The sequence below is a fragment of the Hyla sarda genome, chromosome 10 (genome assembly GCF_029499605.1).
Source record: "Hyla sarda isolate aHylSar1 chromosome 10, aHylSar1.hap1, whole genome shotgun sequence".
In the NCBI taxonomy this organism is placed as follows: domain Eukaryota; kingdom Metazoa; phylum Chordata; class Amphibia; order Anura; family Hylidae; genus Hyla; species Hyla sarda.
The window spans coordinates 80,513,628-80,636,976 of NC_079198.1; the positions used below are offsets into that span (position 1 = coordinate 80,513,628).

Consider the following 123,349-nt stretch of genomic DNA (forward strand, 5'->3'; position numbering starts at 1 on the left):
CTTGCTGCGGCGGTAGTGACCAGGTCGTATCCCCTAGCAACGGCTCAACCTCTCTGGCTGCTGAAGATAGGCGCGGTACAAGGGAGTAGACAGAAGCAAGGTCGGACGTAGCAGAAGGTCGGGGCAGGCAGCAAGGATCGTAGTCAGAGGCAACGGCAGGAGGTCTGGAACACAGGCTAGGAACACACAAGGAAACGCTTTCACTGGCACTAAGGCAACAAGATCCGGCGAGGGAGTGAAGGGGAAGTGAGGTGATATAGGGAAGTGCACAGGTGTAAACACTAATTGGAACCACTGCGCCAATCAGCGGCGCAGTGGCCCTTTAAATCGCAAAGACCCGGCGCGCGCGCGCCCTAGGGAGCGGGGCCGCGCGCGCCGGGACAGAACTGACGGAGAGCGAGTCAGGTACGGGAGCCGGGGTGCGCATCGCGAGCGGGCGCTACCCGCATCGCGAATCGCATCCCGGCCAGAGGCGGTATCGCAGCGCCCCGGGTCCGTGGAACCGACCGGAGCGCTGCAGTGAGAGGAGTGTAGCGAGCGCTCCGGGGAGGAGCGGGGACCCGGAGCGCTCGGCGTAACACAAGTGACCCCATTTTGGAAACTACACCCCTCACAGAATTTAATAAGGGGTGCAGTGAGTATTTACACCCCACTGGCATTTGACAGATCTTTGGAACAGTGGGCTGAGCAAATTAAAAATTTCATTTTTCATTTTCACGGACCACTGTTCCAAAAACCTGTCAGACACCTGTGGGGCGTAAATGCTCACTGCACCCCTTATTACATTACTTGAGGGATGTAGTTTCCAAAATGGGGTCACATGTTGGGGGGTCCATTGTTCTGGCACTATGGGGCTTTGTAAACACACGTGACCTTCAATTCCGGACAAATTTTCTCTTCAAAATCCCAATGGCGCTCCTTCTGTTCTGAGCATTGTAGTTCACCCGCAGAGCACTTTACATCCACATTTGGGGTATTTTCTTACTCAGAAGAAATGGGGTTGCAAATTTTTTGGGGGGGGAGAGGTTTCCTATTTTCCCTTGTGAAAATGAAAAATTTAGGGTAACACCAGCATTTTAGTGACAACATTTTTTTTTTTTTTTCATTTTCCCATCCAACTTTAACGAAAATTTGTCAAACACCTGTGGGGTATTAATGCTCACTATACTCCTTGTTACATTCCGTGAGGGGTGTAATTTCCAAAATGGGGTCACATGTCTGTATTTATTTCTTTGCGTTTATGTCAGAACCGCTGTAGAATTAGCCACCCCTGTGCAAATCACCAATTTAGGCTTCAAATGTACATAGTGCGCTCTCTCTCCTGAGCCTTGTTGTGCGTCCGCAGAGCATTTTACGCCCACATATGGGGTATTTCCACACTATTTCCTTTTACCTCTTGTGAAAATGAAAAGTAAAGGGCAACACCAGCATGTTAGTATAAAAAAATTTTTTTTTTACACTAACAGGCTGGTGTAGACCCCAACTTTTCCTTTTCATATGGGGTAAAAGGAGAAAAAGCCTCCCAAAATTTGTAGTGTAATTTCTCCCGAGTACGGAGATACCCCATATGTGGCCCTAAACTGTTGCTTTGAAATACGACAGGGCTGCGAAGTGAGAGAGAGCCATGCGCATTTGAGGACTAAATTAGGGATTGCATAGGGGTGGACATAGGGGTATTCTACGCCAGTGATTCCCAAACAGGGTGCCTCCAGCTGTTGCTAAACTCCCACCATGCCTGGACAGTCAGTGGCTGTCCAGAAATGCTGGGATTTGTTGTTTTGCAACAGCTGGAGCCTCCGTTTTGGAAACACTGCTGTACAATACGTTTTTAATTTTTATTGAGGGGGACAGTGTAAGGGGTGTATATGTTGTGTTTTACCCTTTATTATGTGGTAGTGTAGTGTAGTGTTTTTAGGGTACATTCACACTGGCGGAGGTTTACAGTGAGTTCCCTGCTAGGAGTTTGCGCTGCGGCAAAAAATTTGCTGCAGCTCATACTTGAATCAGAAAACTTACTGTAAGCCTGTCCGTGTGAATGTACCCTGTACGTTCACATGGGGGGGCAAACCTCCAACTGTTTCAAAACTACAACTCCCAGCATGTACTGACAGACCGTGCATGCTGGGAGTTGTACTTTTGCAACAGCTGGAGGCACACTGGTTGGAAAACCTTCAGTTAAGTTCTGTTATCTAACTTAATATTTTCCAACCAGTTTGCCTCCAGCTGTTGCAAAACTACAACTCCCAGCATGTACTGATCACCGAAGGGCATGTTGTTGGGAGATGTTGTTATGCAACAGCTGGAGGGATCGCAACTACAACTCCCAGCATGCTGGGATTTACTGTTTTGCAACATCTGGAGAGCTACAGTATAGAGACCACTGCAAACTGTGGCCCTCCAGATGCTGCAAAGCTACAAATCCCAGCTTGCCCAGACAGAAAACAGTTGTGTGGGCATGCTAGGAGTTGTAGTTTTGCAAGATCTGGAGGGCTATAGTTCAGAGACTACCATATAGTGGTCTCAAACTGTAGCCCTCCAGCTGTTGCAAAACTACAACTCCCAGCATGCCCAAACAGCGGTCTGGGTATGCTGGGAGTTGTAGTTTTGCAACATCTGGAGTGCTACAGTATAGGCAACTTCCCGGCTTCTGTCGGATCCAGGGAGCTTGCTGCACGACATCGCCGTCCGTCGATCTCCGACGCTGATCGTCACCCGCAGCCTCCGCAGATCGGTAAGTGGACTCCGGCACCGGTCCTCTGTTGTTTCCCCATTCTGCCCCGGCTATTGTGGGTGGGCAGAACGGGGAAAACGGAAGTTAACCCCCCCGCCCCCGATCTGCTATTGGTGGACGCGACCACCAATAGCAGGGGTTGGAGGGGTGGCACCCCTGCCACCTCACTCCTATCTCTTCAGGGGGATTGTGGGTGTCTTAGACACCCGCGATCCCCCTTATATTCTGGGTCACTGGGTCACCATAGACCCGTATTGACCCGGAATCGTGCAAATCGCAAGTGTGAATTCACTTGCGATTTGCGGCGGTCGTCGACATGTGGGGGTCCCGGGACCCCCCTCGGCGTTTGCCTGGGACGCCTGCTGAAATCATCAGTCCGGTTTCGCAACCCGCCCGGCGGGATGCGAAATTCGCTGGGACGTATGAGTACGTCCCTGGTCCTTCAGACCCAGGGCGCAGGGATGTACTCATACGTCCGTGGTCCTTAAGGGGTTAAAAGAGGAGGTAGAATGGAGCAGTCTGTGTGAGTGCCAGGAGCAAGTAGAGGAGTCAATGTGAAGGAAGGGGCCATAAAGAGCAGACAGTCCATGAAGAGGCATGGAAAAAGCATTTATTTAAAAAAGGGAGGGGGAGGCCGGAGGATCAGTTTAGTAGAGAAGAGGGGACATGGGGAGATTACATTATGGAGAAGGGCATCATGAGCCCTTCTCCTTAACACAATCAGTAACAGACTTGTTGTATTATTCAGATTATCCAGTAATGGTGAAAGGGTGTTATTTAGGAACAAGATGGTGGTATTATTCATTCACTGTACTTATTATAATTTGTGGGGTGCTGCTAATGTACAAACAGATGTGTACAAACTTTATATTCTTTATATTGTGCAATGTATTTTCCAGTAGAGCACATGAGCTTTGGGAAACAAAGTCCTCATCCAGTGGTGAACAAACATAGAAGAAAGAGGACCCCATGGCAAATATCAAAATTGGTCTCCCATTATAGCATCTGAACTTGCCCTTCCAGGACAGAAAGACCTGATGTTTATTTCCCTTTGCTTTCCATGACCCATTTGTTAATTTCTTACACAAAAATTGCACCACCGATTCACATTTTACCACCCAGGCTGCTGTCCTGAGGGAACGTTTCTCAGCTGAAGGATATTCCAAGAGAATACTTGCCAAAGCTTTCCACAGAGTAAAGGGGCTCAAACAATCTGACCTTACTAAACCTAAAGATGTCAAAAGTAAAAATACAAATACTGAAACCAAGCTTAAAGGGGTACTCCGCCCCTAAACATCTTATCCCCTATCCAAAGGATAAGGGATAAGATGTCAGATCGCCGGGATCCCGCTGCTGGGGACCCCGGAGATCGCTGCTGCGTCAAAAACGGTGCGATCGCGGATGTGCAAACACAGATCCAATATGAAAAATTGTTTTCCACTTTATAGTATTTCCAGGCACTTTACTACAGTACATGCCAACAACACATACTCCTTGCGGCTAATTATATTAGAAATGGTTCCAGAAAAAGTGCCCAATCGATACCAACGCCTCATTAACCGCGAATCCTTTTGGATTTTTATGCTGGCCACGTTATTCCCACAAGGGCTTAATGAAATAATAGAAAATGTTCACTAACACATTCTTTTTATATAATATTTTTATAACTACTATTTCCCACCAGCTTTTACTTTCTGTTCCTCTTCTTTTTCTTTTCCTTTGTTTCTTTTCTTTATATATTTTTTTCTCCCCACATATTGCTTTCTCATTATATATTTTCTTTTTACTTATTTATACATATTCTGTTCTCCGTCATATTATCTTCCTTTTCCATATTTTTCTTTTTTCTTAAGCCTTGCGGGCTAGATATAACACTGATAGTGCCCCTTTATTGTGTTTTTACAATGTTGTTCTAATATGTATATATTTTTTGTTACTATTTATTATGTATTTATATGCAAATGCAATATATATATACATATATATATATATATATATATATATATATATATATAATTGATTATATATGCCACTTGCTAAACAATACTGCGATGCATGGTTTTTACCATGTAATTGTATTGGATATGAAAGGGTTAAGTCCGGGGTATATAAACCTTACTAGTCTCTGTATTGCCATGCTTGAGAAAGCTGCGCTTGCACAGCGAAACGCGTTGCATTCTGTTAAATAAATATGCATCTTACCTGATTGTCTCCTGTGGTCCGGTCAGCACTATATTGATCCTGCTGTTTGCTCCGTGCGAAGTCACCCTTTGTACTATAAGATTCCAGGCTGGAAGCTGCAGACAGGACCTTGTATTCCCTTATTACGTGCACATCATTGTTGTGTATGACGGTACACAACTATACAGGGTAAGCAGTATTTTGTATTTGATTACCCTTACCCTACCTCCGGTGTCACACTATGGAGCACTCTCCTCTCTTGTTCTAGATACTCCTCCATAGTCGCCAGATCTCCATTTAATAGAGCACTTTTGGGATGTGGTGGAGCTAGAGGTTTGGGCAGCCAACCATGTGATGCCATCATGTCCATATGAACAAAAATCCGGCGGAGTGTTTCTGGCATCTTGTAGAAAGTATGGCAGAAAGCAAAAGGGGTCCAATCTGATACTAACATGGAGTACCTAATAACGGGGCCGGTGAGTGTGTATATAGTGGATGCTCTAAGCCACAATCTTACCAGCACACATTTGGCTGAAAGTCTAAGAGATCTCCTGATACTCATCATAAACCACTGGCAGGGAATGAAACAGTGGTGTGGTCTGGAACAGAGCAAAGGTGCAATGTCAAAAGTCTATCCCATTTTATGATGTTATCTCCTAGGCATAGAATAGGGGATAATAAGCTAATCTTTGGGGGTCTAACCAGTGGGACCTCCACCAATCCAAGGAATGAGGACAAAATTGTGTCCAGAATGAATTGTGCCAACCACACATGCTGGCCAGTGCTCCATTCACTCTCTATGGGACCGCCACACTGAACTTGAAAATAGAGGTCGGGATAGGATGTCGGGATAGGAGGTCGAGATAGGAGGATGGGATATGAGGCCGGGATATGAGGACTGGAAAGGAGGTCTGGATAGGAGGTTGAGATAGGAGGACGGGATAGGAGGATGGGATAGGAGGACAGGATAGGAGTACAGGATAGGAGGTCAGGAAAAGAGGTCGGGATAGGAGGTCGGGGTATGAGGATGGGATACGGGGTTTGGATATGACAGCAATATATGAAGTCAAAAGCTTCCTATGTTGATTTTCCTCCACAACAAGGATTAGGAAGGAAAAACCGGGCAACGCTGGTACTCAGCTAGTAAGGGATATTGTTACGCCTAGCGCTCCGGGTCCCCGCTCCTCCCCGGAGCGCGTACGGCGTCTCTCTCTCCGCAGCGCCCCGGTCGGTCCCGCTGACCGGGAGCGCTGCCCTGTCCTGGCCGTTGGGGATGCGATTCGCACAGCGGGACGCGCCCGCTCGCGAATCGCATCCCAGGTCACTTACCCGTTCCCGTCTCCTGCTGTCATGTGCTGGCGCGCGCGGCTCCGCTCTCTAGGGCGCGCGCGCGCCAGCTCCCTGAGATTTAAAGGGCCAGTGCACCAATGATTGGTGCCTGGCCCAATTAGCTTATTGGCTTCCACCTGGTCCCTGACTATATCTATCCTCCTCCCTTGCACTTCCTTGCCGGATCTTGTTGCACTTGTGCCTAGAGAAAGCGTTTTGTGTGTTTAAAGCCTGTGTACCAGAACTTCTGCTATCTCCCCTGACTACGAACCTTGCCGCCTGCCCCCGACCTTCTGCTACGTCCGACTCTGCTTCTGCCTACTCCTTTGTACCTCGCCTATCTTCAGCAGCCAGAGAGGTGAGCCGTTGCTAGTGGTTACGACCTGGTCACTACCGCCGCAGCAAGACCATCCCGCTTTGCGGCGGGCTCTGGTGAAAACCAGTAGTGTCTTAGAACCGGTCCACTAGCACGGTCCTCGCTATCCCTCTCTGGCACAGAGGATCCACCTCCTGCCAGCCGGCATCGTGACAGTAGATCCGGCCATGGATCCCGCTGAGGTTCCCCTGCCAGTTGTCTCTGATATCGCCCGACAGATCGCCCATCTAACCCACCAGCTGTCGGAAGTGTCCACCATTGTGCACCAACATTCGCAACTTCTTCAGCAATCATCTCCTCCGCCAGCTCCTGCACCTCCTCCGCAGCGAGTGGCCACTCCTAGCCTCCGCCTGTCCTTGCCGGACAAATTTAATGGGGACTCTAAGTTTTGCCGTGGCTTTCTTTCGCAATGTTCATTGCACCTGGAGATGATGTCGGACCTGTTTCCCACTGAAAGGTCTAAGGTGGCTTTCGTAGTCAGCCTTCTGTCTGGAAAAGCCCTGTCTTGGGCCACACCGCTCTGGGACCGCAATGACCCCGTCACTGCCTCCGTACACTCCTTCTTCTCGGAAATCCGAAGTGTCTTTGAGGAACCTGCCCGAGCCTCTTCTGCTGAGACTGCCCTGTTGAACCTGGTCCAGGGTAATTCTTCCGTTGGCGAGTATGCCGTACAATTCCGTACTCTTGCTTCAGAATTATCCTGGAACAATGAGGCCCTCTGCGCGACCTTCAAAAAAGGCCTATCCAGCAACATTAAAGATGTTCTGGCCGCACGAGAAATGCCTGCTAATCTTCATGAACTTATTCATCTAGCCACTCGCATTGACATGCGTTTTTCTGAGAGGCATCAAGAGCTCCGCCAGGAAAAAGACTTTGATCTCTGGACACCTCTCCCACAGTCTCCACTGCAATCTGCGCCTAGGCCTCCCGCCGAGGAGGCCATGCAAGTGGATCGGTCTCGCCTGACCCTGGAAGAGAGGAATCGCCGTAAGGAAGAGAATCTTTGCCTGTACTGTGCCAGTACTGAACATTTTTTGGTGGATTGCCCAATCCGTCCTCCACGTCTGGGAAACGCACGCCCGCACCCAGCTCTCGTGGGTGTGGCGTCTCTTGATGCTAAGTCGGCTTCTCCACGTCTCACGGTGCCTGTTCGGATTTCTGCTTCAGCCAGCTCTTCTCTCTCAGCCGTGGCCTGCCTGGACTCTGGAGCTTCTGGAAATTTTATTCGGGAGTCCCTAGTGAATAAATTCCGCATTCCGGTGACCCGTCTTGTCAAGCCACTCCACGTTTCCGCGGTCAACGGAGCCAAGTTGGATTGCACCATACGTTTCCGCACGGAGCCCCTTCTTATGAGCATCGGATCTCATCATGAGAGGATTGAACTTTTGGTCCTTCCCAATTGCACCTCGGAAATTCTCCTTGGACTTCCCTGGCTTCAACTTCATTCCCCTACCCTGGATTGGTCCACTGGGGAGATCAAGAGTTGGGGGTCCTCTTGTTCCAAGAACTGTCTAAAACCGGTTCCCAGTACTCCCTGCCGTGACCCTGTGGTTCCTCCTGTATCCGGTCCCCCTAAGGTCATTAAGGACTCTGCCTGCCACTGGAAATGCCCCTCCCCCCCTCCCAGTTCCATCAGGCAAGCTTCTGTGTCCCCTCATGGCCCTCGTCCTGGTGTCACACTGCCCCGTGCCAAGTCTCGCCCTCTGCCCTCCCTCCCCATCCCTACTCCTGCTGTTCCGCCTGCTGTTGAGGAATCCCTCCATCCTTTCCCGGTGTCCTCATCCCAGGGGAGGCAGTTACCAGACAAAGGGAAGGGGAGACCTAAGGGGGGGGGTACTGTTACGCCTAGCGCTCCGGGTCCCCGCTCCTCCCCGGAGCGCGTACGGCGTCTCTCTCTCCGCAGCGCCCCGGTCGGTCCCGCTGACCGGGAGCGCTGCCCTGTCCTGGCCGTTGGGGATGCGATTCGCACAGCGGGACGCGCCCGCTCGCGAATCGCATCCCAGGTCACTTACCCGTTCCCGTCTCCTGCTGTCATGTGCTGGCGCGCGCGGCTCCGCTCTCTAGGGCGCGCGCGCGCCAGCTCCCTGAGATTTAAAGGGCCAGTGCACCAATGATTGGTGCCTGGCCCAATTAGCTTATTGGCTTCCACCTGGTCCCTGACTATATCTATCCTCCTCCCTTGCACTTCCTTGCCGGATCTTGTTGCACTTGTGCCTAGAGAAAGCGTTTTGTGTGTTTAAAGCCTGTGTACCAGAACTTCTGCTATCTCCCCTGACTACGAACCTTGCCGCCTGCCCCCGACCTTCTGCTACGTCCGACTCTGCTTCTGCCTACTCCTTTGTACCTCGCCTATCTTCAGCAGCCAGAGAGGTGAGCCGTTGCTAGTGGTTACGACCTGGTCACTACCGCCGCAGCAAGACCATCCCGCTTTGCGGCGGGCTCTGGTGAAAACCAGTAGTGTCTTAGAACCGGTCCACTAGCACGGTCCTCGCTATCCCTCTCTGGCACAGAGGATCCACCTCCTGCCAGCCGGCATCGTGACAGATATATTATCACCTAGGAGCAAAGCTTCTAGAGGAGTATAATCCTGTAATAAAGGTAAGCAACACACCAACACACACATCCCTTCCTTCATTAATATTCCTGTCTTTCATTGACATTTGCATAATTCAGTCCCTTATTTATGTTGGAAAATCTTACTCACTGGATACATTACATAACAATATGAACATTCCTTAAAAGTTCTATTCCTCCTCCATCTAGGTGCAGACTGGCACTGCAGGCATGGGCAAAAGGCCTACTGTGTTATTAAATGTCTAGCCTTTAGAGTTGTTCCTCTTCTTTTTTTTTATTTTTTTTTTATTCAAATAATCTCCCTGGTTATTCATGAATGCAGATTCTTATCTAATGTATATTCTATAAATTTTTAATGAAATTCTAACAGAGACATAAGGCTTGCTTTGATCAGTGTAAGAGTCATAAAACAGCACCGTCTATGTTTTATGTATGCAGACGATTGATGCAAATAACTCATAGTCACATGAGCCTATACATATATACTATCATGTAGATAAGTCTGTATTTTATTGCATGATAGGGACATACTGTATATCTTTATTTACATATTATAGCATCACAATTTTGCAATAAACTCTTGGTATACAGGTAAACCCTTTTTGCACCAATGCTACTGTTCGATTTGCATTGGTAAATTCAATTTATGTTGTCATTCAGAATTTAAGGCAAGTAGAAAAATTTTAGTTTGGTTCATTTTTCAACCAAAATTCTGGACTAAAAACAGGGTCTGCTGAGGTTTCTCAGTTCAGGTCAAAAGCCGGATACAGTAGAAAAAGTAACTAGCCAGATGACAAGATGACTTCATTCAGCTCATTGAAATTAATAGTTTGCGGCACGGATTCGGCATGCGGCGTTTAAAATTCTTCTGCCAGATGGACTGCTGGATGTGCAAATTGTGGTGTGCATGCACCCTATGGAGAAGTGGGGTTTCCTAAACGTGAAAGTACTGTAATTGGTTAAGTTGCCATTATTGGTGTTTAATAAGGTATCACTAAGTTGCAGCCTCATTTTTACCAATCAGTGACATCTAATTATTTCCATACACAGCAATTGGTTCTGTGGCAGATTTTCTGCAGTGGAAATTCCACTGGCAAAAATCATCTGCGGCGAGCCTGTCCCCTTTTAAACTTGCAGTGGAATAAGGCTGCAAACTCACAATAAAATCTACCAATGTGAACAAGTCCTTAGCCCTATCTGTCTGTCTGCTTTCTGTCTACATAATTTTTGCTTAACTTTTTTCCTCTAGCAAATCAGTATGAGGATAATTTTTTTTCTTTTTTGCCAGGCGAGTAGCATTTTCACTATCATCAGGATACAAATAATTTATTGATTTGGGTGTGCTGAAAAAAAAAAACATAAATTCCACTATAGATTATTTTTTGTCAACTTTTCTTAGTCCCTCTAGAGCTCTTAAACCTGTTATCTTGTGATGGCTTATATTACAGAACCCAATTCAAACAATAAGAAGTGTCATATAAAACAACATTTTATTAGATAAATTAAAAACCACATAGTACAAAGAAATGTGATCCCAAAAACAAAAATACTCTAAACAAATGAAAACAAATTCTACTGCAATAATTACCACCACGGCACTATTGTCTACACCGTAGCTATAGGTAAGGTGAGTATATAGAGCACTAAACATGACTCATACACTGTCATCCATCCTCCAGAAAAAAGAACTATTACTATCTGTCCTAAAACCCTCTAAATGCCTAATTTTGAGATGGTGGAATTGTACTGAACCCCCACCATATAGAGCCTTAATTGAAAAAGTTAAAGAGGTCAGGAGGATGGAATTTCAGTCAGCTTCAAGAGGTAGTCACCTGAAATGGTCTTCCAACAGTCTTGAAGGAGTTCCCAGAGATGCTTAGCACTTGTTGGCCCTTTTGCCTTAATTGGGTTCAGGTCCGGTGACTGTGGAGGCCTGGTCATCTGACACAGCAGCCTATCACTCTCCTTCTTGGTCAAATAGCTATTACACAGCCTGCTGGTGTGTTTGGGGTCATTGTCCTGTTGAAAAAGAAATGATGGTCCAACTAAACGCAAACCAGATGAAATAGCCTTCAATTTTGAATAAATCCCCAACAGTGTCACCAGTAAAGCACCCCCACATCATCACACCTCCTCCTCCATACTTCACGGTGGGAACCAGGCATCTAGAGTCCATCCGTTCCCCTTTTCTGCGTCGCACAAAGACACGGTGGTTTCAACCAAAGATCTCAAATTTGGACTCATCAGACCAAAGCACAGATTTCCACTGCTCTAATGTCCATTCCTAGTGTTCTTTAGCCCAAACAAGTCTCTTCTGCTTGTCACCTGTCCTTAGCAGTGGTTTCCTAGCAGATATTCTACCATGAAGGCCTGATTCACACAGTCTCCTCTTAACAGTTGTTCTAGAGATGTGTCTGCTGCTAGAACTTTGTGTGGCATTGACCTGGTCTCCAATCTGAGCTGCTGTTAACCTGCGATTTCTGAGGCTGGTGACTCGGATCAACTTATCCTCCGCAGCAGAGGTGACTCTTGGTCTTCCTTTCCTGGGGCGGTCCGCATGTGAGCCAGTTTCTTTGTAGCTCTTGATGGTTTTTGTGACTGCACTTGGGGACACTTTCCACCTAGAATATGACATATTTTCAGTTGTTTCACACTTTTTTGTTATGTCTATAATTCCACATGTGTTAATTCATAGTTTTGATGCCTTCAGTGTGAATCTACAATTTTCATAGTCATGAAAATAAAGAAAACTCTTTGAATGAGAAGGTGTGTCCAAACTTTTGGTCTGTATTGTATAAGTTTATCTTTATCGTCCATCCCCATTTGCTCTTGTAATCGCAAAGTTACCTGGACTGCCGTTGATGATTATAACCTCTCTACCCTCAATAGACAACCTACATCTAATTAAAAGGATATTACGGAACTTTCCTCCATTCTAGTTCTTTACACTAATATTAGATATGGTCTTTAAGACTAGTTACGGATACACAATCCATAACTTTATTGTCCTTCCTATACAGCGGTATTCAAATGGGGTAGAGGCATTTACTGGGATCACTATTTCACCTTTGTATCCCTTCTATATTGTGGTTTTGTTTCTATTTCCTTTTTTATAATTTTTTTTATTATTTTGTACAAATGCAAAAATGTGAATGTTATTTTCTTTTTGAAAAACTAATAAAAAAAACAGTTATAAAAAAAAAAATAACACACCTCACAATTCCACCAAAGGGGATTTCAAGAACAGTTACTCTCTTTCAATACAATTACTCTCAACACGTTTCTACTGACTGTAATACCAGTATCATCAGGAGAGATAAAGTGCAGTCACGTTAACAGACAGGTTCACTAGGAGACATAATATACCTCACCCTCTTTACTTAAATATGGGGTATTATACCTCAGGGTGAACCCTGTGGCTTAAATTACAGGACAGATGTTTTGCTATATATTATGTTGGTGTTACTCAGATAGACAGTCTAGTAGACCCTGCCTCAGGCACATGCAGTAATATTTTATGTTGTATAGCATATGGTGTTGCCAGGCGTATGGCTTACATATGCCTGTGCGGACATTGCCTGTGGGAATATAGCCTAAGGGATTGTCCAATAAGAAAAATAGATCTAAACTCATGCATCATGTCAATTATTTTTGAATCTGTACTGTTTGAGAGATATAAGCTCACTCATCCCCCATGTGCCTGCTTTGTTTTGATAACTGTCGCCCTTGGTTACGACACACTCCTGAAGGTAATGGCAAGTGGTCTCGACTATGGTTGCAAGCAAGGGAGAAAGTGTTTGCTCAGTTGCCTGGCAACTGCAGGGTCATAGTTCAGAGAGGAAACCAGGAAATGATCAGATCCATGAGGGAGAAAAGCAGTAAATGGGAATAAGTTGTTTTACCTTAAAAATAGCACATTTGTCCTCCTTTACATATACACTGCTCAAAAAATTAAGGGAACACTTAAAACAACACAATGTAACTCCAAGTCAATGACACTTCTGGGAAATCACACTGTCCACTCAGGAAGAACACTGATTGACAATCAATTTCACATGCTGTTGTGCAAATGGAACAGAAAACAGGTGGAAATTATAGGCAATTAGCAAGACACCCCAATAAAGGAGTGGTTCTACAGGTGGTGACCACAGACCACTTCTCAGTTCCTATGCTTCTTGGCTGATGTTTTGGTCACTTTTGAAAGCTGGTGGTGCTTTCACTCTAGTGGTAGCATAGGACGGAGTCTACAACCCACATAAGTGGCTCAGGTAGTGCAGCTCATCCAGGATGGCACATCAATGCGAGCTGTGGCAAGAAGGTTTGCTGTGTCTGTCAGCGTAGTGTCCAGAGCATGGATGCGCTACCAGGAGACAGGCCAGTACATCAGGAGACATGGAGGAGGCCATTGAAGGGCAATAACCCAGCAGAAGGACCGCTACCTTCGCCTTTGTGCAAGGAGGAGCAGGAGGAGCACTGCCAGAGCCCTGCAAAATTACCTCCAGCAGGCCACAAATGTGCATGTGTCCACTCAAACGGTCAGAAACAGACTCCATGAGGGTGGTATGAGGGCCCAACGTCCACATGTGGGGGTTGTGCTTACAGCCCAACACCGTGCACGACGTTTGGCATTTGCCAGAGAGTACCAAAATTGGCAAATTCGCCACTGGCGCCCTGTGCTCTTCACAGATTAAAGCAGGTTCCCACTGAGCACATGTGACAGATGTAACAGAGTCGTTCTGCTGCCTGCAACATCCTCCAGAATGACCGGTTTGGCGGTGGGTCAGTAATGGAGTGTGGTGGCATACCTTTGGGGGGCCGCACAGCCCTCCATGTGCTTGCCAGAGGTAGACTGACTGCCATTAGGTACCGAGATGAAATCCTCAGACCCCTTGTGAGACCACATGCTGGTGTGGTTGGCCCTGGGCTCCTCCTAATGCAAGACAATGCTAGACCTCATGTGGCTGGAGTGTGTCTGCAGTTCCTGCAAGAGGAAGGCATTGATGCTATGGACTGGCCTGCCCATTCCTCAGACCTGAATCCGATTGAGCACATCTGGGACATCATGTCTCGCTCCATCCACCAAGGCCACATTGCACCACAGACTATCCAGGAGTTGGCGGATGCTTAAGTCCAGGTCTTGTAGGACATCCCTCAGGAGACCATCCGCCACCTCATCAGGAGCATGCCCAGGCATTGCAGGGAGGTCATACGGGCATGTGGAGGCCACACACACTATTGAAACTCATTTTGACTTGTTTTAAGGACATTACATAAAGTTGGATCAGCCTGTAGTGTGGTATTCCACTTTGATTTTGAGTGTGACTCCATATCCAGGCCTCCATGGGATAATAAATTTGTTTTCTATTGATAATTTTTGTGTCATTTTGTTGTCAGTACATACAACTATGTAAAGATGAAAGTATTTCATACGATTAGTTCATTTATTCAGATCTAGGATGTGTTATCTTAGTGTTCCCTTTATTTTTTTGAGCAGTGTATGTTTTTGGTCACATCTGATTTGACCAACTTGGCTTTGTGGGACAACCCCTTTAATTACTATATACATAAAAGTATAGGCAGATAGACATTTAAGGGAATCACAAGAAATTAAGGCAATGTAATTCCTTCTGTATGTATCCAAATAGTGATATTACTTATATAAACATATGGTATTATTTTAGGAAAGGTGAATTCAGGTATGAGCTTAATAAGATATCTGATATCTATGATGCATCATGGTTTAGAAAATAAGTAATAAAAGAGCAGAAAAAATCCTGGAATTATATAATTTGTGCATTTTTTTGACAAGCTGTTTATCATACTTGGCTAATAAACTGTTACTTGAACTTTGCCAGCTTCAGCAGGTGCAGAATTCGAAAATCTTTGGCTGTATGCCCTTCTATATAAGAAGAAAACCTTAAGAGGCTGTCTAATCCACACTTATCAAGGAATGTGCTCTCCCTGCCTAGGCCATCTTATCTCTGCAGCAAATGCCAAATCTGCAGAAGTACCATGAACGCAGGAACAATACTGTATTCATGTAGGTAGCACCAAGTGTTGTGATCAAGGTGACAGGAAATTACATTACACTGTGGTACTCAGAGAACCTGGCATAATAAAGTGATGTACATTTCTGCAGTCTACATCTAGATTCCGTAATCCAATATTCTTGGCACAGAAACTTGATAATCATAAAAAGGAAAAATTAGGAAGCTGTACTATTGTATTAGCTTAGAAGGTGAAAAACTAAATTAATCACCCTGTAATTTTACAGAGGGTCATTTATTTAAAAAGAAAATAATATATATATATATATTTTTTTTTTTTAAACAATAAAAGGTGTGCAGATATTAAAAGATCCTCTGTGTGGTCCAAGGGGGAGATTTATCAAAACCAGTGTAGAGGAAAAGTTGCTGAGTAGCCCATAGCAACCAATCAGATCCCTTCTTTCATTTTGCAGAGGCCTTGTTAAAAATGAAAGAAGCGATCTGATTGGTTGCTATGGGCAACTCAGCAACTTTCCCTCTGGACAGATTTTGATAAATCTACCCCCAAGTTCTTATAAAATCATCAACCTCAAAGGTCCAGCAGAAGACAACCCATCTGGAGGTGACTTTGGAACAGATCACTTGCCACTAGGGTCGACTTCTTTTAGAATGATTCACATATAACCTACTGGACCTTAATAACAAAGTTGTTGATGCAATACATAGCATATGTTTTACATAGCTGGAACATGGGCCCTAGAAGTCATTTCTGTGGTGGGCCCGATGAATTTGACACAGCCTGTAGGTACTTGTACAACCTTATGGAACCTCTGTCTGTAAAATCAGAAACATAAAGAAGAATAGTACTAACTCACAGCATTTAATGGGTTCTTTATTTAGTATCCACTAATATGAATCCTAAAAAAAGGTCATATGCAAGAGACCTGAGGAACTGTCCATATGTTACCTGGTGTTCTACTTGAGACACTTACCACACAATATACTGTATTTTTCGCCATATAAGACGTTCCGGCATTTAAGACGCACCCATTTTTAAAGGGTGAAAATCTAGAAAAAAAAGATTCTGAACCAAATACAATGTAAAGTATAGGACAGTGATCTTCAACCTGCGGACCTCCTGATGTTGCAAAACTTCAACTCCCAGCATGCCCGGACAGCCTGTTGGCTGTCCGGGCATGCCAGGAGTTGTAGTTTTGCAACATCTGGAGGTCTGCAGGTTGAAGACCACTGGTATAGGAGGTAATAGTCACGTGTCCCCGATGCTCTGGACCCGTCACCGCTGCCCTGGATGTCGCCCTCCATCGCTGTCGCCGTGTCTCCCTCGCTCCGGAACGTCTCTGCTGCCCGGTATCCTTGCTCTCCGTCACCGCCATCACATCGCTACGCACGCCGCTCCTATTGGATGACGGGACGGCGTGCACGACGACGTGATGACGACGAAGGAGAGCACCGGCCAGACAACGAGGAGGTGGGTAAGGTCCCTCCCGATGTCCTGTAAGCTGTTCGGGACGCTGCGATTTCCACTGCCCGACTGAACAGCCGGGTTAGTGTCATTTTTGCTACTGACGCGGCGGTCAGCTTTGATTGCCGTGTCTGAAGGGTTAATACAGGGCATCGCCGCGATCGTTGATGTCCTGTATTAGCCGCGGGTCCCGGCCGTTGATGGCCGCAGGGACCGTCGCGGTATTTGCCCTATAAGACGCACCAACTTTCCCCCCCCCCCCCCCAGTTTTGGGGAAGAAAAAGTGTTTCTTATACGGCAAAAAATATGGTAGTTTTTGTGAATGTATTCCGAGCTTGTTTTGTGCGTTTGATGAATGACACTTTATGCTGTGAGGCTTCAGTATATTTGCTAGGCAAAAATCATGTCTGGCACATATCTGGCGTGTTCAAAGACGTGTTCCCATGAAGACCTAAAAATAATACAAATGTGATTGCAAACACAACATTGTGGATTATGAGCAGATCCTAAAAGAAAAGAAGGCAGTTAATGGTCCCAAGAACCTGTGTGCCTTGCCTGTCTTTTAGCCTGAAATAAGGCTATCCATATGTTTGTTTTGAACAAAGATACATCAACATATTATTTGAATGCAGAAGCCATAAAGAGACGGAGGCCAAATGAGCAGGTGCTGTGGCTTCAGACATATAAAAGAGGCCTTGCAAAAAAAATTGTTGTCCTCAGGCAAAGCCCCAGACTATGACAAACATGTGGATCAAATAAGCAAATAGAGTCTCAGATAATGGATTCCATAGCTTGCACTACTGAGTATAGACATTTTAATATAGAACAATAGCAATTCAGTAATGTAATAGATATTAGGTAGAAAGATAAAAGATAGATAGATACATAATAGATAGATAGATAGATGGATAGATAGATGGATACAAACAAGCTGAAGCACTCTGCTAATGCTAAAGAAAAACTACAGCATTTTTGTCCTTTCCAGGACCATTCTTAAGCCTTGAGGAGTTCTATTTTTTATGTTATTATTGTTTGCTTATTATTCATGTTATTTTTTTTTTATGTTTTATTGCAACAAGTAATATTTTGAAAGCTATTCACTAGGTAGTCCATAGTGTGAAAACCTGATATATAAGGACTGATATTTTACAGATTAAATTTTTTTTTTTAAATCACACGAAAGTAGTCACTAGCTGTCTAGCTAACTATGTTTGGCCCATTGAAGTCTGTGCTGGTGTCTGCCCGTATATCTCAGCATCAATTCCGACATTTACATGCCATGAAAGGAACAACTGTAGTGTGAACCCTGTCTTATCGCTTAGATTATAGCTGCTTGCTGTTATAGCTGTTACAAGCTTATCGATGGGGGCCCCCCTGACAAAAAAAGGGATTTTCCAAAGAGGAAGATCACTTAACCCCTGAAGGACCAAGCCTATTTTGACCTTAAAGGTGTACTCCGGCGCTAAGACATCTTATCCCCTCTCCAAAGGATAGGGGATAAAATGCCTGATCGCGGGGGTCCCGCTGCTGGGGACCCCCGTGATCTTCCACACCACACCCCGTTAGAATCAGCCCCCGGAGCGTACTCGCTCCGGGTCTGATTACTGGCGATCACGGGCACAGAGCATAGTGACGTCACGGCTCCGCCCCATGTGACGTCACGCTCCGCCCCCTCAATGCAAGCCTATGGGAGTGGGCGTGACAGCTGTCAGCAGCCATTCCCCCCTGTGATGTCGGCAACCAGATTCTGCAGCTAATAAGTGGTTCCAAAGCGAATAACACACGCTGCTTTTGTCGCGAATGACAAAAATCACATTAAAAATGGCAGTTTTTACCACAATTATCATAATTTATATAATTGCAGTAATTGCAGCCAAGACTGGAAACAAGTATGCAATGAGTATAAATGCTGTTAAATGAAGCCATTAATAGTCAACATGAAAAAGTTCAACAAGACATCTCAACGGGCTAAAGTTTTAGTGGTTTTCTTTTTCCCACTTTTTGAGTTTGGTCAACACAACATTCCTTGCCTTCTTTACACTAGTTGTTTTTTTTCCAACATATTCAGGTGCACTTATTAGTACTTGTCAGTGAGTGCTAACGAAATACAGGTATGAAAATGTCTTTACTGTCTCGTAATTAGATGTTTGTCAAGTCAATTTTAAATCCTTTTATTTTTTTTTACAATCTTTTTATTGGGTTTTTCAAAACATAACATAACAGACATTTATAACATAGAGTTAAACAGTCATGACATCTCTTACATGGGGGGATCCGGCGTATTACAAACATAACTTACTATTGAAGGGTTGATTGTCGCATACGCATAATCTTGCAATCTTTCAATTTTAATTCCTTTTTTCCTCCTTACCTTTTAAAAATCATAACCCTTTAAATTTTCCACGATTTGCGACAAAATTTAAGAAAAAAAGCCATTTTGTAAATTTTGGGGGCTTCCGTTTCTACGCAGTCCATTTTTCGGTAAAAATGACACCTTATCTTTAGTCTGTAGGTCCATACGGATAAAATTATACCCTACTTATATAGGTTTGATTTTGTCGTACTTCTGGAAAAAAATCATAGCTACATGCGAGAAAATGTATACGTTTAAAAAAAATTAAATTTTTCATCATATGGGGCGGTTTGAGGGCTCTTTTTTTGCATCGTGATCTGAAGTTTTTATCGGTACCATTTTCGTTTTGATCAGACTTTATTGCTTTGTATTCATTTTTTAATGGTATAAAAAGTGACCAAAAATAGGCTATTTTGGACTTTTTTTTTACGTGTACGCCATTGACCGTGGGGTTTAATTAATCATATATTTTTATAGTTTGGACATTTACGCTCACGGCGATACCACATATGTTTATATTTATTTACACAGTTTTTTTTTTTTTTTTATGGGAAAAGGGGGTGATTCAAACTTTTTTTTCGCAGTGTTATAGCCCCCATAGCGGGCTATAACACTGCACACACTGATCTTTTACACTGACCACTGTAATCGGCGCTTGACTTCTCCTGCCTGGATCTCAGCTGAGGAGGCATGTAGGGATCCTCCTGGTGTCCTGTAAGCTGTTCGGGACGCCACAATTTCAAGCCCGGGATACATTCAGTTCTACTTCAGACACGGCGGTCAACTTTGATTGGCGCATCTGAAGGGTTAATACAGGGCATCAACGCATTGATGGCCACCGGGACCGACCCAATATGATGAGGGGTCACCGCATGACCTTGCGTTATATCGCGGGAGCCGGCGCAGGATGTAAATATACGTCCTGCGTCGTTAAGGAGTTAAAAGCATAATCAAAGCAATTTATCAGAAATAAGGTGCAGCTCACTAGACCTACATATCACCAAGGTTACTATAATATCTCCTATACCCTAGGGAAAAAATTATAAATAATTATAAATAAATAAATAAATGACAGTCCTTAAGTCTTATGACAGAAATGAAAATAAAACTAAAAGAAGCCACAGGGCCCTTGTGCTCAGTTCAGGAGTGTACTTCATAGAATATAATTTCCAAAAACAGTTTATATGTAATATAAATCTTAGGCATTAAGAATGTTAATGCCTATGATTTATACAATATATTAACATATTTAATATATTTATACAGATTATTTTTTATGTCACAAACAAAAAGAGTGTATTTTTATTTATATTTGTATTTACTTCAGAGGCAGTTGTATAGTTCTTTTCAGTCTGACCACTGTGCTCTCTGCTGACACCTCTGTCCATGTCAGGAACTGTCCAGAGCAGGAGCAAATCCCATAGCAAACCTCTACTGCTCTGGACAGTTCCTGACATGGATAGAGGTGTCAGAAGAGAGCACTGTGGTCTGACTGAAAAGAACTACACAACTTCCTCTGGAGCATACAGCAGCTGATAAGTACTGGAAAGATTGAGATTTTTATACAGAAGTAATTTACAAATCTGTTTAACCCCTTAAGGACCAAGCATTTTTCTGTTTTTACACTTTCGTTTTTTCCACCTCACCTTTTAAAAATCATAACCCTTTCAATTTTGCACCTAAAAATCCATATGAGTGCTTATTTTTTGCGCCACCAATTCTACTTTGGAATGACATCAGTCATTTTACACAAACATTTATGGTGAAACGGAAAAAAAAATCATTGTGCAACAAAATTGAAGAAAAAACACAATTTTGTAAATTTTGGGGGCTTCTGTTTCTAGGCAGTACATTTTTCGGTAAAAATTACACTTTATCTTTATTCTGTAGGTCCATACGATTAAAATGATCCCCTACTTATATAGGTTTGATTTCGTCGTACTTCTGGAAAAAATCATAACTACATGCAGGAAAATTTATGCATTTAAAATTGTCCTTTTCTGACCCCTATAACTTTTTTTATTTTTCCACGTACAGGGTGGTTTGAGGGCTAATTTTTTGCGCTGTGATCTGAAGTTTTAATTGGTACCATTTTTATTGGACTTCTTGATCGCTTTTTATCCCTTTTTTTTAATGGTATGAAAAGTGACCAAAAATACGCTATTTTGGACTTTGGAATTTTTTTGCGTGTACGTCATTGACCGTGCGGTTTAATTAATGATATATTTTTATAGTTCAGACATTTACGCATGCGGCGATACCACATATGTTTATTTTTATTATGGTTACATATTTTTAATATGGAATTTGGGAAAATGGGGGTGATTTAAACTTTTAATAAAGAAGGGGTTAATGTGTGTGTTTTTAAACTTTTTTGAAACTTTTTTTTTTTACACTTTTAGTCCCCTTAGGGGAATTTTAGGAGGAATCATTTGATTCCTCATACAGATGAATGGGATTACATACAATCCCATTCATCTGTGTGCTCTGCACTCGATTGATAAAGTCTGGTCCTGCCAGGCTTTATCATTCAGCGAGCCGGAGCCGACACAGGAGGAGAGGTAAGCCCTCAGGCTACCTCAGTAGTGGATCGCTCCCCCGCGATCGCGCTGCGGGGGAGCGATCCACCCCACTGGACCACCAGGGACTGTATACAGGCACCTTTAGACGCCGCTGTCAACTTTGACAGCGGCGATCTAAAGGGTTAATAGCCGGCCGCGGCGATCGCCGCATGTCGGCTATTAACGCCGGCCCCCAGCTACAGGAATCAGCTGGGGGCTGGCCGGTATGACGCGGGCTCGAGTCGGGAGCCCGCGTCATACCCCGGTAACGGCCATTGGACGAGTATAGACGTCCATGGTCGTTATCGGGTTAACTTTTTGGCACCAGTTGATTAAAAAAAAAAAAAAATTATAATAATTGTTTTCCACCAGAGTACCCCTTTAAATTTATACAAAAACAGCACCACACTTGTCCTCAGGTTGTGTGTGGTGTGGACAGAAGTGGTGTTTTGTTTTTTTCAGAAATCATCTGTTTTTCTAATCCTGGATAACTCCTTCAATGCACCTGGAATCAAGATGGCTATTGTCGGCGCCGATAGCCAGGGGGAGAGAAGCGGCGCCAACAGACAGGGGGGGAGAAGGGGCAGCGGCACCCATTGCCGGTGCCGCTGCCCCGTTGCCTCCCCCATCCCCGGTGGCATAATTACCTGTTGCCGGGGTCGGGTCCGTGCAGCTTCAGGCCTCCGGCGTGCGTCCCCTGCGTCGTTGCTATGCGCTGCACGGCGCAGCGCATGACGTCAGTGCGCCACGCCGTGCAGTGCATAGCAATGACGCAGGGGACGCACGCCGGAGGCCTGAAGCAGCGCGGACCTGACCCCGGCAACAGGTAATTATGCCCCTTCTCTCCACCGATAGTCAGGGGGACAGAACGGGCAGCGGCGCCGATAGCCAGTGGGAGAGAAGGGCCGACAGCAGGGCTCTAGACCCCAGGAAAGGCAGGGGGAGAGAAGCCGGCAGCGACGGCCTCTCTCCCCCTGCCTTTCCTGGGGGTGTATCGGGGTATACACGCGCACACACGCACCCTCATTTTACCATGGATATTTGGGTAAAAAACTTTTTTTACCCAAATATCCTTGGTAAAATGAGGGTGCGTGTTATAGGCCAGTGCGTGGTATACCCCGATAAATACGGTATATATATATATATGATACCCTAATAGTTTTTGTGTTACTGCATTCTAAGCTTGTATTCATTACTACTTATTTGGAGTACAAAGGACTTTTCAATTACTGTGATATTTCATTATTTATTATTGAATAGTTTTTAGACACAAGTACCTAGTTTACCATATGACAAACATGATAATGTTGTAGTGTTCATCATATAGGATAGGATGATACCAGTTAAGTGTACATTTTAACATATATAAATATATATTAAATAAATATATATATATATATATATATATATATATAAACTAGTTTTGACTGAATGCCTTTGTGAAAACTTGAATTGACAGTTTTTTCCTAGTTAAAACCAATTTTTACTGAATGCCTTTGTTGAAACACTAGTTTTTATTAAACGCCTTCTTACAAACTAGAGTATTTACTGAATGTCTTCATACAAACTAGAATACTGTATTTACAGAACGCCTTTGTACAAACTAGAATATTTATTGAACCTCTTTGTACAAACTAGAATACTTTCTGAACACCTTCTTACAAACTAGAATTTACTGCTAATCAAAAATCTATTTAAACTGGTTTGAAGTAGATTAAAATAGTTTTAACAAAATGACTCAGTTCAAACTATTTCCACAGAGGTCAACGTTCCTCTAGCTTACACATGGCGCTTGAGATCAAAGTTCATCTAGCTCACACATGGTGCTTGAGAATGACTCTAATTGGTTGTGCGACATCACCTGACTTGTGGTCACCTCTGCATACCCGTGTACCCCTCTGCTAAGCATTGTCATGCAGGTTGGCCACGGTGTCTCCACATAACCACGCACCTCCTCCGCTAAGCATGCTCATGCCGGCTAGCAACGTTGCCCTTGAATATTCATGTACCCCTCTGCTAAGCACCAAAACAAAACTTTTGATGTGCTGTACATGTTGGCAAAACAATATTTTTTCGAATACCCTGCTTTAAAAAAAATTCTAATTTTATTAACCCCTTCAGGACGCAGGACGTAAATGTACGTCCTGGTGCGGTGGTACTTAACCCACCAGGATGTACATTTACGTCCTGTGCATAACCGCGGGCATCGGAGCGATGCCCGTGTCATGTGCGGCTGATCCCGACTGCTGATCGCAGCCAGGGACCCGCCGGCAATGGCCGACGCCCGCGATCTCGCGGGCGTCCGCCATTAACCCCTCAGGTGCCGGGATCAATACAGATCCCGGCATCTGCGGCAGTGCGCGATTTGAATGAATGATCGGATCGCCCGCAGCGCTGCTGCGGGGATCTGATCATTCAGAACGCCGCACGGAGGTCCCCTCTCCTTCCTCCGTCCGGCTCCCGGCGTCTCCTGCTCTGGTCTGTGATCGAGCAGACCAGAGCAGAAGATAGCCGATAACACTGATCTGTTCTATGTCCTATACATAGAACAGATCAGTATTAGCAATCATGGTATTGCTATGAATAGTCCCCTAATGGGACTATTCAAGTGTAAAAAAAAATGTAAAAAAATGTTAAAGTAAAAGTAAAAAAAAAGTGAAAAATCCCCTCCCCCAATAAAAAAGTAAAACGTCCGTTTTTTCCTATTTTACCCCCAAAAAGCGTAAAAAACATTTTTTATAGACATATTTGGTATCGCCGCGTGCGTAAATGTCCAAACTATTAAAATAAAATGTTAATGATCCCGTACGGTGAACGGCGGGAACGAAAAAAAAGAAAAAAGTCCAAAATTCCTACTTTTTTAATACATTTTATTAAAAAAAAATTATAAAAAATGTATTAAAAGTTTTGTATATGCAAATGTGGTATCAAAAAAAAGAACAGATCATGGCGCAAAAAATGAGCCCCCATACCGCCACTTATACGGAAAAATAAAAAAGTTAGAGGTCATCAAAATAAAGGGATTATAAACATACTAATTTGGTTAAAAAGTTTGTGATTTTTTTTAAGCGCAACAATAATATAAAAGTATATAATAATGGGTATCATTTTAATCGTATTGACCCTCAGAATAAAGAACACATGTCATTTTTACCATAAATTGTACGGCGTGAAAATAAAACCTTCCAAAATTAGCAAAATTGCGTTTTTCGTTTTAATTTCCCCACAAAAATAGTGTTTTTTGGTTGCGCCATACATTTTATGATATAATGAGTTATGTCATTACAAAGGACAACTGGTCGCGCAAAAAACAAGCCCTCATACTAGTCTGTGGATGAAAATATAAAAGAGTTATGATTTTTAGAAGGAAGGCGAGGAGGAAAAAATGAAAACGTAAAAATTAAATTGTCTGAGTCCTTAAGGCCAAAATGGGCTGAGTCCTTAAGGGGTTAAGGACCCAGGACGTCCTCCCCGGACGTCCTGGCGGTTTCTGGTCCCTGCCGCGCACCAGGCAGAGATCGGAAGCGGATGCCTGCTGAAATGCTTCAACAGGCATCCAGGGCAAACGCCGAGGGGGGCCATGTAGGCCCCCCATGTCGGCGATCGTCGCAAATCGCTACGGAAATTGCCCCTGGGATCTGCGGCGATACCGGGCTGATCGGGTCTCTGGGATCCGACCGCCCGGTAATTTTGCATGATCTCGGTTGTCACAGACAGCCAGGACCATGCTAAAGTATAGGAGCGAGGTGGCAAGCCTGCCACCTCCTCCTATCCCCTGCGATTCCTCAGATACTTCCTCCCGCCCTGCCCGGCCCCTGGAAGTCTGGAGAGAACGGGAGTCGGGAGGAAGACCGGAGGACGCGGCGGGGGACAGGGGAGTGCTGGGGCCCGGCCCCGGTACTTACCTCATCCCTGAAGACCCAGATCCCGGTGGCGGTGGCGACAGGTGAGTTGAACTTCGGTGGCGGCGCGGGACCTTTGCAGCAGTCCAGACCGCCGTAAAGCGATCTGGACTGCTCCATCTGGTCCCCTTACACTACAATGCCCAGACAGCCCTTGGTGTCTGGGCATGCTGGGAGTTGCAGTTTTGCAACATCTGGAGGTCCACAGTTTGGAGACCACTGTGCCCTTCCAGATGTTGCAAAACTACAAATCCTCAGCATGCCCTTACTGTCCAGACATGCTGGGAGTTGTAGTTCTGTAACATCTGGCCCTTCAGATGTTGCAGAACTACAACTCCCAGCATGACTGGACAGTTTTGGGATACTGGGAGTTGTAGTTTTGCAACATCTGGAAGGGCACAGATTGGGAACCACTGTATTAGTGGTCTGCAAACTGTAGTCCTCCAGATGTTGCAAAACTACAACTCCAAGCATGCTGGGAGTTGTAGTTCGGCAACATCTGGCTCTAAAGATGTTGCCGAACTACTACTTCCAGCATGCCTGAGAATGTTTGGAAGTTGTGGTTTTGCAACAACTGGAGGCACACTGGTTGGGAAACATTGTCTGTCTCCTAACTCAGTGTTTTCCAACCCGTGTGCCTCCAGCTGTTGCAAAACTATAACTACCAGCATGCACTGATAGACTGTGCATGCTGGGAGTTGTAGTTTTGCAACAGCTGGAGGTTCCCCCCCTTGTGAATGTACAGGGTACATTCACATGGGCAGGGGGCTTACAGTGAGTATCAGGCTGAAAGTTTGCGATGCAGCAAATTTTGCGCAGCAGCTCAAACTCGCAGCGGGAAACTCGCTGTAATCCCCCGCCCGTGTGACTGTACCCTAGAAACACTACAATACACTACACTAACACAAAATAAAATAAAAAGTAAAAAACACTACATATACACATACCCCTACACAGCTCCCCTCCCCAATAAAAATGAAAAACGTCTGGTACGCCACTGTTTCCAAAATGGAGCCTCCAGCTGTTGAAAAACAAATCCCAGTATTGCCAGAAAGCCGTTGACTGTCCAAGCATGCTGGGAGTTTTGCAACAGCTGGAGGCACCCTGTTTGGGAATCACTGGCGTAGAATACCCCTATGTCCACCCCTATGCAAATCCCTAATTCAGGCCTCAAATGCGCATGGCGCTCTCTCACTTGGGAGCCCTGTTGTATTTCAAGGCAACAGTTTAGGGCCACATATGGGGTATCGCCGTACTCGGGAGAAATTGCCTAACAAATTTTGGGGGTCTTTTTCTGCTTTCATCCCTTATGAAAAGGTGAAGTTGGGGTCTACACCAGCATGTTAGTGTAAAAAAAAATTTTTTTTACACTAACATGCTGGTGTTGCCCTATACTTTTCATTTTGACAAGAGGTAAAAGGGAAAAAAGCCCCCCAAAATTTGTAATACAATTTCTCCCGACTACGGAGATACCCCATATGTGGGCGCAAAGTGCTCTGGGGGCGCACAACAAGGCCCAGAAGGGAGAGTGAACTATGTACATATGAGGTGATTTGCACAGGGGTGGCTGATTGTTACAACGGTTTTGACAAACGCAAAACATGTGACCCCATTTCGGAAACTACATCCCTCACGGAATGTAATGAGGGGTGCAGTGAGAATTTACCCCCCGCTGATGTCTGACAGATCTTGGGAACAGTGGGCTGTGCAAATTAAACATTTTGTACAGCCCACTGTTCCAAAGATCTGACAGACACCAGTGGGGGGTAAATGCTCACTGTACCCCTTGTTACGTTCCTCAAGGGGTCTAGTTTCCAAAATGGTATGCCATGTGGGGGTTATTTTTCTGTCCTGGCACCATAGGGGCTTCCTAAATGCGACATGCCCCCCGAGCAAAATTTGCTCTCAAAAAGCCAAATATGACTCCTTCTCTTCTGAGCATTGTAGTTCGCCCGTAGTGCACTTCAAGTCAACTTATGGGGTACCTCCATACTCAGAAGAGATGGGGTTACAAATTTCGGGCGCATTTTCTGCTATTAACCCTTGCAAAAATGTGAAATTTGGGGGGGAAACACACATTTTAGTGATTTTTTTTTTTTTTTTATGTATGCAAAAGTCGTGAAACCCCTGTGGGGTATTAAGGCTCACTTTATTCCTTGTTACGTTTCTCAAAGGGTCTAGTTTCCAAAATGATAATCCATGTGGGTATTTTTTTCTGTCCTGGCACCATAGGGGCTTCTTAAATGCGACATGCCCCCGAGCAAAATTTGCTCTCAAAAAGCCAAATATGACTCCTTCTCTTCTGAGCATTGTAGTTCGCCCGTAGTGCACTTCAGGTCAACTTATGGGGTACCTCCATACTCAGAAGAGATGGGGTTACAAATTTTGGGGGGTGTTTTCTGCTATTAACCCTTGCAAAAATGTGAAATTTGGGGGGAAACACACATTTTAGTGACATTTTTATTTTTTTTTTTTTACATATGCAAAAGTCTTGAAACACCTGTGGGGTATTAAGGCTCACTTTATTCCTTGTTACGTTCCTCAAGGGGTCTAGTTTCCAAAATGGTATGCCGTGTGTTTTTTTTTTTTTTTTTGCTGTTCTGGCACCATAGGAGCTTCCTAAATGCAACATGCCCCCCAAAAACCATTTCAGAAAGACGTACTCTCCAAAATCCCCTTGTCGCTCCTTCGCTTCTGAGCCCTCTACTGCGCCCGCTGAACACTTTACATAGACATATGAGGTATGTGCTTACCCGAGAGAAATTGGGCAACAAATATAAGTATACATTTTCTCCTTTTACCCCTTGTAAAAATTCAAAAATTGTGTCTACAAGAACATGCAAGTGTAAAAAATGAAGATTGTGAATTTTCTCCTTCCCTTTTCTGCTATTCCTGTGAAACATCTAAAGGGTTAAAACACTGACTGAATGTCATTTTGAATACTTTGGGGGTGCAGTTTTTATAATGGTCATTTGTGGGGTATCTCTAGGATGAAGACCCTTCAAATCCACTTCAAACCTGAACTGGTCCCTGAAAAATTGTGAGTTTGGAAATTTTGTGAAAAATTGGAAAATTGCTGCTGAACTTTGAAGCCCTCTGGTGTCTTCCAAAAGTAAAAACACGTCAATTTTATGATGTAAACATAAAGTGGACATATTGTATATGGGAATAAAAAAAATATTTGGAATATCCCTTTTCCTTACAAGCAGAGAGCTTCAAAGTTAGAAAAATGCTAAATTTTCAAATTTTTCATCAAATTTTGGGATTTTTGACCAAGAAAGAATGCAAGTTACCACAAAATTTTACCACTATGTTAAAGTAGAATATGTCATGAAAAAACAATCTCGGAATCAGAATGATAACTAAAAGCATTCCAGAGTTATTAATGTTTAAAGTGACAGTGGTCAGATGTGCAAAAAATGGCCAGGTCCTAAGGTGTAAAATGACTGGGTCCTTAAGGGGTTAAGGACATTACATCAAAGTTGGATCAGCCTGTAGTGTGGTTTTCCACTTTGATTTTGAGTGTGACTCCATATCCAGACCTCCATGGGTTGGTAAATTTGATTACCATTGATAATTTTTGTGCGATTTTGTTGTCAGCACATTCAACTATGTAAAGACAAAAGTTTTTTTTATATGATTAGTTCATTCATTCAGATCTAGGATGTGTTATCTAAGTGTTCCCTTTATTTTTTTTGAGCAGTGTATTTTTCTGTAAATATTTCTACTTTGCTACTGTTTTTTTTTCACCCTTCTTTTCTGTGGTGGCAAAGTTCAGCACAAGGGAAAAAACAGCTGATCAGATGTGGGTTGTCACGGAGCTACGGGCAGTGCATGACTTTAAAAGATATATGACTTTGACTTTTGTACCAGGGTCTTCACTAGATTAAAACATCCGGGGCCTGTTCCCCAAATAAAAGGACAAATGGCCCAAATTTCAGCTGCTGAGTGAGCCCAAATATCAGTGTTTCCCAAGCAGGATGCCTACAGCTGTTACAACTGTGACATCACTGTATATTATCCTTGTACTGTGACATCACTGTACATTATCCCTGTACTGTGACATCACTGTATATTATCCCTGTACTGGGACATCACTGTATATTATCCCTGTACTGTGACATCACTGTGTATTATCCCTGTACTGTGACATCACTGTGTATTATCCCTGTACTGTGACATCACTGTGTATTATCCCTGTACTGTGACATCACTGTATATTATCCCTGTACTGTGACATCACTGTATATTATATCTGTACTGTGACATCAATGTGTGTATTATCCTTGTACTGTGCTATCACTATATATTATCCCTGTACTGTGACATCACTGTATATTATCCCTGTACTGTGACATCACTGTATATAATCCCTGTACTGTGACATCACTGTGTGTATTATCCCTGTACTGTGACATCACTGTGTTTATTATCCCTGTACTGTGACATCACTGTTGTTACGCCGAGCGCTCCGGGTCCCCGCTCCTCCCCGGAGCGCTCGCAACATCCTCGCAATTGCAGCGCCCCGGTCAGACCTGCTGACCGGGTGCGCTGCGATACCTCTCCCAGCCGGGATGCGATTCGCGATGCGGGTGGCGCCCGCTCGCGATGCGCACCCCGGCTCCCGTACCTGACTCGCTCTCCGTCGGTCCTGTCCCGGCGCGCGGCCCCGCTCCTTAGGGCGCGCGCGCGCCGGGTCTCTGCGATTTAAAGGGCCACTGCGCCACTGATTGGCGCAGTTGGCTTAATTAGTGTGTTCACCTGTGCACTCCCTATTTATACCTCACTTCCCCTGCACTCCCTCGCCGGATCTTGTTGCCATTGTGCCAGTGAAAGCGTTTCCTTGTGTGTTCCTAGCCTGTGTTCCAGACCTCCTGCCGTTGCCCCTGACTACGATCCTTGCTGCCTGCCCCGACCTTCTGCTACGTCCGACCTTGCTCTTGTCTACTCCCTTGTACCGCGCCTATCTTCAGCAGTCAGAGAGGTTGAGCCGTTGCTAGTGGATACGACCTGGTTGCTACCGCCGCTGCAAGACCATCCCGCTTTGCGGCGGGCTCTGGTGAATACCAGTAGCAACTTAGAACCGGTCCACCAGCACGGTCCACGCCAATCCCTCTCTGGCACAGAGGATCCACCTCCTGCCAGCCGAATCGTGACAGTAGATCCGGCCATGGATCCCGCTGAAGTTCCACTGCCAGTTGTCGCCGACCTCACCACGGTGGTCGCCCAGCAGTCGCAACAGATAGCGCAACAAGGCCACCAGCTGTCTCAACTGACCGTGATGCTACAGCAGCTACTACCACAGCTTCAGCAATCATCTCCTCCGCCAGCTCCTGCACCTCCTCCGCAGCGAGTGGCCGCTTCCGGCCTACGACTATCCTTGCCGGATAAATTTGATGGGGACTCTAAGTTTTGCCGTGGCTTTCTTTCACAATGTTCCCTGCACTTGGAGATGATGTCGGACCAGTTTCCTACTGAAAGGTCTAAGGTGGCTTTCGTAGTCAGCCTTCTGTCTGGGAAAGCTCTGTCATGGGCCACACCGCTCTGGGACCGCAATGACCCCGTCATTGCCTCTGTACACTCCTTCTTCACGGAGATTCAAAGTGTCTTTGAGGAACCTGCCCGAGCCTCTTCTGCTGAGACTGCCCTGCTGAACCTGGTCCAGGGTAATTCTTCCGTTGGCGAATACGCCATCCAATTCCGTACCCTTGCCTCCGAATTATCCTGGAATAATGAGGCCCTCTGCGCGACCTTTAAAAAAGGCCTATCCAGCAACATTAAAGATGTTCTGGCCGCACGAGAAATTCCTGCTAACCTGCATGAACTTATTCATCTAGCCACTCGCATTGACATGCGTTTTTCCGAAAGGCGTCAGGAGCTCCGCCAGGATATGGACTTTGTTCGCACGAGGCGTTTTTTCTCCCCGACTCCTCTCTCCTCTGGTCCTCTGCAATCCGTTCCTGTGCCTCCCGCCGTGGAGGCTATGCAAGTTGACCGGTCTCGCTTGACACCTCAAGAGAGGACACGACGCCGCATGGAGAATCTGTGCCTGTACTGTGCCGGTACCGAACACTTCCTGAAGGATTGTTCTATCCGTCCTCCCCGCCTGGAAAGACGTACGCTGACTCCGCACAAAGGTGAGACAGTTCTTGCTGTCAACTCTGCTTCTCCACGCCTTACTGTGCCTGTGCGGATATCTTCCTCTACCTTCTCCTTGTCTACTATGGCCTTCTTGGATTCCGGATCTGCAGGAAATTTTATTTTGGCCTCTCTCATCAACAGGTTCAACATCCCGGTGACCAGTCTCGCCAGACCCCTCTACATCAATTGTGTTAACAATGAAAGATTGGACTGTACCGTGCGTTACCGCACGGAACCCCTCCTAATGTGCATCGGACCTCATCACGAAAAAATTGAGTTTTTGGTCCTCTCCAATTGCACTTCCGAAATTCTCCTTGGATTACCGTGGCTTCAACGCCATTCCCCAACCCTTGATTGGTCCACAGGAGAGATCAAGAGCTGGGGTACTTCTTGTTTCAAGGACTGTCTTAAACCGGTTCCCAGTACTCCCTGCCGTGACCCTGTGGTTCCCCCTGTAACCGGTCTCCCTAAGGCTTATATGGACTATGCTGATGTGTTTTGCAAAAAGCAAGCTGAGACTTTACCTCCTCACAGGCCTTATGACTGTCCTATTGACCTCCTCCCGGGCACTACTCCACCCCGGGGCAGAATTTATCCTCTGTCCGCTCCAGAGACTCTTGCTATGTCTGAATACATCCAGGAAAATTTAAAAAAGGGGTTTATCCGCAAATCCTCCTCTCCTGCCGGAGCTGGATTATTTTTTGTGTCCAAAAAAGATGGCTCCCTACGTCCTTGCATTGATTACCGCGGACTTAATAAAATCACGGTAAAGAACCGATACCCCCTACCTCTTATCTCAGAACTCTTTGATCGCCTTCAAGGTGCCCACATCTTTACCAAACTGGACTTAAGAGGTGCTTATAATCTCATCCGCATCAGGGAGGGGGACGAATAGAAGACTGCATTTAACACCAGAGATGGACACTTTGAGTATCTGGTCATGCCCTTTGGCCTGTGCAACGCCCCTGCCGTCTTCCAAGACTTTGTTAATGAAATTTTTCGTGATCTCTTATATTCCTGTGTTGTTGTGTATCTGGACGATATTCTGATTTTTTCTGCCAACTTAGAAGAACACCGCCAGCATGTCCGCATGGTTCTTCAGAGACTTCGAGACAATCAACTTTATGCCAAAATGGAGAAATGTCTGTTTGAATGTCAATCTCTTCCTTTCCTAGGATACTTGGTCTCTGGCCAGGGATTACAAATGGACCCGGATAAACTCTCTGCCGTCTTAGATTGGCCACGCCCCTCCGGACTCCGTGCTATCCAACGTTTTTTGGGGTTCGCCAATTATTACAGACAATTTATTCCACAATTTTCCACTATTGTGGCTCCTATCGTGGCTTTAACCAAGAAAAATGCCAATCCCAAGTCCTGGTCTCCCCAAGCGGAAGACGCATTTAAACGGCTCAAGTCTGCCTTTTCTTCTGCTCCCGTGCTCTCCAGACCTGACCCATCTAAACCCTTCCTATTGGAGGTAGATGCCTCCTCAGTGGGAGCTGGAGCGGTCCTTCTACAAAAAAATTCTTCCGGGCATGCTGTTACTTGTGGTTTTTTTTCTAGGACCTTCTCTCCGGCGGAGAGAAACTCCTCCATCGGGGATCGAGAACTACTGGCCATTAAATTGGCACTTGAGGAATGGAGGCATCTGCTGGAGGGATCAAAATTTCCAGTTATCATTTACACCGATCACAAGAATCTCTCCTATCTCCAGTCTGCCCAACGGCTGAACCCTCGCCAGGCCAGGTGGTCGTTGTTCTTTGCCCGATTTAACTTTGAAATTCATTTTCGCCCTGCCGACAAGAACATTAGGGCCGATGCCCTCTCTCGTTCCTCGGATGCCTCGGAAGTAGAGGTCTCTCCGCAACACATCATTCCTCCTGACTGTCTGATCTCCACTTCTCCAGCCTCCATCAGGCAAACTCCTCCAGGGAAGACCTTCGTTTCTCCACGCCAACGTCTCGGGATTCTCAGATGGGGTCACTCCTCCCACCTCGCAGGCCATGCGGGCATCAAAAAGTCCTTGCAACTCATCTCTCGTTTCTATTGGTGGCCGACTCTGGAGACGGATGTTGTTGATTTTGTGCGGGCCTGTACTGTCTGTGCCCGGGATAAGACTCCTCGCCAGAAGCCTGCTGGTCTCCTTCATCCTCTGCCTGTCCCCGAACAGCCTTGGTCACTGATTGGTATGGACTTTATTACAGACTTACCCCCATCCCGTGGCAACACTGTTGTTTGGGTGGTCGTTGATCGATTTTCCAAGATGGCACATTTTATTCCTCTTCCTGGTCTTCCTTCAGCGCCTCAGTTGGCAAAACAATTTTTTGTACACATTTTTCGTCTTCACGGTTTGCCCACGCAGATCGTCTCGGATAGAGGCGTCCAATTCGTGTCAAAATTCTGGAGGGCCCTCTGTAAACAGCTCAAGATTAAATTAAACTTCTCTTCTTCTTATCATCCCCAATCCAATGGGCAAGTAGAAAGAATTAACCAGGTCCTGGGTGACTATTTACGGCATTTTGTTTCCTCCCGCCAGGATGACTGGGCAGATCTTCTACCATGGGCCGAATTCTCATACAACTTCAGAGTCTCTGAATCTTCTGCTAAGTCCCCATTTTTCGTGGTGTACGGCCGTCACCCTCTTCCCCCCCTCCCTACTCCCTTGCCCTCTGGTTTGCCCGCTGTGGATGAAGTGACTCGTGATCTTTCCACCATATGGAAAGAGACCCAAAATTCTCTTTTACAGGCTTCATCCCGCATGAAAAGGTTTGCCGATAAGAAAAGAAGAACTCCCCCCATTTTTGCTCCCGGAGACAAGGTATGGCTCTCCGCTAAATATGTCCGCTTTCGTGTCCCCAGTTACAAACTGGGACCACGCTATCTTGGTCCTTTCAAAGTCTTGTGCCAGATTAATCCTGTCTCTTACAAACTCCTTCTTTCTCCTTCTCTTCGTATTCCCAATGCCTTCCATGTCTCTCTCCTTAAACCACTCATCATCAACCGTTTCTCTCCCAAACTTGTTTCTCCCACTCCTGTTTCCGGTTCTTCTGACATCTTCTCCGTGAAGGAGATACTGGCCTCCAAGACGGTCAGAGGAAAAAGATTTTTTTTGGTAGATTGGGAGGGCTGTGGTCCAGAAGAGAGATCCTGGGAACCTGAGGACAACATCCTAGACAAAAGTCTGGTCCTCAGGTTCTCAGGCTCCAAGAAGAGGGGGAGACCCAAGGGGGGGGTACTGTTACGCCGAGCGCTCCGGGTCCCCGCTCCTCCCCGGAGCGCTCGCAACATCCTCGCTACGGCAGCGCCCCGGTCAGACCTGCTGACCGGGTGCGCTGCGATACCTCTCCCAGCCGGGATGCGATTCGCGATGCGGGTGGCGCCCGCTCGCGATGCGCACCCCGGCTCCCGTACCTGACTCGCTCTCCGTCGGTCCTGTCCCGGCGCGCGTGGCCCCGCTCCTTAGGGCGCGCGCGCGCCGGGTCTCTGCGATTTAAAGGGCCACTGCGCCACTGATTGGCGCAGTTGGCTTAATTAGTGTGTTCACCTGTGCACTCCCTATTTATACCTCACTTCCCCTGCACTCCCTCGCCGGATCTTGTTGCCATTGTGCCAGTGAAAGCGTTTCCTTGTGTGTTCCTAGCCTGTGTTCCAGACCTCCTGCCGTTGCCCCTGACTACGATCCTTGCTGCCTGCCCCGACCTTCTGCTACGTCCGACCTTGCTCTTGTCTACTCCCTTGTACCGCGCCTATCTTCAGCAGTCAGAGAGGTTGAGCCGTTGCTAGTGGATACGACCTGGTTGCTACCGCCGCTGCAAGACCATCCCGCTTTGCGGCGGGCTCTGGTGAATACCAGTAGCAACTTAGAACCGGTCCACCAGCACGGTCCACGCCAATCCCTCTCTGGCACAGAGGATCCACCTCCTGCCAGCCGAATCCTGACAACTGTATATTATCCCTGTACTGTGACATCACTGTGTATTATCCCTGTACTGTGCTATCACTATATATTATCCCTGTACTCTAACATCACTGTATATTATCCCTGTACTGTGACATCACTGTGTATATTATCCCTGTACTGTGACATCACTGTGTGTATTATCCCTGTACTGTGACATCACTGTATATTATCCCTGTACTGTGACATCACTGTGTATTATCCCTGTACTGTGCTATCACTCTATATTATCCATGTACTGTAAAATCACTGTATATTATCCCTGTACTGTGACATCACTGTATATTATCCTCCTCCATCTAAAATGATTGAAAAAGCAGTGAGCAGGATTAGCAAGTAAATAAAGTAAATAATGATGGAAACAACCTCAAGCAAAAATAGAAACAAAAAAAAAAGTTAATTATAGTTTTCACAAAGGCATAAATTGTAGTTTGTACGAAGGCGTTCAGTAAATATTATAGTTTGTACTAAGGCGTTTAGTAAAAACTGGTATTTCAACAAAGATGTTCAGTAAAAACTGGTTTTAATTAGGAAAAAACTGTCAATTCTAGTTTCCACAAGGCGTTCAGTCAAAACTAGTTTTCGCTGGGGAAAAGCAGTCAATTCTAGCAGTCAATTCTAATTTTCACAAAGACGTTTAGTCAAAACTAGTTTTCACCAGGGAAAACCTGTTTTCACCCCTTAAAGGGGTACTCCGGAGGAAAACTTTTTTTTTTTAAATGAACTGGTGCCAGAACGTTAAAAGGATTTGTAAATTACTTCTATTAAAAAATCTTTTCCCTTCCAGTAATTTTTAGCAGCTTTATGCTACAGAAGAAATTATTTTATTTTTGAATTAATTATATTATCATTGACAAAATTAATTTCTTGATTGTCTTGTCCACAATTAATTTCCTTTTTGTCTTGTCCACAGTGCTCTCTGCTTACACCTGATGCCCGTATTAGGAACTGTCCAGAGCAGGAGAAAATCCTCATAGCAAACCTTTGCTACTCTGGACAGTTCCTGACACGGACAGAGGTGTCAGCAGAGAGCACTGTGGACAAGTCAAAAAAGAAATTAGAAAAGCAAAGAATTTCCTCTGTAGCATGCTGCTGCTAATAAGTACTGGAAGGATAAAGATTTTTTTAATAGGAGTAATTTACAAAGCAGTTTAACTTTCTGGCACCAGTTCATTTAAAAAAAAAAAGTTTTCCACCAGAGTACCCCTTTAAGGACCGAGCCCATTTGGCCTTAACCTCTTAAGGACCCATGACGTGTGCGTACGTCATGAGTCCCGGTCCTGCGATATAACGCAGGGTCACACGGTGACCCCGCATCATATCGCGGCGGGCCCGGCATCATAGTGAAGCCGGGACCCGCCTCTAATAGCGCGCGGCACTGATCGCTGTGCCGCGCGCTATTAACCCTTTAGCCGCGCAGCTAAAAACGAAAGTAAAATGTGCCGGTTAGCTCAGGGAGCTGTTCGGGATCACCGCGGTATAATCGCGGCATCCCGAACAGCTGAAGCACAGGAGGAGGTCTTCTTACCTTCTCCTGTGCTGTCCGATTGCCGAATGAATGCTTCAAGCCTGAGATCAAGGCTTGAGCATTCAATCGCCGAAAACACTGATTGATCCATTCCTATGGAGATGGATCAATCAGTGTAAAAGATCAGTACATGCAATGTTATAGCCCCCTATAGGAGCTATAATATTGCATAAGAAAAGTGTAAAAAAATCATTAACCCTTTCAATTATCCCTTCCCCTAATAAAAGTTTGAATCACCCGGCATTTCCAAAAATAAAAAAAAACATTATGTAAATAATAATAAAAATAAACATATGTGGTATCGCCGCGTGTGGAAATGTCCGAATTATAAAAATATACCGCTTTTTAAACCGCTCGTTCAATGGCGTACGCGCAAAAAAATTCCAAAGTCCAAAATAGCGCATTTTTGATCACTTTTTATACCACAAAAAAGTGAATAAAAAGTGATCAAAAAGTCTGATCAGAACAAAAATGGTACCGCTAAAAACTTCAGATGACGGCACAAAAAAATGAGTCCTCAAAGCGCCCTGAACACAGAAAAATAAAAAAGTTATAGGGGTCAAAAGATGACCATTTTAAACGTATACATTTTCCTGCATGTATTCATGATTTTTTTCGGAAGTGATACAAATTCAAACCTATACAAGTAGGGTATCATTTTAACCGTATGGACCTACAGAATAAAGATAAAGTATAATTTTTGACAAAAAATTTACTGCGTAAAAACAGAAGCCCCCAAAACTTACAAAATAGTGTTTTTTCATCAATTTTGTCGCACATTGATTTTTTTTCCTGTTTCACCGTAGATTTTTGGGTAAAATGACTAATGTCATTACAAAGTAGAATTAGTGACGCAAAAATTAAGCCATTATATATAATTGTAGGTGAAAATTTTTAAGAGTTATGATTTTTTAAAGTTAAGGAGGAAAAATTGAAAATGAAAAAACGGAAAAAGCCCGGGTCCTTAAGGGGTTAAGGACCAGGCCAATTTTAGCTGCTGTTTACTACAGTGGAAATTATTTTCCGTTTGAAACACAGAGCTGTCTGCTGACATCATGAGCACAGTGCTCTCTGCTGACATCTCTGTCCATTTTGGGAACTGTCCAGAGTAAAAGGAAATCCCCATAGCAAACATATGCTGTTCTGGAAAGTTCATAAAATGGACAGAGATGTCAGCAGAGAGCGCCATGCTCGTGATGTTAGCAGACAACTCTGTGCTTCAAAAAGAAAAGAATTTCCGCTGTAGTATTCAGCAACTAATAAGTACAGGAAGGATTAAGATTTTTTTAATAGAAGTCAATTACAAATCTGTTTAACTTTCTGGCACCAGTTGATTTAAAAAAAAAAAAAAAAAGTTTTTCACCGGAGTACCCCTTTAACCCCTTAATGACGCAGGACGTAAATGTATGTCCTGGTGATGTGGTACTTAACGCACCAGGACGTACATTTACGTCCTGAGCATAACCGTGGGCATCGGAGCGATGCCGGCATCATGCGCGGCAGGTCCCAGCTGTGGATCGCAGCCAGGGACCCGCCGGTAATGGTGGACACCCGCGATCCCGCGGATGTCCGCCATTAACCCCTCAGATGCCGTGATCAATACAGATCACGGCATCTGCAGCATCGTGATCACTTAACAGGATGATTGGATCGCCCGCAGCGCTGCCGCGGCGATCCGATCATCCTGCACGGCAGACGGAGGTCCCCTCACCTGCCTCCGCTGTCTTCCGGGAGTCTTCTGCTCTGATCTGCCTTCCCGCAGACCAGAGCAGAAGATAACCGATAACCTTGATCAGTGCTGTGTCCTATACATAGCACTGAAAAGGATTAGCAATCGAATGGTTGCTATAAATAGTCCCCTATGGGGACTATAAGAGTGTAAAAATAAAAGTAAAAAAAGTTAAAAAAAATAAAGTAAAAAAAAATGTGAAAAACCCCCTCCCCCAATAAAAACGTAAATTGTCCCATTTTCCCTATTTTACCCCCAAAAAGTGTAAAAAAATTATTTTATATACATATTTGGTATCGCCGCGTGCGTAAATATCTGTACTATTAAAATAAAATGTAAATGATCCCATACGGTGAACGGCGTGAACGTAAAAAAAAAAGTCCAAAATAGCTGCTTTTTTATAACATTTTATTCCCAAAAAATTTATAAAAAATGTAATAAAAGTTTTGTATAAGCAAATGTGGTATTAATAAAAAGTACAGATCACGGCGCAAAAAATGAGCCCTCATACCAATGCTTATACGGAAAAATGAAAAAGTTATAGGTCTTCAAAATAGGGGGATTTTAAACGTACTAATTTGGTTACAAAGTTTGCGATTTTTTTTAAGTGCAACAGTAATAGAAAAGTGTATAATCATGGGTATCATTTTAATCGTATTGACCCAGAGAATAAAAAACACATGTCATTTTTACCATAAATTGTACGGCGTGAAAACAAAACCTTCCAAAATTTCCAAAATTGCGGTTTTCATTTTAATTTCCCCACATAAATAGTATTTTTTTGGTTGCGCAATACATTTTATTGTAAAGTGAGTGATGGCATTACAACGGACAACTGGTCGCGCAAAAAACAAGCCCTCATACTAGTCTGTGGATGAAAATTCAAACCAAGCATCAGAATGGTGAAGAAAGTTTAAGTGACTTTGTACATGGCATGGTTGTTAGTGCCAGACAGGCTTTTCTGAGTATTTCAGAAACTGTTGATTGGTGCTACTGAACCCCAGACTCCCTGCTCCTGTAATATAATGAGCCACAATACAATATGCATCATTGCTCAGGGTACCGCAATTATAAAAAAGGATAATTATAGTGCAGAATTGGGCACATTAATCATTTTGTTCTAAAGGACCTTCAGGCAAGGACCTTTCTGCATGAATTTATAGCCAATACACTTCAATAGGATTCCCATTCAAACAGCAGAATCTCTGCTGCAGAATTTCCGCTACAGGAATTCCATTCAAGTGAAAATATATCTGCAGAATTTACTACAGAATTTTCACACAGAATTCCTTGCTAAAATTCTGTCATGTGAACATAGCCTCACTCTCTGTATTTACATCACTGAATGGACAGGAAACAATCAGGTACTCTGACACTAGACATCTTATTCCCTATCCAAAAGATAGGGGATAAGATATCTGATTGCGGGGGTCCAGCCTCTGGAACCAAGCATTATGAACATTATGTGGCCACGCCATGCCCCCTCATGATTTCACACCACAACCCCTCCAATCTTGTCTATGGCATGGAATCACGCCCCCCTTCCATATACATGAATAGAAGGGTTGTGGTGTGACGTCACGAGGGGGCAGGGAGTGACGTCACGACCACGGCTGCCCGCACCAAGCATTCTGAACATAATGTTCAGAACACCAGGTGCTGCATGGAGATCACGGGGGGGGGAGGGGGTCCCAGAGGCTCGACCCCTGAGATCAGACATCTTATTCCCTATGCTTTGGATAGGGGATAAGACGTCTAGGGGTCCTGCTCCGTCTTCATAGCTCCCCTTTGTAGCACCAGATCCAACAGTGGAGAATCACTTCACAATTTTCAGAGGAGAAACTGCTTGGGATGGATCTGCTCATTGATGGATTAGGTTATAGTTTTCCATAGATGGAGAGGGAAAGGGAAAAGGGGGTAGTGGCTGGAAACAGAGGCAGAGAGAAACAGCAGCAATGTATGAAGTGCTTAATTCATAACTTACACTACTCAGTACTGCTGTCTGTGCAGAGTCTGTCATTTACATACCTCACACAGCTCCAGCACACAGCTCATCACGACAGGCAGGGCCAGTCATCAGTGAGTGAAGTAGCCAACCTATCAGGAGTTGAGAGCCCTGGGCCAATCAGCTGCAGCAATTGTGCTCACACCTTCCTAGAGCATGTATTTTAAACTCTGCAGCTGTTTTATTCTGTGCCCATGACAGAGGTTTTTACTGTCACCAGCATTCGTTATGCCTGTGATACACCCTGTTTACCTTATCTGTTGTGATCTCCCATGATCTGAGCTTTTGCCTGTCCCTTGACCATTCTCTTGTCTGCTGACTTACTCTTTGGCTGCTGAGTTTGTATGACTTTGGCCTGTGTGGTTGCCTGTTGGAATCCAATCGTCTAAGTAGCTGGGGACAGTGGTTGTAGCTAGATCCAGGTTGCACTGCTCCCTACTCCAATTTGACAGTACTTCATGAAAGTGAAAACCGGAGCTTAAAGAACAGTACATCTTTCATTTATATCCACATTAGATACATTTTTGTTACAGGAATAGTGTTTTTGGTACATTTTTTTTACTATATTTGTGAACAAAATATTCACGTGCAATTCTTTATATAAATATGTATTAGTTTTCTGTCACTACTATGATATGTGAACATCAAAATAGGAAAACCATAGCTCACACCTATAAAGTTTTGTTTATAATAGAAGGTACAAATCTATGCCAACACCATTACATGACGGATACTAGCTGTACCCGATGGATACCACACAATATCCTACATATCCTTTCAGTTTTGCTGAAGTGTCTGTTATTTTATAAAGACAATGGCCCTCATTTACTTAGAAAATCGGGTTGTAAGTCTATCTTGCTTTCTTACCCGACTGCTTTTTTCCCCTGGTATTTATTATTATGTCGCATCCTGTTTGTCGCACGTGGGTTTTGTTGGTTTTGGTTTCCAACTCCAAAAAAATCCACAACAATTCAACAAATTCGGGTTGGAAACCTTTATAAATACGTGGGAAAGCTCAGAAATGTCGGGTTACGCCCCTTTTTCGGGTTTCGAAGAATCCACATCGGGTCCGGCGGGAAAAAATGTTGCATCGTGTCGCAGACTGGCACACGATGTCTGCGACATGTCGCAGACAAAGATGCGGCAAAAAAAAAACGACAAAACAAGTCGGGTTTAGAATAGTAAATGAGGGCCAAAGTCGCATACAGTTCTGTTACATAACAAAAAATTAGGAGGAGGCAGGTTTTGCAAAAGGTTTTCTGCATAAATTTTATATCAACCTGCAGATGGCAGGTTGACTTTTGTTTTCAACTTTTAACAAAGTCACATTTCATAAAAATCTTTAGAAACAAGCAAAATGTAAAGTATGCCTGTTGCTTCAAAATATTTTTTAAAACCTGCATTGTTTTGTTATATTAACCATTCAGAGGAGTCGCACGTGTCACGATGCCGGCTGGCAGGTAGTGGACCCTCTGTGCCAGAGAGGGATTGGCGTGGACCGTGCTAGTGGACCGGTTCTAAGCCACTACTGGTTTTCACCAGAGCCCGCCGCAAAGCGGGATGGTCTTGCTGCGGCGGTAGTGACCAGGTCGTATCCACTAGCAACGGCTCACCTCTCTGGCTGCTGAAGATAGGCGCGGTACAAGGGAGTAGGCAGAAGCAAGGTCGGACGTAGCAGAAGGTCGGGGCAGGCAGCAAGGATCGTAGTCAGGGGCAACGGCAGAAGGTCTGGAAACACTGGCAAGGGACACACAAGGAACGCTTTCACTGGCACTAAGGCAACAAGATCCGGCAAGGGAGTGCAAGGGAAGTGAGGTAATATAGGGAGTGCACAGGTGATAACCCTAATTGGAACCACTGCGCCAATCAGCGGCGCAGTGGCCCTTTAAATCGCAGAGACCCGGCGCGCGCGCGCCCTAGGGAGCGGGGCCGCGCGCGCCGGGACAGAACAGACGGGGAGCGAGTCAGGTAGGGGAGCCGGGGTGCGCATCGCGAGCGGGCGCTACCCGCATCGCGAATCGCATCCCGGCTAGCAGCAGGATCGCAGCGCCCCGGGTCAGAGGACGTGACCGGGGCGCTGCAGCGGAGGAGGTGAAGCGAGCGCTCCGGGGAGGAGCGGGAACCCGGAGCGCTCGGCGTAACAGTACCCCCCCCCTTGGGTCTCCCCCTCTTCTTGGAGCCTGAGAACCTGAGGAGCAGACTTTTGTCAAGGATGTTGTCCTCAGGTTCCCAGGATCTCTCTTCAGGACCACAACCCTCCCAGTCTACTAAAAAAAAATTTTTCCCTCTGACCTTTTTGGCAGCCAAAATCTCCTTGACCGAGAAGACGTCCGAGGAGCCGGAAACAGGAGTGGGAGGAACAGATTTGGGAGAAAAACGGTTGAGGATGAGTGGTTTGAGAAGAGAGACGTGAAAGGCATTAGGGATACGAAGAGAAGGAGGAAGAAGAAGTTTATAAGAGACAGGATTAATTTGACACAAAATTTTGAAAGGACCAAGATAGCGTGGTCCCAACTTGTAGCTAGGGACACGGAAGCGGACATATTTAGCGGAGAGCCATACCTTGTCTCCAGGGGAAAAAACGGGGGGAGCTCTTCTTTTCTTATCCGCGAACCTCTTCATGCGTGAAGAAGCCTGTAAGAGAGAATTTTGGGTCTCTCTCCATATAATGGAAAGGTCACGAGAAATTTCATCCACAGCGGGCAGACCAGAGGGCAAGGGGGTAGGGAGGGGGGGAAGAGGGTGACGGCCGTACACCACGAAAAATGGGGATTTGGAGGAAGATTCAGAGACCCTGAAGTTATACGAGAATTCGGCCCATGGAAGGAGATCTGCCCAGTCATCCTGGCGGGAGGAAACAAAATGTCGCAAATAATCACCCAGGATCTGGTTAATTCTTTCTACTTGTCCATTGGACTGGGGATGATATGCAGAGGAAAAATTTAATTTAATCTTGAGTTGTTTACAGAGAGCTCTCCAGAATTTAGACACGAATTGGACCCCTCTATCCGAGACAATCTGCGTAGGCAACCCGTGAAGACGAAAAATGTGTACAAAAAATTGTTTAGCCAACTGAGGCGCAGAAGGAAGACCAGGAAGAGGAATGAAATGTGCCATTTTGGAGAATCGATCAACGACCACCCAAATAACGGTGTTGCCACGGGAAGGGGGTAAATCAGTAATAAAATCCATACCAATCAGAGACCAAGGCTGTTCGGGGACAGGCAGAGGATGAAGAAAACCAGCGGGCTTCTGGCGAGGAGTCTTATCCCGGGCACAGATAGTGCAGGCTCGCACAAAGTCCCCAACATCCGTCTCCAGAGTCGGCCACCAATAGAAGCGGGAGATGAGTTGCACAGATTTCTTGATGCCCGCATGACCTGCGAGATGGGAGGAGTGACCCCATTTGAGGATTCCGAGGCGTTGGCGTGGAGAAACAAAGGTCTTTCCTGGAGGAGTCTGCCTGATGGAGGCAGGAGAAGTGGAGATCAGGCAGTCAGGTGGAATGATGTGTTGCGGAGGGAGATCAACTTCTGAGGCATCCGAGGAGCGAGAGAGAGCATCGGCTCTAATGTTCTTATCGGCAGGACGAAAGTGAATCTCAAAATTAAATCGGGCAAAGAACAGAGACCACCGGGCCTGGCGAGGATTCAGCCGTTGGGCCGACTGGAGGTAGGAAAGGTTCTTGTGGTCGGTGTAGATAATAACAGGAAATCTTGATCCCTCCAGCAGATGCCTCCATTCCTCAAGTGCTAATTTAATGGCTAGAAGCTCTCGATCCCCGATGGAGTAGTTCCTCTCCGCTGGAGAGAAGGTCCTAGAGAAAAAACCACAAGTGACAGCATGCCCGGAAGGATTTTTTTGTAGAAGAACAGCTCCAGCTCCTACTGAGGAGGCATCAACCTCCAATAGGAAGGGTTTGGAAGGGTCAGGTCTGGAGAGCACGGGAGCCGAAGAAAAGGCAGACTTGAGTTGTTTAAAGGAGTCTTCTGCTTGAGGAGGCCAGGACTTGGGATCAGCATTTTTCTTGGTTAAAGCCACGATAGGAGCCACAATGGTAGAAAAATGTGGAATAAATTGCCTGTAATAATTGGCGAACCCCAAAAAGCGTTGGATAGCACGGAGTCCGGAGGGGCGTGGCCAATTTAAGACGGCAGAGAGTTTGTCTGGATCCATCTGTAGTCCCTGGCCAGAGACCAAATATCCTAGAAAAGGAAGAGATTGGCATTCAAACAGACATTTCTCAATTTTGGCATAGAGTTGGTTGTCACGAAGTCTCTGAAGAACCATACGGACATGCTGGCGGTGTTCTTCTAGATTGGCAGAAAAAATTAGGATATCGTCCAGATATACCACAACACAGGAGTATAATAGATCACGAAAAATTTCATTGACAAAGTCTTGGAAGACGGCAGGGGCATTGCACAGTCCAAAGGGCATGACCAGATACTCAAAGTGTCCATCTCTGGTGTTAAATGCCGTTTTCCACTCGTCCCCCTCTCTGATGCGGATGAGGTTGTAGGCGCCTCTTAAGTCCAATTTAGTGAAGATGTGGGCACCTTGGAGGCGATCAAAGAGTTCAGAGATGAGGGGTAAGGGGTAGCGGTTCTTAACCGTGATTTTATTAAGACCGCGGTAGTCAATGCAAGGACGTAGGGAGCCATCTTTTTTGGAGACAAAGAAAAATCCGGCTCCGGCAGGAGAGGAGGATTTACGGATAAAGCCCTTTTTTAGATTCTCCTGGACGTATTCGGACATGGCAAGAGTCTCTGGGGCAGAGAGAGGATAAATTCTGCCCCGGGGTGGAGTAGTACCCGGGAGGAGGTCGATAGGGCAATCATAAGGCCTGTGAGGAGGTAGAGTCTCAGCTTGTTTTTTGCAGAAAACATCCGCGAAGTCCATATAGGCCTTAGGGAGACCGGTTACTGGAGGAACCACAGAGTTACGGCAAGGGTTACTGGGAACCGGTTTTAGACAGTTCTTGGAACAAGAGGACCCCCAACTCTTGATCTCCCCAGTGGACCAATCCAGGGTTGGGGAATGAAGTTGAAGCCAGGGAAGTCCAAGGAGAATCTCCGAGGTGCAATTGGGGAGGACCAAAAGTTCAATCCTCTCATGATGAGATCCGATGCTCATAAGAAGGGGCTCCGTGCGGAAACGTATGGTACAGTCCAATCTTTCATTATTTACACAATTGATGTAGAGGGGTCTGGCGAGACTGGTCACTGGGATGTTGAACCTGTTGACGAGAGAGGCCAAAATAAAATTTCCTGCAGAACCAGAGTCCAAGAAGGCCACTGTAGAGAAGGAGAAGGCAGAAGCAGACATCCGCACCGGCACAGTAAGACGTGGAGAAGCAGAGTAGACATCAAGGACTGTCTCACCTTTGTGCGGAGTCAGCGTACGTCTTTCCAGGCGGGGAGGACGGATAGGACAATCCCTCAGGAAGTGTTCGGTACTAGCACAGTACAGGCAGAGGTTCTCCATACGGCGTCGTGTCCTCTCTTGAGGTGTCAGGCGAGACCGGTCGACCTGCATAGCCTCCACGGCGGGAGGCACAGGAACAGATTGCAGGGGACCAGAGGAGAGAGGGGCCGAGGAGACGAAACGCCTCGTGCGAACAGAGTCCATATCTTGGCGGAGTTCCTGACGCCTTTCAGAAAAACGCATGTCAATGCGAGTGGCTAGGTGAATAAGTTCATGTAGATTAGCAGGAATTTCTCGTGCGGCCAGAACATCTTTAATGTTGCTGGATAGGCCTTTTTTGAAGGTCGCGCAGAGGGCCTCATTATTCCAGGACAATTCTGAAGCAAGTGTACGGAATTGTACGGCATACTCGCCAACGGAAGAATTACCCTGGACCAGGTTCAACAGGGCAGTCTCAGCAGAAGAGGCTCGGGCAGGTTCCTCAAAGACACTTCGGATTTCCGAGAAGAAGGAGTGTACAGAGGCAGTGACGGGGTCATTGCGGTCCCAGAGCGGTGTGGCCCATGACAGGGCTTTTCCGGACAGAAGACTGACTACGAAAGCCACCTTAGACCTTTCAGTGGGAAACAGGTCCGACATCATCTCCAGATGCAGGGAACATTGGGAAAGGAAGCCACGGCAAAACTTAGAGTCCCCATCAAATTTATCCGGCAAGGATAAGCGTATCCCAGGAGCGGCCACTCGCTGCGGAGGAGCTGCAGGAGCTGGCGGAGGAGATGACTGCTGAAGCTGTGGTAGCAACTGTTGTAGCATAACGGTCAGTTGAGACAGCTGTTGGCCTTGTTGCGCAATCTGTTGTGACTGCTGGGCGACCACCGTGGTGAGGTCAGCGACAACTGGCAGAGGAACTTCAGCGGGATCCATGGCCGGATCTACTGTCACGATGCCGGCTGGCAGGTAGTGGACCCTCTGTGCCAGAGAGGGATTGGCGTGGACCGTGCTAGTGGACCGGTTCTAAGCCACTACTGGTTTTCACCAGAGCCCGCCGCAAAGCGGGATGGTCTTGCTGCGGCGGTAGTGACCAGGTCGTATCCACTAGCAACGGCTCACCTCTCTGGCTGCTGAAGATAGGCGCGGTACAAGGGAGTAGGCAGAAGCAAGGTCGGACGTAGCAGAAGGTCGGGGCAGGCAGCAAGGATCGTAGTCAGGGGCAACGGCAGAAGGTCTGGAAACACTGGCAAGGGACACACAAGGAACGCTTTCACTGGCACTAAGGCAACAAGATCCGGCAAGGGAGTGCAAGGGAAGTGAGGTAATATAGGGAGTGCACAGGTGATAACCCTAATTGGAACCACTGCGCCAATCAGCGGCGCAGTGGCCCTTTAAATCGCAGAGACCCGGCGCGCGCGCGCCCTAGGGAGCGGGGCCGCGCGCGCCGGGACAGAACAGACGGGGAGCGAGTCAGGTAGGGGAGCCGGGGTGCGCATCGCGAGCGGGCGCTACCCGCATCGCGAATCGCATCCCGGCTAGCAGCAGGATCGCAGCGCCCCGGGTCAGAGGACGTGACCGGGGCGCTGCAGCGGAGGAGGTGAAGCGAGCGCTCCGGGGAGGAGCGGGAACCCGGAGCGCTCGGCGTAACAGCACGGTAGTTTTATGCTCTCTGATGTTATTGAGCCCCTGAGATCACCCTTTATGGTGCATAGCTATTTTGTATCATCTCCATTTCAGGAGATAGGCTGGACTGTTTGCCAGTAGTACTGATACAGGGATTAACTTTCCCTTACCTGTCTGGCCAATCACAGGGCATCCCTTTTTCCTCTCTGCTATGACATAACACAGCACAGAGGAATAAGCCACTATTGTTTGCATTTCACTGATAATTGCTGGTTGCATTTGGATTTGAACTGTTAAACCCCTTAACAACCGAGTCAATTTTGATTTTTTTGATTTTTCTTACATACTAAAAGCCATTTCTATGTACAGAGCTATATAAGGGCTTGTTTTTGTGGGACCATTTGTACTTTGTAATGACACCTTAGTTTTGCTAAAACAATGTATGGCAAAACAGAAAAATGTAGAACAACTTGCTGTCATCTTTATTCTGTGGGTCAGCATAATAACAGTGCAATTTCGCATGTGGCAATACCAAACATTTGTTTACAATGTTTTTAATTAAAAAACTTGGAAAAAGGCAGTAATAAAATAGCAGATATTGGAGATAGTGCCCACTATTGGTGGTGGCTGTTAGCTACTGAAAGCTTCAGTGCTCACAAGCCCTGTGTTGTGAGTTGTGATTGTAAAAGGGGTACTACCGTGCTGACAACTTATCCCCTTTCTAAAGGGGGACCCGCTGGGGACCCCCGCGATCTCGCACGCAGTACCCCACTCTCATCAGGCCCCGGAGCAAACATCCGCTCCGGGTCTAATGACGGGGCTGGTGATCATGACGTCACAGCTCCGCCCCCATGCCATAGACTTACATTGAGGGGGCGGAGCGTGACGTCACACAGGGGTGGAGCAGTGACGTCACGATACTCCGGCCCCGTGATTGGCAGTCATCAGACCCGGAGCAATGTTCGCTCCGGGGCCTGATGAGAGCGGGGTGCTGCGTGCGAGATCGCAGGGGTCCCCAGCGGTGGGACCCCACACGATCAGGCAACTTATCCCCTATCCTTTAGATAGGGCATAAGTTGTCAGCACTGTAGTACCCCTTTAAGGAGTTAAAGTGGCAAGTACGGGCATATTACATTAGCATACAATTCTTAATGTTAGTCAAGGACTATATTAATGTTTTGGTTGGCTTGATGTAGCACAAAAATGCAATGTGAATGTAGCTTTAGACCACCCTGATACTTTTTTAGATTTACTACTTTAAACTATGGCTAGGTTAACATTGCATTTTGATTTTCTGTCATAGGTATCTGTTGCATCCTGTAGCAGGCGCCATTCATTTTAATGGCCTGCACAGAGTCACCTAGTGTTCAGGCCATATACACTATTTTAACTGGACTCAGAGGCATAGTCTGCTGCATTTTTGAATCCAGTTGAACTAGCGCATACAGACCAAACTGAGTCACCAGGTAGCAGTGTTGGGCCCACTAAAAGGAATGACACCTGCTGCTTTCCAACACACTATACATCAGCATTCTGTTCTTGGCAGGATGCTGATGAATACCTGTTACGAAAAGTCAAAGCGCAGTAAACCCTACAGCTATAGTCCAAAGGAATACATTGTGTGAGATGTGTTACTGCAGCTGCCACTTCATAGTTGAACCCTATCAGTATGGCTATTACATGTTCCAGTGCAGCCCTAACCTAACAGTGATCACAAACTATTAGGCCAAGTTGAAGCTTGTCAGACTCAATAACTCAATAACAAAGCTTATTGTCTAGAGACAAACTAATGGGATCAGAAGAAAATGACCATAAAGGGAAGTTATTATTAAAGTAGCACTTCTCATCCATATTTATAGTTTGCATTGTATTGGGGCGTGTGCAAACATTCTAAAAATTCCTTTTGTTTCCTTGATAAACGAGTATGGGATTTGTGTGTGCCGTGCTGCAGTATTGTTTCTTTATCCTGTTACATAAATGACTAAAGCCATAGTAAAACTGGGGAGATATACATATAATGGAGGGTCTGTATTAGTGGAGGAGTCTTTCTTTCATGGCGACAGCTCCCCATTCACTGCCCAGTGTTCTTAATATGACTTGAAGAACAATGAGGGAAGCTTGTTGATGTTATTAGAAGAAAATTCGCTAAACAAACTGCGGCTGAAAAGCGATATTGTGTTATACATTATGACCTCCTCACAAAAGGTTTATTTGCCTTTATACCCACACACGGCAGCTGCAGCTATAATTCCTCCGCCTTAGTAGAAAGGTTACTTTTATGATCGCGTCCCATTGTGCATCCTTAAGAGAAATGACAAAGTAAGATTTATCTGTACAGGTATGATTAGGTGACTTTGTACCGGCATTCATTCTAGTGGAATTTGATATTTAAACATTTGCATTGGGTTTTCGTGGCACGCTTGTGGATTAAATTCTCATCTAGAATATCATATAAAGGGAAACTGTCACCAAGACAACCCCTGGGCATGAGGTAATCTCACTATAGTATTAAAGGGGTGGTCCCGCGAAAAACAACTTATCCTCTATCCACAGGATATGGAATAAGTGTCTGATTGTGGAGGGGTCTGAACACTAACCAACCCCCCCCCCCACCCCCACCACACCCCGCCCCACGCGATCTCCAGAATGGGACTTGACTCTCTGAGAGCGTTTTATTCATTCTCTATAGGAACACTGAAAAAAACCTGAGTGCTGTACTCAGCATTTCCGGTGCTACCATAAAAAAGTAAAGAGCAAGTTGCATCTGCAGCATGTGCTCCTCTCAGATAGCTATGCCCTGTTCAAGAGATCGCAGGGAGACCCAGAGGTCAGACACCCCTGCATTCAGACACTTATCCCCAATACTGATCACTGAACCTAAATCAGTTGGTTATACATTGAGAATTATTGGGGCCTGATAAGTCAAGATGAAGGCTGGAGCTATCCTCACCTGCCCCACGGCTGCCTCTGGCAGACTATAAAAGTAGATCTCCGACATCACTTATCAGTGCTATGCCATTGTATAGCACTAAACAGTAAAAAAAAAAAAATCTAAAGATTTCTATAAAAATTAAATCACCACCCTTTTTCCCATTTTACAAATAAAAATAAATACATGAATAAATAAACACATTTGGTATTTCTGCGCGTTGAAATGTCCAAACTATTACTAAATAATGGTAATGATCCTGTACGGTTATTGGTGTAAACTGAAAAAAAAAATACCACAATCCAAAATTGCGGATTTTTGTTCACATCATTTCCCAGATAAAATGGAATAAAAAGTGGTAAAAGGTCACATATATGCAAAAGTAGAACAGAAAAAAGTACAGATCATGGTGTAAAGAGTATCCCTCTTACAGTCTTGTAGACATTAAAAAAGAAAATTGATAAAATATATAATAGAAGTAAACCATATATTTATTTTCTTACAAAAGTTTAACTTTAGTAGTTCAGTTCAGGTGAACATGTAGACATGGGTATCATTTTAATTGTTTTGACCCACAGAACAAAAAGAAAATGCCAGTTAAACCATGAAGTGCACTTTATAAAAACCTCCAAATGTTTAAAAACTGCATTTTCTGGGGCGGAGCCTGACCGCAGAGCTGGATGGCAGCTTGAGAAAGCAGCTCTCCATGGCTGAGCCTAGACTTGCTTTAGAAATTTTACCCACCCTAACCAAAATGGGCAATAAGGACAAACAAAAGACTGAGGAACCCTCTGGCTCAGTGAAGTCCACCAGAAACCAGGCGAATATGGCTCAATACTTCGGCAAAAGATCTACACAGAGCCAGGCGCGTGCTTCCAAGATGGTGCCGGCATCTTCAGCTGCAACAGGCCGCGAGGAGGACTCGGATGCTAACAGCCTCCACAGTAGCCGGGTGGACTCCGGAGGTGAGGGGACTCGTGCCCTTCTCTCCCGCTCGGCCATAAGGAAGACGGTGCACCAGGCGGTGGCAAAAGCATTGCGAAGCCCTCCGAAGCCCTCTCCTAAAGACCCGCCGAGGGACATGATTTGCGGCCTTCTCAGCTATGGGGACACTGCCGTGGTGATGTCCGCTAATAGAGACGCCAGAGAGGTAATCTTTGAAGGCCACATTCTGCGCCTATTTCAAGATATGTCTCCTGCGACCCTTGCCAAGCACAGGATCCTGAACCCGTTGCCGCAACGGCCTATGAGACATGAAGGTGCCGTATACCTGGCTCTACCCCTTTGGCCTTTCAGTGGTGCGGGAGGGCAAACGCATGGCTGCCCGCTCCCCAGAAGATCTTGATAAACTCTGGATTTTGCTGGGCATACCTCCGATGGATATCCCATCATGGCTGCCTGTACAGCTGAGCCACCATCTTCAAATGTGCGAAAAGAAGAAAAATTGGAGCACACACCTGTTTGACTTGCTTGAAGTGGTTTATTTCAGTAAATTCTGATCCAACATCCTGACACCCCTAGACCAAACAGAGCTCGAGCGGCAAGAGCTATTCACCTGGACGACCCCATAGTTTCACGCTGACAGGCGGTTCTTCAGGTCCACGTTGACCGTGGACCTGAAGAAATGCCCGTCTGCATGAAACTGTACAGTTGTCCAGGTGAATAGCTCCTGCCGCTCCAGCTCTGTTTGGTCTAGGGGTGTTGGGATGTTGGATCAGAATTTACTGAAATAAACCACTTCAAGCAAGTCAAACAGGTGTGTGCTCCAATTTTTCTTCTTTTCTGGAAATTTGAAGATTACTCCAATTGCTATATGTGAACACCATGCTGTACCCTGCTTCACGTTTCATCCCACCCCCACCACCATATAGACACCTGTGTTGGCTATATCCACTTACCTTCCTTGCCTGCAGTGCCCAGTCACTTCTTTTGCCAAAGCTGAGCCACCGCTTACCTGCGCTCCCTAGCATATCGTCCTGGTCGATGGTGGAGAAACAGAAGTCGCCCAAGCCGCGCAAGTCGTCTCAGAAGAGCCAGGGCCCCATGGTGAGGGATCCGACATGAGGTGACTTTTTGTATCCATTTCTACAATCCTGATATGTGGCTGTTAGGCGCAATGTCTTCGGTCTGACCGGAGGGTTCTGAGCTGTGTCTTCTGTGCATCGCCTGTTTGTTTTTCTTTAATTTCAAATTTTTTACCGGTTTTGGATTCATATCTGTGATACCAAGGTGTATGGACCTTTCAGGTGTTTCCATTGCTTTTCATAAGGATGTCCCTTTCCAGCTCCTGGCTCAACACGATTCGGGGGATGGCAGGGCCTTATTCTTAAAAGGAAAGATTGGCTCCCGGGCATACACACTGGCTTCACTTTACCCTCCTAATAAACGACAGGTTCGCTGGCTGCTGAGGAACCTAGAGGAGCTAAAAGCTTTTGCGGAAGGCCCTATCATATTGGGATCCGACCTCAATGTGGCACTTAATCCCAAGTGGGATACGTCTTCAAGACGCTCTGCCATCTCTTCAGTGGCCCTTGGCACCCTGAGAAATAAACTCCAATCCTGGCGGACGTCTGGCGCTGTCTTCACCCAGGTGACTGCTCGTACACTTTTTTCTCTGCCCCACACCAGTCGGCGCAATGTCTGGACTATCTCCTTTGCCATGACAGTCTCCTTCCTCTGGTCACCTCTGCGGACATAGGCCCCCGTACTTTGTCAGACCATGCCCCGGTTCACGCCTCTGTCTCCTTCATGCAATTGGCCCTTCGAGAGTGGACATGGAGGCTGAATGACTCACTACTGGACAATACACAAGAGGTCACTTTACTGACTGACCACCTGAAATCCTTTTTTGACATCAACACCACACCAGATGTATCCCTCACGACAATATGGGAGGCACACAAGGGTTACATGAGAGGCCTCTTAATAGCGCTGGGAGCTAGAGTCAAGAGAGATAGAGCTAAGGCCATTGACACACTTTTGAAACAAATCGCACACTTAGTGAACACTCTCACCTTGATGGGCCCAATGAGGGTTTGTTGACGTCGCTCCGAGAAGAGTTGAGACAGTTGCTTCATAACAAGTATGCTGCGAATGTAGTTCGCTTCAAGCAGAAACTCTTTCTCCATGGTGATAAAGGGGGCAGACTGATGTTTGCCATGATCAAAAAGCGGAGAACTCAGTCGTACATACATTCTATCAGGACACGGGACGGCCGACATAGTACCGATACTGCTTCCATTGCCTCAGCTTTCACACCCTATTATACCTCTTTATATAACATACCTGCTGCTGATGGGACATCTACAATTCATTCCTTCCTTGATAAATTAGACCTTCAGGGGATGAGGGTGAGACGCTGTTGGCCCCCTGTACGGAGGCCGAGGTGGGGAAGGTCCTTTCCTCCTTTCCTATGGGGAAGAGCCCAGGGTCGGATGGCCTCAGCCTCTCTTATTTTAGGACATTTAAAGACACTCTCCTCCCACGTCTGACCATGTGGTGTAATGCACTGCTCTTGGGGGTGCCTTTGCCACCTCAGGCCCTAGAGGCACACATCACTGTCCTCCCTAAAGAGGGCAAGGATGCTATGCTCTGCTCCAATTACAGGCCCATCTCTTTGTTAAATCTTGATGTGAAGATTTGGGCCAAGTTGCTTTCCCTGAGGATTAGCCAGCTCCTCCCGAGGCTTATCCATATTGATCAGATGGGATTTGTTAAGGGAAGGGAGGGTAGAGACAATGCCCATAGGGTGCTTCACTTGGTTCACCATGCGAGACACACCAACACTCCCCTATTATTGTTAGGGACTGCCGCCGAGAAGGCTTTCAATAGGGTAGCCTGGGATTATCTGCAGTGTACTATGTTGAGATTTAATTTCCCCCGGTCTTTCGGCCATTATGTCTCTTTACTCTGACCCGAGGGCTCGCACTCTGTCTCTCTGTTTCCGAATAAGAAACAGGACTAGACAGGGCTGCCCCCTGTCACCAACTCTGTACATCCTTGTAATGGAGACACTCTTTCAGGCCCAACGCCAGGATAGTGATATAAATGGCCTCCAGGTGGGGGGACGGACGCATTTAGTGGCGGCCTTTGCGGAAGATTTGCTGATTATGACCACCAATCCCCAGCACTCACTTCCTAAAATACAAGCCCTTATAGAACATTATGGTACCTTGTCCAATTTTAAGGTAAACTACACTAAATCTGAAATATTGAATATTACTCTTCCCTCGTCTACAGCCGCTTCTTTACGTGCCTCTTCCCCTTATTGCTGGCCTCAGACTGGAGTGAAATATTTAGGTATTGCTATCCCCTGCTCCTTGGACAATTTATTCACAGCTAATTATACCCCCTTCTCACTAAATTGAGGACACAGATGGAACAATATAAACTGCCTTATCTTTCATGGATAGGCAGACGGAACCTACTACAAACATACATTGTTCTGTCGGTGTTGTATATGTTGAGGATGGTGCCTATTGCTTTACCGCCACCAATGGCGGCGATTGTTCCACACATTCTTGTGGTCAGGTAAGAAACCTCGCCTGCCCCATGCTCTCCTTACACGGGATAGAGGTTCAGGTGGCTTGGGTGTCCCAGATATCTCCAAATTGTACACTGTAGTCCACTTGCAGAGATGGGCAGAGTTGGTCGCCGAACTGAGACTCGCCTTTCAGGATAGGTCTATAGAACACTACCAACTGACACAGACTACTGGACTGGCCTCAAGGGCCCTGTGGCTCCCCTCCGCTCTTTTGATCAGAAAAGTGACTAACCCAATGATGAAAGCAACAGTGTCGGTTAAACGGACATATGATAGGAGACGCCTTGAATGTTCCTTGACCCATAAGCTTTTGTCTCCGGTGATGCCTGACTCCTTAGTTCCCTTCCTCACTCACCCTCAGGCTACCATGGTTTACGACATTTGGCTGCAATTAGACCAGGTTACCATCCGGGACCTATGCCCAGGTAATGCCCCCCCATCCCACGTACATGTCCAGACGTTGCTGCCGACTGCCAAGCTAAATTTCTTTCATGGTCATCTGATCAGCAGGGCGTGTGTTGCGATGCTTAAGGTGTATGTCCTTGGAGACGATCTTCATTGGCTGGAGAGGGTGTCTTTAGCTGCCTCCCCATCGAAACTTAGTTTGCGTTTGATACGCTCCAATTTGGCGCAGGAGGTCGATTCCCCAACCCCGTTGTTCTTACTTACCTGGGAGAGGGAACTTGGGGTATCCTTGACAAAGGAGGAACATAGAGAGGTTCTGAAACATTCTCATGGCTTCTCTAGGTGCAATAGGCTGCAAGAGGGTCACTACAAACTTCTTACCAGATGGTATTACACACCTGACATACTGTATTACAGGGGCTTAGCTGCCAGCGATAAGTGCTGGAGATGCGGAACTGATAGGGGTACCTCCTTCCATATCTGGTGGTTATGTTCTGACATAGTGCCCTTCTGGGAAGATATTGGCAGGCTTATCTCCACCATTGTTGGGAAACAAATTAGGCTGACACCTACTTTAGTACTCTTGGGCCTTTCTAATGCTGACTGCAACCTTCACAATAGATCGTTAGTGGCTCATCTGCTCTCTGTAGCCAAAGCCTTGATACCTCTACACTGGCTACAGACGCTGCCTCCTATGGTGGCTCAATGGCGACAAAAGGTCTGTGATTTGTGTAGAATGGAGGAGTTGGTGAGCTGGAGCACAGGCACCCATGATAAATTTCTGAGTATTTGGTCGCCGTGGTTGAGATACTCTGAGACGCAACTCCACGACCAGGCCCTTACCTTATACCACCTGGTCCCTCCTTTCCTCTTTCTTCTGTCTCCTTGTCTGTTTCTTCTTTTCCTTTAGATATTAGTCCTGGTTTACTTGTTTGTAAGATTGCTGTGCTCCTATAATGTATGACTGTATACATACCTCAAGATCGTCCATCGGCACTGACCAGAAGGAGCATTTGGATTCAATGCAGTCTAATTCCATGCTTATGTTTGCTACCCATTTATGGGATTTGGAGCTCATGTTACCTTAGAGTCCTGCACGGCTCTATCTATGTTTACAAAAAAAAAAAATTAAAATAAAGAATTGAAAAAAAAACCTGCATTTTCTTTTCAATTGCCCCCACAAATAATAATGTTTCACTTGTGGCGTACATTTTATGGCAAAGTGAAAGGTGTCACTACGAAGAACAATTGGTCATGCAAAAACAAGCCCTCATATGGGTCTGTAAGGGGGGGGGGGGGTTATGCCTCTTAAAAGGCAAAAAATACAAAAATGCATAAATTAAAGCTGGCTGTGTTCTTAAAGGAGTAGTCCGGCGCGCACTTTTTTCATTTTATCCCGTCCGGGCTGAAAAATAAAAGAAAACACACTTTCTCTTACCTGCCAACGAGCCCCCGGAGCTCCGGTACACTCCGGTACAGGTGTTCGGTCCCCGGGCTGTATTCTTCTTACGTCCTGTTAGCGCGGCACATCACATGGAGCTTCAGCCTATCACCGGCCGCAGCGATGTCCCGCCTCGGCCAGTGATAGGCTGAAGCTCCGTGTGACGTGCCGGGCTAACAGGAAGTAAGAAGAATACAGCTCGGGGACTGAACACCTGTACCGTAGCTCCGGGGGCTCGTTGGCAGGTAAGACAAAGTGTGTTTTCTTTTATTTTGCAGCCCGGATGGGATAAAATGAAAAAGTGCGTGCCGGACTACTCCTTTAAGGGGTTACAGGCGCTGATATTTGCAGATATTTGTGTGGGGTTTTCTTTGTTTGTTTTTTGTTTTTTTAATAAGTTGTTATAAAAAGGATTTGCCTGACAGTGTTTTCCAAACAGTGTTTCTACAGTTGTTGCAAAACTGCAACTTCCAGCATGCTCGAAGGTAGCTAGGTAGCGTAATCAAGCAGTTTTACTGCGAAACAATTCGTTGCACTCAGAGCTGATGTCTGCTCCCTTCCTTCCAACCTACTTTGACTGTATAGCACTTTGTATTCACGAATAAACCCGGATTTGAAAACCTCCATGCTGTGTCTTGTGGTGAGTGCAACATTATTTTTTCTATTACCTGTATACTACATATAGGTTTTCACTTCGTTAGTACCTCCACTCTTGCCGATCCACCTGATCCCCCGCAACGCGGGCTTCAGACATTGTTCTAATTATTTTGAAAGCTTTCTGGTGCCGGTTGGATTGTTTCTATACAGACGTATTGTTCAAAGAATGTTGTGCTAATGTCTTGCCTTATGCAATTTCTCTATTATTCTACCAAGAAATGCATAAATACACTGTATTTGACCACTATGGATTACTATTTTATTATTATTTCCTTATGTATACCTCTGACAAACTCTTCCTACTGGTGATCATTGCAGAAATGATAAAGTAGATTTGATCTGGGTCTTCACTTGGAGCTTCTCCACACACCTTTCCACACTGTGCTTATAGTTGGCAGTATAGTTCCCCCACAATGGTAGGCAGCTCCTCCCCCCTCCCCCCCACAATAGTTGGCAGTATAGTTCCCCCACAACGGTAGGCACTGGCAGCTCCCCCCCACAATAGTTGGCAGTATAGTTCCCCGACAATGGTAGGCAGCTTCCCCCCCCCCCTCCACAATGGTTGGCAGTATAGTTCCCCCACAATGGTTGGCAGTATAGTTCCCCGACAATGGTTGGCAGTATAGTTCCCCCACAATGGTTGGCAGTATAGTTCCCCCACAATGGTTGGCAGTATAGTTCCCCCACAATGGTTGGCAGTATAGTTCCCCCACAATGGTTGGCAGTATAGTTCCCCCACAATGGTTGGCAGTATAGTTCCCCCACAATGGCTGGCAGTATAGTTCCCCCGCAATAGTAGGCAGCTCCCCCCCACAGACATACAGCTTCAAGCCATATACAGTGTATGGCTGGAGGCTGTATGTCTGTACTGCTGCCCCCACAGTGATCCGGTCACTGCTCCTCTGGCCCAGTGTCACATCTACTGCTATGGCCTATGGACCATAGCAGTAGGTGCCGGGACCGGAGGAGCGGTGACCGGAACGCTGAAGATTACACACCGCCGGTCACTCACCAGGCCCCGATCGGCGTGCGTCTTCCTCCGGTCCTCCGGCGCCTCTATGGTTGTACGCACGGGACGTCACTGAGGTCCCGTGCGTACAACCATAGAGAGGCAGAGGATCGCAGGAAGACCGCAGGAGGACCGGAGGAGGACGCGCATTGGCCGGGGAATGGTGAGTGACCCGCGGACATCCTTATGTCCCGAAAAGATTTTTCGGGACATAGGGATGTCCGGCATAGGAAAACCTATGATTTTATCTGCCCGGGCCGGCTCCTGTGTGCGGCTGCAGGCGGGAGCCGGCCAGAGCAGGTAAAAACTAATACTGTATATTAAAAACCAGGGGGCCTCCAGCTGTTGTGAAACTACAACTACCAGCATGCCCAGACAGCCTTTGCCGGCATGCTGGTAGTTGTAGTTTCAGAACAGCTGGAGGCCCCCTGGTTTTTAGTATACAGTTATTAGTAATTCACTTGCCCGGCACCCGGAACTGTATGTTCCAGGCGTAGGGCAATAAACATAGCCGGTGTGAGGTGAAAAATTCACCGGCGGTCATGAGGCTGCTGCGGGTGGGGAGCAGGTAGTCAGCGCTGTACCGCACCGCCGCAGCCTCTGTACTTACAGCTGACTTCCCGCTCTCGCCCGCAGCAGCCTCGGGCGTATATTCGCCGTATAAGACGCACCAACTTTCCCCCCCACGTTTTGGGGAACAAAAAGTGCGTCTTATACGGCGAAAAATACGGTACATGCTATGTTCATGCTCCTAACACTGGATAAGGTTATGCATAGCATTGCTCATTGTTATTGGCAATCCATAGTAGTTCGGAACCGGGACCCATATGGAGCAGGTGAGGGGACTTCAGGCAGGAAAACAAAGGGATTGGACTCTCGCTATGATCGCTATTGATCACAGCACAGGAGCAAGGCTGTGCTGCAATGGGTAGGGTGGTTGGAGATAAGTCACTTCCCTCTTTTAGTTACATAGTTGATACAGTTAAAATAAAAAGATATACATCCATCATGTTCAACCAAGGAATTGAAGGGTAGGGGTATGGTTGGATGAAGGGAAAGGGATGCAATTTTATATTTCTACATAAGCATTAATGTTATATTGTTATAGACATGTATCTAACCCTGTTTTAAAGCTTTCATCTGCCCCTGCTGGGGCCAGTTCCTGAGGTAGATTGTTCCATAAATTCACAGTTCTTATGGTAAAGGCGTGTCGCCCCTTGAGATTAAGCCTTTTCTTTTCCAGATAGAGGGCGTGCCTCCTTGTCCTTTGAGGGGGTTTAACCTGTAACAGTTTTTCCCCATAATTATTGTATGGGCCATTTATATACTTATATATGTTGATCATATCCCCCCTGAAACGTCTCTTCTCAAGACTAAGCAAATGTAAATATTTTAATCTTTCCTCATAGCTAAGATGTTCCATGCCCCATATTAGTTTAGTCGCGCGTCTCTGCACCCTTTCCAGCTCCACAATGTCTTTTTTTTTAACTGGTGCCCAAAACTTAACAGCATATTCCAGGTGAGGCCATACCAATGCTTTATAAAGGGGGAGTATTATGTCCCTATCCCTTGAGTCTATGCCCCTTCTGATACATGGCAATATCCTGCTGGCTTTGGAAGCAGCAGCCTGACATTGCATGCTATTCTGTAGTCTGTGATCTACAAGTACACCCAGATCCTTCTATACCAGTGACTCTCCCAATTTAACCCCCCTAAGACATAGAATGCACGCAGGTTTTTAGTACCCAGATACATAACTTTACATTTATCCACATTGAACCTCATTTGCCAAGTGGATGCCCACCTCTATAGACTGTACCGTGCTACAAAGCTTGGTGTCATCTGCAAAGACAGAAACAGAGCTGTTAATCCCATCTTCCATATCTTTAATAAATAAATAAATAAATAAATAAATTAAACAAGAGCAAGCCCAATACTGAACCTTGGGGTACACCGCTAATAACCGGAACCAATCAGAGTACGACTCATTGACACCACTCTCTGTGTACAGTCCTTATACCCTTAAGGACTGCGCCCATTTTGGCCTTAACGACTTTTATTTTTAATTTTTCGTTTTTTCCTCCTCGCCTTCAAAAAATCATATTTTCATCCACAGACTAGTATGGGGCTTGTTTTTTGCGCAACCAGTTGTCCGTTGTAATGCCATCCCTCACTTAACCATAAAATGTATGGCACAACCCAAAAAATACTATTTGTGTGGGAAAATTTAAAAGAAAACCGCAATTTAGCAAATTTTGGAAGGTTTCGTTTTCACGCAATTCATGGTAATAAATGACATGTGTTCTTTACTCTTTGGGTCAATATGATAAAAATTATACCCATGATTACATATTTTATATTACTGTTGTGCTTTAAAAAATTGCAAACTTTTTAACCAAATTAGTACGTTTAAAATCCCTCTAGAAGACCTATAACCTTTCCATTTTTCCGTATAAGCGGCAGTATGAGGGCTAATTTTTTTGTGCCGTGATCTTTACTTTTTATTGATACCATATTTACATATATAAAACTTTTAAATGGGCACTGTCATGAAATCAAAAAATTGATATGTTGTAGTACTTAAGTACTACAACATATCTCTAATATACTTTAATAAAAAAAAGTGATTTTAAAACAGTTTAAAGTCACTTTTAAATTTGACCACTAGGGGTCGCCCTCCTAGTGGCTGAATGCATTGGGCAGTGACGTCACTAATGAATTTCGACTCGTTGAAGCCTGGCAACGAGTCGGAATTCATTCACTGTGGTGCTCGCTCCCGTCTGTCAATCAGACAGGAAGAGGATGCGCGCAGGCTCCCTGGCAGGCCCCGGCGACAGGTAAGATTATCTATGTTGTGTCTGTTACTGAATGTTTTCGCGGGGGCAGGGGAGGGAGGGTAGTGGGTTGTACGGCGCAGCGGGGCCAGGGGGGTTGCAGGCTGCGCGGCGGGAGCGGGATGGGCTATCACGGTGTGCCTCCAGTTGTTTCCCCACTACAACTCCCAGCATGTCCTGACAGCCAATAGATGTCAGGGCATGCTGGGATTTGTAGTGGTGAAACAGCTGGAGGCACCCTGTTAGGAGAACTAAGGGCGGAAGTTGGCCCCCAGCAGGCATCAGTGACGTGGTACCTGCTGGGGAAGTCTGTCTGGTAGTGAGCACACTACCAGGCAGACTAAATGCCATTTTTAAAATAGTTAAAAAAATAAATAAAGGCAGGGAGGGTGTTAGGGATAGAAGGGCAATAGGCAGGGACAGAAAAAAAAACCATGACGGTGGGAGTTACCCTTTAATACATTTTTTATCAATTTTATGGGGAATAAAATGTAAAAAATCTGCAATTTTTTTTTTTACATTCTCGACGTTCACCGTATGGTATCATTAAAGAGGTATTCCAGGCCAAAACTTTTTTTTATATATCAACTGGCTCCGGAAAGTTAAACAGAATTGTAAATTACTTCTATTAAAAATAGATTAATAGATTACATCAAAAATGTTCTTTTCAGTGTTTCCCTCCTTTTGTAATTCTACCCAATGGGATTCCACATCCTCAGAATAATCACACACTATGGCATTGTTCACACTGACTTTCATACCACTTCTTACATACAGACAGACTCCACCACCTTTCCTGTTTACCCTATCCTTGCAAAACAGTGCAAACCCCTGCAGATTGACTGCTCAATCATGTGAGGAGTCTAGGAGTGACCCCCAACTATATCAATATGTTCCTCCAGTATCAAGGCCTCATGCTCCCCCATTATACTTGCTAGACTTCTGGCATTTGTGAACATACACTTTACATTTCTATCTAGGTTTATGCATTCTGTTTTAGTCATGGGAGTTATTGGGGCTACATTTGGTTTATAACACATGGATCTCCTTATCCACTGCTCTTAACCTCCCCCCACAGATCTCCTCTCCACCCACCATTATGTCCTGACCTCTCTCTAATCTATCTTCCCCTCTGTCTGCTTGATTTGCTTTATTGTCCTCCCCCCACTTTCCTAGTTTAAATACTCTGCCACTCCTTCCAGGATTCTCTCCCCCAGCACAGCAGACCATTCAGGTGCAAATTATCCGTATAATAAAGTTTGTACCCCAATGAAAAGTCAGCCCAGTGCTCTTAAAACCCCAACCCTTCCCCCTTATACCAAGACTTAAGCCATGCATTTAACTCCCTAGGCCCCCGCTGTCTTTCCTGTGATGTGCATGGCACAGGCAGTATTCCAGAGAATACAACCTTAGAGGTGCTTTCCTTTAGCGTGAAACAAAACAAGGGATCATGGGAATTGTAGCTGGTGGGAGGGAACACAAACAGGAAATAGCCATTTCACACAAACAAGCCAGCAGCATTATTGGGGACTTGTACAAAAGTCGTCTCATGCTGGATAACCACTGTAAGTACCAGAACACCAGGTGATATATTTACGTCCTTTGTCCATAAGGGGCTTAACATACTGTAAATCTTCCACTGCAAATGGAGAAGTAACAGACAAAACTATAGCAGGAGTGAGGGGTTGCCCCTTGGAAAGAAACAAGGTTGGGAATGTGACGTTCTTGAAACAGGCTACATTGTAGGCTTTCTTAATTCTTAAGGTTAATTTACTAGTCCTAGATGCCTTCAGTGGGGTATGCTCCCTGTTTGGCTCCTAGCAAATCTAATGCAAAATAAATATACTTTATTTAGTTGAGCTGCAATACCCACTGCAAGATACAGGTCTTTTGGTATAGCTGTGATGGGCAATCATGATGTCTCTAGGCCCAGCCTAAAACCCTGGAACGTCCAAGATGTGCTTTGAGGCTCTCGTACAACTCTCCTTCACAGTAATCCTCTGTATCTCCACTTTTCTAGTAATTTCTGAGGATGGACTAGGTGTGAAACTCCCAGAAAATAAATCTTGTTAGGAGTAATTGTACCCCAATTGTGTCCCAGTCAGTGAGGCCTAAATTATGGAAGGTAGGAGTCAAGGTACTTCTTGACCCTCCTCCCTCTACCCTTGACTTTCCCAGGCTCAGCCTGGAAGGCTTCTCTCCACCAGTTAGAATATTCCAAAATGCAAAGTAATGTGAGTATATAGGCTCGCTTTCTCTCAGACAGATAAAGTACCACAATGTAGCTGCGCAGGATTAGTACATCACAGAATTATAATATATAAATGGCACAAAACAGCATAACATCTATGAAACATAATAAAAATAAAATAATAAAAATCATTTAGGCTAGGCTTACACATTGTAGCCAAAACTGCGTTAAAATGAAATTTGGTTTTATATGACTTTTTTTTATCTTTAGTATACTGTACACCTGTCCTTTCTAGAGATATTGTAAGGAAACTAGCTAGACATGGCAGGTGGCACCTAATGCCTAATAAAACTGTAATAGTGTAATAACTTTATATAGGCAGTGACAAGTAGTGTAAAGAAATTTAAAGCTGCTATTAAATGTTAAACATTTCCTTTTTTTTTACTTTCTTTCTTTTCTTTTTTTTTTAATCAGTTGTATTACTATTGGGAATATGTGACACTTCTAGGGAATTTGAACCCACATTTAGACCTCTAATAAACATGCTGTAGGGCAGTGGTCTTCAACCTGCAGACCTCCAGATGTTGCAAAACTACAACTCCCAGCATGCCCGGACAGCCGATGGCTGTCCGGGCATGCTGGGAGTTGTAGTTTTGCAACATCTGGAGGTCCGCAGGTTGAAGACCACTGGTGTAGGGGAAGAAGAAGCATTTGATAATACTTGCCTAAAGCTATATGGTCCAAATGTTCCAGGAAACCCCTCACAAGGAAGCAGCATGAGAGTACCCTGGGTATTCTAAACAGATGAAACTACAGATGTAGCAAACTGTTAGGCCGGGTTCATGCATTTGGAAAATGTGCGGAATGTCTGCAAGGAAAACATGTTCGGACATTCTACACATTTGCCAGATTCGGTTAGCGCTAGGACCGCTCGGAAATGTGCCATCTTATATATGGCAATGCATTTCCTTGTGGGGTCTGCAAACAAAATAGAAACATCTGGGCCGTCATTTACTATTGCAAACCCAACATGTTTTGTCGGGTTGTGCGTCAGATTCTGGGGCATTGTGCCAGAAATTCTGTCTGCACCAGAATTTGTGCCTGAATTGAAAAAAGACCCGATTCCATTTTGAAAATCAAAAAAAGGGGCATGGCCGCCGGGAGGGGGCGTGGTTACAGAAAGGGGGCGTGTTCCCGACATTTTCACAAAAACTCAACATATTTACTCATAAAATGTGGTGGATTTCAGCTGAGGAAAACCTGACAGATCAAAGCATGTGTAAAAAAAAGGAAAGTGTAAGGAAACCTTAGTAAATACTGTGGAAAATAAATTGTAGAGAATTAACAAAGAAACCTACACTCCACTCTTAGTAAATAAGGGCCCTGGTGCGGAAATTCTGCTGTCTGAACAGTGCAGCAGAATCCTATTGAAATCAATGGGACTCTGCTGCAGCAGAATGTCCATACGATTACGTGCTGACTTTCCACACAAATTCTGCCATGTAAACATAACCTTAATGGGAATCTGTCAGCTGTATTATCTGCTAAGAGCTGCAGACACCAATGGATAGCTGTTTGGAAAAAAACATTTATGTAAAAAGACCTATGGCAATGAGCAGATCATCAGGTCCGCTTCTATTTAGAAAGAGAAAGGGGGACATTATCGCCGTTGTCTTTAGAAAGCCATTTCTTTTTGCTTTGCTTGTGCTTCCATGTGACATATTTATCATACTATTGTAGGGGGGTTGATAAATTTGGCGCACGTAAGCAAAAAAAAAAAAAAAAACTATAAATCACTTCAAAACACCACTTGGTATGATTTCTCCTCTCTTTTGTGACTTTTCTGCCCAAAAAGTCACAGTTGCGCAAATAAAAAATGTGCAACTTTTTGAAAGTGCTCTCCAATGGAAGTTTTATAAGCCAGGTCTGCGTTGGTCTACATTTGCGGTGTTCATTCACACTTGATAAATCTGTTACCACTGCAAAGAAAAAACTGAAAATTGACTATTGCAAAATTGTTTGTAGCTTTTTGCTGAGGTTTACTTTCAGCTATTGGTTTGCAACATTTGGAGAAAAATTGCACGTGATATATTTACAACCACCACAAAGTCAAAGAGCAAAATCGTTCAAGTAAGCAAGTTTGTCAAAAATTACTTCTGGATAAAAAGTCATCAATGTGCCCAATTTTGCGCCAAAAATGCTTGATAAATTCCCCCCGATGTCTTTATGAGGTGTACCCTGTAACTGAATAAGTTGTCAAATAATCAATTCCCATATGCAATGGGAAATTCAGCCCAATTACATCTTCTTCATAACCTGCCTCCATGATGAACTCTCCCATACTGCTTAATGTACAGTACAGTGACCCCCCGACCTACGATGGCCCCGACATACGATCATTTCAACATACGATGGCCTCTCAGAGGCCATCGCATTTTGAAGGCAGCATCAACATACAAAGCTTTTGTATGTCGGGGCCATCGCATAAACGGCTATCCACCAGCGCAGACTGCTTCAGCTGACACCGTATAGCCGTTTACGGTGTCCCGTGTGGTCCGCTTACAATCACTTACCTGTCCTCGGGGCTCCGGAGCGTCCTCTTCAGGATCCCCTGCCTCGTTGGTGCTCTCCATCGTCGTCATCACGTCGCTGTAGCAACGTGATGGCGGCGACGGAGAGCGAGGATGCCGGGAAAGCAGAGGCCTTGCCTAAGCGTCGGGGATACCCCTGGGATGCAGCGACAGCGATGGAAGGCGACATCCACGGCAGTGGTGACGAGCGGTGACGGGTTCGGAGCGGTGGGGACACGTGAGTATAACCTCCAATACCAGTGGTCTTCAACCTGCGAACCTCCAGACGTTGCAAAACTACAACTCCCAACATGCCCGGACAGCCGTTTGCTGTAGTTTTGCAACATCTGTAGGTCCGCAGGTTGTAGACCACTTTCCTATACATAATGTATTGACACTTACATTGTTTCACATATGCTGTAAAGGGTTGTTGGTTTTAATTTGATTTGTTTTTTCCTTTCATATAACATGCAATTGTTGTTGTTTATATGTTACCATGGTTCTTACCTGCGCATGTAGGTATAAGAACCCTCCCCTCAGCGGCATGACGTATGGCCTGACGAAGTGCTGCGTGCACGATACGGTCCGTCGCCTATCTCCTTCCCCCCTGCACACCTGTCCACCTGCTCCCCGCACATCCAAGCCGCTGTACCGTCTTTGAATAAAGAAGCCGATTTTACTTGCATGAATCCCGGTGAGTGCTGCGTTTTCTATTCAATTCTTTCTGCTGGATTGATTCTATTCTATTTCATGCCATTGCACCCGGGAACTTATTTGAGCGGTTATTAACGCTTTCCCAGTACTCGGACTCCATTGCTGCAACACGTGAGATACACCCATTAGCGGTGTCGGTAGCACTCTCTATAGACTGCATTTCCTACACTTTACATTGCACGGATCCCTCAACAAACGACGGTTTCAACAAACGATGGTCCATTTGGAACGGATTACCATCGTATGTTTAGGGATCACTCTATTATCAAGGGTTCTGCACTACACAAGCGCTGCAGATGTGTTTGGTTGCATGCAGAAATCCTTTTGAAACTATGAGAGAATAAGTTATTTGAACAGGAGACACATATCAACTTCTTGTGTTGTCAGGAGGATGTATTTAATCCCAGTGTTTACTAAGGAAATGAGAAAAGTCCTTGGGATTATTTGGACAGTGAATCCAAGTTGTATAAAAATGTATTCAAGCTTAATGTGCATCTGCCACCACGTATGAATATTCCCACATTCAGCGTTGCTGTAGTGTTTGTTTGTGTATTGTGTATATTTTTATCTTGCTCATCCCACCCATAGTGTTCTCTGTTAACCAATGTCATCTTCATTGGGATATTTTTATATTCTATAAAGTGCTGTACCACCTTTAGAGAATGGTCTGTCATACAGGCTATTTCTACTGAATGAGCTCCTTCAGCTGCTAAAAACCTAATGACAGATTTACTAATATGTATCTGATATTTATATAGCGTAAACAAGTTTATAGCATTTACTTTGCCCCTTCCGTCATACAGTATTTCTTTAAATGTAAGTGGCAGTGGTCGCAGTGGCACTGTATTTATTGAGTGGTTTATGTGTGCAGCCTCCTGCTGTGTACGTTGACATATCCAAAAGTCATCACACTTGCCTCAATCTCGCCATCTTCACATGCTATAGCAATAAGGTAAAAGTAGCAGCATCTCATTTTTACTGGTGCCAGTAGATTTAAAGCGAAACTGACAGGCTGTTCACCTACATTTAACCCAATATACAGGGTTATAGTGCAGGTGAACAATATTACAATGAGGGGTTACTTACGTGAATTGATAAAGTATTGCAGAAGTTGTACGTCTTCATACTTCTAGTTCTATTGCACAGCTCTGCGCAATGGAGCTAAGAAGCCGGGGAGCCATGCTCCCCTGCCTCTTCAATATTCCCCACTCTGCTTCGCCCTTGTAATGTATATGCAAAAGTATTTATTCTCACCTGCGCCCCTCTCTCACTAGAATGTGTGAGCCTGTGCTTGTGGTCTGATCTGAGCAAAGCGCAGACGCAGGTCTCACATCCTAGTGATTACAATACTATTTACCAAGTTAATTAATACTTTTGAATATTCATTATGGGGGCAGGCAGATCGAGGAATATTGAGTAGGCAGGGGAGCACGACATGCCGGCTACCCGTCTCCATTGCTCACAGGTGCGCAATAGAAATAGAAGACTAGAGACCTATAACTCTGACGATACTTCATTATTACAAGTAACTGCTCATTTTTTTGCTGTTCACCTTCACTATAAACCAGTATATTGGGTTTTGTGTCTGTCAGCCTGTCAATTTTTCTTAAAGGGGTACTCCCGTGGAAAACTTTTTTTTTTTTTAAATCAACTGGTGCCAGAAAGTTAAACAGATTTGTAAATCACATCTATTAAAAAATCTCAATCCTTCCAGTATTTTTTAGGGGCTGTATACTAAAGAGAAATCCAAAAAAGAAACTAATTTCCTCTGATGTCATGACCACAGTGTTCTCTGCTGACCTCTGCTGTCCAGTTTAGGAACTGTCCAGAGCAGCATATGTTTGCTATGGGGATTTTCTCCTGCTCTGGACAGTTCTTAAAATGGACAGCTGAGGTCAGCAGATAGCACTGTGGTGATGACATCAGAGGGAATGCAGTAATTTCTCTTCAGTATACAGCCCCTAAAAAGTACTGGAAGAATTAAGATTTTTTAAAAGAAGTGATTTACAAATCTGTTTAACTTTCTGGCCCCAGTTGATTTAAAAAAAATAAAAAGTTTTCCACGGAAGTACCCCTTTATGGCCCATGCTCCGAGCCAAGCAGTAAAAATATTTAAAACATTTTTTTAAATTAAACTAGACATTGAATTTGGTGTTCAGACCAGGAATTAAAACCATAAAATACATGGAGGAGCAACAATCCAAAAGGCAAGGCAATTGGCAAAATCAAGTAAAGACCATATCTGGTAGGGGCAGTCAATATTCTGTAGACACATAACAGACTAGCGGCAATGGGGGAGATTTATTAAAACTCATGTAGAGGAAGAGTGGTGCAGTTGCCCATAGCAACCAATCAGATGTATTCTTTCATGTTTAAAAAGGCCCTTAAAAAATGAAAGAAGCCATCTGATAGGTTGCTATGGGCAACTGCACCACTCTTCCTCTACACAGGTTTTGATAAATCTTCCTCAATGTGTTTACATAGAAACTGATATTCAGGCAATGAGTGGGAGACTTGACTGGGTTTGAGTAGTAGGTCTTGATGTCATTATCAGAAGCAGCTCAAAACACCCTAATAGGGTTTAAAAGTAGTTTTTCTAAACCAAACAACCCCTTTAAAGATGTTAAAGGGGTACTCCGCCCCTAGTGTCTTATCCCATATCCAAAAGATAGGGTATAAGATGTCAGATCGTGGGGGTCCTGCCGCTGGGGACCCCCGGGATCTCCGCTGCAGCGCCCCACAATCATTACTGCACAGAGCAAACTCGTTCTTTGCGTGATGACTGGCAATACAGGGGCCACCCCTTCGTGATGTGATGGCCGTCACGCCCCCTCCCATAGACTTGTATTGCGGGGACGGGCCGTGACATAACGAGGGGGCGGAGCCGTGACGTCATGATGCTCGGGCCCCTGTATCGCCAGACATTACGCACAGAGTGAGTTTGCTCTGTGCAGTAGTGATAGCGGGGCGCTGCAGTGGAGATCCCGGGGTCCCCAGCGGCGGGACCCCCCACGATCTGACATCTTATCCCTTATCCTTTGGATAGGGAATAAGATGCTAGGGGCGGAGTACTCCATTAAGGAGGTGCATGATCACTATAAAAATATCAAAGTCCTGAGATAAGGCTGTCAGCACCACTCCACTCCCTCTTGTATTCCTCAGGATTTTAACCCTGCAGGTCTGTGCGCTCTGTAGATACTTCGGTGCCTGTGCCTGAAGTGCAGTATGCGCTTATAAATTCTTAGAAGAAAACAAATGAGACGGGCACCCGAATCTCTACTTCAAACTTGCTGCTTTATTGACACTGGCAAGGCGTACAATGAGGATGCACAATGTTGTTGGTATAAGCATCCTCATTGTACGCCTTGCCAGTGTCAATAAAGCAGCAAGTTTGAAGTAGAGATTCGGGTGCCCGTCTCATTTGTTTTCTTCTAAGAATTCACTATAAAATATGTTTATAACACATTTGTTGCTACAGGAGTGTAACTATAAGAGGTTCAAAAACCCCTCATTCGTTCTTATACTAATAGACAAGTTCCAGGAATTAGGCATTATAGACAGGGCCCTTTTACAGATTTTTTTGTTGGGGGCCAGCATCTTCAAGATCAAACCTTAGCCTCGTTTTGACCATTTGTAAAATGTAATCATAATCTAAAAATATAAAACTATTTCTCTAAGCTTTATATATTGTTTAGTCTAAAAACAAGGTTTGAAATAAATAAAAATCCACAGTAAGTATATTGGATGTAGGATCTTTATTCCTTTTTCAGTTGGTGTCTTTACTGTGTCTTTGCATTTATAATAGCCACCTGATGTCCCATGGTATAACTGCAATGATAAGACAATGTAGGGACTTTTCAGTTAGACAAAGCTTGACTTGTGTCCACATCTAGCATATGGCTGAGCTCAGCTGCAACATTTTTATGTCCTTTTCTGAAGAAATATGCAAAGGTATATTCAATGAGAACACCTTCAGGGCAAATGAAGAGACACCAGCGATCAGTTAAGTAGTCAAGTCCCATATTCTTAAGTCAGTGATCGCCAACCTGTTATTCTCCAGCTGTTGGAAAACTACAGCTACCAAAATTCTCTAAACGATGAGGGGGAAAAAAAGAAGCAAGTTTCAAATATATTTTAGCTCCGTCCCCATAAATATAACCCATTTTTCTATACATGAAAACCTTGCGGCAGCTCAGCCCACATATAGACAGATTTATTGCCTTTTTAATATAGTCCACACACAAAAAGGAAACTACCACAACGGTTGGTTGTTAGGGTAAACTAAATTATATAATAACAGCACAATACCATGAAGCATGTTCTAAGTCCATATTTCATATTTTGGAACCAATTTATACTTCACAGCTTATATGTGGTTTTATTTACAGTAATTGACAAAAAAACAATTATGCATCAAGAAGTTGTTGGAATCAAATGGAACTTTCTATAAGTGAATGTAATGAGGATATATGTAAGTGATTACCACATTAGAGCAAAAAAATGGGTTTATAGGGGAAAACTGTACAATCAAAGGGAGGCCTGTAGATCCTGCATACTCATAGGTTGCTCAAGCTGGCTTGTCAATAAAGCCTGATTTGGTGATAAAATTGGAATTTTGGCAGGTCAAGGAACTGTTGCAATCTACCTAATGCATTCCTGGGAAAGCCTTGCTATGTATAGGCCACTTGAAAGCTATGAGAGGCAACACATGTGGCTGTAGGATGTCCTGTTCAGCTGTTAGTGTTCCTCGTATCACTACTAAGGGTGACTGACTGTCTTATTCGACGGCTCCCAAGATTATTACACCAGCAGTTAGGGCAGAGTGTCACTTCACAGCAAAGGCAGGCTTAAAGAGGTAGTCCAGGAAAAACATCTTATCCCCTATCCAAAGGATAGGGGATAAGATGTCTGATCGTGGGGGCCCATTGCTGGGAACCCCCACCCCCCCCCCCCCCCTCAATCTCCCTGCAGCACCCGCATTCTATGTCGGGCTGCATCTCCAGTTTTGGAAACCTCCAGGTTTCCGGGACTGGGGACGTGACGTCACACCATGCCCCCTCCATTCATCAGACATCTTTAGGATATGGGATAAGATGTTTTTGCCAAGAATATCCTTTATGTGAAAATGCCCTTTAAAAATGCTCACTACAAGGCCTCCATACTCGACGGATCCCAACCAGAACCTGGATTCATAGCTAAAGATTTGCAGTTCCAGTCCATTGCAGTCCATCTAACAAAAGTATTGGTGACTTGCTGTTGATGGCAGAACATATGATGCCGTGACTCCAAATTTCCCTATACTAAGCGCTTGGAAATAGTTTGGGCAGAGACAGGGATCTGTAATAAAGGGGCTATCTATGTCTGTATGGTTAACAAGGAAACCATGGGAGCTGCCCATGCATGTCGGCAAATCAAACAATCCAGTAGATGTGTGGCATGTGTGTTTCCTCGTGTAGCCACTGCTCCCAACACATTCTAACAGATTGGTCATACTGACCTAGATGGCAGGCAGTTTGTCAAAATGACCAAGGGGGACACTGTTTTTAGACCTATCTCAACAGTTTTGGACAGTTTCTAGTCACAAAATGCAGTTTATAAAAAGAAAACAAAAATAAACTGTAAATCTATGTATGTAACATGCCTAAAAAGTTGCGAAATTTATTGTGCTGTACATGCATTTTGAATAAATTTGGTACAATTTGGAATATTTCTGCATTCATGCATCCTATACATTATTGTTAGTGTTTTATCACATATTCTCTATAGCCAAACATTGCTACATACTTGGTCTAAAAAAGTAATCAATTGTGTGAATTATTAATGGATATAGGGGAACATGCAGTAAGGGCCATATCAAATATATATTCTTAAGCTCAACCCTTGGCTAATATCCTGTCTAGTCCATTTTAGTTACACTGGGGGAGATTTATCAAAGTTGTCTATGTCCCGCATCAATATAGACCAAACTACAGAGGGTTAGTCTGGTTTATTGTGCACCGAATTTATCAAATGGCGCACAGCTCTTGATAAATTCTGTGCACAGACTTCATGATCTATGCTTTAGTCTATATTTAAACCTGCTCCAACATGGTCTGACATTTCGGCATACTTTCAGCCTATGCGCACTTGATAAATTCAGCACCAATGCATTTTTCAATGCATTTCAGTCTAAAATAGACTTGCATGCATCATGTTCTAAAAATCCTCTAGAGCAAAAGTCGCAGAAAAGTCGCACAGATTTAGACTGCGACTTTCTGTGCGACAAATTTAGACAAGAAAAACCAGTCTAAATCCTTTGATAAATCTCCCCCACTGTCTTTTCTGAGACCCCTTACAGCCTTTTTATATAAATGAAATAATAGTCTGTAGGATATATAGTATAAGGTGGCATGGTTGGTGGTTGTTGCATTTGTTTCTCTGTCTAAAAATTGCCACCATTGCTGTCTCAATAGTCCAACCTCGATCATGATCCTGACATACCTGTTGGTTGAGCAATTGTTTGGTTGACAGCTATCTGCCCTAAATCCACTCTAAATAAGTTTTTGTTTGGTAGATGGGTCTGCTATTCTTATTGTGACAAGAGAGATCATTAGACACCTATGTTATTGGTTATCACAGAGGAGACAAGAGAATGAGATGGACAGAAATACAACCAATCCATTATGAGTACCCATGTCAAGTATTGGTCACCTTAAACATGGTGACAAAAATGTCCTGTCTAACCCTGGCTTCAGGAAACATTTATCTTGTTTGCATTGCAATTTTTTTCAACTTAGTTACAGCTCCTTATGGTGTGCTTTTTTTTTTTTTTTTTTTTAGTTCCAACTGACTTCAATAAGCGAGTCTATCAAGGTGTCCGAGTGAAGCATACCGTAAAGGATCTCCTAGCAGAGAAGAGGTCCAGGCAGACAAATGGATCAAGGTTACATGTGAGTATCATGTTCTTAGAGGCATTGATGTGTGATATACATCAATGTTGAATAGCTCAACATTGAGGCATACTATGCTGTGGGACTTATAATAATTCTTATACTAATAATATATTATAATATAATAAAACTTATACAGTACTAATAAAATATGGCCCTAACAAGAGAGTTTTCATTTGTATTAATGGAAATAATTATAAAACTCATTAAAGGTTTAAAGTCAGCACAGGGTTTGGCAAAAGATGCTGGTTGTTCCCAGTAAGCTGTGTGTAAAATTTCGGTTGTTCAGTGGTTGCATTAGATAAGAATAAACAAGATGGAAAGGTTATAAAAAAAGATCACATACAGGTAGACAAAGAAAGCCATCAAAAAGTAAAGATAGAAACCTCCAGGAAATATGTCTTGAAAATGTAAAATAAACAACAAAAGTAATCAGCAAAACAGAAATCAATACTTGTGACAAAGCAGTAAGAAATTAGCTGAGTGAAATGGGACTTACATATATAAAAAAGCAAAATGAAAACCAACAATAGCACTTAAGCTGAAGAAGACATGGTTATTATGGGCTAAAAGGGATCATGCAGTGGGGAGAATAGGATAACAGTGACATTTAGAGATGAGCGAACTTACAGTAAATTCGATTCGTCACGAACTTCTCGGCTCGGCGGTTGCTGACTTTTCCTGCATAAATGAGTTCAGCTTTCCGGTGCTCCAGTGGGCTGGAAAAGGTGGATACAGTCCTAGGAAAGAGTCTCCTAGGACTGTATCCACCTTTTCCAGCCCACTGGAGCACCGGTAAGCTGAACTAATTTATGCAGGAAAAGTCAGCAACCGCCGAGCCGAGAAGTTCGTGACGAATCGAATTTACTGTAAGTTCGCTCATCTCTAGTGACATTGTGTGATGAATCACCAATCTGAATTGACCAGGAAGATATTGAATGCTAGAGCTTTTGTCTAGACCCATTGTAATAAAACAGTAGACATATAAAAATGATGTAGAAAACTATCACCTTGCCCCACTTATTTATAATTGGGATTGCATGCTGGGTAAAAGACCAAGAAAGATAGCAATTCTTACCTCAATAGTCAATAATATTCATTGTACTTTTCTCAGTCTATAGATAGAACATAGATATTGTAGTGGTTAAATGGGTACTCAATTGAAATTATTATTATAATTTTTTTTTTTTTTTTTAAATCAACTGGTTCCAGGAAGTTAAACAGATTTGTAAATCCCTTCTATTAAAAAATATTAACCATTCCAGTATGTATCAGCTGCTTTATGCTCCAGAGGAAGCAGGAGAGGTTTGCTATAGGGATTTGCTCCTGCTCTAGACAGTTCATGACACAAACAGAGGTGTCAGCAGAGAGCACTGTGGTCAGACTGGAAAGAACTACACAATTTTCTGTGGTGCATACAGCAGCTGAAAAGTACTGGAAGGATTAAGATTTTTTAATAAAAGTAATTTACAAATCTGTATAACTTTCTGGAGTCAGTTTACATGAATTTTTTTTTGCCACCAGAGTACCTCTTTAAGTAATTTTTCAGGGTGATAATCTTGGTACAGAAAAAGAAAGGCATATTGTAACACTCATGTTTCAGTAGACTGGAACACCGATTATCGTGGATCTGCTGGACCTGTGTGGTAGATGACTCGGGGTGTACCAGGGAGCGGAGTCTAAGGTGCCGCTGGTTTTTACTAAAGCCCGCCGCAAAGCGGGATGGACTTGCTGCGGCAGGCAGCACCCAGGTCGCTACCCCTGGCATGATTCAACCACACAGGCGGCTGAGGAGATTCGAGGCACAGGTGGGATAATGCAACTCATGGTCAGGATAACAGAAGGTCAGAGCTAGCTGCACAGTAGCGTAGTCAGGAACGTAGTAAGTGGTCAATAGGCAGGCGGCAAAGGAGCAAGGTCACGTAGCAAAGGGTATGATACACGGCAAGGCAACTCTCAGGAACGCTTTCTCTCAGACAACAAAGATCCGGCAGAGAAGTGTGGGAGGTGGAGGAATTAATCAATGAGCCACTGGTGTTACTACACTAATGGGCGCACTGGCCTTTTAAATCTGAAAGCTCAGGCGCGCGCGCCCTAGGGCACGAGGACACGTGCATAGGAGCAGAGAGGCAGAGATGGGGGCAGGATAAGCACCAGGTGAGTGACGGGCTGGGATTTGCATGTGGATGTGTCCTTCGATACGAATCCCAGCCCCGCCGGCAGCAGCAGGTAATGGGACCATGCGCTCACGGCCAGTGTGTGCGGCTGGAGAGCAAAACGTAACACATATAGGGGGAGATTTAGCAAAACCTGTGCAGAGGAAATGTTGAATAGTTGACAATAGCAACCAATCAGCTTGACTTTTTTTTATTTTTAAAGAGAGCTCCGGAAAAAAAATAAGCTATCTGATTGGTTGCTATGGGCAACTGGGCAACTTTTCCATTACACAGGTTTTGATAAATACCCCACATAGAGTCAATGACAAGGCATGTAAACAACCTTAGGGTATGTTCAAATGGGCAGATTACCTGCAGAATTTACACAGCAAATTCACTGCGGAAAATCTGCTGCAGATTTTGCTACCATTGACTTCAAGTAGGTCTGCAGAAAATCTGCAATAGAGGCAGATTTGCTGATTTTACTTCGGACCCATGGAAGTCAATGGTAGTAAAATCCGCAGTGGATTTTCCGCAGCTAATATGCTTCGAAAATTCCTCAGGTAATCTGCCCTTGTGAACGTACCCTTAAGTAATGCATATTTTCTGCTTCAGATTAGCTTGAGGCGAATTTGTTGCCTATCAAAGTCGATGGGCAGCAAAATCTGCAGCAGTAAATCTGCATCAAAAATATGCTTGTGTGTACCATATTATTTATCATTAGTGGATTTTACAGTGGACTTCTTTTTAGAATCATGGTGTAATCCACAGTAGAATTATTTCAGATACTAAACAGAAAATCCATACCAAATTACAGTGCAATCTGTTTTAATCACATGACGACAAATTTAAGTAATACTAAAGAAAAACAAGAATGAATCACCATGCTATCAAAATCACAAGATCGATAGATATGTAAATGATATGCAAGAAAAAAATGGAAACATAATCGTACAATCCTCCTAATTTATTCAATATCAAGTATAAGAACCACACTCAGAAATACATGCACTTACTTGGCATGCTATCAATGTAGCCAATAATGGGTGTCTGCAGAATGTTCTGTTACATTGAATGCACTTGGGCATACATATCATCAAGATCTGCTGCTGTCAGCTCCATTTGCAATTGCTGGCCAAAGAAGTTTCGGATGTGCTTGATGAGAGACAAGTCCATAGTTGCTGAAGGCCATGGTAGCATGTTACACACTCCGGCTGCTTACAGGAGTACGAGTGACATGAGGCCTGGCATCATCGTGCTGAAAACACTCCTGGGGCACTTTGAGGAAATGGCTGTACCACAGGTACCAGGACCAAATCAATTTATTGGCGAGCTATTAGTGTACCTAAAATGAACACTAGAGGGGTCCAGCTGCCATACATTATGCCACTCCACATCATAATCTCAGGAGTAGGACCGATGTGATGTTTCCTCATTAGGGCCTCTTCATAGCATTGCTTATTGGGTCTCAAGAACAATCTCTGGCTGCCATAGCATCCAGGACAAAAGTTGGACTCAGGGCTGAAGAGGATAGACCTCCTTTCCAGCCTTCATTGCTCTTCACCATGATAACCATTGAGAGTAGTGGTGTGAGGTCAATGGAACACCTTAAGCTGGATGTCTGGCGTGTACCCCATTGTCATTCGAGTGCACTCTGATGGTTTGTTTAGAGACTGTTTAAAGCCCTAGGCTTGGTATATGGTTTCCAATTTCACTCACAGTACAGAATGGGCTGTCCATGCAGAAGTTTGCCTTGTGTGCCCGTGTGATAAACCAAGGTCTCTCAGTTCATGGATTCTGTTCCTCTGAGTATGGCAATAACTGGCATGTCGACTATCAAGAGGCATCACACAATCATACTGTACTGACGATCAGATTTCTAGGGTTTCATATGGCTAAAATAATTTGCTTTCTTTCTGGCTTTTCTACCATCAAAGCCCCTTCCACATGCCTCAAATTGGAGTTAGGTGCTTGCAAATTTGATCTTTTGCAGATTTTAGCGACACCTGCTACCTCCTCAATTTGCACAACTTTCTTGGTATTGCAATTCCATTGCTAAGGAGTATATACTGTATGTGAATGGGGAAAAAGCAAGTAGGATTTCACAGCATGCTGTAGATTTACAAATCTAAATTTGATGCAAAAGTTAGAACTCAGCCAGCCCAACAGAAGGTTTTTCATACATAACTGAGGTAAAGAATCTTTAATCATACTTGTGTAATATACATTTAGGAAAGTATTTAAGATTAGTAAATTTTCTTCTTCCGAAACATTTGCCCCACTTCACGGTTAGTCATTCAAAGGTTTTGAAAATCATAAGAAATAATAGATCCACAGTAAGAAATGTTAACTTATTATTGCCCTCCTCCTACCACAGAGGCCAATTCATGATGTGCACTATTGTGAAATGGAGCCGTATCTCAAACATACCAGCACAATAGTGTCAGTCCCTTATTGAAGGAGGGCAGGTTTAGACTTATTCTATTGCCATTTGTTACACTGCATGGTAAGAACACAGAGCAGCTTTATGTAAATCAGACCTTCGCGTTTGTTTATGATACCTGGTAGTAAGCACTCACCTACATACCTCTTTTGTGATCCTAATCCTCTCCTTACAAAGTCAATGGATTTCGTTTGGATACAATACTAGTAGAAAGGGAAAAGTTCCTTTTTAAAGCTGGATTCATGATGGAAGCACTTCAATGAACAAATCACAATGACAGGTTTATAAACCTTGTATCAGTGAAGTGAATCAGCGAAAGTATTTGATGGTTACAGGACTGCAATGAGTGATATTGTACGTAAGTGAAGCCATGAAGGTGATTTAAAGGGATTCTGCCATAGAGCGAATAGGATGTAACTAACAGAAATCACTTACATTCTAACTGATGTTTTTATTGCCTAATATATAGAAAATGTATGTCAGGTTTTTCTTGTGAGTTATGTACATTACCAATATACAATTAACAGGTAGCAATCTTGGTGGAGTACAAGCTTCTTGCAAAAACTCCCTCTAATCTTGTACTTGGATTATAGGATTCTGTGTTCAGTTACCTCAGGTAACCAAATGGACAAACTAGTGCAGTACAAGTAACACTTTTATTAAAATAATAAAAAGACATGTAATAATAACAAACAATAGCAGAATCCAGGGACTTGGTAAAACACAGCCAGGAGACCAAAGGGGTACCCAGGAGTAGCCAAAGTCAGGATTGCAGAATCAGAATCAGGGACCAAAGTGGATGTAGGCAAGACCAAGATATATAAACGGAATCAGGGTCATAAAAAATTTATACACATTTGGAGGTCAAAGATCATGCAAGGGTAGAGGCAGACTGAAAAGTCTGCAGTTAAATATCCAGGGCCCAGCAGGGAAGGGACTGGCTACACATAACTATGAGCTGAGATGTTGCTTTCTTCTGACATGCAAGTAGGGGAGCGGAGGTAGGGTGAGCACCCTAACACTGATCTGGCAAGAAGAAGATTTTAGTCTAAACTCAGTTCAGGGTGGTAAATTGTTCCAACAACACTACTGTACAATTTAAAAAGAGGCATGATAGGGGGCAGAGACTCGAGGAGGTGTGAGGAAATAGGATCACTATTGCAGGTGGGAAAAAGAGAGTAGCCTGGATACTGGTTTAAAAGCTTAGAGTCATGACAAGGAAGTGCGAGGGGGATGGTATCTAAGCTACTCGGGGGCTGGAAAATAATTACAGAACAGATGTTATCAATTTTAGCTTTGAAATAGGTTGTCAGGTCAGTGATGTCTGCAGTGGTGGCTGCACCCAAGGAAGGAATTAAAGGTGTCGAAGGACTGTTTAGGGTTGTTGGATAAAGAGGAGATGAGAATAAATGAGAATAGTAAAATAGGTTTCCTTGGCAAGATGACAACAGTGTTTTTGAAAGAAATTACCTCTATTTTAAAAATCTTGAATAACCTAGGATAACTAAGAAGAATCAGTTTACCCCAATTACATAAAATTGAGTTCTGCAGGCTTCAGAAAAGCTTCCTGTTGTTTTGAATGCTATAGACAAGATATTCCTACCTTCAAAAGTGACTGAACTGTTGACTGAGCCTCCTAGGTAGTACATGTATGAAAAGAGCCTTAACCTAACAATAGCAGCCGTAACAGTGATGATAAGGTTAACAGGTATGTAGGCAGCCACACGTTTTCCATAAAGAGCAATACAGAATTTAATAATTATCTTTTAACTGGAGACAAGCAAATCTCCTGAGAGGTCTGAGTAGGCAAACTTGACTGTCAGACTTGCTTCAGATTCAGGTAATGGTTCAGATTACCTGCAATTCTCCACTTAAAGCGCAACTGTCATGACATTTTGGTGCAATAACCTGCACATAGCCTTTGTACTGTGTGCAGGTGGTGGGTATAACAATGTTTTTACCTGAAATTTGGCGGCTTTCATGACTGCAAAAAAGGATTTTATTCAAAGCCACTGACGGTCGGATAGGCGTGGCGCGAGGTACGCGATGCCCCACCGCTGCCACGTCCACCACCACGCCTACCCCGTATGTCCGCGCTGGGACCTCAGCTAATCTAACCTGCACGCTGCTGTGTGTCATCCAGCAAGCTTTCGCTCCCACCGCCGTATTCCTCCTCAGTGCACGTGCGCAGAGCAGCACACAATCAGGTTAGTTCTCGATACTAGGTGCAGAGAGGAAGAGCGTTCTCTGCACCTAGCACTGCGCAGGCGCACTGAGGAGGAAGACAGCGAGCGCTTGCTGGATGACACACAGCAGTGCGCAGGTTAGATTAGCTGAAGGGCGCATGCGCTGGGACCTGTGTGTCAATCACACAGAGGTCCCAGCGCGGACATAGGGGGTAGGCATGGTGGTGGGCATGGCGGCGGCGGGGCATCGCGTACCTCGCGCCACGCCTATCCGACCGTCAGTGGCTTTGAATAGTCATGAAAGCTGCCAAATTTCAGGTAAAAACATTGCTATACCCACCACCTGCACACAGTACAAAGGCTATGTGCAGGTTATTGCACCAAAATGTCATTACAGTTGCGCTTTAAAGTATGTAAAGGGCAGGGACTGTCAAAGTCAAGTGTCCATCATGCTCTTGTATAGTATACTGAGTGACTGGGCAAGGTGTACAGCAACTGGCAAGTATAGTAAGTGAAAGTTTGGCTGCTCAGTGTACAAAAGCAGTGTACAAAACAAATCACCAAAATGTGGATGTCAATTAATCCAATTTTTTTTTAGTAAAATACAGGCACAGTCTGATTTGTTTCGTTTTCAGCCTCATTTGGTATTCTTAACTTTTCGTTATTTTGGAGTTAAATTATTGTTTCAGACCGAGATGGCATTCATAACTGTGTTCTGTAATGTTACTTTGGTTTTTACGTGTGTAATGTTACAAATTTTTCTTTTAGTTTTTCTTTATTTAAACATAAAAGGGATAACCTGATTGCTTGGCTAAAGATACATTTCACACAATGGGGAAAGATTTACCAAAACCTATGTAGAAGAAAAGCATCCAATTAAAAAAAAAAAAGGCATCTGAAAAATAAAAGAAGCAATCTGATTGCTATGGGCAACTGCTTCACTTTTCCTCTGCACAGGTTATGAAAAATGAAAAAACAACCTTCTCTGTCTGCAATCTGACTCAACAGAAGTTGATGGCTTAAGAGGATACACATGACATATGAAAAACGAATCCAATAAATCCGAATGTGTTTTCATCACGTTCGCCAGACATACAACAAAAATATTCAAATCACACCATTTTTGTTAACTAGTTCTGCACCTACCTATCTAGGTAATTTGTTCTGCATCATTCCGATTTTCGTATTTTCTTTCTTCTTATTCATGTTGTCTAGTTGGATTATTGTATTTGTACAGATATATAAATCATTTTTGTTCCTAGTTTTGGATGGATTTGAATGTCTAAATAAGTATATATTCGCACAAAAATTTGTTAGGAAACTTATTGCACATGTCTAATGCTCAGAGCCCAAGTTTCAAGGAGCCAGTGGCATACCCTTCACTTTATTAATGCTGAATCAGCTTAAAGGGGTACTCCACTGCCCCAGCATCTGGAACATTTTGTTCTTAATGCTCGGTCATGATGTCACAGCCACGCCCTTGTGGCATCACCCCCACCCCCTCAATGCAATTCTATGGGGGAGCATGGCAGCTGCCAGGCCCCCCCATAGACTTGGATTGTGGGGGCGTGGCATGTGTGGGACATGGTCATGACGTCACTACCCCGCAGCCCGCACCCAGCATTCGGAACAAAATGTTCTGGATGCTGGGGCAGTGGAGTACCCCTTTAATTCATACAATCTTGGGAGTTCCATAGGACAGACCCCCACCGATTGTAGTGATGGTATTCCCTAGATGTATGCTATCATTTTGTGAGATGAACAAGCCCCTACAATTTTCAGTTTTCCCTAGACGAAAACTTCAAAAGGATTGTACAGGACTGGAAAAATATGCCAGATTTCATCCAGCAAAGGGTTAAAGTTTCTTCTGAAGGAGCTTTTTTCCAAAGCCAGCACTATACAAGTCAATGGGCTATTGTTACGCCTAGCGCTCCAGGTCCCCGCTCCTCCCCGGAGCGCTCACGGCGTCTTTCTCCCTGCAGCGCCCCGGTCAGTCCCGCTGACCGGGATCGCTGCACTGTCATGGCCGTCGGGGATGCGATTCGCACAGCGGGACGCGCCCGCTCGCGAATCGCATCCAAGGTCACTTACCCGTCCCGGTCCCCTGCTGTCTTGTGCTGGCGCGCGCGGCTCCGCTCTCTAGGGCGCGCGCGCGCCAGCTCTCTGAGACTTAAAGGGCCAGTGCACCAATGATTGGTGCCTGGCCCAATTAGCTTAATTGGCTTCCATCTGCTCCCTGGCTATATCTGATCTCCTCCCTTGCACTCCCTTGCCGGATCTTGTTGCCTTGTGCCAGTGAAAGCGTTTAGTGTGTCCAAAGCCTGTGTACCTGAACTTCTGCTATCCATCCTGACTACGAACCTTGCCGCCTGCCCCCGACCTTCTGCTACGTCTGACCTTGCCTCTGCCTTAGTCCTTCTGTCCCACGCCTTCTCAGCAGTCAGCGAGGTTGAGCCGTTGCTAGTGGATACGACCTGGTTGCTACTGCCGCAGCAAGACCATCCTGCTTTGCGGCGGGCTCTGGTGAAAACCAGTAGCCTCTTAGAACCGGTCCACTAGCACGGTCCACGCCAATCCCTCGCTGACACAGCGGATCCACAACCCGCAAGCCGAATCGTGACCGTAGATCCGGCCATGGATCCCGCTGAGGTGCCGCTGCCAAGTCTCGCTGACCTTCCCACGGTGGTCGCTCAGCAATCGCAGCAGATTGCCCAACAAGGACAGCAGCTGTCGCAGTTGACCGCCATGTTACAGCAACTTCTGCCTCTGCTACAGCAGCAACCATCTCCTCCGCCAGCTCCTGCACCTCCTCCGCAGCGAGTGGCCGCTCCTAGCCTCCGCTTGTCCCTGCCGGACAAATTTGATGGTGACTCTAAACTCTGCCGTGGATTTTTGTCTCAGTGTTCCCTGCATATGGAGATGTTGTCGGACTTGTTTCCTACAGAACGGTCTAAGGTGGCGTTTCTAGTAAGCCTTCTTTCAGTAAAGGCCTTGTCTTGGGCCACACCGCTCTGGGACCGCAATGATCCTGCCACAGCCTCAGTCCAGGCCTTCTTCGCTGAAGTCCGGAGTGTCTTCGAGGAGCCAGCCCGAGCTTCTTCTGCCGAGACTGCCCTGTTGAACCTGGTCCAGGGTAATTCTTCAGTGGGCGAGTACGCCATCCAATTTCGTACTCTTGCTTCCGAGTTATCATGGAATAACGAGGCTCTCTGCGCGACCTTTAAAAAAGGCCTATCCAGTCGCATCAAGGATGTGCTGGCCGCACAAGAGATTCCTGCCAACCTCCAAGAACTCATCCATTTGGCTACCCGCATTGACATGCGTTTTTCTGAGCGACACCAAGAGCTCCGCCAGGAAAAAGACTTAGATCTCTGGGCACCTCTCCCACAGCATCCTTTGCAGTCTACGCCTGGGCCTCCCGCCGAGGAGGCCATGCAAGTGGATCGGTCTCGCCTGACCCAGGAAGAGAGGAATCGCCGTAGGGAAGAAAATCTCTGTCTTTACTGTGCCAGTACCGAGCATTTCTTGGTGGATTGCCCTATCCGTCCTCCACGTTGTTACGCCGAGCGCTCCGGGTCCCCGCTCCTCCCCGGAGCGCTCGCTTCACTCTCCCCGCGGCAGCGCTCCGGTCACGTCCTCTGACCCGGGGCGCTGCGATTCCGCTGCCAGCCGGGATGCGATTCGCGATGCGGGTAGCGCCCGCTCGCGATGCGCACCCCGGCTCCCCTACCTGACTCGCTCTCCGTCTGTTCTGTCCCGGCGCGCGCGGCCCCGCTCCCTAGGGCGCGCGCGCGCCGGGTCTCTGCGATTTAAAGGGCCACTGCGCCGCTGATTGGCGCAGTGGTTCCAATTAGTGTGTTCACCTGTGCACTTCCCTATATCACCTCACTTCCCCTGCACTCCCTTGCCGGATCTTGTTGCCTTAGTGCCAGTGAAAGCGTTCCTTGTGTGTTCCTTGCCTGTGTTTCCAGACCTTCTGCCGTTGCCCCTGACTACGATCCTTGCTGCCTGCCCCGACCTTCTGCTACGTCCGACCTTGCTTTTGCCTACTCCCTTGTACCGCGCCTATCTTCAGCAGCCAGAGAGGTGAGCCGTTGCTAGTGGATACGACCTGGTCACTACCGCCGCAGCAAGACCATCCCGCTTTGCGGCGGGCTCTGGTGAAAACCAGTAGTGGCTTAGAACCGGTCCACTAGCACGGTCCACGCCAATCCCTCTCTGGCACAGAGGATCCACTACCTGCCAGCCGGCATCGTGACAGTAGATCCGGCCATGGATCCCGCTGAAGTTCCTCTGCCAGTTGTCGCTGACCTCACCACGGTGGTCGCCCAGCAGTCACAACAGAGGCAACAAGGCCAACAGCTGTCTCAACTGACCGTTATGCTACAACAGTTACTACCACAGCTTCAGCAGTCATCTCCTCCGCCAGCTCCTGCACCTCCTCCGCAGCGAGTGGCCGCTCCTGGGATACGCTTATCCTTGCCGGATAAATTTGATGGGGACTCTAAGTTTTGCCGTGGCTTTCTTTCCCAATGTTCCCTGCATCTGGAGATGATGTCGGACCTGTTTCCCACTGAAAGGTCTAAGGTGGCTTTCGTAGTCAGCCTTCTGTCCGGAAAAGCCCTGTCATGGGCCACACCGCTCTGGGACCGCAATGACCCCGTCACTGCCTCTGTACACTCCTTCTTCTCGGAAATCCGAAGTGTCTTTGAGGAACCTGCCCGAGCCTCTTCTGCTGAGACTGCCCTGTTGAACCTGGTCCAGGGTAATTCTTCCGTTGGCGAGTATGCCGTACAATTCCGTACTCTTGCTTCAGAATTGTCCTGGAATAATGAGGCCCTCTGCGCGACCTTCAAAAAAGGCCTATCCAGCAACATTAAAGATGTTCTGGCCGCACGAGAAATTCCTGCTAATCTACATGAACTTATTCACCTAGCCACTCGCATTGACATGCGTTTTTCCGAAAGGCGTCAGGAACTCCGCCAAGATATGGACTCTGTTCGCACGAGGCGTTTCTTCTCCTCGGCTCCTCTCTCCTCTGGTCCCCTGCAATCTGTTCCTGTGCCTCCCGCCGTGGAGGCTATGCAGGTCGACCGGTCTCGCCTGACACCTCAAGAGAGGACACGACGCCGTATGGAGAACCTCTGCCTGTACTGTGCTAGTACCGAACACTTCCTGAGAGATTGTCCTATCCGTCCTCCCCGCCTGGAAAGACGTACGCTGACTCCGCACAAAGGTGAGACAGTCCTTGATGTCTACTCTGCTTCTCCACGTCTTACTGTGCCTGTGCGGATGTCTGCCTCTGCCTTCTCCTTCTCTACAGTGGCCTTCTTGGACTCTGGATCTGCAGGAAATTTTATTTTGGCCTCTCTCGTCAACAGGTTCAACATCCCGGTGACCAGTCTCGCCAGACCCCTCTACATCAATTGTGTAAATAATGAAAGATTGGACTGTACCATACGTTTCCGCACGGAGCCCCTTCTTATGAGCATCGGATCTCATCATGAGAGGATTGAACTTTTGGTCCTCCCCAATTGCACCTCGGAAATTCTCCTTGGACTTCCCTGGCTTCAACTTCATTCCCCTACCCTGGATTGGTCCACTGGGGAGATCAAGAGTTGGGGGTCCTCTTGTTCCAAGAACTGTCTAAAACCGGTTCCCAGTAACCCTTGCCGTAACTCTGTGGTTCCTCCAGTAACCGGTCTCCCTAAGGCCTATATGGACTTCGCGGATGTTTTCTGCAAAAAACAAGCTGAGACTCTACCTCCTCACAGGCCTTATGATTGCCCTATCGACCTCCTCCCGGGCACTACTCCACCCCGGGGCAGAATTTATCCTCTCTCTGCCCCAGAGACTCTTGCCATGTCCGAATACGTCCAGGAGAATCTAAAAAAGGGCTTTATCCGTAAATCCTCCTCTCCTGCCGGAGCCGGATTTTTCTTTGTGTCCAAAAAAGATGGCTCCCTACGTCCTTGCATTGACTACCGCGGTCTTAATAAAATCACGGTTAAGAACCGCTACCCCTTACCCCTCATCTCTGAACTCTTTGATCGCCTCCAAGGTGCCCACATCTTCACTAAATTGGACTTAAGAGGCGCCTATAACCTCATCCGCATCAGAGAGGGGGACGAGTGGAAAACGGCATTTAACACCAGAGATGGACACTTTGAGTATCTGGTCATGCCCTTTGGACTGTGCAACGCCCCTGCCGTCTTCCAAGACTTTGTCAATGAAATTTTTCGTGATCTGTTATACTCCTGTGTTGTTGTATATCTGGACGATATCCTAATTTTTTCTGCCAATCTAGAAGAACACCGCCAGCATGTCCGTATGGTTCTTCAGAGACTTCGTGACAACCAACTCTATGCCAAAATTGAGAAATGTCTGTTTGAATGCCAATCTCTTCCTTTTCTAGGATATTTGGTCTCTGGCCAGGGACTACAGATGGATCCAGACAAACTCTCTGCCGTCTTAGATTGGCCACGCCCCTCCGGACTCCGTGCTATCCAACGCTTTTTGGGGTTCGCCAATTATTACAGGCAATTTATTCCACATTTTTCTACCATTGTGGCTCCTATCGTGGCTTTAACCAAAAAAAATGCTGATCCCAAGTCCTGGCCTCCTCAAGCAGAAGACGCCTTTAAACGACTCAAGTCTGCCTTTTCTTCGGCTCCCGTCCTCTCCAGACCCGACCCTTCCAAACCCTTCCTATTGGAGGTTGATGCCTCCTCAGTGGGAGCTGGAGCTGTTCTTCTACAAAAAAATTCTTCCGGGCATGCTGTCACTTGTGGTTTTTTCTCTAGGACCTTCTCTCCAGCGGAGAGGAACTACTCCATCGGGGATCGAGAGCTTCTAGCCATTAAATTAGCACTTGAGGAATGGAGGCATCTGCTGGAGGGATCAAGTTCTCCTGTTATTATCTACACCGACCACAAGAACCTCTCCTACCTCCAGTCTGCCCAACGGCTGAATCCTCGCCAGGCCCGGTGGTCTCTGTTCTTTGCCCGATTTAATTTTGAGATTCACTTTCGTCCTGCCGATAAGAACATTAGGGCCGATGCTCTCTCTCGTTCCTCGGATGCCTCAGAAGTTGAACTCTCTTCGCAACACATCATTCCACCTGACTGCCTGATCTCCACTTCTCCTGCCTCCATCAGGCAGACTCCTCCAGGAAAGACCTTTGTTTCTCCTCGCCAACGCCTCGGAATCCTCAAATGGGGTCACTCCTCCCATCTCGCAGGTCATGCGGGTATCAAGAAATCTGTGCAACTCATCTCCCGCTTCTATTGGTGGCCGACTCTGGAGACGGATGTTGTGGACTTTGTGCGAGCCTGCACTATCTGTGCCCGGGATAAGACTCCTCGCCAGAAGCCCGCTGGTTTTCTTCATCCTCTGCCTGTCCCCGAACAGCCTTGGTCTCTGATTGGTATGGATTTTATTACTGATTTACCCCCTTCCCGTGGCAACACTGTTATTTGGGTGGTCGTTGATCGATTCTCCAAAATGGCACATTTCATCCCTCTTCCTGGTCTTCCTTCTGCGCCTCAGTTGGCTAAACAATTTTTTGTACACATTTTTCGTCTTCACGGGTTGCCTACGCAGATTGTCTCGGATAGAGGCGTCCAATTCGTGTCTAAATTCTGGAGGGCTCTCTGTAAACAACTCAAGATTAAATTAAATTTTTCTTCTGCATATCATCCCCAGTCCAATGGACAAGTAGAAAGGATTAACCAGATCTTGGGTGATTATTTGCGACATTTTGTTTCCTCCCGCCAGGATGACTGGGCAGATCTCCTCCCATGGGCCGAATTCTCGTATAACTTCAGGGTCTCTGAGTCTTCCTCCAAATCCCCATTTTTCGTGGTGTACGGCCGTCACCCTCTTCCCCCCCTCCCTACTCCCTTGCCCTCTGGTCTGCCCGCTGTGGATGAAATTTCTCGTGACCTTTCCATCATATGGAGAGAGACCCAAAATTCTCTCTTACAGGCTTCATCACGCATGAAGAAGTTCGCGGATAAGAAAAGAAGAGCTCCCCCCGTTTTTTCCCCTGGAGACAAGGTATGGCTCTCCGCTAAATATGTCCGCTTCCGTGTCCCTAGCTACAAGTTGGGACCACGCTATCTTGGTCCTTTCAAAATTTTGTGTCAAATTAATCCTGTCTCTTATAAACTTCTTCTTCCTCCCTCTCTTCGTATCCCTAATGCCTTTCACGTCTCTCTTCTCAAACCACTCATCCTCAACCGTTTTTCTCCCAAATCTGTTCCTCCCACTCCTGTTTCCGGCTCCTCGGACATCTTCTCGGTCAAAGAAATTTTAGCTGCCAAAAAGGTCAGAGGGAAAAATTTTTTTTTAGTGGACTGGGAGGGTTGTGGTCCTGAAGAGAGATCCTGGGAACCTGAGGACAACATCCTAGACAAAAGTCTGCTCCTCAGGTTCTCAGGCTCTAAGAAGAGGGGGAGACCCAAGGGGGGGGGTACTGTTACGCCGAGCGCTCCGGGTCCCCGCTCCTCCCCGGAGCGCTCGCTTCACTCTCCCCGCGGCAGCGCTCCGGTCACGTCCTCTGACCCGGGGCGCTGCGATTCCGCTGCCAGCCGGGATGCGATTCGCGATGCGGGTAGCGCCCGCTCGCGATGCGCACCCCGGCTCCCCTACCTGACTCGCTCTCCGTCTGTTCTGTCCCGGCGCGCGCGGCCCCGCTCCCTAGGGCGCGCGCGCGCCGGGTCTCTGCGATTTAAAGGGCCACTGCGCCGCTGATTGGCGCAGTGGTTCCAATTAGTGTGTTCACCTGTGCACTTCCCTATATCACCTCACTTCCCCTGCACTCCCTTGCCGGATCTTGTTGCCTTAGTGCCAGTGAAAGCGTTCCTTGTGTGTTCCTTGCCTGTGTTTCCAGACCTTCTGCCGTTGCCCCTGACTACGATCCTTGCTGCCTGCCCCGACCTTCTGCTACGTCCGACCTTGCTTTTGCCTACTCCCTTGTACCGCGCCTATCTTCAGCAGCCAGAGAGGTGAGCCGTTGCTAGTGGATACGACCTGGTCACTACCGCCGCAGCAAGACCATCCCGCTTTGCGGCGGGCTCTGGTGAAAACCAGTAGTGGCTTAGAACCGGTCCACTAGCACGGTCCACGCCAATCCCTCTCTGGCACAGAGGATCCACTACCTGCCAGCCGGCATCGTGACACACGTCTGGGAAACGCACGCACGCACCCAGCTCACGTGGGTGTGGCGTCTCTTGGTTCCAAGTCTGCTTCTCCACGTCTCACGGTGCCCGTGCGGATTTCTCCTTCAGCCAACTCCTCCCTCTCAGCCGTGGCCTGCTTGGACTCTGGTGCCTCTGGTAATTTTATTTTGGAGTCGTTTGTGAATAAATTCAGCATCCCGGTGACCCGTCTCGTCAAGCCGCTCTACATTTCCGCGGTCAATGGAGTCAGACTGGATTGCACCGTGCGTTACCGCACAGAACCCCTCCTGATGTGTATTGGACCCCACCACGAAAGGATTGAGCTCTTCGTTCTCCCCAACTGTACCTCTGAGGTCCTCCTCGGTCTGCCATGGCTCCGGCTTCATTCTCCCACCCTTGATTGGACCACCGGGGAGATCAAGAACTGGGACTCTGCCTGCCTTAGGAAGTGCCTCTCCCCCCCTCCCAGTCCCGTCAGGCAAGCCTCTGTGCCTCCTCATGGCTCCCGTCCTTGTGTCACCCTGCCCCGTGCCAAGCTTCACCCTCTGCCCTCCCACCCCATTCCAACTCCTGCTGTACTGCCTGCCGTTGAGGAAACCCTCCATTCTTTCCCGGTGTCCTCATCCCAGGGGAGGCAGTTACCGGACAAAAAAAAGGGGAGACCTAAGGGGGGGGGTACTGTTACGCCTAGCGCTCCGGGTCCCCGCTCCTCCCCGGAGCGCTCACGGCGTCTTTCTCCCTGCAGCGCCCCGGTCAGTCCCGCTGACCGGGAGCGCTGCACTGTCATGGCCGTCGGGGATGCGATTCGCACAGCGGGACGCGCCCGCTCGCGAATCGCATCCAAGGTCACTTACCCGTCCCGGTCCCCTGCTTTCTTGTGCTGGCGCGCGCGGCTCCGCTCTCTAGGGCGCGCGCGCGCCAGCTCTCTGAGACTTAAAGGGCCAGTGCACCAATGATTGGTGCCTGGCCCAATTAGCTTAATTGGCTTCCATCTGCTCCCTGGCTATATCTGATCTCCTCCCTTGCACTCCCTTGCCGGATCTCGTTGCCTTGTGCCAGTGAAAGTGTTTAGTGTGTCCAAAGCCTGTGTACCTGAACTTCTGCTATCCATCCTGACTACGAACCTTGCCGCCTGCCCCCGACCTTCTGCTACGTCTGACCTTGCCTCTGCCTTAGTCCTTCTGTCCCACGCCTTCTCAGCAGTCAGCGAGGTTGAGCCGTTGCTAGTGGATACGACCTGGTTGCTACTGCCGCAGCAAGACCATCCCGCTTTGCGGCGGGCTCTGGTGAAAACCAGTAGCCTCTTAGAACCGGTCCACTAGCACGGTCCACGCCAATCCCTCGCTGACACAGCGGATCCACAACCCGCAAGCCGAATCGTGACAGCTATGTCCAATATCTCAGCTGTGCTCCCCTGAAGTGAACAGGGCTGAGCTGGGATAGCACATTCAACCTGTGTGGATTGGACGTGTGGCTCTGTTTTTGGAGTGCAGCATGAGGATACAGATGTTACACAGATGGCCAGCTGGAATCCCTCCTAACCCCTCCTAACCATGCCATTGGTCGGTCAGAATAGGCCGACCAATAGCAGATCAGGGGTGGGGGGGTTAAAGTTCGGTTCCCCTGTTCTGCCCACCCATGGTAGTCAGGGCAGAATGGGGGAACGGTCCTGTGACTGGCAGCGGTGGTAGAGGTCCAATAACTGGTGGCGATCAGTAACAGAGGGCAGCAATCTTCTCACTGGTGTGGCAATCCTGAAACTACGGAAGCCAATTAGTTGTTGTCTAGCAACATCTGAAGGGCTACAGTTTGGAGACCACTGTATAGTGGTCTCTAAACTGTAGCCTTCCAGATGTTGCAAAACTACAACTCCCAGCATGCCCAGACAGCTGTTTGCTGTTTGGTCATACTGGGATTTGTAGTTTTGCAACAGTTGGAGGGCTACAGTTTGGAGATCACTGTGCAGTGGTCTCTAAACTGTGGCCCTTTAGATCTTGCAAAACAACAACTACCAACATGCATGAACAGCAAACGGCTGTCTCGCCATGCTGGGAGTTGTAGTTGCGTACCTCCAGCTGTTGCATAACTACATCTCCCAGCATGCCCTTCGGCGATCAGTACATGCTGGGAGTTGTAGTTTTGCAACAGCTGGAGGGTCACTGGTTGGAAAATACGGAGTTAGGTAACAGAACCTAACTGAAGGTTTTCCAACCAGTGTGCCTCCAGCTGTTGCAAAAGTACAACTCCCAGCATGCACGGTCTTTCAGTGCATGCTGGGAGTTGTAGTTTTGCAACAGCTGAAGGTTCCCCCCCATGTGAATGTACAGGGTACGTAAACACGGGCGGGTTTACAGGGAGTTTCCCACTTCAAGTTTGAGCTGTGGCAAATTTTCCGCCGCAGCGCAAACTCCTAGCGGAAAACTCACCTTAAAGACCTCCGCCTGTGCAATTGTACCCCTACTACACTACACTAACACGTAATAAAGGATAAAATACTACATATACACCCCCTTACACTGCCCCCCCCCCAATAAAAATGAAAAACATATCATACGGCAGTGTTTCCAAAACAGAGCCTCCAGCTGTTGCAAAACAACAACTCCCAGCATTTCCGGACAGCGACTGACTGTCCAGGCATGCTGTGATTTAAAAAAACAGCTGGAGGGACCCTGTTTGGGAGTCACTGAAGTAGAATACCCCTATGTCCACCCCTATGCTATCCCTAATTTAGTTCTCAAATGCGCATGGAGCTCTCTCACTTCGGAGCATTTCAAGGAAACAGTTTAGGGACACATATGGGGTATACTCAGGAGCAATTGTGTTACAAATTTTCTACTTTTACCGCCTTATGAAAAGGAAAAGTTGGCGTCTAGACCAGCCTGATAGTGTAAAAAAATGTGCGGACGCACAACAAGGCTCAGGAGTGAGATTTCAGGTCTAAATTGGTGATTTAAACAGGGTTAGATGATTTTACAGTAGTTCTGACAAACGCAAAAAAATAAATACCCACGTGTGACCCAATTTTGGAAACTACACCCCTCATGGAACGTAAGGGGTATAGTGAGCCGTAACACCCCACAGGTGTTTGACAAATTTTCATTAAAGTTGGATGGGCAAATGAAAAAAATGAAAAGAATTTTAACTAAAATGCTGGTGTAAAAATTTTAAATTTGGGGAAAAAACTGCATTTTAGTGAAAAAAAAATGTCATTTACAAATCCGACTGTAACAAAAAGTCGTCAAACACCTGTGGGGTGTTAAGGCTCACTGGACCCCTTGTTACGTTCCTTGAGGGGTGTATTTATTTTTTTTGCTGTTCTGGCACCATAGGGGCTTCTAAAATGTGACATGCCCTCCAAAAACCATTTCAGAAAAATTCACTCTCCAAAATCCTTTTGTCGCTCTTTTCCTTCTGAGAAATTGGGTTACAAATTTTAGGGTGATTTCTCTCCTTTTACCCCTTGTTAAATTCAAAAACTGGGTCTGCAAGAACATGTGAGTGTTAAAAATTAAGATTTTGAATTTTCTGAATAGCAGCCCTTTGCTGCTATTCCTGTGAAACACCTAAAGGGTGAACACACTTACTGAATGTCATTTTGGATACTTTGAGGGTTGCAGTTTTTATAATGGGGTCATTTATGTGGTATTTCTAATATGAAGGCCCTTCAAATCCACTTCAAAACTGAACTGGTCCCTGAAAAATTCCGATGTTGAAAATTTTGTGAAAAATTGGAAAATTGCTGCTGAACTTTGAAGCCCTCTGATGTCTTCCAAAAGTAAAAACATGTATACTTTATCATGCAAACATGAAGTAGACATATTGTATATGCAAATCAATATATATTTTATTTGGTATGTCTATTTTCCTTACAAGCAGAGAGCTTCAAAGTTAAAAAAAAAAATGCTAAATTTTCAAAATTTCCATCAAATTTTGAAATTTTTCACGAAAAAATTATGCAAGTATCGATAAAGCTTTACTACTAACATAAAGTACAATATGTAATGAAAAAACATTCTCGGAATCAGAATGAAAAGTAAAAGTATCCCAGAGTTATTAATACTTTAACTGACAGTGGTGGTCACGTCAGATGTGCAAAAAATGCCCCAGTCCTTAAGGTGAAAATGGGCTGGGTCCTTAAAGGGGTTATCCAAGAAAAACTTTTTTATATATATATATATAAACTGGCTCCAGAAAGTTAAACAGATTTGTAAATTACTTCTATTAAAAAATCTTAATCCTTTCAGTACTTATGAGCTTCTGAAGTTAAGGTTGTTCTTTTCTGTCTAAGTTCTCTCTGATGACATGTGTCTCGGGAAACGCCCAGTTTAGAAGAGGTTTGCTATGGGAATTTGCTTCTAAACTGGGTGTTTCCCGAGACACGTGTCATCAGAGAGAACTTAGACAGAAAAGAACAACCTTAACTTCAGAAGCTCATAAGCACTGAAAGGATTACGATTTTTTAATAGAAGTAATTTACAAATCTGTTTAACTTTCTGAAGCCAGTTGATATATATAAAAAAGTTTTTTCCTGGAATACCCCTTTAAGGTGTTATATAAATGGCAATTCAAGTAGCTATTCACACTTGATCAACAAGTTCTGACAGCATGGTCTTTGCTCAACCAACTACAACAAATGCAAAGTGTACCGGAATACTGCAAAAAGAAAGCAATACTTTTCACATTTCCTATACAGCCCCTTTAATAAAAGCAATGCAGCTGAATTTACACGTAAACTAAAGCTTTTAATTCCTATAAGCTATATGATTGTGGACCCATAATTTATCTTCCTTTACTCTTTGAAGCTATTGTTATATTTATCATCTTAGACAAGGCTAAACACTGTTAAACCCCTGGAAATAGATTGTTCATAGTGCTTGAAATTGCTACGTGTTCATTTTAAAGAAAACCTTGGTTGTAAGTGTGAAATTTTTCAGCGCTGCATAGAAACGAAAAGCAGGTTCTCTGCCTATTCTAGTGGCTGTTGTATTGTTGCAGAGAACCCTTACTTCATCTTTCATCGGCTTTTTAATGCCTGCCAACTGGTAAACACGCTTCTTCTGAAGCATCTGCATCCATACAAGATTTCTCCTCTCTGGACAGCTGCTGCTCTAGAGGAAACCTCGGATGGGCAAATGACATTCAAATTTTTACCTCTGAATTTGTCTGCTATACACAGCAGGAACTCGCTGTTTGCCGTATGCAAAAATGATATAGTCCGTCATCCCCAGTGTCTTTAAAGACTACGTAAAAGGTTGAAGTTAAGGCTGCTGGTCTTGTTGTCTATCCTTGCCATTGGTGTTTGCCAAATTATTAGACAATAGGATACATTTGTCTTGTGAAGTTTTTCTTGTAGGTATTTTTGTTTGGGCTCCTACAGTCATGGATGTAAATGTTGGTACCCCTGAAATTTTTCAAGAAAATGAAGTATTTCTCACAGAAAAGGATTGCAGTAACGCATGTTTTGCTATAAACATGTTTATCCCCTTAGTGTGTATTGGAAGTAAACCAAAAAAGGGAGAAAAAAAAGCAAATTGGACATAATGTCACAACTAGTAATAGGTCAAATTTTACATGATTTGATAAGCATTCAATAACAATAGTAATAAACCATGCAGCTGGCTAATTTATTAGGTACAGTACACCTTTATAGTTTGCTAGTAGAAGGTTGGACCCCTTTTTTCTTCAGAACTGCCTTTATTCTTTTTGGCACAATTTCTACAACTTTCTATATTCCTTAAAGTTTTTGGCCTATATGGACATGATGGCATCACGTGGTTGCTGTAGATTTGTTGGCTGAATCTCCTGTTCCACCACATCCCAAAGGATATCTATTGAATTGAGGTCTGGTGACTATGGAGGCCCTTGGAGTAGAGAGAACATATTGTCATGTTCAAGAAACCAGTTTGAGGGTATTTGAGCTTCGTGAAATGGTCCATTATTTGCTGGAAGGACATGGTCATCATTCAGCAATGATACTTAGGTAGGTTGAGGAGCACAAAGTTTGCTCAGAACATGTCCCCCATACCATTACAATGTTAACAGCCTAAACTGTTCATACATAATGGATCCACTTTCATGTTGCTTACGCCAAATTCTGACCATGACATCTAAATGCTTCAGCTTGAATCAAGACTCATCAGACCAGGCAATGTTCTTCAAGTCTTCCATTGTCCAATTTTGCTGAGCCTGTGAGAACTGTTGCCTCAGTTTCCTGTTCTTAGTTGACTGACAGGTGTGGTCTTCTGCTGCTGTAGCCCATATGCTTTGAAGGTCAACATGTTGTGCACAAACTGCCGCCCTCTTGTTATTTTTTCTTTCTTTTTGGGCCATTCTCTGTAAACCCTAGAGATGATTGTGCAAGAAAATCCCAGTAGATCACAGTTCTTAAAATACTCAGACTGGCCTTCCTGGCGCCAACAACCATATTGTCACGATGCCGGCTGGCAGGTAGTGGATCCTCTGTGCCAGAGAGGGATTGGCGTGGACCGTGCTAGTGGATCGGTTCTAAGTCACTACTGGTTTTCACCAGAGCCCGCCGCAAAGCGGGATGGTCTTGCTGCGGCGGTAGTGACCAGGTCGTATCCACTAGCAACGGCTCAACCTCTCTGGCTGCTGAAGATAGGCGCGGTACAAGGGAGTAGACAGAAGCAAGGTCGGACGTAGCAGAAGGTCGGGGCAGGCAGCAAGGATCGTAGTCAGGGGCAACGGCAGGAGGTCTGGAACACAGGCTAGGAACACACAAGGAAACGCTTTCACTGGCACGATGGCAACAAGATCCGGCAAGGAAGTGCAGGGGAAGTGAGGTGATATAGGGAAGTGCACAGGTGATAACACTAATTGGAACCACTGCGCCAATCAGCGGCGCAGTGGCCCTTTAAATCGCAAAGACCCGGCGCGCGCGCGCCCTAGGGAGCGGGGCCGCGCGCGCCGGGACAGGACTGACGGAGAGCGAGTCAGGTACGGGAGCCGGGGTGCGCATAGCGAGCGGGCGCTACCCGCATCGCGAATCGCATCCCGGCTGGAGGCGGTATCGCAGCGCCCCGGGTCAGTGGATCTGACCGGAGCGCTGCAGTGAGGAGAGTGTAGCGAGCGCTCCGGGGAGGAGCGGGGACCCGGAGCGCTCGGCGTAACACATATCACATTAAAAGTTACCAATTTTCTTGGTCACGTCCACATGACTAAATGAATTGATATACACAGAGTTGAGAACTGGCACCACTTATATCTCAGTCCACGCCTACTATGGGGACATGCTGGTTCCCATTTGCACCTGTGCTTCAGTCTGTGGTTGTGCCCAGCATCAGGTAAAGTATTCGTAACACCAACAATACATCGAAAATATAAATGCAGCACTTATGGACAGCATACTTTTTTTTAAATTAAAGATGGTAAATACACTTACATGTAGTGGGGCATTTGGTGGGATAGCTGTTTCGTGCATCAACATGCATTTCCTCTAGCTAATGCTTGGGAAGTGCAGCTATAGGAAGTGCATGTTGATGGAGGAAACAGCTGTCCTATCAAACACCCCTGCTGTCTGTCTGCATGTTAGTGTATGCACCACCTTTAATAAAGAAAGAGGCAGCAGTCAACAGATGGTGAGTGCCGTGTCTATATATTCTTTTTATTAATGATCTAAATGCATTAAGTTGCTGCCATGTAATCAGTTTCTGCTGAGGTGACAGATCAGCAACAATGGAGAATACTAGGACTGGAAGCGGCAGTTGTGAGGGGTTCCAGGCAAGTGGGTATAGGTTCTTTTTTATTTTTACCCCTCCCTAGTTACAGATAATTTTTTTTTTTAAATCCCAAGATAACCCATTAAATTCCTGGAAAGATGCTTGCAGGTATTGTCTGTAGCATGCTATGTGATAGCAGGCTGGCCATAGAGTCTTAGGAGATGGGTGCAAGAAGGCAACCCCCTCAGGTAAATCCAAGTATCATAAAAAGGATGTTCCAGTAACTAATAACTTCTTTATTGCAACAACATATGTTAATGCATGGCAACGTTTTGTTGAAATAGGCTCTATCAGATACAAAAACTTTTTATATGTTGTACATATTGGCGAAACATTAACCTTTCTAAAATACTTAATAAAAAAAGAATTTCGCACAGGTATGGACAAAGTCCAGTAAGTGAGGATGGACTAGCACTCATCTGTGCTCTCTCCTGTCTGATAGGACTCCTCTGTGCTTTCTTCTGTCTGATAGGACTCCTCTGTGCCCTCTTTCCTGTCTGATAGTACTCCTCTGTGCTCTCTCCTGTCTGATAGGACTCCTCTGTGCTTTCTTCTGTCTGATAGGACTCCTCTGTGCCCTCTTTCCTGTCTGATAGTACTCCTCTGTGCTCTCTACTGTCTAATAGCACTCCTCTGTGCTTTCGTCTGACTGGTAGGACTCCTCTGTACTCTCTCCTGTCTGATAGCACTCCTTTGTGCTCTCCCCTGTCTGATAGGACTCCTCTGTGCTCTCTCCTGTCTAATAGTACTCCTTTGTGCTCTCCCCTGTCTGATGGTACTCCTCTGTGTTCTCTCCTGTCTGATAGTACTCCTCTGTGCTCTCTCCTGTCTAATAGTATTCCTCTGTGCTCTCTCCTGTCTGATAGGACTCCTCTGTGCTCTCTCCTGTCTGATAGGACTCCTCTGTGCCCTCTCCTGTCTGATAGTACTCCTCTGTGCTCTCTCCTGTCTTATAGTACTCCTCTGTGCTCTCTCCTGTCTGATAGTACTCCTCTGTGCTCTCTCCTGTCTGATAGTACTCCTCTGTGCTCTCTCCTGTCTTATAGTACTCCTCTGTGCTCTCTCTTGTCTGATAGTACTCCTATGTGCTCTCTCCTGTCTGATAGGACTCCTCTGTGCCCTCTCCTGTCTGATAGTACTCCTCTGTGCTCTCTCCTGTCTTATAGTACTCCTCTGTGCTCTCTCCTGTCTGATAGTACTCCTCTGTGCTCTCTCCTGTCTTATAGTACTCCTCTGTGCTCTCTCCTGTCTGATAGTACTCCTCTGTGCTCTCTCCTGTCTGATAGTACTCCTCTGTGCTCTCTCCTGTCTGATAGGACTCCTCTTTGCTCCCTCCTGTCTGATAGGACTCCTCTGTGCCCTCTCCTGTCTGATAGTACTCCTCTGTGCTCTCTCCTGTCTGATAGTACTCCTCTGTGCTCTCTCCTGTTTTATAGTACTCCTCTGTGCTCTCTCCTGTCTGATAGTACTCCTCTGTGCTCACTCCTGTCTGCTAGTACTCTTTTGTGCCCTCCCCTGTCTGATAGGAGTCCCCTGTGCTCTCTCCTGTATGATAGTACTCCTCTGTGCTCTCTCCTGTCTGATAGTACTCCTCTGTGCTCTATCCTGTCTGATAGTACTCCTGTGCTCAAACCTGTCTGCTAGTACTCCTTTGTGCTCTCCCCTGTCTGATGGTACTCCTCTGTGCTCCCTCCTCTATGCCCTCTCCTGTCTGATAGTACTCGTCTGTGCTCTCTCCTGTCTGATAGTACTCCTCTGTGCTCTCTCCTGTCTGATGGTACTCATCTGTGCTCTCTCCTGTCTGATAGTACTCCTTTGTGCTCTCCCGTCTGATAGGACTCCTCTGTGCTCTCTCCTGTCTAATAGTACTTCTTTGTGCTCTCCCCTGTCTGATGGTATTCATCTGTGTTCTCTCCTGTCTGATGGTACTCCTTTGTGCTCTCCCCTGTCTGATGGTACTCCTCTGTGCTCTCTCGTCTAATAGTACTCCTCTGTGCTCTCTCCTGTCTGATGGTACTCCTCTGTGCTCTCTCCTTTATGATAGTACTCCTATGTGTTCTCACCTGTCTGATAGTACTCCTCTGGGCTCTCTCCTGTCTTATAGTACTCCTCTGTGCTCTCTCCTGTCTGATAGTACTCCTCTGTGCTCAATCCTGTCTGATAGTACTCCTCTGTGCTCTCTCCTGTCTGATAGTACTCCTCTGTGCCCTCTCCTGTCTGATAGTACTCCTCTGTGCTCTCTCCTGTCTGATAGGACTCCTCTGTGATCTCTCCTGTCTGATAGGACTCCTCTGTGTTCTCTCCTGTCTGATAGGACTCCTCTGTGCTCTCTCCTGTCTGATCTCCTCTGTGCTCTCTCCTGTCTGATAGTACTCCTCTGTGCTCTCTCCTGTCTTATAGTACTCCTCTGTGCTCTCTCCTGTCTGCTAGTACTCCTCTGTGCTCACTCCTGTCTGCTAGTACTCTTTTGTGCCCTCCCCTGTCTGATAGGAGTCCCCTGTGCTCTCTACTGTATGATAGTACTCCTATGTGCTCTCTCCTGTCTGATAGGACTCCTCTGTGATCTCTCCTGTCTGATAGGACTCCTCTGTGTTCTCTCCTGTCTGATAGGACTGCTCTGTGCTCTCTCCTCTCTGATAGGACTCCTCTGTGCTTTCTCCTGTTCTATCAGACAGAGGAGTGCTAGCCCACCCCCACTTATTGGACATTGTCCATGCCGGTGCTTCAGCTTGGATATAGCCTTTCATTTATAAGCCATGATTTCATTAAAAAAAGAAATCAATTTTTCTCATGAAGTATATTACAAAGGTTCAAGTAAAAAATAACAAGTTTTTGAATCTGACAGTGCTTATTAAAATTATGCAATGAGTTTACTTTTGTTGATGCTATAAATAGATGAGGTTTTTGAATTGGGAGTTGCTGGAGCATCTATTTTTGTGACCCCATAGATATGTAAGTACAAATTCAAGTGAAGCTTGACAAAGCATTTCTGTAACGCAAAACAGTTGTTGCTGCTGTCACTAAGGTTTGTGCATAGCATCCTGCTATTTTTATAAATTAGCGCTGCGCCCGAGCTTGATCTGTATATAGGCTCATAGAAAACCTATGGCCTAAAAAGTGCTAACTTGACTGATCAAAGGTGATAAAAGTCAAAAGGACACATCACAAGCAAAAAGATATTGACACATGGGAGCCATGTTTTCTCTGTCCAAGTGGCTAAAGCAGTTGAATGGTCCTTATACAGTCATGTAATGGGATATGAAATTAATGTTGAAGGCCCTTCACATTTTTCCATATTTTCATAGATACGAGCAAATTGCTAATATTTTACATATTTTCTGTGGAATTTGGGAATGAGCTGATCTATTGCGTGTTTTAGAATTTTGTTTTAAACTTGGATTGCTGCAGGAATTAAATGTTTGAAACATGTCTTTCAATTCCAGGGCAGTACCAATGTTTCCCAGACTCCATTTGTCCAAATGTCAAGTAAGTATTTTCTTCAAGATAATATAAATCAAAGTTTGTATGGTCTCTGGCAAAAATCTGACCTCAAAATGTTCTTTATTTAATTTTATTTCTATGACTACAATCTTCTGTACTTCTTAAACAAAGCATTTTATTTACAATGTATTAAAAATAAAGTATGATGATTATTTTTTTTATGGTTACTACTAAAAATCTTTCAACTATCATTGCATGTATTCGCACTAAGATCATGCATTCTCAGAGCAGTAGATAGCCTCTTTTTGCACCAGAGACAAAAATTGCCCCTTATTAAGTATATGTTCTTAGTAAGTAGGAAATTCCCCCTATTAGGTAGTTACCCCCAGTAAATAGGTAATCCCCTCAATCAGGTAAAAGCCCACAGTAGGTAATCCTCCCATTAGGTAAAAGCCCTTGGTAGGTAATCCTCACATTAGGTAGAAGGCCCCAGTAGGTAGGTATTTCTGCTCTCCTATTAGGTAGAAGTCACCTGTAATTAGGTAGGTAATCATTTTCCCAAGTAGGTAGGTTACCCTCTTATAAGACAGATTCCCTCAGTAGGCAGGAAGGTGGGTAATCTCCCCCCTCCTAGGTAGAAGCCACTGGTAGGTAGGCAACTCCCCTATTAGATAGAAGACCCTAGTAGGTTGGTAATTCCCTGATCACTTATTAGGTAGAAGTCCCCAGTAGGTAGGTAGGTAATTCCTCCTTTCCTATTAGGTAGAAGTCCCTAGTAGGTAGGTAGGTAATCCCTTTCCCAATTAGGGGGAAGTCCCCAGTAGGTAGGTAATCCTGTATTAAGTAGATGTCCCCAGTGAGTAGGTAGATAACCCACCTATTAGGTAGAGGCCCCTAGAAGGTAGGTAGTTAATTCCCTCTCCTCTGTTAGGTAGAAGTTCAATGTAGGTAGGTAATTAACACTTCCATATTAGGTAAAAGCTCCCAGTTGGTAGGTAGGTAATCCCCCTCTCCTATTAGGTAGAACCCCCCCATTAGGTAATCCCTCCTATTAGGTAGAAGTCCCCAGTAGGTAGGTAGGTGATTCCCCCTTCTCTATTCGGTAAAAGTTCCCAGTAGGAGAGTAGGTTATTCCCCCTCTTCTATTAGGCAGAAGCCTTCAGTAAGTGGGTAGGTTATCCCCTCTGTTAGGTAGAAACCCCCATTAAGTAATTCCCCCAATAGGTCCCAACCAAAAATAATAATAATAATTTGACTAACCTTTTATCCACTTCTGAGGCCAGGTCATCTCCATCCTTTACTCTGTCACTTGAAGTGGTGCAGGACTTTTCATGCAGGCTGCGTGCAGTGAGATTATCATGTGAAGCATTAGCCCTGCAACGCTGTGGTGCACTACAAGAGTAGTACATTTCATTTATAGCCAGACTCCTTGGCTCTGTACAATTCTGAGTAGTTATGCATACATTGTATGCATCTTTACTTATTTACTTAAGGGGACGAGTTGGGCAGGCACCTCTGCATCTCATCCCAGCATCGCCCAAGGCCAGTGCCTCACTCCCCATACCCTAGCTATGGACCGGTGTCTAATTTTTAGCTATATCAGCTATGATGGATTCTTTTCAGTTAGATCCTTGGAACGCTGAAATAGATGTGGACCTGATAAGTTACCCAAACCTTTTTTGGTCAAAGTGACCTCTATAATTTAACCTTTTATCCCACTACAGAATGCAGAAGCTCCTGGCATGGGTATCAGTTGGCTAAATAGGACAGACAGCCCTGTTGCTAGGAACTTGAGACACAGGCAGAGGATAGTCTGGTGGATGGTAGACAGTCAGCAAGGTAGCTGTCCGATCAAGAGTTGTAGCAGGTGGCACAGGGTTAAGGTCTGGGTTATACACAGGAGATGGTACTGGTAGTACACAATGGTCAGGGAGGACACATTAGAGAGGTATGCACTGGCCATTTAAATTGAAGCCAGAACATGCAAGTGTCCTCGATAGGGCAGACCAAGAACTACAGCCACAGAGGAGGAAACAAAAAAGAAAATGGAGGAATAATTCTAGACCAGACAACAGGAAGAAGGAGCAGTAATGGTGGCCTGGCTGCAGTAAGTGCCTGGACAAGCCAGCACAATAGCAGAAATCCTTTAGCTTCCTAAGTACAATGCAGATGGGATACAGATGGCTGTATTATGCTGCTTTGAGCATGTGTAGCTATTGGTACTGGACCCATGAAGTGGACATTTTTAAAGAGATTTATACCCTTAAGGACCCAGAGTTTTTCCATTTTTGCACTTTAGTTTTTTCCTCCTTACATTCAAAAAATCATAATTCTTTAAATTTTGCACCTAAATATCCACATATTTTGTGCCACCAATTCTACTTTGTAATGAGATCAGTCATTTTACCCAAAAAAATCTACGTTGAAACAGAAAAAAAATCATTGTGCGACAAAATTTAAGAAAAAAACGCTCTTTTGTAAATTTTGGGGGCTTCCGTTTCTACGCAGTAAATTTTTTGGTAAAAATGACACCATCACTTTATTCTGTAGGTCCATACGATTAAAATGATACCCTACTTATGTAGGTTTGATTTTGTTGTACTTCTGGAAAAATCATAACTACATGCAGGAAAATGTATATGTTGAAAATTGTCATCTTCTGATCCCTCCCTATAACTTTTTTATTTTTCTGCGTATGGGGTGGTATGAAGGCTAATTTTTTGCGCCGTGATCTGAAGTTTTTAGCGGTATTATTTTCGTATTGATCGTCTTTTGCATCGCTTTTTATTCATTTTTTCATGATATAAAAAGTGACCAAAAATATGCTATTTTGGACTTTGGAATTTTTGGGCGCGTACACCATTGACCGCGCGGTTTAATTAACTATATATCTTTATAATTCAGTAATTTCCGCATGCGTCAATACCACATATGTTTATTTTTATTTACACTGTTTGATTCAAACTTTTATTAGGGAAGGGGTTAAATTATCTTTATTAACTTTTCACTTTTTTTTTTGCAATGTTATAGCCTCCATAGGGGATGATGACACTGCACACACTGATCTTTTACATTGATCATTGTTATCCCATAGGATAACATTGATCAATGATTCTATTACTATTAGCCACGGGTCCCGACTGTGGCCCTGTGTTATAGAAAGGGAAAGGACTCAGGACGTACAGGTACGCCCTGGGCCCTTAAGTGGTTAAGGGTGGAAACATAAACGTCATCATTTTTTTTTTCTATTATTCAAAAAATATTTAAGAATTATGTTTTGTGGGATATTTAATCTTAGAACAACCCTTTGAATACCCTGCCTATATAGAAAATAATATAGGAATCTTTATAGTTGTACTGAAATAATGCAAGACCGTGCATGAGTATGACTCTAAAACTCCAGTTGCATCATACTATGCATATTATGTTTTTTTTTATCTATGTTTTTTGCTTTGAATATGGGCTGGATCTATTTTCTAACTGCTGGTAACATATTCTAGGTTCTCCTGTATTATCTGGATATTATGGAGTAAGAAGATCTTTCCTTCCTGAATCTGACTTTCATGCTGGGAAGCAATATTCGGCTGATATTTACTCTTCATCTTTGGGTTCAAAATCAATTGGATGTGAGCCAGCATCCATACAGAGTTACCCACCACTGTTGGATCCCTATTTCTCGGATACTATAGGTGACTACAGGAGCCCATCAATAACATCTGCAAGTAGCTCACTGTTCAGCACTTCATCACTGCCTTCTCTTCTACCTCACTTCTCTGGTGACCCATCACATTATTTATTGGTAAGAAATAGCAAACAGTCAAGAATTTTCTATACGTATCACTTATTTGTATAACTTTTTTGTGTGTGGGCTATTGACAATATATTTTTCTGATACATTCAATGTTATATTCCCCTATAATACTTACAAGTAGAGCATGGATTGTATGCCATCTTGCTTCCTATTTGTTTACTGATATGGTTTCCTATTCTTACTTACATTTCCCATGATGCCTTTGTCTTTGCAGAGACAGAGGGGTTGGGGTCTCATCATTGCACTTCTCTAAGTCCTAAATGCAACAAGTGATATATCAAATCGTTTCCCCTTACCCACATAATAGATTATTATATGTGATACAGCCGGTCCTTTTTCTCTTTGTTACTCGAGCTCATAAAGACAAGATATCAATGTCAGACTCAATCACACAGGATACACTCCACCCTCCACTCTACTATTCCATTATATACCCTATTTTGCCCTGGGAATGGTGAGAAGAGAGAAGAGGGGAAAAAATGATACTTAATTTTTATTCCAGTAACCATTCACCCTAGATTTTCTCAAAGGACCAGTAGCCAACCCCCTCAAAACACAGATTTTAACATCATTGGATAGCTTTAGGTGCCCTACACCTTTTACAGTTTTTTGGTACACCAGGTATCAGGTGATGTTCATGATTATACAGTCAGGGGATTGTATGCCTAATACAAACCCTCTGACTGTATAATCCCGCTCATCTCCCATTAATTAAATTATGTTTTAGCCCATCTGACAAGTTCTCAGGAACGGAAGGACATATCAAGAAACCGTAAAAAGTTTTGTGACTAGGGACCCTAAGTTCTTTTTGAGCAGGGACTTATTCCTTCCATTCTTTCCTTTAGCTGTTAGCTATTCAGATTTCATGACCTTCTTGATCAGATTTCACAATTCTGCCACAAAAAATGGGTGAGGAGTGAGACAAGCCCCAAATATTACCAACATAACATAAAAAAAAAAAACTTTACCAATAGTGCAGCATTTTGGTTATCGAGCCCTATATTTTCTGATATAGCCAGTCTATCAGTGAATGGAATAGCAGACTAAATTTTGTGTTTAATCCGGGAGTATATCTCCCACCAGTATCCTTGGATCACTGGACACTCCCAGTTTAAAGGGGTACTCCGGTGAAAAACTTTTTTTTTAAATCAACTGGTGCCAGAAAGTTAAACAGATTTGTAAATTACTTCTATTAAAAAATCTTAATCCTTCTTGTACTTATTAGCTGCTGAATACTACAGCGGAAATTCTTTTCTTTTTGAAACAGAGAGCTGTCTGCTGACATCATGAGCACAGTGCTCTCTGCTGACATCTCTGTCCATTTTTAGGAACTGTCCAGGGTAAAAGGAAATCCCCATAGCAAACATATGCTGTTCTGGACAGTTCATAAAATGGACAGAGATGTCAGCAGAGAGCACTGTGCTCAAGATGTCAGCAGACAGTTCTATGTTTCAAAAAGAAAACAATTTCCTCTGTAGTATTCAGCAGCTAATAAGTACAGGAAGGATTAAGATTTTTTAATAGAAGTAATTTACACATCTGTTTAACTTTCCCGCACCAGTTGATTTAAAAAAAAAAAAAGTTTTTCACCGTAGTACCCCTTTAATGCATAAATCGTGCTTTTTCTCTGTTACAACTAGGACATTCCAAATTATTCTTGCATCCAATTCTGTGTAAAGTCAAGGGTGTGTAATATAATTGGTGAATTTTCTTGAGGAAGCCTATGATTATTATTGAATTATGTTTGTTTAACATTTGCTAATATCTAAGACCATTTTAAATCATCAATGGCTCTAAATTCTCTTCCCATTTTGATCTCAGTTTAGGTTGACTTTGATTATAACTCTCTCTAGTAATCAGTCGTCTGTAAATGTATGCTAGACCTCTCTTCATCCTGCTAGGAACAGACGAAAATTAAAGAAAATCCATCTTTAACCCCTTAATGACCAAACCCATTTTGGCCTTAAAGGGGTATTCCAGGATTTTTTTTTATTTGACTATGCTACAAGGGCCGTAAAGTTAGTGTAGTTCATAATATAGTGTCTGTACCTATGTGTGACGGTTTTCTCACAATTCTTCTGTGATTTTCACCCCACTATTTATTTTTACCAGCATACAAAATGACTGTTGTCTCGGATTTTTCCCAGCTTGCAATGCGGCCGAGACCTGACCTCACTAGTCAGCTGATGACAGGGAGCCTGTCTGCTTCAATGGGTGGAGGGATCAATCTGCAACTAATGCAACAGCTGTAGGCCCCCTGATTGAAAACCACAGGTCTTTTGTTTCAATGGTGGGGTGGCTGATGTGTGAGAGGGAGGAAAATGGCATTGTGGGATTTGTAGTAAAAAAAAAAACATAAGTCAAACAGGAAATACAAGTTCACAAAAAGCTAGCCACAGTGTTATGGTAATCTCACAACATAGCCATTTAGCTCCAGGACAAGCGCAGATCCTTCCTATACATGTCCATTACTGTCTGCCAGGTATGTACTAAAATCACCTTATGGTGGATAACCCCTTTAAGGACCAGGCCAATTTAGTTATTGCACTTTTTTACCTCCTCCCCATCTAAAAATGATAACGCTTTCAATTTTGCACCTACAGACCCATATAAGGGCTTGTTTTTTGCGTCACCAATTGTACTTTGTAATGACATCACTTATTTTTATAACAAAATCTACTTAAAAATCAAAACAGAAATATTTGTGGGGTGAAATTGAAAAAAAACCCCGCCATTTTGTATCTTTTGGGGGCTTCTGTTTCTACGCAGTGCACTTTCCGATAACAGTGACACCTAATCTTTATTCTATAGGTCCATATGATTACAAGGATACCCAATTTATATAGGTTTTATTTTATTTTACTACTTAAAAAAAATTATAACTACATACACCAAAATTAGTATGCTTAAAAATGTCATCTTCTGACCCCTATAACTATTTTATTTTTCTGCATACAGGGCTATATGAGAGCTCATTTTTGTGCCATGATCTGTAATGCTTACCGGTAACATTTTTTTTTTATGGGACTTTTTGATCGCTTTTTATTAATTTTGTTTATGGTATATTAAGTGATCAAAAATGCACAATTTTGGACTCTGGTATTTTTTTACATGTACATCATCAACCGTGCGGTTTAAATAACCTTATATTTCAAAAGTTCAGACATTTACGGCCACAGTTATACCACATATGTTTGTTTATTTTTTATTACATTATTTTATTTAAAAAATGGAGGTGATTAAAAATTGTATTAGGGAAGGGGTTAATTCACTTTTATTAACTTTTTTTTCTTTACACTTTTTCCTTCTTTTTTTTTTTTTTTTTGTCCCCATAGGGGGCTATTACATGGAAACTTGTGATTGCATACAATGTTTAAAGAGTACCTCTCATTATCTTGTTAAATGTTATAATCCTCCCAGTTCACTGCCCCCCATCATTATAAACCACTCCCTGCCTTTATTTTTATTATTTGTTAGTTTTCCACCTCGATATTGCTCTGTATTTTCTGCTCAGTCATATTCACAGACTGGGAAAGGGGATTGCCTAGTAGGTGTGACATCATCTGAAGCCATACAGGGGAGAACTTCCTCCCTCACTCAGCTACACACAGCCCAGAGCAGTTCAGTGTGTGAGATGAGATCTGATTGGATAAGGCCACACACACACCCCTCAGCATTCCCTGCTTTTGGACTTCTGCAAGGCCAGCAGGAGTCCAAAGTCTGTGCAAGAGATAGCGGAAAAGTGCACTGGACAAGTAGGGAGACACCGAGTGGCAGCTTTTTAAACACAAATATAGAAACCGTCATTTTTTTAAACAAAGTACATTAGAAATATTTTTTATTTGCCATAAGGAGTGCAATAGCAAAAATTTGTTTTAAGGAGAGTGCCCTTTTAATGCTAAGCTTTGGCTCAGCATTGATCAATGTTATCGGTGCTCTGCTGCTCCAGCCTTTCTTTCATGGACCCAGGGTTAATGCCCTGACAAAAATGTAAAAAGAAATTCTAATACATGTGGATAAGCCCCTCCTCTAATAAAAGTTTGAAAACGCATGGTCAATGGTGTAAACGTAAAAAAAAGGCTAGAATTATGTATTTTTGGTCACTTCATATAGAAGTAAAATAAAACAGAACCTATATAAATATTGGTTTGAGTATAAGAATATCCAATCATTTAAAAAAAACATTACCCATGTTTTATGCCTTAATACTGTACATGGCTATTTTATCCCCTTAGAGAGAGTCTTGGGAGCAGACTGTCCCTGACACAATAAACCAGCTGGATGGATTGTGTACAGATGCTTCACAAACTGTATCATCATCTACAAGTTGCCTGCCCTCTGAAAATGGAGCTGTGCACTATCGAAGTTCAAGCAGAGGGTCATCAACAACACCAGGAACACAGTCTTATTCACTTCACTCTCTCGATGATGTTCATTACTCCACCAACTTTCCAACTACTTCTTCATATACATTCTCACCCTTTATGACAGTGCCCAATGAAGTGACCCCCAAAATGGCTCATCATCTTTCCCCAGAGGACTCCACTGAGACAAATTCTCTGCAAGACAATTCTTGGCCAAAGGATGATGCCAATACAGTGTGGGGACCGTATGAACTTAGAAGGAATTACTAAAAGCTGTATTAGTTATTGCTTTTTTAATGTTTTCTAACTGGTTTAGTTCTTATTGGTTAAGTGGATTTGGTGTTCAAATATAAGAATGAAAGTAAAACAGGTTAATCCCTGCATAAAAAGTTTTTGGGATGTATTTCATGTAATTTTAAACTATTACATCCATGAAAAAAACATAGATTAGTAATAAAAATGGTTGCATCTATTTGTTTGCAAATGTAAGGCCCTTTTACACAGTCCAATAGGCTCGATAACTGATAGAGTGCTGCTCTATCGTTGATCGGCACTTGTTTGCTGTGGTTTCACACGGTTCAACCAACTGTGTGGATTTTAACTTTAACATTGTGGACCGCAAATCCCCTGTTTACACAAGACGAAGTGTGGCCCATAACAATGATTTATCTTATTGTCCTCACAAAAAATACAATCAGCCAATAAATGAGCATTTTTTATGTTGTTGGCTGATTGTTTGTCCTTTTACATGGGACAATTATCGGGAACAGTCATACCAAAGAACACTCATCCAGCCAAGTATTGGCCTATGTAAAAGGGCCTTTACATTAATCTTAACAGGATTATAACAGTGCATATTCCTTGAGTAATGATCAGTCACTTGGTTCTTATATGTACATGTTCTATGCTATTTCTTCTATGTGAGCACCGCAGACAGACACACTAAGGACAGCTTCAGTTGCTCTGATTTTATTCCAGACAAGAGAGTCCTAGCCTATTTTAATCAAGGCTGTACCCGGCTATGCATGCTATGGTTGGAATAGATTTGTAAATTACTTCTATTAAAAAATCCCAATCCTTCTGGTACCATCTGCTGTATAAGCTGCTGTATAATACACAGGAAGTTCTTTTGTTTTTGAATTTCCTTTTTGCCTGACCACAAGTGCTCTCTGCTGACACCTCTGTCCATGTCAGTAACTGACGTGGACAGAGGTGTCATCAGAGAGCACTGTGGTAAGGCAGAAATGAAATTCAAAAAGAAAAGAACTTCATGTGTATTGTACAGCAGTTGATAAGTACTGGAAGGATTGGGATTTTTAAATTGAAGTAATTTGCAAATCTATTTAACTTTCTGGCACCAGTTGATTTAAAAGAAAATGTTTTCCAGTGGAGTACCCCTTTAAAGGGAATCTGTCAGCTGCAATTCACGTTCCAAGCTGTCAATTGTTGGGACAAGGAGAAATATGATACATTTCATGTTTCTCACATTTCAAACAGTCTCTGTATTTAGCAAAAAACATGCTGACAAAATAAGTTTTTGCTTTTAAACATTTACATATAGTCATATATTCAACCATCTTAATCTGAACTTTACTTTATTCAGTTACTGTGGATGCATGTAGCAACAGGCTAGCCTTTTTTTTTTTCTTTTTTTTTAACTGTCCCAATGGGGATAAATATTTTAATACCTTCACCTGCTTTGTTACACATGCACCCTGCAGACTCAGCCTGTTTTATAATCTCATTACTTTCCTCTTCTGTGAATGTGAAAGTCTCTGCATATTTCTCAGTACCATTCCAAATTTTCTCAAACAAAATAAATCCAACATCAAAGGTCAAATGGTAAAATAAGCTCTCACAACCCAATTAAAAAGTTTACCTTATACTTCTCTGGCTGCTTTATGTGCCTGAAAATGTTGTGTAGTGAGTGTGGGGCTGCACAATACTTTCTGGTAAAAGCATAGGAAAAAGGGCTGTAAGGAGCATGCTCTGTACAAGATAGATGAAATATGACTATATAGAGGGCCTGTCATCAAACCATATTTTCTAAACTGAGATTATATCATTATTATATTGGATTATATCAGTATATACTCGAGTATAAGCCGAGTTTTTCAGCACGATTTTTCGTGCTGAAAACACCCCCCTTGGCTTATACTCGAGTGAACTCTCCACCCGCAGTGGTCTTCAACCTGCGGACCTCCAGAGGTTTCAAAACTACAACTCCCAGCAAGCCCGGGCAGCCATCGGCTGTCCGGGCTTGCTGGGAGTTGTAGTTTTGAAACCTCCGGAGGTCCGCAGGTTGAGGACCACTGCGGCCTTTGACATCATCCAGCCCCCTCTCACCCCCCTTTAGTTCTGTACAGTACTCACCTCCGCTCGGCGCTGGTCCGGTGCTGCAGGACTGTCCGGAGAGGAGGTGGTCTGGTGGGATAGTGGTTCCGGGCTGCTATCTTCACCGGGGAGGCCTCTTCTAAGCGCTTCGGGCCCGGCCTCAGAATAGTCACGTTGCCTTGACAACGACGCAGAGGTACGTTCATTGCCAACGTACTTCTGCGTCATTGTAAAGGCAACGCCTCTATTCCGGGCCGGAAGCGCGGAGAAGAGGCGCCCCCGGTGAAGATAGCAGCCCGGAACCACTATCCCACCGGACGACCTCCTCACCGGACAGCCCTGCAGCACCGGACCAGCGCCGAGCGGAGGTGAGTACTGTACAGAACTAAAGGGGGGTGAGAGGGGGCTGGATGATGTCGAAGGCCGCAGTGGTCTTCCACCTGCGGACCTCCGGAGGTTTCAAAACTACAACTCCCAGCAAGCCCGGACAGCCGATGGCTTCCCGGGTTTGCTGGGAGTTGTAGTTTTGAAACCTCTGGAGGTCCGCAGGTTGAAGACCACTGAGGGGGGATGATGACAAGAGAATGATGAAGGGGGGGTGTGGGATGATGACAAGAGGATGATGAAGGGGGGGTGTGGGATGATGAAGGGGGGTGGGGATGATGACAAGGGGATGATGAAGGGGGGGTGGGATGATTACAAGGGGATGATGAAGGGGGGTGGGGATGATGACAAGGGGATGATGAAGGGGGGTGGGGATGATGACAAGGGGAGGATGAAGGGGGATGTGTGGAATGATGACAAGGGGATGATGACAGGTGATGATGAAGGGGGGATGTGTGGGATGATGACAGGTGATGATGATGAGGGTCTGGATGATGACAGGCGGTGATGATGATGAGGATGTTAATGACGGGGGTCTGGATGATGACAGGGGGGATGATGTATTTCCCACCCTAGGCTTATACTCGAGTCAATAACTTTTCCTGGGATTTTGGGTTGAAATTAGGGGTCTCGGCTTATACTCGGGTCGGCTTATACTCGAGTATATACGGTACTACTAACACCCCTCCTGCCCTCAAATTTTTTTTCAAGCTTCAAAAAGCTTTGTATCATACCTTTCACCTTGCTCACATTGTGTGAGCTCCCAGCAAGAGAAAGTGGGCGTTCCCCAGCAGGAGTGACGTCACTGAAGCCTGTGAGCGCTGTGCCTCGCCATGCCCCGCACGTACTTCCTGAGTTTGGTCTCCTTTCAGGCCGGGTAGAGACCAAACTAACTATTTGATTTGCACAGGGAACAGAACAGAGCCACCTAGAGGCCATTTTTTTATCATATTAAAAACATATAAAGGTTGAGAATTTTAACAGTAGGTAAATAGCAAAGTGTCTTATAATTACATAAGGAGCAATATATTAAAAGTTTAGTTTGGTGACAGGTACTCTTCACTATTTTAAAACAGAAGTTAAAGGGGTATTCCAGGCAAAAACTTTTTTTATATATATATCAACTGGCTCCGGAAAGTTAAATAGATTTGTAAATTTCTTCTATTAAAAAATCTTAATCCTTCCAATAGTTATTAGCTTCTGAAGTTTTCTGTCTAACTGCTCAATGATTATGTCATGTCCCAGGAGCTGTGCATGATGGGAAAATATCCCCATAGGAGCTGCACAGCTCCTGGGACGTGAGTCATCAGAAAGCAGTTAGACAGAAAACAGCAACTCAACTTCAGAAGCTAATAACTATTGGAAGGATTAAGATTTTTTAATAGAAGTAATTTACAAATCTGTTTAACTTTCCGGAGCCAGTTGATATATAAAAAAAAAGTTTTTGCCTGGAATACCCCTTTAATTGTATCATATATCTGTCTTTGCTTCCATAGGTTAGGAAAATGCTTTTCTTTTCTGGTGCTCTCCCTTCCACACCTACTTGACTGACAGTCAGTCCGCTGGAAGCCAAGCCTTGTTTCCAAAACTTACACCTGTGCACAATTTGCATGCACAGCACAGGAACAAGATTAGGAAACAGGGCTTGGCTTCCATGGCTTCTAACTGACTGTCAATCAAGCAGGGATAGGTATGGGATGGGGAGTGTGCATCAGCGTTCCAGTTCTCAGCATTTTAAGGGCTTGGAAACACTTTTTTGACACTTTACACCAGAGAAAAAAAATATTTTTTCTATGTTATGGAAGCATAAACATATATATCAAAGGTACACTACTAAGGTGAGCTCAGCAAGGACATAAACCTCCCGTGGAGCAGAAGGGAAGGCTTAAGTTTGTCCTAATAGCTCTCTTACAATGTAAGCAGTTTGGAACGTTAATTGTATCTTACAGATTCTCTTTAATCTGTGTAGCATTTTTATATCTATCTATTTATATATACTACATTGTGTTATTGGGCATTAGTTGATCATTCTGGAAAGATGTTGTAAGTTTAAAGGTAAATGTACCAATGAAAAACTCAAAAAACACCAATAAAAGATATTTAGTTTTGAGACTTCACATAGGATAGCAGATGAATTGGTTTCAGCCAAACAGTATTTTTTAGTTATGTATAAAGCTGTAAATAATTACAGGTTATAGTAGGTCAGAGGGTTACTGTAGTAGGTCAGAACTTGAAGTGAAATGTTTACTTTTCCTGGTGTTGGCATTTTGATTTAAAAGATTGGGTTAGGTGATCGCATATGACTCCTGCTATACTTGTTTATTGTAATGCATATTAAAATGTAAATAGATTCTGTGACCAATCTATGAAATAGCTTGTGGTGTCCTCATCACACATCAGTTTACAGTTTCTTGATACACCCTGGGTATAAAGTTTGTCTGGCAATTGAGAATAGTCAGATGGGTGTGAACCTAATTGTAATAATGGGAGGGACTATCAGGAGATGGGTGGAATTATACAGTCAGGACATTTGTATGTTATGCATTGAGGACCATGTATACCTAATTCACAGCTACTGACTGTATAATTCCCCCCATCACTCCTATTATTAAAGTTAAGTTTATGCCCATCTGACTATTCAGAAACAAAAATTGAAAACCTTACTAAATTAAAAAGTTGAGGTGCCATTACGGCACCTCAAACTTTTGATTTATTAAGGTTTTCAATTTTTGTTTCTAACTTGATCTGTGGGGTTTATAATCTGGGGCATATGTGTGGCTTATTATAATACACGGAATTGTTCCCATCTGACTATTCCCTAAATTTTCAGACAAACTAAAAACCCTCAAAAATGGAAAGATGTATCAAGAAACTGTATCAAAAGTTGTGTAATCAGGGCATTGTAAGTTATTTAATGAATTACAATTTTTGTAAGTGGCCACAAGTTCTCTTTAAGCAAAATATGTTATACCCTTTTATCGTTCTAAAGAATTAAAACTCTAAAAAGGTAATAATATTTCAAGTATATATAGACATAATTATTTTAGACTAATGTCATGCATACTGTATGTGTTCATTTCTGGTGGGTTTTTGTCGCAATTTGATTAAAAAAAAAAACTAGTTACAGTTTTTCAATAAAAAAGGGTCATGCATACTATAGATGAGCAAATTTTTTTAAAATTCGATTCAGCTGATTCGACAAATTTTTCGAAAAGATTCTGTTCGATCCAAATTTATATTAAAAACGGCTATTTCTGGCCTACAGAGAACCTCAATAGGGGTGTAGAAAATTTTGCTGAGTTCTAACACGCATATGGAGTGTGCTGGGGTAGTGAAATAATACTGTTATTCAGTATGACATGAAGATTACAGGCATTGCTATTAGAATAATTGCCACAGAGCGGCACAATGACAGAGCCTGGAGGTGGCATCACTATGAGGAGACCATATGGTGGCTGAATAATACAGCCTGGAGGTGTTGGCAGCATGAGGAGACCATATAGTAGCTGAATGACACATCTTGGATGTGGCTGAAGCATGAGGAGACCATATAGTGGCTGAATGACACAGTATGGAGGTGTTGGCAGCATGAGGAGACCATATAGTGGCTGAATGACACAGCCTGGAGCTGGCAGCAGCATGAGGAGACCATATAGTGTCTGAATAGCACAGCCTGGATAGGGCTTCCCAATCACTAAGATTAAAAGATGAATTTTGACATTTAAATTGAAGATTTATGGTAGCTAGTGCTACCATAAAACATTTTTAGGCCCAGGCCCAGCAGCATCAGTAAACCATATATTGGCTGAATGACACAGTCTGGAGTTGGCTGAAGCATGAGTAGGCACTAGGGCTTTACAATCCCTAAGAATAAAATATTAATTTTAAAATGTAAATTGAAGATTAAGGGTAGCTAGTGCTACCATAAAACATTTTTAGGCCCAGACCCAGGCCCAGCAGCATCAGTAAACCATATATTGGCTGAATGACACAGTCTGGAGTTGGCTGAAGCATGAGTAGGCACTATAGCTTCACAATCCCTAAGATTAAAAGATGAATTCTGAAATTTAAATTCAAGATTTAGGGTAGCTAGTTCTACCATAACAACATTTTTAGGGCAAGACCCAGACCCAGATGCATCAGTAAACCATATATTGGCTGAATGGCACAGCCTGGAGTTGGCTGAAGAATGAGGAGACTATTTAGTGTCTCTAGGACATGAGGAGACCATTAAGTGACAGTAGGGCTTCACAATCGCTAAGATTAAAAAATGAATTCTGAAATTTAAACTTAAGATTTTGGGTAGCTAGTGCTACCATAACAGCATTTTTATACCAAGCAGCATCAGTAAACAATATATTGTCTGAATGGCACAGCCTGGAGTTGGCTGAAGCATGCGAAGAGACCATATAGTGGCTGAATGAGACAGCCTGGAGGTGGCATCAGTATGAGGAGACTTTATAGTGGCTGAATGACTGTCTGGAGTTTGAGGTAGCATGGGGAGACCATAGAGTGTCTAAATGGCACAGCCTGGATTTGGCTGAAGCATAAGGAGACCATATTATGGCTGAATGGCACAGCCTGGATGTGGCTGAAGCATGAAGAGACCATATAGTGGCTGAATGGCACAGCCTGGAGTTTGTGGCAGCATGGAGAGACCATATAGTGGCTGAATGGCACAGCCTGGATTTGGCTGAAGCATGAGGAGACCATATAGTGGTTGAATGGCACAACCTGGAGGTGGCTGAAGCAGGAGGAGACCATATAGTGGCTGAATGGCACAGCCTGTAGTTTGTGGCAGCATAAAGAGACCATATAGTGGCTGAATGGCAATGCCTGGAGGTGGCTGACGCATGAGGAGATCATATAGTGGCTGAATGAGACAGCCTGGAGGTGGCATCAGTATGAAGAGACCATATAGTGGCTGAATGACTGCCTGGAGTTTGTGGCAGCATGGGGAGACCATATAGTGTTTGAATGGCACAACCTAGATTTGGCTGAAGCATGAGGAGACCATAAAGTGGCTGTAGGGCACAGCCTGGAGGTGGCTGAAGCATGAGGAGACCATATAGTGGCTGAATGGCACAGCCTGGAGGTGGCTGAAGCATGAGGAGACCATATAGAGGCTGAATGGCACAGCCTGGAGTTTGTGGCAGCACGAAGAGACCATATAGTGGCTGAATGGTACAGCCTGAAGGTGGCTGACACATGGGGAGACCATATAGTGGCTGAATGAGACAGCCTGGAGGTGGCATCAGTATGAGGAGACCATATAGTGGCTGAATGACTGCCTGGAGTTTGTGGCAGCATGGGGAGACCATATAGTGTCTTAATGGCACAGCCTGGAGTTGGCGGCAGATGAGGAGACAATAGGGCCTCACAATCTCTAAGGATAAAAGATGAATTTTGAAATTTCCATTGAAGATGTAATGTACCTAGTGCTACCATAAACATATATAGGTAATGTCCTAGGCCCATCAGCATCACTGAATCAAGTAGTTGCCGAATGACACAGACTGGAGTTGGCTGAAGCATCAGTAAGCCATATATTGGATGAATGGCACAGCCTGGAGGTGGCTGAAGCATGAGAAGACCATATAGTGTCTGAATGGCACAGCCTGGAGTTGGCTGAAGCATGAGAAGAGACCATATAGTGGCTGAATGAGACAGCCTGGGGGTGGCAGCAGCATCAGGAGTCCTGAAAGTGACCCGGTGACAGAGTTGTGTGGTGGGTGCCAATACCAGTACCTGGTGATGAAGGTGGGTGAAAAAAGGTTGGATGTGGAGGAATGTTTGTAACTGGGGAGCAGCACCTTAAAACTGTTTGGCACTATCCATATTTGTGAAATGTGGGTGTGGCACCATGGTCAATCTACTCTCATGCATGAGGCATTAGTGGTTGGAAATCCTGGCTCATTCATGCCTGATTCATCTTCACAAAGGTCAGTCTCTCCACATTTTTCGAGGACAGCCGAGTTCTCCTTGGGGTTACTATGACCCTTGCAGCACTAAACACCTGCTCTGATGGCACACTACTAGTCGGGCAGGACAGCTTTTCCAGGGGAAACTCTGCTAGTTGCGGCCACAAATCAAGTCCAGCGGATCTTCAAGGTGTGTTGGCATGGGCATGTCAAGGTATTCCACCACCTGCTGGTTCAGGTCCTGCTCCAGGTCTACCTGCTGCTGATGAGTTGCTTCACTATGAGGCTGAAGAAAGCTACTCATCAGCGACTGTAGACTGCTGCTGATGGAGTTGGTACTGCTCCTGCTACCCTACCCTTCCCTAGCAGCCAAGGCAGTGGAAGGTGAACGCAGGGGGGCCCCCCGATTCAGATTTGTAAGAGTATGGACTATGGCTCCAATAGGCATCAGCCAACTGACTACATAGGATGCCTCTGTAGTAGGTCATTTTGTCCTCCCTCTCAGTGGGTGTAAAAAAGGCCAATATTTTGTGGCGAGAGCGAGGGTCCAATAAGGTGGAGATCCAGAAGTCATCCTGCTGCCAAATGGCGACAATGCGTCTGTCACTATGCAAGCAAGTGAGCATGCATCGTACCATTTGTGCAAGTGACTTGGAGGGACTCCCTGCCTCCATCTCCGCTACATTCTGCCACGGTGTGTCTGGGTCTTCTGTCTCACCTTCCTCATAACCCTCTAACTCCTCTGGCTGCTCCTGCTCTTCCCCTCCTGTCAGATTAGTAGAAAAACCACCAATTTGGCAAAACCTAAACTGTGCTCCACTGTGCCCCTTCCTCTCCTCCTCCTTCAGTTCAGCCCCACAGGGCTTATGTGGCCGTGAGATGTAGGCGCCACATCACCAGTGCCCTGACCAGCCATCGTTTCCAACACGTTTTGTGAGAAATGAAGCAGTGGAATGACATTGTTCATCCCGTAATCCTGACGACATACTAATAATGTGGCTTCCTCAAAGGGCCTGAGTAAACGGCAGGTGTCACGTATGAGCTGCCACTGGTTCACATTGAAGTTACACAGGGGAGTACTCCTATCCGCTTGGATCAACAAGAAATCGGTGATGGCTTTTCCCTGTTCGTACAGTCGGTCCAACGCATGGAGGATGGAATTCCAACGTGTGGCAACGTCACAAATCAGACTATGTTGGGGGATACCGTTCTGACGCTGTAGCTCAAGGAGGGTGTGCTTTGCGGTGTACAAGTGGCTGAAGTGCATTCAAAGTTTCCTTCCCATTGTTCGGATGTCATGCAAATGGGGGGAATACTTCAGGAACTGCTTCACAACCAGATTGAACATGTGTGCTATGCAGGGCGCATGGCTCAGCCTTCCCAGCCGCAGCGCATGCAAGATGTTTTTCCCGTTCTCTGTCACCATGGTTAGCATTTCCAGTTTTCGTGGAGTAAGCCATGGTCCGATTTCTTTACGAATGTTTTTTAGCAGTTCCTCCCCTGTGTGACTCTTTTCGCCAAGGCAAACCGTATGAAGAACAGAACAGTGTGACACAGCCATGCCCTGCACACATGGTATGCTGAAGGGAAGTGGAGGCTGAGGACACGGTGGAGGATGGCCTGAGAGTGTGGAGGAGGAAGCGGCGTGACCTGTCCAAGTTGGTGTTGTGGCTGTGCAGGAACCACATTCACCCAGAGAGCCCTAAAGGACATCTATTGTCCCTGACCATAGCTCCTCTGTGCACGTCCTGGCACTTCTTTGCCTGACATACTTAATGCGTATATGAGGGGAGTACAATACGCTTCACTAAGCTTAAAACAGTATTTGTAAAAAACAGCAGCAGGTGTGTAGTTTTGCCTGGACTTTCACAGTATCTGGGCCCTTGACAGATTAACAGGTACAAAATAGTACACTACTTAGATGTAGGTATGTGGTATGCACTTATGAGGGCAGAAAAATGCACTACAGTACACTTAAAAAAGTATCTTAGTACAACACCAGCCGGTGAGTACTTTTGCCTGGACTTTCACAGTATCTAGGCCCTTGACAGATTAACAGGTATAAAATAGTACACTACTTAGATGTAGGTATGTGGTATGCACTTATGAGGGCAGAAAAGTGCGCTACAGTACACTTAAAAAATGTATTGGATTAAAACACCAGCCGGTGATTACTTTTGGCTGTCATTTCCCAATATGTGGGCCCTTGACAGATTAAAAGGCACAAAATAGTACACCAATTAGATCTATTATGATGGAAGAAAATGCGGTACAGTACGTTTAAAAAAAAATATTTTAGTAAAACACCAGCTGGGGATTACTTTGGCTTGGACTTTCACAGTATCTAGGCCCTTGACAGATTAACAGGTACAAAATGGTACACTACTTAGATGTAGGTATGTGGTATGCATTTATGATGGCAGAAAAATGCGCTACTATAAGCTTAATAAACATATTGGAGTAAAACACCAGCCGGTGATTACTTTTGGCTGTCCTTTCACAGTATGTAGGCCCTTGACCAATTAACAGGCACAAAATAATACACCACTTAGATGTACGTATGTGGTTTGCACTTATGAGGGCAGAGAAATGCACTACTGTACGCTTAATAAACGTATTGGAGTAAAACACCAGCCGGTGAGTACTTTTGTCTGTCCTTTCACAGTATGTAGGCCCTTGACAGATTAACAGGCACAAAATAGTACACCACTTAGATGTAGGTTTGTTGTATACACTTATGAGGGCAGAAAAATGCGGTACAGTACGCTTAAAAAACTTATTTTTAGTAAATCACCAGCTGGTGATTAGGTATGTTGTATGCACTTATGAGGGCAGAAAAATGTGGTACAGTATGCTTAAAAAAAATTATTTTTAGTAAATCACCAGCCGGTGATTGCTTTTGGCTGTCCTTTTACAGTATGTAGGCGCTTTTAAAAGATTAACAGATATAAAATAGTACACCTCTTAGATGTACATATGTGGTATGCACTTATGAGGGCAGAAAAATGTGGTACAGTACGCTTAAAAAAAAACCATATTTTTGCACAACACCAGCAGAACACAACAGTGCTGCAGCACAAAAAAGCTGTGTACTAAACACAAAATGTAATTCTGTCAAAGACTATTAGGAATGGACTGCTGGGTATTATACTGTCTACAGGCTAGTATAACCAGCAGATGATTTGTTGTGGAACAAAGACACAGAATTGCGCTGAAAAATTATTCCTGCCTTCTCTGCTAAGGTTCATGAAGTTGAGGCAGCTTGTTGAAATGTATGAGGCAACACACAGCTATCTGCCCCTCTCTGTAATACTGTGCTGAAGAAAGTAACTGGGAGGTTAATGACTGCAGTAAAAATCCTTTTCAGTGAAAAAATAACACTGCTCTCTGTCCACCAGAACGCTGATGTGACTAGGATGTGAAACGCTGCTGGAATGAGCTTTTCTGTGTAACACACATACACAGCGATGTGATTCAGGGTCATCCCACCTACTTCTCTTCCCGCCTTGCCTTCCCGCCTTCCCAGCATTTCTTGCCCCATGTACTGACATGTGGATCTGCCAATTTAGATGCCCTGGAGCCTGGACCAAAGGATATTCGCATTCGTTGGGAATCGAATATTTCATGAAATTCGTAACGAATTCGGGTTCATCAGCTTTGATCAGCTCATCTCTAATGCATAAGACTAAAGCCTGGATGCTGTGACCATAACCTTAGATCTCTATTTGTGATTGACCCTAAACTGGGCACTCTCTACTCCAATACATGATGTCAAAACATAACCTTAGGCTACATTTAGTTAAATGGTGAATGTTGGTTGCAGCAGCACTCTTGGTCAAAAAATGGAGGCTCTTAGCGCACTTTTTGATCAAAACGTGTCCCCCCATCCACCACGCGGAGGTGGCCTCATTTCAGATGGGACCCTAACACTCATTTCACTCACCTCTAGACTTAAAGGGGTACTCCGGCGCAAAACATCTTATCCCCTAACAAAAGGAAATATGTTAGATTGCGGGAATCCCGCTGCTGAGGACCCCCGTGATTGCCTGCACGGCACCCCGGTCATCAGTGCACAGAGCAAACTATGCTCCATGCTGGATGACTGGAGACTACAACCGCCGCACCCCCTCCATTCAGGCCTATTGTAGGAGGCATGATGGCTACATACTAGCCGTCATGCCCCCTCCCATAGACATGAATGGAGGGGTCATGGTGTGACGCCACAAACACGGGAGCTCCACAATCCCGTGTTCTGAAAGGCGCTACTGCTGGCCTGGAGATCGTAAGGGTCCCCAGCAGCAGGACCCCTGCAATCTAACATCTTATCCCCTATCCCCTATCTCTGGTGACCCGATCACCCGGAAAATAGGACTGATCGGAGCTGTCAGCAACAGCCCCGATCAACCTAAGGGATAGGAGTGAGGTCGCAAAGCTGCGATCTCCTCCTATCCCTTGCCATTAGCAGAACGGAGTTCTGACCAATGGCAGCGCAGGACAGGGGGTTGCCATGGCATGCTGGGAGTTGTAGTTCTGTAACATCTGTCTCTTCAGATTTAGCAATTTTCAAGAAATTTTTGAAAATCGCTGCTCTACTTTGAAGCCCTCTAATTTTTCCAAAAAGCTAAAATATGTCCATTTTATGATGCCAACATGAAGTGGACATATTGACAGGCATTTATCAAGCGATTTAGTTAATTTTTCTTTACTAAAAATGTTGCAAAAATGTCGCCCCTGCGACTACGCGACTTTTCGTGTGACATTTTGACTGGAAAGCGAGAAAAGCAAGTTTTCAAAAACTCAACTACGAAGTAATAATTTTAAACTGGACTACGGGTAGTAAGGTATTTATTAACTGCGACAGTCGCAACTGCGCAAGAAAAAGTCGCAACAAGGTTAAAAATTGACTAAATTTACTCCAGCTCAAACATGCAAGTAAAAAAGAAGAAATTGCTTGCGTGAAAGAAAATTATCAACAGGCTGAAACCAGTTGATAAATAAGTCACACATAAGCAAAAAAAAAGTAAAGAAAAAAGTACTAAAAAAAGGAATAAATAAGCAAACATTGATAAATGTCCCTAATTGTATTTGTGAAGAAAAATAAAAATTTATTTGGAATATCCATTTTCCTTACAAGTAGAGAGCTTCAAAGTTAGAAAAATGCAAAATTTTCATGAAATTTTGAGATTTTTCACCAAAAAAGGATGCAATTAACGCCGAAATAAAGTAGAATATGTCAAGAAAAAACAATCTCAAAATCAGAATATTCGGTAAAAGCGTTTTCGCGTTA

General features: G+C 44.7%; 1 protein-coding gene across 1 annotated transcript; it reads left to right on the forward strand.

The window, feature by feature from the left end:
- Positions 1-52,791: 52,791 nt before the first annotated feature.
- POU2AF2 (POU class 2 homeobox associating factor 2) lies at positions 52,792-109,752 on the forward strand. Its single transcript, XM_056541716.1, has 9 exons — positions 52,792-52,854; positions 53,078-53,398; positions 54,996-55,107; positions 55,221-55,338; positions 55,571-55,776; positions 73,992-74,101; positions 101,251-101,293; positions 104,749-105,047; positions 109,295-109,752. Exons 1-9 carry the CDS (start codon positions 52,792-52,794, stop codon positions 109,691-109,693), a joined length of 1,671 nt encoding a protein of 556 aa, XP_056397691.1. The 3' UTR covers positions 109,694-109,752.
- Positions 109,753-123,349: the final 13,597 nt, after the last annotated feature.

Coding starts and splice junctions, on each gene's coding strand:
- POU2AF2 (XM_056541716.1), top strand. CDS start 52,792: ATGGTGGAGAAACAGAAGTCGCCCAAGCCGCGCAAGTCGTCTCAGAAG. Junction 52,855..53,077: donor AGAAGAGCCAGGGCCCCATG/GTGAGGGATCCG, acceptor GCTTTTCATAAG/GATGTCCCTTTCCAGCTCCT. Junction 55,339..55,570: donor CCACACATTCTTGTGGTCAG/GTAAGAAACCTC, acceptor TCTTTTGATCAG/AAAAGTGACTAACCCAATGA.